Source organism: Papio anubis, chromosome 20 (genome assembly GCF_008728515.1).
Source record: "Papio anubis isolate 15944 chromosome 20, Panubis1.0, whole genome shotgun sequence".
NCBI lineage: Eukaryota > Metazoa > Chordata > Mammalia > Primates > Cercopithecidae > Papio > Papio anubis.
Window position 1 is genome coordinate 38097328 of NC_044995.1, and position 102766 is coordinate 38200093.

The window sequence follows — 102766 nt, forward strand, 5'->3', positions numbered from 1 at the left end:
CAAAACCCAAAACCCAAAAAACATTAGAGGAAATTGTGTGAAGGGAATAAAAGAACTCTCTGTACCTTCTTTTCTGATCTGAAAATGTCTAATTGTTTCAGGCTGGGCACAGTGGCTCACACCTGTAATCCCAGCATTTTGGGAGGCTGAGACAGGAGGATGGCTTGAAGAGAAGAATTTGACCAGTCTCGGCAACTATCAAGACCTCGTCTCTACAAAGAAAAAACTTTTTTTTTTTCATTAGTCACGTGTGGTAGCACGTCTGTCTTCCTATGTACTTGGGAGACTGAGTCGGGAGGATCCCTTGCACCCAGGAGTTTGAAGTTACAGTGAGCTGTGATTGCATCACTGCATTCCAGCCTGGGTGACACGAGCAAGACCCTGTCTGTAATAATAATAATAAAATTAAAAATAACAAAAATAAAATAATGTTGTTTCAAAATTCAAAGGGCTGGCACAGTGGCTCACGCCTATAATCTCAACACTTGGGGAGGCCAAGGCAGGTGGATCACTTGAGGCCAGGGGTTCAAGACCAGCCTAACCAACATGGTGAAACGCTGTCTCTGCTAAAAATACAAAAATTAGCCTGGTATGGTGGGCTCCTATAATCCCAGCTACTCAGGAGGCTGAGGCATGAGGCATGAGAATCGCTTGAACCTGGGAGGCAGAGGTTTCAGTGACACAGAGCGAGACTCTGTATCAATAAGTAAATACATAAATAACCTCAAAGTTTTTAAAAGAGCATGGGGGAGGAATTTTTTTATTTAATTTTTTTTTTTTTTTTTGAGATGGAGTCTCACTGTGTCGCCCAGGCTGGAGTGCAATGGCGCCATCTCGGCTCACTGCAACCTCCGCCTCCCAGGTTCAAGCGATTCTCCTGCCTCAACCTCCCAAGTAGCTGGGACTACAGGCATGTGCCACCATGCCCAGGTAATTTCTTTTCTTTTTTTTTTTGTATTTTTAGTAGAGGCGGGGTTTCACCATGTTAGCCAGGAGGGTCTCGATCTCCTGACCTGGTGATCCACCCACCTTGGCCTCCCAAAGTGCTGGGATTATAGGCGTGAGCCACTGCGCCTGGCCAGGAGGATGTTATTCTGATTCCTATGTGCAGAATGGTTGGGGGGATGAGAGTGGGAGCAGGAATAGTCTTGGGGGAGCTAGGAGGGTAGGTGATGCTGACTTAGATTCATCTATTAGCAATGAAAATGGAGAATACTGGCTACGGTGGCTCACGCCTGTAATCTCAGTGCTTTGGAAGACCAAGGCAGGAGATGGCTTAAGTGGGAGAATTGCTTGAAGTCTCCCTTGATCACCAGAGACCAACCTGGGTAACATAGAACCCATCTCTATAAAACAAAAAAAATTTTTTTTTTTTTTTTTCTTCCTTTGAGACAGAATCTCGCTCTGTCGCCCAGGCTGGAGGGCAGTGGTATGATCTCAGCTCACTGCAAGCTCCACCTCCTGGGTTCACGCCATTCTCCTGCCTCAGCTTCGCAAGTGGCTGGGATTACAGGCACCCGCCACAAGGCCCGGCTAATTTTTTGTATTTTTAGTAGAGATGGGATTTCACCATGTTAGCCAGGATGGTCTCGATCTCCTGACCTAGTGATCCACCAGGCTCGGCCTCCCAAAGTGCTGGGATTACAGGCGTGAGCCACCGCGCCCGGCCAAAAATTTTAAAAATTAGCGTGAGAGCGGGAGCCTGTACTCCCAGCTACTTGGGAGACTGAGGTGAGAGGATCGCTTGAGCCCAGGAGTTCAAGGCTGCCAGTGAGCCGTGATTGCACCACTGCACTTCAGCCTGGGCAACAGAATGAGATGCTGTCTCAGAAATAATAATAAAAATAAAGAAAATGGAGAAAAGTGACCATAGTCAGAGTCGATGGGGTCATTTTCAAGGACAAGATATTGGGATACGGGCAAGGAGACAAGAGTTCATGATGACTTTAGCATCTGAGTGGAATATTTAGCAAAATGTTAGTGCATTTTCTGATATGAGGAAGACTAGGGAGAAGTCAGTTTGGACCAAGTCAGTTGAACACGTAGATGGGACAAACAGACAGTTTTTCCTTCTACATCACATCACTCTCAATCCTTCGCTTCTGACACCAGATGATGGGGGGAGCTTCTTCCAAATCAAGTAATGCCCCAATTCTTTGTGGATGCCAACGCAGTGTCCTGCAATTTACTTCAATTCTCTCTCTTTTTTTTTTGAAATGGAGTTTTGCTCTTTGTCGCCTAGGCTGGAGTGAAATGGCGCGATCTTGGCTCACTGCAACCTCTGTCTCCCGGGTTCAAGTGATTCTCCTGCCTCAGCCTCCCAAATAGCTGAAATTACAGGCTCGCACCACCAGGCAAGGCTAATTTTTGTATTTTCAGTAGCGACAGGGTTTCGCCATGTTGGCCAGGCTGGTTTTGAGCTCCTGGTCTCAGGTGATCCGCCCACCTTGGCCTCCGAAAGTGCTGGGATTCCAGGCATGAGACACCATGGCCAGCCTTTTTTTTTTTTTTTTTTTTTTTTTCCTGAGATAGAGTCTTGCTCTTTCACCCAGGCTGGAGTGCAGTGGTGCAATCTTGGCTGACTGAAACCTCCGCCTACAATTATTATCAAGGTGTTTTTATGGTGATTTTTTTTTTTTTTTTTTTTTGAGACAGGCTGGAGTGCAGTGGTGTGATCATAGTTCACTGTAGCCTTGACCTCCCAGGCTCATGCAATTCTCCCACCTCAGCCTCCCGAGTAGCTACAGGTGTCAATAATACAGGGACTACAGGTGCTTATCACCACGCCCAGCTGATTTTTGTATTTTTGGTAGAGACGGGGTTTCACCATGTTGGCCAGGCTGGTCTCAAACTCCTGACCTCGGGTGATCTGCCCACCTTGGCTTCCCAAAGTGTTGAGATTACAGGTGTGAGCCACCACACCCAACCCAATTTTTGTATTTTTAGTGAAGACGGGGTTTTACCATGTTGGCCAGGCTGGTCTTGAACTCCTGACCTCAGGTGATCCACCTACTTTGGCCTCCCAAAGTGCTGGAATTACAGGCATGAGCCATTGCGCACGGCCAAGACTTCCCTATTTCTGGTCATTGGTCACTTGGACTCTCCCTTAATACGCATATGTATTTGTTTACAAATAACCCAACTGTACAGGTGCGTTTAGACCACTCTTTCTAGCCTATGAATTAAATCATACCTGGAAAATGGCCATAAAACAGGATGGGGCAAGTAAATAGAACTAAAAATTACGATTCATTTCCCACATCCAACTTTGGAGACCAGTGGCTTTGAACACAGAAAGCCTTGGGCTCAGTTTTCCTTGTGGTCCCAACTCCTCACTGCTTCCCTCTTACAGGTCATCCCACTTTTACGCAGTAGTGATAGAAACTAAATTTTTTTTTTTTTTTTTCCAAGACAGAGTCTTGCTGTGTCTCCCAGGCTGGAGTGCATGGCTCTCGGCTTACTGCAACCTCTGCCTCCTGGGTTCAAGCAATTCTCGTGCCTCAGCCTCCCGAGTAAGCTGGGATTACAGGTACCCACCACCATGTCCGGCTAATTTTTAGTAGAGATGGCTTTCACTGTGTTGGCCAGGCTGGTCTCAAACTCCTTACCTCGTGATCCACCCACCTCGGCCTCCCAAAGTGCTAGGATTACAGGTATGAGCCACCGCACCCAGCCAAGAAACTCTGTTTTTATCTGGACATGTGGCTTGCCAGTAGAAAGATGGTGTTTCTCAGTCTCCCTTGAAGTTAGCAGTGCATATCCACCATTTCCTTTCTTTTCTTTTTTGGAGACAGGGTCTTGTTCTGTTGCCCAAGTTGGAGTGCAGTGGCACTCCACCTAGGCTCAAGCAATCCTCCCACTTCAGCCTCCCAAGGAGCTGGAAGTACACTGTGCCCAGCGAATTCAAAAAAATTTTTTTTTGAAATGGAGTCACGCTCTGTTGCCCAGGCTGGAGTGCAGTGGCGTGATCTCGGCTCACTGCAACCTGTGCCTCCTGAGCTCAAGCGATTCTCCTGCCTCAGTCTCCTGAGTAGCTGGGATTACAGTCATACACCACTATACACAGCTAATTTTTTTTTTTTTTTTTTTTGTATTTTTTAGTTGACATGGGATTTCTTCCACCACGCTGGCCAGGCTGGTCTCAAACTCCCGACCTCACATGATCTGTCCGTCTCCCAAAGTGCGGGGATTACAGGTGTGAGCATTCTGGGTGCACGGCCGGATAAATACTGATTATAATAAATAATAAATACTGATTACGCCAGGCTCCATGCTGGATGCTGGGACTACACTGATGGACCATAGTCCATTGTTATCCCTGCAGAGGCCCCTGCTGGGTAGTGCAGAGCTGGGCAGGACTGGGCAGGACTGGACAGGACAGGATGGCAGAAGGGGAGTTTGTGGCAGGGAGATAAGGCCAGTGGGTTATTCACCGGAGCAATGGTTAGGTTCCTAGCCAATCAGCACATTCCATCCCTCTGGCCCCCCAGGGATTGGTTCTGGATGGACATATGACCAAATTTCGGCCAATGAGATTTAAGTTTGAGGCTTTCTGCTAAAGTCAGGGAAGAACGCATGTTGGTTCTGGGAATATCTTAGCACCACATGCAGAAGCCTGCAGGTAGAGTTCAGAGTTCACGAAAGAATTCATCTAAAAGATATCACTGAAGCCCCTGGATCCAGCTGTGCCTGAAGGATACAGGTTTTCTGTTCATGAACCAATAAATGCCCTTGTTTGTATTAGCTAGTTCAGTTTGGGTTCTCCTCCCTTTGCAATGGAAAGAGGCTTGCCAGGAACTCAAACATCTTGGTTCTTATTGCCGCTTCCCTGGGGGCTAGGACTGTACAGTAGTCCTGTCTCCCTAGAGTTACCCCATGACTCTGCTAACGAGACTGAGGAACCTCCACCCAACGTCCAAGCTAATGGCCATCCATCCCATGGGGAGTACTTGAGATAGGACCTGTTGTTCTCTTCTGGCCAACGCTAAGACCCGTCTCCTGTCTCACCCCACGAAGTGGGATTCTCAGGAGGTCACAGAGCCCTAGGAAACATGAACAAATAACCACCTCTCTGGGCCCGTGTTTCTTAACATTTTTTTTTGTTTGTTTTTGTTTTTGAGATTGAGTCTCACACTGTTGCCCAGGCTGGAGTGCAGTGATGCAATCTCGGCTCACTGCAACCTCCACCTCCCAGGTTCAAGAGATTCTCCTGCCTCAGCCTCCCAAGTAGCTGGGATTACAGGTGCCTGCTGCCACGCCTGGCTAGTTTTTTTGTATTTTTAGTAGAGACGGGGTTTCACCTTGTTGGCCAGGATGGTCTTGAACTCCTGACCTTAGGTAATCTGCCCACCTCAGCCTCCCAAAATGCTGGGATTACAGGCGTGAGCCACCGCGCCCAGCCACTGTTTCTTGATCACTTCCTCCCTCCCCTGTATCACTGCCTGCCTTCTCTGGGATAAATGCACTCAATCCTTGTCTCAAGCTCTACTTCTGGGAGACTCCAACTCAGGGCCTTGGCCACTCCCAAGCTGAGCAGACACTAAACTTTTTTTTTTGGTTTTTTTTTGAGACGGAGTCTCACTGTCGCCCAGGCTGGAGTGCAGTGGTGTGATCTTGGCTCACTGTAACCTCCAGCTGTCAGGTTCAAGTGATTCTCCGGCATTAGCCTCCTGAGCAGCTGGGATTACAGGCACGCACCACCATGCCCAGGAAATTTTTGTATTTTTAGTAGAGATGGGGTTTCACCATGTTGGCCAGGCTGGTTTCGAACTCCTGACCTCAGGTGATCCACCCGCCGTGACCTCCCAAAGTGCTGAGATTACAGTTGTGAGCCACTGTGCTCGGCCAACACTATACTTTTATTTTTTCTATTTTTATTTATTTTATTTTATTTTATTCTTGAGACAGAGTCTTGCTCTGTCGCCCAGGCTGGAATGCAGTGGAGCAATCTCAGCTCACTGCAAGCTCCGCCTCCTGGGTTCACACCATTCTCCTGCCTCAGCCTCCCGAGTAGCTGGGACTACAGGTGCCCGCCACCATGCCCGGCTAATTGTTTGTATTTTTTTTTTAGTAGAGATGGGGTTTCACCGTGGTCTTGATCTCCTGACCTCGTGGTCCACCTGCCTCAGCCGCCCGAAGTGCTGGGATTACAGGCACGAGCCACCGCGCCTGGCTACTATACTTTTATTTTTATTTATTTATTCATTTTTGAGACAGGGTCTCACTCTGTCATCCAGGCTGCTGTGCAGTAGCATGAACACGGCTCACTGCAGTTTTGACCTCCTGGGCTCATGTGATCCTCCCACCTCAGCCTCCCTGGTAGCTGGGACTACAGGCAAGCACCACCATGCCCTGCTATGTTTTGTTTTGTTTTGTTTTGTTTGAGACAGAGTCTCACACTGTAGCCCAGGCTGGAGTGCAGTAGCATGATCTCTGCTCACTGCAACCTCCGCCTCCCGGGTTCAAGCCATTTTCCTGCCTCAGCCTCCAGAGTAGCTGGGATTACAGGCACGTGCCACCACGCCAAGCTAATTTTTGTATTTTTAGTAGAGATGGGGTTTCACCACGTTGGCCAGGCTGGTCTTGAACTCCTGACCTCAGCTGATCCGCCCGCCTCGGCCTCCCAAAGTGCTAGGATTACAAGTGTGAGCCACTGTGCCTGGCCCCCGCCCCGCTAAGTTTTAAAAAAAAAAGTTTTTAGAGACGGGGTCTCACCATTACTGCCCAGGCTGGTCTCTAACTCCTGGGCTTGAGCCATCCTCCTGCCTCAGCTTCCAAAAGTGTTGAGATTATACAGGCGTGAGCCACCACACCCAGCCACCATTCTTAAAATATTCTACCCACTCCCTCGTTTTGCTTCAAGACAGCTCTCTGAGGGAGGAGGTTTGTCATTCACCCCCCCCTCCTTTTTTTTTCTTTATTTAAAAACAGGGTTTTACTCTGTTGCCCAAACTGGCGTGCAGTGGCACATAGCTTATTATAACCTCAAACTTGAGCCCAGGGGCTCAAGTGATCCTCCTGCCTTGGCTTCCTGAGTAGCTGGGACTATGGGTGTGCACCACTGTACCAGGCTAGTTGTTATTGTTATTGTTATTATTATTATTACTATTATTATTGAGACAGAGTCTCGCTCTGTTGCCCAGGCTGGAGTGCAGTGACGTGATCTCCACCTCCCAGGTTCAAGCGATTCTCGTGCCTCAGTCTCTGGAGTAGCTAGGATTACAGGCGCGTGCCATCATGCCCAGCTAATTTTTGTATTTTTAGTAGAGACGAGGTTTCACCATGTTGGCCTGGCTGCTCTGGAACTCCTGACCTCAGGTGATCCGCCTGCCTAAGCCTCCCAAAGTGCTGGGATTACAGGTGTGAGCCATGGAGCCCAGCCCAGACTAATTTTTTTTTTTTTAGTTTATTTTTAGAGACAGGGTCTCACTATATTGCCCAGTCTGGTCTCAAATTCCTGGCCTCAAGAGATCCTCCTAGCCAGATGCAGTGGCTCACGCCTGTAATCCCAGCACTTTGGGAGGCTGAGGTGGGCAAATCACCTGAGGTCAGGAGTTCGAGACCAGCCTGGCCAACTTGGCAAAACCCTATCTGTACTAAAACTACAAAAATTAGCTGGGCATGGTGGCAGGTGCCTATAATCCCAGCTACTCAGGAGGCTGAGGTAGGAGAATCAGTTGATCCCCGGAGGTGGAGGTTGCAGTGAGCCTAGATCACGCCACTGCATTCCAGCCTAGGCGACAGAGTGACAGAGTGAGACTCTGTCTCAAAAAAAAAAAAAAAAAAAAAAAAGAGAGAGATCCTCCTGTCTCAGCTTCCCAAAGCACTGGGATTACAGATATAAACCACAGCACCCAACCTGTCAATCCCATTTTATGTGTGGGAAAGCTGAGGTCTGGGCAGAAGGACCTGTCTGAAGCCGCCCTGTTGCTAAGTGGTGGGTCTGGGAGATTTGACCTTAGGTGGAGACCAGCTTGGCACCCCCATCCACAGGTGCGAAAGCCGTGGGATATGCCAGGCACTGTTCTGAATGCACACTTCATATAATCCTTACAACACTGTGGGGAGTACGGGGTGGTAAGCCAACCATTACCCCACTTGACAGAGAGGGAAACCAAGGCCCTGAGAGGTGGCACAGCCCAGGTTCAAACCCAGGCAGGCTGGCACCAAGCTCACACTCTTAACCACCAGGCTGATGCCTGGATATATGTAATTTCCTTCCAGGCGGCTGTGGCCATTTGTCGGGGGAGTGGGGGGGTGTCTGGAGCAAGATCAGCCAGCAGAGGGGATATGGGTGCCGGGCAGCAGACCTGGTCAGGAGCTCCCAGGCTGGCATCTGGGCTGCCAGGCTAACCTTAGGCCTCTCTAATCCCTTACTGCTGCCCGCCCCTGCTTCTCAGAACTCTCCTGTGCCCCGAAGCTCCCCCCATCCCTCCATCCCCACCCCTACTCCTGCGGTCGTCCCAAATACCAGACAGGACGAATCTCAGCTTTTCCCCAAACATTCCTTGTTCTTGTGGCCCGGCCCAGGCTGGCTGAGGTTACGAAAGCAGAGATGGGGTGGTTGTTGGCGGGAGGGGGGACCAAGGGGATGGGCTGGCCTGTCCTCACCACCCCATCCGGCCGCCTGCCCGTCCTCCCCAGGGCGGGGAAGGGGGTGGGCCAGCTCCCCCAAAGCCCCGGGAGAACAGGCTGTTGTGGGGGGTGGCCTGGGTCTGGAGATGGGGGGCAGTGGTGGCCACAGCAGAGACTCCAGGAGGTGACCGCCTGGTTTCCATTAGGGAGTCCTGGTCAGCAGCTTGGGCGAGACGGCAGAGTCAGGGCTGGCCATGGTAAGGTGGGGCACGGGAGGGTCTGAGGGTGGGGCCTGCCTGCCTCCCCACCCCCACTCTGCCAACTGGCCACTGCCTCCCCACTAAGACCCTCCCCGAGGAGGGGATGCTCCAGTCACCATGGCGACCCCGCGCCCAGCCCGGAGACAGGCTGACCCTCCCTTCCCCGCAGTGGTTAAGCCTGCTGCTGTTCCTGCTGTTGCCGGGCCCCCTGCCCGTGGCTGGCATGGAGGACGCTGCCTTCCCTCACCTGGGGGAGAGCTCGCAGCCCCCGCCCCGGGCCTGCCCCCCGCGCTGCTCCTGCCCCCGAGTCGACACTGTGGACTGTGATGGCTTGGACCTTCGGGTGTTCCCGGACAACATCACCAGAGCCGCTCAGCACCTCTCCTTGCAGGTGGGGCCCAGGGAGGGGAGTAGGGGCACCCAGGGCTGAGACCCAGAGGTGAGGGGAGCTGGAGGGGTGCCCCGGGGCTGAGGAGCGTGGTGGGGTGTAGGAACATACATGCGGGAGGGCGGCGTGGAGCTGGCTGTGATGGAGCTTTGCCTGGGCAGATTGGCTCTGCATGCCTCAGGTGAGGGGGTGAGTGTGGACATGCTGGAAGTTGTTGGGGACTGAGGGTTAGTGGGTGTTAGGGTCAACATCTTGGCGGTTATAGTGTTGTTTGGAGTCAGTGTGATGGGGAGTTTGGGGTTATGGGGATGTTGTGGCATTGGGGGTTGATGGTGGGGGGTGATAGCGTACGGTGCGATGGTGGGGGTGTTGGGGGCATGTAGGAGTCGGTGGGGTGACGCTGGGGCATTGGGTTGGTTGTAGGGTGATGATACGACTGAGAGAACGATTGTGGGGGTGATGGCATGTTAGAGGTCAGTTAATGAGGGTGATAGCACATTTAAGGTCGGTGTAGGGTGATGGAGTCGATTAATAGGTGTCGCATTAGAGTCGGTTAAAAGGGTGATGATAGCACATTGGGGTCAGTTGTGGGGGTGATGGCATATTTGGGGGCGATTGTGGGGATGATGGCACATTTGGGGTCGGTCTTGGGGTGATGGCACATTTGGGGGCGGTCGTGGGGGTGATGGCATATTTGGGATTGGTCGTGGGTGTGATGGCACATTTCAGGTCGATCGCAGTAAGGGTGATGGCACATTCAGATCGTCGTGGGGGGTGATGATAGCACATTTCAGCGGGTCGGTGTAGGTGTGATGCTTTATTTGGGTCGATTGTGGGTGTGATGGCACATTTGGGGTCGATTGTGGGGGCGATGGCACTTTCGGGGTTGGTTGTGGGGGTGTTGGGGGACCTGGGGTCGGTTGTGGGGTGATGGCGCATTTGGGGTCGGTTGTGTGGGTTTGGGGTTTGACATCTTGGCAGTTACAAAACCGGTCAGGATGATGGGGTGTTTAGGATCAACTGTGGGGGTGAAGATGGGATGAGGCTGGTTTGGGCTGATGGGAAGTTGAGAATCAGTGCTTGGGGTCACTTGGTCATGGGGTCACAGGTGTGAACACCCCATCTCTTGCCCTGCAGAACAACCAGCTCCAGGAACTCCCCTACAATGAGCTGTCCCGCCTCAGTGGCCTGCGAACCCTCAACCTCCACAACAACCTCATCTCCTCAGAAGGTGAGGGGCAGAGGGAGGCAGCCTCTCTGGGGCTGAAGGACTGACCGAGGTCTCAGCTGCCATCCCCTTCCCCCGCCCAGTCTGCGGGCAGCTCTGTCGCAGTTCCCAGAACTGCCCTTTGCTGAGCAGGATGGAAACTCAGGGGCTGGGGTGGGGGTTGGGGGCTGTGGCTTTTGAGTAGGGATGGGGAGGAGGGGATCTGAGGGCCTGGGGAGCCTCTGCCAGTTCCCAGCCCAGAACCCTGAGGCAGCTGGGAGCCCAGACTCCCCCTCCACCCAAGACCAGGCCTTCACTGCCCCCCACTCTCCCAGGACTTCCTGACGAGGCCTTCGAGTCCCTCACCCAGCTGCAGCACATCTACGTGGCTCACAACAAGGTGAGCCCCCAGCCCCACCCGCAGGCTGAGCCCAGAGAGGGTGCAGCTTCGGTCACACAGCCCAGGGTGTGGAGGGGACAGCTCTGCTGGGGAAGGGGTGGGGCCAGGGCGCACCAGGACCAGTGCGGCTGTGGGCTGTGTCCCCACAGCTCTCAGTGGCCCCTCAGTTTCTGCCCCGGTCCCTCCGCGTCGCGGATCTGGCTGCCAACCAAGTGATGGAGATCTTCCCCCTCACCTTTGGGGAGAAGCCGGCACTCAGGTAGGCCCTGGCCCAGCCCAGGCCCCCAGGCCTCAGATACGTCTGGGTCACGCCTGGTTCTAGGAGCAATGAGGGAGTTAAGACCTTGCCCTTGGCCGGGCGCAGTGGCTCACTCCTGTAATCCCAGCACTTTGGGAGGCCAAGATGGGAGGATCATCTGGGATCAGGGGTTCGAGACCAGCCTGGCCAAGTCTCTACATAAAATACAAAAATTAGCTGGGTGTGGTGGCACATGCCTGTAATCCCAGCCATTCAGGAGGTTGAGGTAGGACACTTGCTTGAACCTAGGAGGTGGAGGGTGCAGTGAGAGGAGATCGTGCCGCTGCACTCAAGCCTGGGTGAGAGAGTGAGACTCTGTCTCAAAATTTAAAAAAAAAAAAAAAAAAAAAAGCCTTGCCCTGGAGGGCTTAACTGGGGGCAGATCCTTTGCTTGGGGAGTGAGAGGAGGGCACAGTTATACCCTGGGAGGAGAGTGAGGGGGGAGACAGGGCCCTGTATGCTGTGTCAGAACTCCAGACTGAGGTGGAGACAGTATGTGCAGGGACACACACACACACTCTTACACAGACTCACATACACACCTGCACACACAACCACACGAACACATGCTTATGCACATACATGCAATCACGTGCACACACAAGCACACAGACTGACACACACACCTGCACACACTTCCAATCACATGCATACAGGCACACACTCATGCATGCACATGCAATAACATCCTCACACAAGCACACACACAGACTCACATACACACCTGCACACACTTCCAATCACATGCACACAGGCACACACTCATGCACATATGTACACACATGCACCCACGCACTCTTGCACATGCATACATACACACAGTTGCACACTCACATACACACACACATACACACTTATGCACAGGCACATAGCACACACTTGCGTATACATACACACATGCACACCCACACACTCTTACAATCACACGTGCACACACACTCCACATATGCACACACTCGTTACACTTACACATGCACACTGCTCACACACATGCACACACATCTATTCATACAACACATACACACACTCACCTGCACACCTACACACAGTCACATGCACACATGCACAATTACTCTCACACAGACGCTACACATGCACACACACACACACACTCTCTGAAGGCGACCCTGAGCAGAGTATGGTGTGGGAGTAGGGTGGTGGGAGGCGAGGGGCAGGCTGGTGGCCGGAGCCTGGCTCTCCTCAGGTCCGTGTACCTCCACAACAACCAGCTGAGCAACGCTGGCCTGCCCCCTGACGCCTTCCGCGGCTCCGAGGCCGTCACCACCCTCAGCCTCTCGAACAACCGGTTCAGTTACCTGCCGCCCAGCCTGCCACCCTCACTTGAGCGGCTCCACCTGCAGGTAGCCCTGCTGTAGGTCCCACCCTGGGGCCAGACTCCCTTCATCTCTTTCCAGGGGGACCCCTCCAGTTCCTAGCTTTCCATCCTTCCCAATTGCCCCTCAGAATTCCAGTGGTCGGAGTTCTCTTTCTTTGAATCACTTTGTTGGAAATCACTTTGAGCTCAAGGCAAGCTCCCCGTCACTCCCTTACTCAAGAGCCTTCTGTGGCTTCCCGCTGCCCTCATCCCACACTCAGGTCTCATTCTGTTCTCCCTTCTCCAGAACAATCTCATCTCCAAGGTGCCCCGAGGAGCCCTGAGCCGCCAGACTCAACTCCGCGAGCTCTACCTCCAGCACAACCAGCTGACCGACAGCGGCCTGGATGCCACCACCTTCAGGTATAGGATGATAGGGGCAGAAGGGGCTGAGAATTTGTAGTCGGGGGTCCCAACCTTCAGTCCCCCTTCCCTGGATGGCTCCTAAGCCATGGCCTCATTTACTGAGTGTCTGCTGCTCACTGGGCTCGGCAGAGCACTGGGTGGGTGTCCCTGTTCCCCACAGCCCTGCACTGACATCGTAAGTCTCACATGCATTTCCATCTCGCCTCTACCCTGGTCACCCCCGTAGCTAACTCTCAGGCTGGAATCTGCCCTGAGCACCCCAAGTTTACCTCCCACCCAGCTCTCTCAACGCATCACTCCCAAGTTGAAATCTCCAGCTTAAATCTGTCTCAGGACCACTCCCCAACCTCCCCGCCAAAATCTGTCAGGCACCCCACTCCAAGTGCCCCACCTGACACCGACCCTCTCTCCTACCAGCAAGCTGCATAGCCTTGAATACCTGGATCTCTCCCATAACCAGCTGACCACCGTGCCCGCCGGCCTGCCCCGGACCCTGGCTATCCTGCACCTGGGCCGCAACCGCATCCGACAGGTGGAGGCAGCTCGGCTGCACGGGGCGCGTGGTCTGCGCTATTTGTTGCTGCAGCACAACCAGCTGGGGACCTCAGGGCTGCCCGCCGGGGCTCTGCGGCCGCTGCGGGGCCTGCACACGCTGCACCTCTATGGCAATGGGCTGGACCGCGTGCCTCTGGCCCTGCCCCGCCGCCTGCGTGCCCTGGTGCTGCCCCACAACCACGTGGCCACGCTGGGTGCCCGCGACCTGGCCGCCACACCGGGCCTGATGGAGCTTAACCTGGCCTATAACCGCCTGACCAGCGCCCGCGTGCACCACCGGGCCTTCCGCCGGCTGCGCACCCTGCGCAGCCTGGACCTGGCGGGGAATCAGCTAACCCGGCTGCCCATGGGCCTGCCCACTGGCCTGCACACCCTGCGGCTGCAACGCAACCAGCTGCGGATGCTCGAGCCCGAACCTCTGACCGGCCTGGACCAACTGCAGGAGCTCAGCCTGGCGCACAACCGGCTCCGGGTCGGTGACATCGGGCCAGGCACCTGGCATGAGCTCCAAGCCCTCCAGGTCAGGCACAGGCTGGTTAGCCACACTCTCCCCAGGGCCTCTCCATCCCCCTGCCTGCACTGCCACATCCCAAACATTCTAGTTAGCTGGTCAAGCAATCAGAACAAGAAAATGGTAAGAGTGGGTTAGAAGGTGATGAGGAGGCTGGGTGAGGTGGCTCATGCCTGTAATCCCAGTGCTTTGGGAAGCCAAGGCAGGAGAATCGCTTTAGGCTATGGGTTTGAGACCAGCCTGGCAACATAGCAAGACCCTATCTCTACCAAAAAAACCTAGCCAAGCGTGGTGTTGCATGCCTGTAGTCCCAGCTATTCAGGAGACTGAGGCGGGAGGATCACTTGAGCCCAGAAGTTTGAGGCAGCAGTGAGCCATGATCGGGCCACTGCCTTTCAGACTGGGCAACACAGCAAGACCCTGTCTCTTGAAAAAAAAAAAAAAGTGATGAGAGAGGTATGGTGCGACTGACTGAATCATTTAATCAAGTGGGGACCCGTCTGTCTGTGCCTTCTTGGGAAGGGCCTTAGTTTACCACTGCAGAGGGGAGGAATTTGGCAGTCATGTGGGGTGGGGGCAGAAGGGACAGGCTGGTATGAAGGAGGCAGGAGACTTTCAAGGAGAGGGGTTGGGGGCTGGCTGAGCTGAGTGGCCCAGGCCTGCGGCTGCCACGACACCATCTATAACCCCCTGCCCAGATGCTGGACCTCAGCCACAACGAGCTGTCCTTTGTGCCCCCGGACCTGCCTGAGGCCCTGGAGGAGCTGCACCTTGAGGGCAATCGCATCGGCCACGTGGGCCCCGAGGCCTTCCTCAGCACGCCCCGCCTGCGTGCCCTCTTCCTCAGGTGCCCCGAGGGTGGCTGGAGGGGTGGAGGTGGGCAGGGGAGGGCCTGGGAGGGTCACGACCGCCTCTCTGTGCAGGGCCAACAGGCTTCACATGACGAGCATCGCGGCCGAGGCCTTCCTGGGGCTCCCAAACCTGCGCGTGGTGGACACAGCAGGGAATCCGGAGCAGGTCCTGATCCAGCTGCCTCCCACCACCCCACGTGGGCCACGGGCAGGGGGCCCCTGATCCTGGAGAGGTCCAGCAGAGCAGCCCAGACTCCTGGGGCTCCGCTGGGCCGTGGACTGAAGAGACAACACCCACCGTGGGCCCTCTGTCTGGCTCTCCTGGGCCTCCAGGGCTGGGCCTGCTCTGCCTGGCACTGGCCAAGGCACCGAGGCACGCAGCTAGCATACTCCAGGCTCACAGACCACGCTGGCCTGGCAGGACACGCCCTACCCCAAACTCCCAACACGGATGGAGGCAGCAACAATAAAGCCAAACCCTTCCAGCGCTCAGCACGGACCAGGCACCCTTTGGGGGCTCTGTCCACAGACTCCTCCCCACGACCAGTCCAGCTGGGGAAACTGAGGCTCTGCGATGCTAAGTGGGTCAGGACTGAATTTTGAGGTCCTAAGGCACACACTGGGGTCACCAGACAGCACCCTGTGCGACCCAGCCACGTGTGATTGCAGGGATGCCCAAGGCCACCCACTGAAAAAACACTGGGTGACAGATACAGGGCCCCTCACGTGTATCCCCCACACAGCAAGCATGGGAATGAAATGCACCCTTCAAGCTGGATGTGTGGTGGTGCCCTTCTGTAATCCATGACTCAGGAGGCCGAGGCAGGAGGATTATGTGAGCCCAGGAGTCGGAGGCTTCAATGAGCTGATTGTGCCACTGCACTCCAGCCTGGGAGACAGAGGGAAACCCGGTCTCTAAAAAAAAAAAAAAGCGCCTTTCACAAGCACACTGCCCCTCCCCAAACCTGCTCCCCTAACAGGCACCTCCCCATCTACCTCCAGGGGAACTGGGGGGTGGGTGGGGAGACCTAGCCTGGCCACCGAGGGTCCGAGCAACAGACAGACAGGACAGAGCTGGGCTGAGTGTGGCCCTGGCTATTTTATTCCATGTGCTGGCCCTAGGGACCCAGCTGGGCCAGGTCGACGCCCCTGGGGAGACAGTGGGGCTCGGCCAGCCTCAACGGCTTCTTTGGGGTGCAGGAGGGCTTTGGGGTTAAGGCCGGGGAGGGACAGGAAGTAAAGTGCTTGCAGGGGCTCTCGGGGCTTGGTCCCAGCCACCCTCCCTGCTCCGGGGCGGGCCAGAGGCCGGACTCCCCTGGGCTGTGCAAACAGGACTCTCTGGGGCCCACCCAGGCCTGGGTGAGGGGAATACACTGGCTGGCAGGGATCGTTCCCCACACCCACAGCCACAGAGGCTCTGGCTGGGCTGGAGGCCCGGACGAGGGGCGAGTCCAGAACCGATTGTCCGCTGATTGTCTGCTTGTCTGGTCCGTGGCTGTGTCGGCTCTTCCTGGTGTCGGGGCCTGCTGCCCACTTTCTGGGGGCTGCCTGCCCCACGGGCCCCTCACCTGCGGAGCCGCTGCAGCTGGGAGAGAGGCCCCTGGGGTCACCGGGGTGGGCTACGACCACAGTGATCCCCCAACCACCCCGTCTCCTGAGCTGCTCACCTCACTCTCTACCAGATTCCGCCTGTAGAGTGCCTCCTTTGCAGCCTCCTGTGGGGGATGGGCATTCAGCAGGTAGTCCCTGCAGGTCCCGCCCTGCCCGCTGCCCAGCGTCCACCCAGCCCGCGCCCAGCTCACCCTGCTGCCATCATTGCCCAGGCGCCGGGCAGCCTCTGTGTAGAACTGCAGCTGCCGCTCTAGCTGGGCTGCGTATTCTGAGAATGGATGGTGGGGGGATGGGGGCTTAGGGTGGGGCCTCGCTGCCCCCAACCCTCCTGTACTGTGCCCATCCCCAAGCCCGTCCCCCACCAGATGCCCATCTCCGAACCCCTACCCCGTCGGATGCCCACGCCCCCCTGCTCCAGCTGTGCTCTCTGCCACTGGCTGCGTTGCATGATGTCCTGGTACTGCTGGGCCACTTCTGGGGGCACCGGCCGCCGCGCCTGCCTGAGGGCCAGGATCTGGAGGATACAGAGGGGCCTGTGAAGATCCCGCCAGGACTCCCCAGTCCTGCCCCATGGAGCCCGGCAGGATGGATACCCACCTTCCGCTCCAGACGCTCTTGGTCAAAGGCCAGCACACTGAGGCTATGCAGGGGCCGGGCTGATCTAAGGGGTAGAGGAAGGATAAGCGACTGCAGAGATTCCCCCAACCCAACCCTGTTAATTCGAAAGACACATTGGGCCAGGTACGGTGGCTCACGCCTGTAATCCCAGCACTTTGGGAGGCAGAGGCGAGTGGATCACGAGGTCAGGAGTTCGAGACCAGCCTGGCCAATATGGTGAAACTCAGTCTCTACTAAAAATAGAAAAAAAACTAGCCGGGCATGGTGGCATGTGCCTGTAGTCCCAGCTACTTGGGAGGCTGAGGCAGAAGAATTGCTTGAACCTGGGAGGTGGAGGTTGCAGTGAGCTGAGGTCGCACCACTGCACTCCAGCCTGGGCAACAGAGCAAGGTCCTGTCTCAAAAAAAAAAAGAAAAAAAGGCCGGGCGCAGTGGCTCATGCCTGTAATCCCAGTACTTTGGGAGGCCAAGGCAGGCAGATCACCTGAGATCGGGAGTTCGAGACCAGCCTGACCAACATGGAGAAACTCCCGTCTCTACTAAAAATAGAAAAATTAGCTGGGTGTGGTGGCGCATGCCTGTAATCCCATCTACTCAGGAGGCTGAGGCAGGAGAATCGCTTGAACCCAGGAGGCGGAAATTGCTGTGAGTCAAGATCGCGCCATTGCACTCCAGCCTGGGCGCCAGAGCTAGACTCCGTCTCAAAAAAAAAAAAAGATACTTTGGGCACTGGGGGTATGGTGGGAGACAGGTGATACCCACCCGGTGTCGCTGATCCCAAAACCTAGTGGGGATGATGGCTGCACACCCAGGAAACTATGATGCCTAGTGGTCAGGGAGGGCTTCCTGGAGGAGGTAACAGCCAAGCTGGGATCCAAAGAAGGAATCAGAGGTGGGCAGAGGAACAAGGGTAGGGGTGTTCAGGGCATTGGAACCCACGGAAGTCCAGAGGCCAGTGAAAACTATTCATGGCCATGAACCACAGGAGGGAGTGGGGAGAGAGAAGCCTGGATATATTGACAACGGTCAGATCACAAAAGGTTTTAAAGACCAAACAAAGGAGTTTAATCTGGATCTTCTGGGAAAAGGGGTGCCAGGAAAGGTTTTGCAGCAGGAGAGGGACATAGTCCAATTTGTGCCTGGTGGGAAACTGTCCAGGTGGGGCTGAGAGGGGAATTGGGTGTTTTCTCTAGCATGCCCTGGCCCAGATACCTACCTGTTACCTGACTCCCTTGCAGGGGCAGGCACAGGAGGCGCCTTCCCTTTGGGCCCAGCAACCTGCTTCAGAGGAGAGAACCAGTCCTGTGAGTCCTGGGCCCCTGAACCAAGCTTCCCTCCCTGGGATTGCTGATGGGTAGGGGTGGGGGGTCTCACTGTGGGCACAGCTGCTGGCACAGGGTCAATGACCAGCCACCTCTCCGTCGTTGTCTCCAACTGCTGGGCTGTCAGTGGCTCCCGAATCCGAACCATCACCTCCAGTCGCCCCCCTGTGGGCCGGCGACCATCCAGGACCTAGATAGGGGTAAGGAGAAACTGTTGGTGGGAAGCAGGAAGTGACTAAAGGCCCAGGGCCAGGACCAGGGAGAACAAGAGTGGCTTCTAAAATATAAGCCCATGGTATGGCTGAAATACCAGTTGATCATAATGGAGTGGGGTGCTGCAAGTATTTAGGGCTGGGCAGTAGGGAGGTCTGGGGCTCTGAGGGGAGGGGTTGGGTCAACAGATAGGCTCATAGGGGGCTCAAGGCAGGAACTGTCTTAATAATGTTAATGAGTAGCATGGCCATACCGGAGCATGCAGATGAATGTCCACCTCTCACCTCAAGGATCTCCCGGACCTCACATGCTGTCTCCAGTGCATCCAGCTTCAGCTGGGCTGTCCCCAGCACCCGGTCAGTCTTGAACAGCCCCCTGTGTGTACGTGTGTATAGTGGGGACAGGATGGTTGGTTCAGAGGAGCTCCCCTCCCCTGGAGCCCACCCAGCGGCCATGGCTCCCTCTAGCTCACCCTTTGTGAACCACTTCGAACTTGATGCCCTTGGTCTGGATGGCCCTTCGGAAGCCACGGTGGCTGCGGTTGATGCAGAGTTTGAACTGCTCCTTGAACTCTGTAGGGGGAAGGAGGGAGAGGAAGTTGGGTGGGGTCAGGCCATGGTCTTACATCCCTTCTGCTGCAAGGGAGTAGGGGTGGGGTGCTTCCAGCTGAGGCTCACCAGGGGAATCTGTGTTCTTGATCACACTGGTCTTGTCTTTCTGAGCTTCTTCCTGTGACCAGAGAGGAGGCAGGAAATCTCGGGGGCCTGGGACCTGGCTTTGGCCCACTGAGTCTGCAACCCTCCCCTCCTCAGCTCCCCACATACCACGTTGGGATAGGGGAAGTCAAACCGAACAAAGACATCCAGATCGCCAGGGGACAGTCCTGTGGGCAAACAAGGATCAGAGCTGGGCAGAGAGGGGGTCCCCATGATCCTGACCCCTGCCTACAGCCCCCTCACCTGCGGGTGTGGGCAAGTTGATGCCCTTCACGATGAAGAGGAGCATGTCGTTGCTGCTGAGGTCAGGGAAGATCCTTCCGGGGGGGCAGGTGGGCAGGTGGGTGGGCAGGGAAACAGAGGTACCTCAGTCCCACTGCCCACCTGCCTTTTCTTCCTCCAGTGGGGGCTGGGAACAAACCCGACCCTGGCCTTTGGGGGCATCTCAGCTCCTGGGCTAATTTTAGAATCAGACAGACTAGAGTTCTCTGTTCAGGTCGGCAATGGATCACTTTTGAGTCTTTTCTTCAGTCCGCGTATATTTATTTGGTACCTACTGTGTGCTAGGTACCCTAGCTGCTGGGTGACATTCCCTTCACTTAATAGTTCTTGAGTCCTACTAAGCATCAACCAGTGCCGTAGCTGCTAGGAGACCTTCCCTTCATTTCCCAATATTTCTTGAGCACCTACTATGTGCCAGCCGGTAGCCTAGCTGCTGGGGATCTAGAATTAAACAAGAAATACCCATACCCTGTGCTCAATCTAGCTGAGTGGACAGATGAGCACAAGTACATAAATAGAGAAACAATAGAAAACTCAGCAGAGAGGGGAGAGTGGAGTGTGCTCAGAAAAGACTGCTTGGATAGACAGGGAGGGCCTCTCAGAGGGAAGGTGACATCATAGATGACTCTAGATGTCAACAGGGAGCTGCCACATGGAGATCTGGGGAAGAGGGTGAAGGCAGAAGAAATAGCTGATGCAGAGGCTTGGGGTAGGAACATATTTGGTTTGTAGGAGGGACAAAAAGTCCCGTGTGGCCAGAGCTGAGTGAAGCGGGGACAGGAGGCAGAGAGGAGGTGACAGGGAGCCTGGAGTAAGGGGTGTGGGTTATCCCAGGGGCAGCTGGGAACCACTGGAGGGCCAGTGGCTGCACCTAACCTTGTTTAGAAAGTGGAGAGAACGGGCTGGGTGCAGTGGCTAACACCTGTAATCCCAGCACTTTGGGAGGCCAAGATGGGTGGATCACGAGGTCAGGATATCGAGACCATCCTGGCTAGCATGGTGAAACCCTGTCTCTACTAAAAATAATAAAAAATTAGTCGGGCATGGTGGTGGGCGCCTGTAGTCCCAGCTACTTGGGAGGCTGAGGCAGGAGAACAGCATGAACCCAGGAGGCGGAGCTTGCAGTGAGCAGAGATCGCACCACTGCACTCCAGCCTGGGCAACAGAGCGAGACTCTGTCTCGAAATTTAAAAAAAAAAAAAAAAAGTGGAGAAAACGATCCCCACTCCTCCTGGCGTGGGAAGACTTAATAGTACCAAGACCAACACCCACCAAAGCCATAACTCATCTCTGGTCTCCCATGGACTCACCCAGGCCCTGGGACAAGATACACCTTTGTACTCTCTAGATCTTTCCCAAATGTGTCACTGTGACTGCACCCTCGCCATCCTTCACTTGTATCTCATGCCTGCCCCAGGGCCTTTGCACGCTCTGTGCTCTTCCACCCATTCAAACTTTCCTCCAGATGTAAATCTTATGCCAGCTTCTGGGGAGCACACCCCCACCCCCCTGCCACCAAAGGGCCATTGGGGCCACGTGGTGGGGCATAGATCAGGAGTCTTACTTGATGACGCTGAAGGTCCTTTGCTCAAAGCGGGCAGTGGGTGTGGGAAGACCCCGGGCGAAGGCTTGCTTCAGAATGTCCATGCTCCGCTTACAGTCTTCCGCCAACTTTTCAAACCTGCCGATGGGAGGGCCCTGCTCATGTCCCTAGCCCCGGGGATGGGTGGCTGGGGGTGCAAGTGTCTGGCACAGGTCGGGGCACTTACTTGGTGGTTTCAGTGATGTTGCCCAGCTGGGTGAATTGGTTTGAGTGGTTCAGGCACATCTGGGGAAACACAAGGCAGTGAGTCGAGGGAAGGGAAGAGAGGGGAAGCAGGGTCACGCCCCTCGGGGACGGGCTGGGGGCCTCCCCCTCACCTCATGCTGCTGCCGTATGAGCTTGGTGAGTTCACCATAGCGCCGGGCGGCCTCCTGAGACAGACCTGGGCCGGGCCGCTGGACCAGGGCAAAGTCATCCTTGTTGACAGGGGCGGGCGGCACCTGGGGAGGACGAGGCTGGTGGTGGGGGTAAGGGGGACAAGCAGGCCCACCTAGGGCTCTGCAGAAATGTTGTTCTTCCTTGACGGGGAGCATTCCCCGACCACGGCTCTGTCACCCTTCTCTGGTCTTTCTTTTTTTTTTTTGAGATGGAGTCTCGTTCTGTTGCCCAGGCTGGAGTACAGTGGCGCGATCTCGGCTCACTGCAACCTCTGCCTCCCAGGTTCAAGTGATTCTCCTGCCTCAGCCTCCCGAGTAGCTGGAATTACAGGCGCGTGCCACCACACCTGGCTAATTTTTGTATTTTTAGTAGAGACAGGGTTTTATCATGTTGGCCAGACTGGCCTTGAACTCCTGACCTCAAGTGATCCGCCGGCCTCAGCCTCCCTAATTGCTGGGATTACAGGTGTGAAAAGACCACACTCAGCCTCAGCCTCTGTTCTTTTTTTTTTTTTTTGGGACGGAGTCTCGCTCTGTCGCCCAGGCTGGAGTGCAGTGGCTGGATCTCAGCTCACTGCAAGCTCTGCCTCCTGGGTTTACGCCATTCTCCTGCCTCAACCTCCCAAGTAGCTGGGACTACAGGCGCTCGCCACCTCGCCCGGCTAGTTTTTTGTATTTTTTAGTAGAGACGGGGTTTCACCGTGTTAGCCAGGATGGTCTCGATCTCCTGACCTCGTGATCCGCCCGTCTCGGCCTCCCAAAATGCTGGAATTATAGGCTTGAGCCACCACGCCCGGCCTGTTCTTTCTTCTTGATCCTTCCATTGTCCCACTTAACAAAGGCATCCTTCAGTCACCCCAGAAATCATGTATGGTGCCAGGGGCAGTGGCTCATGTCTTGAGCTCAAGAGTTGGAGAAATCATGTATGGAGCCTCTGCTGTGCACTAGGCTCTGCTCTGGGGCTGGGAACACAGGGATGAAGAAGAGAGAACAAAATCCCTGCCCTCGTGGGGCTGACATTCTCTTGTAGGAGATGGGCAATAATCAGAAGAAATAAGTAAATCATATAAGAGAGTAGAAGGTGATACATGCCACAGGGAAAGGCAGAGTTGGGAGGAGGAGCAGAGGGATCTGGGTGACAGGGAGGGATTTTAGACAGGCCAGGGTAGGCCTCCTGGAGATGCTGATGTCTGAGCAGAGACCTAATGAGGGGAGAAAGTGAACCATACAGGTGTCTGTGGGAAAAGCATTCAGGCAGAGGGAACTGCATGTGCAAAGGCCCTGAGGTTGCAGAGTGCCTGGTGTTTGAGGCTACCAGACAGCAAAGGGGAGAGTGAGCAAGGGGGCAGGTGAAAGAGACCAGGCAGGCCGGGCACAGTGGCGCATGCCTGTAATCCCAGCACTTTGGGAAGTCGAGGCAGGTGGATTGCCTGAGGTCAGGAGTTCAGCCTGGCCAACATAATGAAACCCCATCTCTACTAAAAATACAAAAATTAGCCAGGCGTGGTGGTGCATGCCTGTAGTCCCAGCTACTCGGGAGGCTAAGGCAGGAGAATCACTTGAGCCTGGGAGGTAGAGTTTGCAGTGAGCTGAGATCGCGCTACTGCATTCCAGCCTGGGCAACAGAGCGAGACTCTGTCTCAAAACAAAACAAAAAAGAGACCAGGCAAGGGAGGTGATGGGGCAGATGGTGCAGGCTTCATGGGCTGTGATAAGGTGCTGTATATTTGTGTATTTCTTGTGGTCTCTCAATTAGAGCATCCACTCCATAACAGTGAGTCTCACTGTGTTTCCCAAGCTGGTTTTGAACTCCTGGCCTCAAGAGATCCTCCCACCTCAGCCTCCCAGGTAGCTGGAATTACAGGTGTGACCCACCATGTCCAGAGAGAGTGTGAATTTTTGCCTTTTTTGCTCAAGGCCATGTCTCCAGTGCCCAGCAAAGACTACATGTCCCAGGCTCCTCTGAGGCTAAATGTAGCCATGTGACTGTTTGGGCCAATGGGAGGCAAGCAAAAGTGATGTCACTTCCTTGAACTGGGTGGCCTTTGCTGGGCGCCCAGTTCAAGCTCCTCAAATGTTTCCTATTATGAGTACTATTCTATCACATGAAGAAACCTGGCTGTCTTTCTTTGAGGTGGGGGTCGCCATCCCCACTTCCCCAAGGAGAAAAATGATGCTCAGAGAGAAAGGAATGGTCCTGTCCAAAGTGGCAGAATCTAAGCCTCTCCCCAAATCTGATCCCCTTCCCTTCCCTAGTAATGGAGCTCAGGCTAGTCACACAGTGCACCAAGAGACTACATGTTCCAGGCTCCTCTGTGGCTAAATGTGGCCATGTGACTTAGTTCTGGCCAATGGGAGGCAAGCAATGGTGATGTCACTTCCTTTAAAAGGGACTACTAGCTCTGCTTCTTTCTCTAATCCTTCTGACAGGATCCACTTGGATCATGTGGACAAGGACAACCCCTCAGGTGCAGCAAAGCAGTAAGGTGGAAGGAACTCAGGACCTGAAGGACCTCCCATTTGCATAGCCCAGACTGCCCTGAGTGGTACATGCAAGAAACATAATAAATGTCTGTCTCATTTCAGCCACTGTCTTGGGAGGATCTATTTGTTACAGCAGCTGGACACTGACTAATACACTTCAGTTCATGTGGCTGCTAAGGGGCAGGAGCCTGACCAGTGGGTGCCTGGGCAGTTCCCACAAGCCCAGAGGGTTCACCTTGGTGATATCCACAGGCAGCCCATTGCGCGAGGCCTCCAGCATAGGCTCCAGTCCCTTGGCCTGGCGCAGATGCATCTTGGCGCCCTCCACGTCGTTTTTCTGCTTGGCTCGAAGTGCAGCCTGCAGGAGCTGCTTCTTGCGGCCCTCTAGGAAGGCCAGCTGCTGCTGGGCTGTGGGCATAGGAGCTGCTATGGGTGCTGCCCAGGCCACAGCCAGACTACAGGGAGCTGGGGCAGGGAGGGGGGGCACCTACCTCTGGTGGACGTGGCTTTGGGGGCTGCTTTGGCTGCTGGGGTTGATCCTGACTGGGAAGCCCTTGAGGGTGGGGCTTTGGGCTGGGCTGTGGGGGCCACAGGGCTGTTCTGCTGTGGAGGAAGAGAGAGGATGTTAAGAGATTTCGTGGCACCTGTTATGAGTCCAGTCCCCAAGGATCAGGGTCTGACACTGACAACAGTGGTCATTTACTGGGCTCCCAGGACTTTGCTACTCCCCTGCCTCACCCGAAGCCCCTGGCTCCAAACACCTTATTTTTTATTTATTTATTTATTTCTTTTTGAGACAGAGTCTTGCTGTATCGCCCAGGCTGGAGTGCAGTAGCACGATCTTGGCTCACTGCAACCTCTGCCTCCTGGTTCAAGCAATTCTCACCAAACAATTTTTTTTTTTTTTAGTTTGTCTTGGAGATGAAGTCTTGCTCTGTTGCCCAGGCTAGAGTACAGTGGCACGACCATGGCTTACTGCAGCCTTGAGCTCCTTAGTTCGGGCGATCCTCCCACCTCAGTCTCCCAAGTAGCAGGGACTACAGGTGAGTCCCACCATGCCTGGCTAATTTTTAAAACATTTTTTGCAGAGATGGGGGTCTCACTATGTGGCCCAGGCTGGTCGCAAACTCCTGGCCTCAAGCGATCCTCCCACCTTGGATTCCCAAAGTGCTGGGACTACAGGTGTGAGCCACTGTGCCCGGCCCCAACCCTCAAACCTTCTTAGGCACCTCATCCTCTTCATCCTCTGGGCCTTCATCCTGGTTGGCCAGCTTCATGGCAGTCTCCAGGACACCCACCAGACTCTGCTGGGTGGGTTTGGTGGCCTCCAGGCCCTGGATGGGGGGGAAGCCTGGGCGGCCAGTCGAGGCCTAGTTACTGTGTGTCAGGATGGAGACCAACTCACACCATTATGGTGGAGATGCAGATTCCTCCCCCACCTACAGAGTCTTGGGCCTTTACTTTTATATTTTTTTGTGTGTTTGTTTTTTATTATTTTTTTTGAGACAGGATCTCGCTCTGTTGCCGGGGCTGGAGTACAGTGGCATGATCTGGAGTGGGACTGTAGGCGTGCGCCACCATACCAGGCTAATTTTTAAATTTCTTGTAGCCACGGGGTCTTGCCATGTTGCCCGAGCTTGTCTTGAACTCCTGACCTCAAGTGATGCTCCCACCTCAGCCTCCCAAAGCGCTGGGATTACAGGCGTGAACAGCCACGTCCAGCCAGTTTGCCGATTTCTAGGGTGCAGACCCTTACATCATGTCCAATGTCAAGCTCCCACTGATTAACAAGTTTACAGAACCCCTGAATATGTTGTATTCAGATCCCTGAGCCTGTGCCATGGGGAGTAATAGCATCTGCCAACGCTCACAGGCTGGAGGAACAGGAGCTTGGGGCACAGTCTGCCAGCGGCAGGGCCTACTGGGGGTGGGGCCTACTGGGGGCGGGGCCTACTGGGGGTGGGGCCTACTGGGGCGGAGCCTACCGGAGCGAGGCCTACCTGGAGGCACGGGCAATTCAGCGACATCCACGGCTCGGCCAGCCTTGTGAGCTCGTATGGCATCTTGGTATTGCTGCAAGGGCCACAGGTGTTAGGGCTGCTTGTGGGAGGGCTCTGGGGCTGCCTGCTCGCCCCACCTCCCCCGGAACCCCCGCGGCACCTTGACGATGCGCTCGTGCATTCGAGCTTTCCGCTGGTCCCCCTTGCTCTTGGCCTGGGCTGCGGCCACCTGGTACCGCTCCATCCGCTGCTCCAGCGCCTCCAGCAGGGTCCTCGGGGGTGGGGGGACCTCTGGGCCAGACAGGGGGACAAGGTTAAGAGTCAAGGGACGGGTAGACAGTCTGGCTTCAAGCCTGCCCCCGACCCCAAAGGGTCCCACAACCTACCTGGTGTGGAGGGCGCCGTAGCGGGAGTCGGCGGCTGCGACGGTGGTGACGGTGGGTCTGGGGGCAGCTGGTCTGGGGACAGAGAGGTCCAGGCCAATGAGGGGCTTGCATGCTGCATCCCCAACAAGCTGGTCTGGCCTGAGGGTGGTCTCTGGGCCTGACCAACAGGGGTGGCAGCATCAAGGAGAACTTAGTGTATGCCTGAAACCATCCCAGAGAGTGGGCATGGCAGAGTCCTCACCGGGTGGCGGCGGCAGGCAGGAGAGGTCCACGGGCTCCCCCCGGCTCAGGGCCTCCAAGACAGCATCAAAGCTCTGGGAGAAGGAAGAGATTAGAAGAGGAGGTGCAGTTGGGGGCTGGGACCTCGTGGGGAGCCTCCGGGCCCTGGCATGGCACCGAGGACTTCTAGCTCCCTCCCTTCCGTTTGTGCCATCTTGCTTAATCCTCTTCCAACACACGTGCCCATTTCACAGAGGGGGTAAACTGAGGCTCCAAGACTTACAGCAAACTATTGCTAGGGAGTGACCAGGCTAGGATGCAAATTTGGGTCGGCCTGACCCAGCAGCCCGGGTGCTTTGCCACCGGGGCATGTGGGAAGCATCCTGCCCCATCCCTCCAGTCCTGTCCGTCGGGCTGGACGCACCTTCGCCACGCGGAAGTGTCTGGCGGCAGCAGCGGTATCTCCCTGCTGCTTGGCGTGGAGGGCAGCCAGCTTGTACTCACGCTGGCGGCTCTGCAACTGGGCCAGAGGGCCAGGGCTGCAGGGACCTGGAAGGGAGAACAGCATACAGGAAGCCTCCAGGGCCTGGGCCAAGTTCACCGTGTAAACCATTTGTTATTTATTTATTTAATGCTTTTTTTTTCTTTTTCAGACAGAGCCTTGCTCTGTTGCCCATGCTGGGGTACAGTGGTGCAATCTCAGCTCACTGCAACTTCCGCCTCCTGGGTTCAAGCCATTCTCTTGCCTCAGCCCCCTGAGTAGCTGGGATTACAAGCGCGTGCCTGGCTAATTTTTTTGTTTTTGGTAGAGACAGGGTTTCGCCATGTTGGCCAGGCTGGTCTCAGAGTCCTGACCTCAGGTGATCTGCCTGCCTCGGCCTCCCAAAGTGCTGGGATTACAGGTGTGAACCACCGCGCCCAGCCTTAACGTTTTTTTTGAGACTGAGTCTTGCTCTGTTGCCCAGACTGGAATGCAGTGGCACAATCTCGGCTCACTGCAACCTCCGCCTCCTGATTTCTGGCTAATTTTTGTATTCTTAGTAGAGATGGGGTTTCACCATGTTGGCCAGGCTGGTCTCAAACTCCTGACCTCAAGTGATCCACCTGCCTCGGCCTTCCAAAGTGGTAGAATTACAGGCATGAGTTACCACACCTGGTCATAGTTAATGTATTTTTTTTTAAAGAGAGAGAGTCTTGCTCTGCTGCTCAGGAGTATAGTGGCGTAATCATACCTCACTGTAGCTTTAAACACCTGGGCTTAGGCGATCCTCCCACCTCAGCTTCCTGAGTAGCTGGGGCTACAGAGCATGCACCAGCATGCCCGGCTAATTTTTTAATTTTTTTTTTTTAGAGATGGGGTCTCACTATATTGTCCACGCTAGTCTTGAACTCCTGGGCTCAAGCGATCCTCCCACCTCAGCTTCCCGAAGTGCTGAGATTACAAGCATGCGCCACCATGCCCGACTCACTTTTTAAATAGATCCTGGGACTCACTTTTAGCAGTTGGGAATTTTGAGTCTTCTCTTATTTCCATCCACATCCCCCACAGAAATTTATGCTAACATGATATAGCTGTGTGTTTGAAAGCCTTTTTTGCCTACCCTATTGTATATTTATACAACCAAAATACATTTATGAAATGTGTTTGCAAAGTTGGGAAACTCAGTATTCAGTGCTTTTTAAACTGTGTTAGTTACAGTTTCAAATAATATGCTCGATATGTTTTCTGGGGAAGTACCTCAATATTTAAAGCTCTAAGTGCAATTCTTAGTATAAAATAACACGGTAGAATAAAGACACCACCCAGTGCCTACAAAATCTTGAAACACCCAGAAAATAGCACACAGGGTCTTTTTTTGAGACTAACAAGTGGACCCATTGCTTTAAACTTAGGCTTACTTCCCTGAAAATAGGTTTGGAGGTAGAAGTGACACACCTTTGACATTGTATTGGTTTTATTTCCTGTGATCATAAATCTTTCAGTGTTAAAAACAATGTGTTTCTGGGTCAAATTATTGTTATAATTATTACTAGCAGGTAACTGAGCAAAACCTAAATACATCAAGCTTATTTTATTTTATTTTTTGGAGACAGGGTCTCATTCTGTCACCTAGGCTGGAGTGCAATGGTGCAATCACAGCTCACTGCAGCCTCAACCTTCCAGGCTCAAGTGATTCTCCCACCTCAGCCTCCCAAGTAGCTGGGACTACAGGCATGCACCACCATGCCTGGCTAATTCTTAATTTTTTGTAGAGACACAGTTTCCTATGTGGCCCAGATGGATCTTGAACTCCTGGGTTCAAGCGATCCTCCCACCTTGGCCTCCCAGAGTGCTGGAATTATAGGCGTGAGCCACCACACCCGGCTGAGCTTTTTGGATTTGTTTGTTTTGAGATAGAGTCTCGCTCTGTCGCCCAGGCTGGAGTGCAGTGGTGCAATCTCGGCTCGTTGCAAGCTCCGCCTTCCAGGTTCACGTGATTTTCCTGCCTCAGCCTCCCGAGTAACAGGCGCCCACCACCACGCCCGACTAATTTTTTTTTATTTTTAGTAGAGACAGGGTTTCACCGTGTTAGCCAGGATGGTCTCAATCTCCTGACCTCATGATCTGCCCGCCTCAGCCTCCCAAAGTGCTGGGATTACAGGTGTGAGCCACCGCGCCCAACCTGTTTGTTTGTTTGTTGAAATAGTCTTGCTCTGTCGCCCAGGCTGGAGTGCTGTGGTGCGAACGTGGCTCACTGCAACCCCTGCCTTCTGGGTTCAAGTGATTCTCTTGCTTCACCCACCCGAGTGGCTGGGACTACCAGCACGCGCTACCACGCCCAGCTAATTTTTGTATTTTTAGTAGAGATGAGGTCTCACCATGTTGGCCACGGCTGGTCTTGAACTCCTGGCCTCAAGTGATCCGCCTGCCTTGGTGTCCCAAAGTGCTGGGATTACAGGCTTGAGCCACCACACCCAGCCCCTACTGAGCTATTTGATAAGTTTTTGTACACCAAGAGTAAAATTCTACCAGAAATGTACCTCTTGTTGACATAATTGGAGCTGGGTCCAATCCCTAACAATCAGCTCGTTTCTCCCTTTCAATCCTTTTCTTTTTTTTCTTTTCCTTTTTTTAGAGATAAGATCTTGCTCTGTTGCCCAGACTTGGAGTGGCACGATCATGGCTCACTGCAGCCTTGAACTCCTGGACTCAAGCGAACCTCCCACCTCAGCCTCTCGAGTAGCTGGGACTGTAGGCATGTACTACCATGCCCAGCTAATTTCTTTTTTTTTTTTTTTTTTGAGACAGAGTCTTGCTCTGTTGCCCAGGCTAGAGTGCAGTGGCCGGATCTCAGCTCACTGCAAGCTCCACCTCCCGGGTTTACGCCATTCTCCTGCCTCAGCCTCCTGAGTAGCTGGGACTACAGGCACCCGCCACCTCGCCCAGCTAGTTTTTTTGTATTTTTTAGTAGAGACGGGGTTTCACCTGGTTAGCCAGGATGGTGCCGATCCTCCTGACCTGCGTGATCCCACCGCCTCGGCCTCCCCAAAGTGCTGGGATTACAGGCTTGAGCCACCGCGCCCGGCCCCAGCTAATTTCTTAATTTTTTTTTTTTTTTTTTTTTTTTTTGAGATGGAGACTTCGGCAGCTCTGTAAGCTTAGCATGGAGTATAAGTGCCTCGATCTAAATCTCTAGCTCCACCTCCGGGTTCATGCCATTCTCCTGCCTCAGCCTCCTGAGTAGCTGGGACCTGGGCACCTGCCACTACACCGGCTACTTTTTTGTATTTTCAGTGGGGGGCAGGGATTTCCTGCCCGTGTTAGCCAGGATAGTCTCGATCTCCTGACCTCGTGATCCGCCTACCTCGGCCTCCCAAAGTGCTGGGATTACAGGCGTGAGCCACCGCGCCCGGCCTAATTTCTTTATTTTTATGTAGCGATAGGTTCTTGCTATGTTGCCCAGACTGGTCTTGAACTCCTGGTCTCCCAAAGTGCTGGGATTACAGGCATAAACCACCACATCTGTACTTTTTTTTCTTTTTTAAAGTGTTGAGGCCAGGGGTGGTGGCTCACACCTGTAATCTCAGCACTTTGAGAGGTGGAGCAGGCAGATCACCTGAGGTCAGGATTACGAGACCAGCCTGAACAGCAACATGGTGAAACCCCATCTCTACTAAAAATACAAAAATTAGCTGGGCATGGTGGCAGGCGCTTGTAATCCCAGCTACTCAGGAGGCTGAGGCAGGTGAATTGAACCTGGGAGGCAGAGGTTGCAGTGAGCGAGATCGCACCATTGCCCTCCAGCCTGGAAATAAGAGTGAGACTCTGTCTCAAAAAAATTAAAGTATTGAGAAACCTACTTCACATCAACAAATAGATTGGAAGACACAGAATTTTGTTACTGTGATGTCTTTGTATTCTTTGAACTCCTGACAAGTTATGCCAGACTCCCATTGTGAAAAATTTTGGGTCGTTTCAGTTGACAGTTTCAGGTGACAATTCCAGTAATCCTTGAACTTTGCCAGAAACAATGGCTTGGAAACCAGCTCGGTTGCAGAAGGATTTAGTGATCCGGTGTTTGCTTTCTCAAACCCGTGCCAGTATTTTGAGTTGTCTCTTTGCGTCCTGCCAGGGAAGTGTTTGGACCTGGGGCAAAGCCCCGTGTTTGTATCACGAAGAGAGGGAGGGAGGCCTTCCTTTCCTAGGGGGAGGTTAGGAAGAAAAACCTCTTAGAAGATATGTTCTAGCTTGGGCAACATGGCACCTCTACAAAAAGTACAAAAATTAGCTGGGCATGGTGGCATATGCCTGTAATCCCAGCTACTCAGGAGGCTGAGGCGGGAGGATTGCTTGAGCCTGGGAGGCAGGTTGCAGTGAACTGTGATCACGCTACTGCACTCCAGACTGGGCAATACAGTGAGACTCTGTTTCCAAAAAAAAAAAAAAAAAAGAGGAGATGAGGCCTGGCCTGGTGGCTCATGCCTATAATCCTCACACTTTGGGAGGCCGAGGTGGGCGGATCACGAGGTCAGGAGATCGAGACCACCCTGGCTGGCTAACATGGTGAAACCCCGTATCTACTAAAAATACAAAAAATTAGCTGGGTGTGGTGGTATGTGCCTGTAATCCCAGCTACTCAGGAGGCTGAGGCAGGAGAATTGCTTGAATCCGGGAGGCAGCGGTTGTAGTGAGCCGAGATCACACCACTGCACTTCGGCCTGGGTGACAGAGCGAGACTCCGTCTTAAAAAAAAAAAAAAAAAAAGATTAGCCAAGTGTGTGTGTGGTGCATGCCTGTAGTCCCAGCTACTGGTGAAGCTGAGGGAAGATCCCTTGAGCCCAGGAGGTCGAGGCAATAGTGAGCTATGCTCACATCACTGCACTCCTGGGTGACAGAGTAAGACCTTGTCTCAAAGAATTAAAAAAGGCCAGGCACAGTGGCTCATGCCTATAATCCCAGCAAACTGGGAGGCCGAAGTGGGTGGATCACCTGAGGTCAGGAGTTTGAGACCAGCCTGGCCAACATGGTGAAACCCCATCTCTACTAAAAATACAAAATTAGCCAGGTGTGCTGGCGTATGCCTGTAATCCCAGCTACTTGGGAGGCTGAGACAGGAGAATCGCTTGAACTTGGGAGGTGGAGGTTGTAGTGAGCTGAGATCGTGCCATTGTGCTCCAGCCTGGGCAACAAGAGCAAAACTCCATCTCAAAAAAAAAGAACTAAAAGAATTTTTAATGGTAAATGTTATACATATATATATATATATATTTTTTTTGAGACGGAGTCTTGCTCTGTTGCCCAGGTTAGAGTGCAGTGGCGTGATCTCCGCTCACTGCCAGCTCCACCTCCCAGGTTCATGCCGTTCTCCTGCCTCAGCCTCCCGAGTGACTGGGACTACAGATGCCTGCCACCACGCCCGGCTAATTTTTTGTATTTTTAGTAGAGATGGGATTTTACCATGTTAGCCAGGATGGTCTCAATCTCCTGACCTCGTGATCCGCCCGCCTTGGCCTCCCAAAGTGCTGGGATTACAGGCGTGAGCCACCGCGCCGGGCCTATGTTTTATCATAATATTATAATAACAACAAAAAAACTCTCTGGGTATCCATGTCTTGCTTGGGAGGTATTCATGAACTCCAGGGGCTTGAAGACCCCAGGATTCAGGGTGTTGAACATATGTCACAATCTGTGCACAGCCTGCACCCCCCTAGAGCGGCATCCTGCCAGATGGCCCACTCGGCTCCCACATCAGCCCGGCCCTGCCCATCACCTACCTGGGGGCATCTGGGGCTTAGCCAAGCCTGGAGATGAGGCTGGGGCAGTGGGAGAAGGTCCCTCCAGGGTGACCCTGGGCTCCGGGGCTGACGCAATTCCAGGGGCTGGCTGGGTGGGTGCAGGGCTGCAGCTAGGTGTGGATGCTGGGCCTTTTCCTATGGCCACTGGCGGAGGGATGTCCGCTTCGTCAATGGCATTGCCCTTCCGGACAGAGGCCAGCAGGTTTTCCAGTGTCTGCGATAAGGCGTGAGTATTGGTTTGGGAGAAGCCAAGAGCTTGGTGCGGGACATCGGGGTGCGGGGGTCCCTGTACCCTGCCCTCTGCCCACTTACTTTAAGCCCCCGGTCATAGCGCCGCATCTTGGCGCTGTCTCCAGCTTGCCTGGCGCTTTCAATTGCTGTCCGATAGAGCGCCAGCCTCTCCTGCAAGGTGGCCTCCAGCCCCGGATGGGGGGCCTCAGGCTTTGGCTGTGGGAGGGCAGGGGCACAGTGTGGGTGCTGACCCCACCTGGGATGCCCCTGTCAGCCCCTTCTGCAGTAACAGTCAGCCACATGTCATTCCTGGACCAGCCTCCCCTGCTCCAGTGAGGCAAAAATCATGGTCCCCATCTCCCAGTTGAGGAAATGGGGTTTCAGAAACATCATGTGACCCGCCTGATGTCAGTCACGTGGCTGTGAAGGACAAGGGTGGGCCGGGCGCAGTGGCTCACACCTGTAATCCCAGCACTTTGGGAGGCCAAGGCAGGAGGATCACTTGAGGTCGGGACCAGCCTGGCCAACATGGAGAAACCCCATCTCTACCAAAAAATACAAAAATTAGCCAGGTGTGGTGGCGCACACCTGTAATCCCAGCTCCTGGGGAGGCAGAGGTGGGAGGATTGCTTGAACCCGGGAGGCAGAGGTTGTAGTGAGCTGAGATGGCACCACTGCACTCCAGCCTGGGTGGCACAGCAAGACTCCATCTCATAAAAAAAGGGTAGGCCTTGAACCCCGGACTGTCTGTTGGCTTGTGGTTCAAGGGAGTGGGGTCATCCGAACTGTACCTGGGCCACAGGAGGTGGCGTCTCTGAAGCCTTCTGCTCCTCTCCAAGGACCTCATTTAGCTCCGCCTGCAGGGACACATGGCCGGGAGCAGGACGTGAGGGCAGGCTGCATGGGGGCAATGGGATAAGAGCTCCCACCCTGCCCTTAGTGCTCACCAGCAGGTCATCATCGGCCTCCAAGTCATCCTCATCCGTGCCCTCCTCCTCATCCTCATCCGGGTCCTTCATGCACAGGCTGGCCATCTTCTCAATGGCCTCCATCGGCAGGGGACCTGGCAGTAGGGGGATGCCCCAGGTGGGCCAGGGTCGTACACCAAGAGCCCCCATTTCCCATCCCGGACACGTTAGGTGCCCACCTCTTGTTGACTTCCCCATTTCATCTCTTCCTTATTCAGCCTCAGGTCTGGGGCCTGGCTATCTGAATTCAAAACCCAGCTCTGCAGACTGGGCACAGTGGCTCATCACGCTTGTAATCCCAGTACTTTGGGAGGCCGAGGCAGAAGGAACACTTGAGGTCAGGAATTCGAGACCAGCCTGGCCAACATGGTGAAACCCTGTCTCTACTAAAAATACAAAAATTAGCTGAGCGTGGTGGCGCGTAATCCCAGCTGCTGGAGAGGCTGAGGCAGGAGAATCACTTAAATCCAGGAGGCAGAGGTTGCAGTGAGCTGAGATTGCGCCGCTGCGCTGCAGCCTGGGCAACAGAGCGAGGGTTTGTCTCAAAACACACACACACACAACAAAAAAACAACAAACCCAGCTCTGCAACTTTCTCTCTGTGAGACCTTGGGCAAGTGGAGTCACCTCTCTGGGCCTCAGTTTCTCCCTCTGTGACATGGGGATAACAACAGTTTCTCCTTCATAGGTAGGCTGGAGCACAGAAGGTCAATGAAGCTCTTAGAACAGTATATTGCCAGTATCTTGTTATTAGTTATGTTACATTCTGTAAAGCTGCCTTGAAGACTCAATTAATAACTATAGGACTATTGTTCCTAGGGGAAATTTAAGCTTAGGTTCCTGTGAGCCTCCAGTCATAACCTTTTTTGGACACAGGATCTTGCTTTGTCACCCAGGCTGGAGTGCAGTGGCCCAATCAGAGCTCACTGCAGCCTCAAACTCTTGGTCTCAAGTGATCTTCCTGCCTCAACCTCCCAAGTAGTTGGGACTACAGGCATGCGCCACCACACCAAGCTCTGGTCACAAAATTTTAATCAACTGCTTGCTCCATGCGCGTTTCTGTTTGAAGATACCTTACCGAATAGATATTGTTCATTCATTAACTTTGAATTCACAGCCAACAGCACAGCAATTAATGCCTGAATGAAGCTTCTCTGTTTTTTTTGGAGACAGGATCTTGCTCTGTTGCCGAGGCTGGAGTGCAGTGGCGCGATCTCCGCTCACTGCAACCGCTGCCTCCTGGATTCAAGCGATTCTCATGCCTTAGCCTCCCGAGTAGCTGGGATTACAGGCGTTCACCACCAGGCTCGGCGAATTTTTGTATTTTTAGTAAAGATGGGGTTTCACCAGGTTGGCCAGTCTGCTCTCAAACTCCTGGCTCCAAGTGATCTGCCCACTTTGGCCTCCCAGAGTGCTGGGATTATAGGCGTGAGCCACTGCGCCTGGCTGACATGAGCTTATTGTGTGTGAGGGGGCCCTGGGTGAAATACGGACTCTAGAAGATTAACTCCTATAACATGGTTATTATTCCAATTTTACAGATGGTAAAACTGAGGCCAAAGCACATGATGTGACTCATCAAGTCACAGAGCCAGTAAGTGGCAGAGCTCAGATTCCAACTCTCAGTCTGGGTCCAGAGTTGGTCTTGACCCTCTTACCCAGACCATCGGCTCCCAGGTCTTCTCTGTCGTCTTTCCCCTACCCAGTGCCCCCAGTTCTGCACCCAAACCACTTGCAGGATATCAGAAAATGTTCTGAGGGCGTGTTAACCATCTTACCTTTGCCTTTGAGCTTCTCCAGAGCTGGGGGCTGGCCCCCGACCAAAGCCAAGAACTCGGCCTCCAGTTCTTCATCGTTAACTCTGTCCTCAGGGATCATCAGGCCATCTGGGGAGAGGTCAACCAGCAGGCCCAGCTAGGGGGACAGCAAGGGTTCAGTCAGACCTTTGGTTCACCACATGGCTAGAGGCAGTCATGATGGCCGGAGAGTCCCCTTGGGAGGAAGGAAACAAGGTCTCCCAGAGAAAGCTGTTTACCTGGGGAGTGTCAGGAGACTGGAACAAGCCCAGAACAGGTGTTATAAGACAAGCCAGGCCCTCTGGCACAGTTCAACCTGGGGCAAAGGGCAAGAGACCCAGCTCTCTGATCTGAATCTACACTTACGATGTGCGCTGGGCCAAGTTCAGTGGAAAAAGCAGGCCTCTGGCTGGGTGCAGTGGCTCACGCCTGCCATCCCAGCACTGTGGGAGGCCAAGGCAAGGGGATGGCTTGTGTCTGGGAGTTCCAGACCAGCCTGGGCAATACAGTGAGACCCCCATCTCTACTTAAAAAAAAAAAAACTTTCTTTTTTTTTTTTTTTTGAGACAGAGTCTCGCCCTGTCACCCAGGCTGGAGTGCAGTCTCGGCTCACCGCAACCTCCGCCTCCCAGGTTCACGCCATTCTTCTGCCTCAGCCTCCTGAGTAGCTGGGACTACAGGCGCCCGCCACCACGCCTGGCAAATTTTTTTTTTTTGTATTTTTAGTAGAGACAGGGTTTCACCTTGTTAGCTAGGATAGTCTCCATCTCCTGACCTCGTGATCCGCCCGCCTCGGCCTCCCAAAGTGCTGGGATTACAGGAAAAAAAACTTTTTAAAATTATCTGGGAGTGTTGGCCGGGTACGGTGGCTCATGCTTGTAATCCCAGCACTTTGGGAGGCCGAGGCGGGCGGATCACGAGGTCAGGAGATCAAGACTATCCTGGCTAACATAGTGAATAACACGGTGAAACCCATCTCTACTAAAAATACAAAAAATTAGCCGGGCATGGTGGCGGGCACCTGTAGTCCCAGCTACTCAGGAGGCTGAGGCAAGAAAACGGCGTGAACCTGGGAGGCAGAGCTTGCAGTGAACTGAGATCGCACCACTGTACTCTAGCCTGGGCAACAGAGCGATATTCCATCTCAAAAAAAAAAAAAAAAAAAAAAAAAAAAAATTAGCTGGGGGTTGTGGTGTGCCTGTGGTCCCAGCTACTCAGGAGTCTGAGGCAGGAGGATCACTTGAGCCTGGGGAGGTCAAGGCTGCAGTGAGCCATGACTGTGCTACGGCACTCCACCTGGGCAACAGAGTAAAGCCCTGTCTAAAGGAAAGGAAGAAAGAGAGATGGAGCGGGGGAGGGAGAGAGGGAGGGAGGAAGGAAGGAAGGAAGTAAAAAAGAAAGGAGGGAAGGGAAGAAAGGAGGGAGGGAGGAAAGCAGGCCCCACACTTTGCCTAAAGCAAAGCTACTCTGTACACTTGGGCTTTTCTTTCCAGCATCCTCAGCAGAGGGGCTGTGTGGGAAGGTTGGGGCTTCAAGAGCAATTAGAAGCCCTGATGGCTGCATGCAGTGGCTCACACCTGTAATCCCAGCACTTTGGGGGGCCGAGGCAGGCAGGTCACCTGAGGTCAGGAGTTCGAGACCAGCCTGGCCAACATGGTGAAACCCCATCTCTACTAAAAATACAAAAATTAGCTGGGCGTGGTGGTGGCATCTGCAATCCCAGCTACTCAAGAGGCTGAGGCAGGAGAATTGCTTGAACCTGGGAGGTGGAGGTTGCAGTGAGCTGAGATCGCACTACTGAACTCCAGCCTGAGCGACAGAGCGAGACTCTGTGCCCACCCCGCCCGACCCCCTAGAAAAGAGCAGGCTGGGCGCGGTGGCTCACGCCTGTAATCCCAGCACTTCGGGAGGCTGAGGTGGGTGGATCACAAGGTCAGGAGATCAAGACCATCCTGGCTAATATGGTGAAACCCCGTCTCTACTAAAAATACAAAAAAATTAGCCGGGCGTGGTGGCAGGTGCCTGTGGTCCCAGCTACTCAGGAGGCTGAGACAGGAGAATGGTGTGAACCTGGGAGGCGGAGCTTGCAGTGAGCCGAGATCGCGCCACTGCACTCCAGCCTGGGCAACAAGAGCGAAACTCTGTCTCAAAAAAAAAAAAAAAGAAAGAAAGAAAGAAAGAAAGAAAAGAAACATACAAAAATTAGCCGAGTGTGGTGGTGGGAGCCTGTAATCCTAGCTACTCCGGAGGCTGAGACAGGAGAATCGCTTGAACCCGGGAAGCGGAGGTTGCAGTGAGCCGAGATTGCGTCACTGCACTCCAGCCTGGGGCAAGAGAGCAAGACTCCGTCTCCAAAACAAATAAACAAAAAAAGAAGTCCTAACCACAATGCAAGTTTGCCATGCAGACCCGTCTTCCTATCTTGGTTAATGACCAATCATGATGTGACAACATTGTGTTTAACCATATGAAATTGCCTTTCCTGTAGGTAAAAAATGGCCAAATGTTGGCAGTTATGTATGGCTCCACCAACTAGTAATAATGATAATAGTGACATTTATTGAGTGCTGTGTTCTAGCACTTTCCATAAACTATCTCAATGACTCTTTACAACTGTCCTGTAATGTAGGGTCTCTTGGAGGTCTCAATTTTTTATTATTTATTTATTTATTTTGAGAAGGAGTCTCGCTCTGTCACCCAGTCTGGAATGCAGTGGTGTGATCTTGGCTCACTGCAACCTCCGCCTCCCAGTTCAAGCGATTCTCCCACCTCAGCCTCCCGAGTAGCTGGGATTACAGGTGCCCACCACCATGCCCAGCTAATTTTTGTATTTTTAATAGAGATGGGGTTTCTCCATGGCCTCCCAAAGTGCTGGGATTACAGGTGTGAGACACTGCACCCTGCTTCCATTTTTAATTTTTAATTTTTATTTTAGAGAAAGAGTCTTGTTCTATCACCCAGGCTGGGGCAGAAGTAGTGCGATCATAGCTCACTGCAGTCTTGAACTCCTAGGCTCAAGCAATCCTCCCTTCTTAGCCTCCCAAATAGCTAGGACTACAGGCACATGCCACCATGCCCAGTTAGTCTTTTTATTTTTTGTTGAGACGGGGGTCTCGCTTTTGCCCAGGCTGGTCTCAAACTCTGGCCTCAAATGACTCTCCCGCCTCTGCCTCCATCTCCTGAAGTGCTGGGATTATAGAGGTCTCCATTTTACAGATGAGAAAGCTGAGGCTCAGAGCTGTAAAGTCAAATGTCCAATGTACAGAGGCCAGGAGGGAACTTCAGGTCAGCCAGACTCTAATATCTGAACACCAAGCTATGTCCTGGGCTCCTTCCATGAAAACAGAAAAATCAAACTATCTGGTGCCTGGGGCAGAGGAATTGGGAGAGGGAGAAGGGGCCCAGCCACAGTGCCATAAGTGCCATAAGCTTACGGCTGCGGCCCTGGATTTGTGCTTAGCTCTGGCCAAGCTGTTAATCCCTATGACCTTGGGCAGATGTCTTCACGTCTCTGAGTCTCAAAGTCCTCATCTGTACAATGGAATAGAGTCTGGCATGGCCCGACTGATGCAAGGGTTTGATGTGTCAAGTCCGAGGACTGCCCCTCCCCAACTGGAGCAGCTGTGGCAACAGGTGGCCCCGAACCTGGGGCACGGCCCCAGGAGCTGGGGAGCCAAGGCCAGTAGACCACACTTGAGTGGGGTTGGGGCCTCACCTGGAGGGGGGGCGGGGACCGGGGTTTACCTGGGGGGCGGAGATCGGGCCTCCCTGGGGGGTGGGGCCCTTCCCTGAGTGTGTGACCGGGGTGGGGAGGGATCCCCAGGTCGCGCCATGGGGCGCAGACTCACCTGGCGGGCGGCCGCGGCGCCTCTGCCCGGGGGTCCCGGGGGTCCTTTCCTCTTGTGCATCTTCCAGGCCGGATGCCCGAACCACCTGCCCCCAAGCCCGGCCTTGCCCTGCCTCCTTCCCCGGGCCCTGTCGCCGCGCACGCGCCCTTCCTGAGTCCTGCAACCCTCGTCGGCGCTCCGCGGCCGTCGATCCCGAGCCCTCGCCTCCCTGCTTGGCCGCCCCACTTCCGCCTCGGGCCTCGGGCGCCGCTGCACCGGAGCGCGGCCACTGGACTCGCCGGGTCCGCCGAGCCGAAACTACAACTCCCGGCAGGCAGTGCGCGGGCGCGCATGCGCTTCGCAGGGCGGTGCTCACTGTCGCGGGCTGCGTGGGCGGTGCTTGCGTCGCGCATGCGCGGGGCGGGGCCTCGCGAGGCGCGGGAAAGAGGCAGAGCGAGCGCAGGTGGGAGGGGCGGCGACCTGTGTGAGGTTCACAGCGTCCCTCAGTCACCGATAGGCTCCGGCTTCACGTGGGCGGAAGGACTCACTGTGAGGACTCACTGTGGAGTTCTCACTTTTCGGTGGTCGACGTAGTGTTAGTGTGGGGCTTGTCACCGGGAGCGGGGTCCACAGCGCCCACCCTCAGGCCTTTCCATCCTTCAGCTCCCTCCTCGAGGCCTCCAGGCTTCTGTGAGGGCCAATTTGGCCATTCATTTTTTCCAAAAAGAGTAAACGCTGATAATTCAACCGACTTATTCCCAACGGATCCAGGCAGAGTTCGTTTCTGATAAGGACAGAGGGTCCTCAGCGACTTCTGCGGCCCAGGTCCGTTTTGGCTTGCCTGGCCCCCAAGGCTGGGAGAAACCGGCCTGTGACAGCTCTTGCCCCTCCAAGGACGCAGCTGTCCCCTTTAAAATGGCACGATCTTGGCTCACTGCAACCTCTGCCTCCTGGGTTCAAGCGATCCTCGTGCCACAACCTCCTGAGTAGCTGGGATTACGGGTGTGTGCCACCATGCCTGGCTAATTTTTTTTTTTTTTTTTTTTTTGAGACGGAGTCTTGCTCTGTCGCCCAGGCTGGAGTGTAGTGGAGTGATCTCGGCTCACTGCAAGCTCTGCCTCCTGGGTTCAAGGAATTCTACTGTCTCAGCCATCCTAGTAGCTGGGATTACAGGTGTGTGCCACCACGCCCAGCTATTTTTTGTACTTTTAGTAGAGACGGACGGGGTTTCACCGTATTGGTCAGGAACTCCTGACCTCAAGTGATCCGCCCACCTCAGCCTCCTAAAGTGCTGAGATTACAGGCGCGAGCCACCGCGCCCAGCCTAATTTTTGTATTTTTAGTAGAGAGGGGGTTTCACCATGTTGGCCGGGCTGGTCTCCAAAGGCCCCAGAGGCCCCTGGAGAGTCCTCAAGTGTCCTTGGAAGGGCCCCCAGATACCCTAGTCGGGAGGGAGGGTTCACACAGGCTGTTTCATCCCAGGGACCAGAGTGTAGGTCCCCGGGGCTTCCCATAAGGACCCCCGAGGTCCCATTTGTCTTTCAGGTCCTGGGCATAAGATCTTTAGTTTGGAGGAGGTTTAAATTCCTACCTGGCCATGGTCCAAAGTAGCTGTGACTCTGTGTCCCACGCTGTGTCCCGATGGGAGCCATCTGACCCCTGGGGCAGCCACATGGGCCGAGGTGGAGGCGGGGGTAACCTCTGCTCTCAGCCAAAGCCACTGGATATAAACAGAGACAGGGACTGCTTATAATGATGAGAGATTTTGCTTGTTTTCAGATTTCTCAAGGGGAAGATAAAATGACAAAGAGGAAGAAGCTGCGGACCTCAGGTATGTTCATTCAAATGAACACTTCTTGATTTCTACTTCTGCTCGTGGGAAGAATGTGGGCTTGTTTATTGCAGATTTGGCTAACACGACTGCCCCAACCTCCTTAAAAGAAAATAAGGATTGGCCAGGTGCAGTGCTCGTGCCTGTAATCCCAGCACTTTGGGAGGCCAAGCGGGCAGATCACAAGGTCAGGAGTTGGAGACCAGCCTGACCAACATGGTGAAACCCCATCTCTACTGATAATACAAAAATTAGCCAGGTGTTGTGGCACGTGCCTGTAGTCCCACCTACTCGGGAGGCTAAGGCAGGAGAATCACTTGAACCTGGGAGTCCGATGTTGCAGTGAGCTGAGATGGTGCCAGTGCACTCCAGCCTGGGCAACAGAGCAAGACTCTGTCTCAAAAAAAAAAAAAAGAAGAAAAGAAGAAAAGGATTTAATTCAAATAGAAGGCCGGGTGTGGTGGCTCACACCTGTAATTCCAGCACTTTGGGAGGCCGAGGTGGGCAGATCGCTTGAGTCCAGGAGTTCGAGACCAGCCTGGGCAACATAGCGAGATCCTGTCTCTACAATGTAAAGTAAGGAAATTAGCTGGTTGTGGTGGTGGCAGGCATCTGTAGTCCCAGCTACTCAGGAGGCTGAGGCAGGAAGATTGCTCGAACTGGGAGGTGGAGGTTGCAGAGAGTCAAGATCGCACCACTGCACTCCAGCCTGACTGGTAAGAGTGAGGCCCTGTCTCAAAAAAGAAGGAAAGAAAGAAAAATAGAAATAATGGAGAGGGCATACAGGAAAAGTAAAAGTGAAAGTTTTCTAGAGCTTCTGCAAGCCTCTGGTGGGGTCCCACAGCTTAGAGAAGGCCTCCCCAGGCTTCAGGGCAGCAGGACAGCCTCCCTGTGGAACCAGTCCTAGAGATGACCCCTGGAATAACGCTTGATGTACTACAAGGCTACTTGGTATGTGGCTGAGTGTTTTACTCTGGGGCCCAAAACCTGGGTTCATCCCAGTTCTGCTCACTGTGTGGTGGTGGATGATTTCCTCTGTGCCTCAGTTTCCCCTTTTGTAAATTGGGGATAATAAAAGCCACCACCCTTTCCTTTAGAGCAGTGTTTATCAACTAGGTGACAGGAAGGGATTTTGACCCCCAGGGGATAGTTGGCAATGTTTGGAGACCAAGTCTGACTCTTGTCCAGGCTGGAGTGCAGTGGCGAGATCTTGGCTCACTGCAGCCTCCACCTCCCGGGTTCAAGTGATTCTGCAGCCTCAGCCTCCTGAGTAGCTGGGACTACAGATGTACACCACCACACCTGCCTAATTTTTGTATTTTTAGTAGAGATAGGGTTTCACAATGTTGGCCAGGCTGGTCTCAAACTCCTGACCTCGGGCGATCCGCCTGCCTCAGCCTTCTAAAGTGCTGGGATTGCAGGTGTGAGCCACTGTGCCTGTCCTAGAGCCTTCTTTTGGTTTTCATAACTGGGGAAATGATACTGACATCTAGTGGGTGGAGGCCAGGGATGCTGCTCAAATATCCTACCATGCATAGGATGCCCCCCAACCACAGAGAATGATCCAATCCCAAATGTCCTCCAAGGTGGAGAATCCTGCCCTTAGAGCTCACATGTGGGTTAGTATCTGTAAAGCACCCAGAACTGACCTAAGGCAGTACACAAATGTAGACTGCTATTAACAATTCTTCTTCCAGACTTTCGTTTTTTTCATTTTTATTTTATTTATTTATTTATTTATTTATTTATTTTTGATACGGAGTCTTGCTCTCACCCAGGCTGGAGTACAGTGGTGCGATCTTGGCTCATGGCAAGCTCCTCCTCCCGGGTTCACGCCATTCTCCTGCCTCAGTCTCCCGAGTAGCTGGGACTACAGGTGCCCACCACCACGCCAGGGTAACTTTTTTGTAATTTTAGTAGAGACAGGGTTTCACCGTGTTAGCCAGGATAGTCTCGATCTCCTGACCTCATGATCCGCCCGCCTTGGCCTCCCAAAGTGCTGGGGTTGCAGGCATGAGCCACCACGCCCGGTTCTTCCAGACTTTTTAAAAAAACTTTTATTTTGAAGTAATCTGGGACTTACAGAAAAGTTGCAAAAATAATTCAGAGAGTTCTGGCTACCCTTCCCCAAGCTTTCCCTAATGTTGACATCTAGCTCAGCCATAGGACAATGATCAACTATAGAACAGCATGAAAAACAGGGCAGGACTCAGTACACTACTTCTAGACTTTTTTTTTTCCTTTGAAACGGAGTTTCGCTCTTGTTGCCCAGACTGGAGTGCAGTGGCGCAATCTCGGCTCACTGCAACCTCCACCTCCCAAGTTCAGGTGATTCTCCTGCCTCAGCCTCCCGAGTAGCTGGGATTACAGGTGTCTGCCAGCACGCCCGGATAATTTTTGTATTTGTAGTAGAGATGGGGTTTCGCCACGTTGCCCAGGCTGGTCTCAAACTCCTGGCCTCACATGATCTGCCCGCCTCAGCCAAAGTGCTGGGCTTACTGGGGTAAGCCACCATACCCAGCTGTTTTTTTTTTCCCTTTTTTTCGAGACAGAGTCTTGCTCTGTCGCCCAGGCTGGAGAGCAGTGGCACAATCAGAGCTCGCTGCAGCCTCGACCTCCCTAGGCTCAGCTGATCCTCCCACCTCAGCCTCCCAAATAGCTGGGACTACAGGTGTGTGCCACCATGCCTGGCTAATTTTTGTATTTTTTGGAAGAGATGAGGCCTCACTATGTTGCGCAGGCTGGTCTTGAACTTCTGGGCTCCAGCAGTCCACCTGCCTTGGCCTCCCAAAGTGCTCAGAATTACAGGTGTGAGCCACCATGCCTGGTCAGACATTTTCTGTATATATACAGATACAGTGTTGAGTTTTGTTTTTTTTTGTTTTTTGTTTTTTTTTTTTTTTGGAGACAGAGTCTCATTCTGTCACCCAGGCTGGAGTGCAGCAGCATGATTTTGGTTCACTGCAACCTCTGCCTCCTGGGTTCAAGTGATCCTCATGCCTCAGCCTCCTGAGTATCTGGGATTACAGGCACCCGCCACCATGTCTGGCTAATTTTTGTGTTTTTAGTAGAGATGGGGTTTCACCATGTTGGCTAGGCTGCACTTGATCTCCTAACTTCATGTCATCCGCCTGCCTTGGCCTCCCAAAGATTACAGGCATGAGCCAGCATGCCTGGCCCAAATAAAGTGCTTTTATTGGAAAATAGATCATCACACTTACTGATCTGCAACCTCCATTTTTCACTTTGCAGTAGATCATGACCATGTTTACTTGTCAGTATACCTATACAATTTCATCATTTGAAAAGAAAAACACCCCAAAATAGCCAGGCATGGTGGCGTGCACCTGTACTCCAGGCTACTTGGGAGGCCGAGGTGAAAGGATTGCCTGAGACCAGGAGTTAATGACCAGCCTGAGCAACATAATGTTATCCAGTCTCAATAAATATATATTTTTAATTAACAAGGTGTGGTGGCACACACCTGTAGTCCTGGCTATTTAGGAGATTGAGGCAGGAGGATGGCTTGAGCTGAGGAGTTCCAGGCTGCAGTGAGCTGCGACTGCGCCTGCACTCTAGCCTGGGACACAGAACAAAACCCTGTCTCTTAAAAAAAAATAGAAAGAAAGATTGTTGGGCACGATGGCTCCTGCCTGTAATCTGAGCACTTTGCGAGGCCAAGGCAGGTGGATCATTTGAGGTTAGGGTTCAAGATCAACCTGGTCAACATAGTGAAACCCCATCTGTACTAAAAATACAAAAATTAGCCGGGCATGGTGGCATGTATCTGTAATCCCAGCTACTTGGGAGGCTGAGGCACGAGACTTGCTTGAGCCTGGGAGAGCTGAGATTGTGCCACTGCACTCCAGCCTGGGCGACAGAGTGAGACTCTTGTTTAAAAAAAAAAAAAAAAAAAAAGGAACAAACCAAGTCAGAAAGACAAACTCCAAATATGATGTAGTAGAGTTCCATTTGCCTATCATTTTCTAATGTAAGTTAAATTTCTTCAAAATTTTGAAATGACTTTCTAATTTAGTGGCTGATGAATTTAGGGAATGGTGTTCATGTTTTTCCCCCAAGATATGGGACAGAAGAGGAAATGATCAGCAGATTGAACATGTTTTGTGCAGAGATGAGCAACAGGCTGCTTGGAGGCATCAGAATTTCTCTGACCTTGGAGGGGGAAGCTGGGGACCGCCAGGCCCACCCACAGCAGGTCACTTGGGGCCTCTGTTGGCGGTAGACTCCCCAGCTCAGTGGACCTCAGGGCTGGCCCTGGACAGCCCTTTCTCTGTATACTGGAAGGGTGGAGAGAGGAAGAAGATTCTGGCAGGTGGTGAAAGAGGCCTTTTCCCTCCCAATGTCTTCAGTCTTTGGTGTTGAACACAAGGTTCTGCCTTATTTTTTCTTAAATTAGTCCCATGTGGACAGATCGCCGGAAGGAAAGAGAAGACTCTTCAATGCCATTGATATTTTTTTGCTTTTTATTCAGTACAAATGGCCATTCGATCAGCCAAGTGAACAAGTGTTTGAGAATCTCAAGAAACCAAATAAACAAAGCAGCTATATTTTGTCTTTTCTGGCAGACCACAAGTTCGTGTTTCTTTTGAGACAGAGCCTTGCTCTGTCACCCAGGCTGGAGTGCAGTTATACAGTCTTGGCTCACTGCATCCTCTGCCTCCCGAGTTCAAGTGATTCTCCTGCCTCAGCCTCCTGATTATCTGGGACTACAGGTGCCCACCACCACGCCTGGCTAATTTTTTGTATTTGTAGTAGAGACAGGATTTCGCCGTGTTGGCCAGGCTGGTCTCGAACTCCTGACCTCAAGCAATCCGTCCACCTCACTCTCTCAAAGTGGTGAGATCACAGGCGTGAGCCACCGTGCCTGGATGGTTAGGAATGTGTTTCTATAAGCAATGTCCATCGGAGCCTTACTTGTGGTGCTGCATCCTTTGAGGTGGGCACCAGAGGGGGCGGGGGAGGGCGAGGAGGAGATCAAAGGGTGCAGCGCACTCAGTTCCTGCCCTGGAGATCCTCCAGCTCTAGTCAGGGGATAAAGGAAAATGCTTCTCCCAGGGAGCGCTAAGCAAATACACAGCAGTGGGATAAAGTTCTAAATGGGCACTCCCAAACCGTAACTGACAGAATTACAAGCAATTGGCTGTGCGCCATGGCTTACACCTGCAATCCTAGCACTTTGGGAGGCCAAGGCAGGCAGATCAGTTGAGATCAGGAGTTCGAAACCAACGTGGCCAACATGGTGAAAACCTGTTTCTACTGAAAATACAAAAAAATTAACCAGGCATGGTGGCTTGTGCCTGTAATCCCAGCCAATCAGGAGGGTGAGGCAGAAGAATTGCTTGAACCCAGGAGATGGAAGTTGCAGTGAGCTGAGATTGTGCCACTGCACTCCAGCCTGGTCAACAGAGCGAGAGTCCATCTCAAAAAATAAAAAATAGAAGAAGAAGAATTAGAAGCAATTACAGGAAGATCACTGTGTTTTAGTGGAGGGCAAACAGCTGAGTGAGGACTGAGGCAGACCCTAGCAACTGGCGTCGAGGAAAGAGAGACTCATTCAGTAGGTTTACTTCAGGGTGTGTGAGTGTGTAGTGCAGAGCTGAGGCTGGAAAGAGTCCACCTGGGGTTTGGATAGTGTTTTTTTTTTTTTGAGGCGGAGTTTTACTCTTGTTGCCCAGGCTAGAGTGCAGTGACGTGATACCGGCTCACCACAACCTCCGCCTTGCGGGTTCAAGTGATTCTCCTGCCTCAGCCTCCCAAGTAGCTGAGATTACAGGCATGAGCCACCATGCCTGGCTTATTTTGTATTTTTAGTAGAGATGGGGTTTCTCCATGTTGGTCAATCTGGTCTTGAACTCCCGACCTCAGATGATCCACCCACCTCAGCCTCCCAAAGTGCTGGGATTACAGGTGTGAGCCCCCGCGCCCAGCCCTGGATAGTGTTATTCTTCAGTTTTTTTTTTAGAGACAGGATCTAGCTCTGTTGCTGAGGCCAGAATCCAGTGGCACAATCACGGCTCGCTGCAGCCTCAACCTCCAGGGCTCAAGCAATCCTCCTGCCTGCCTCAGCCTCCCGAGTAGCTGAGACTACAGGTGCATGCCACCACCCTCAGCTAATTTTTAAATGTTTTTAGAGGTGGGATCTCACTGTGTTACCCAAGTGAGATCCTGGACTCAAGCAATCCTACCCCCTCAGCCTCCTGAGTAGCTGGGACTGCAGGCATGCACCACCACACCTGGCTGTTGGTTTGTCTTTTTGTTGTCTGTGCCTTGGTAGAAATCTACTACATAGTAGGCATTCAGTAAATGTTCAAGTATTCTTAAGTGTGCTGGTTCTGGAATTGGATGGGGTGCCAGCCTTGGTTCCTTGGCCTCCGTGTGCCTCAATGTTTACACCTCTCTGGGAACTTGGGGCCCTTGGGTGTCAATTCTTACATCTTTCCTTTTAATTTAATTTAATTATTAATTTATTTTTTTGAGATGGAGTCTCACTCCCTTTCCCAGGCTGGAGTGCAGTGGCGCCATCTTGGCTCATTGCAACCGCAGCCCCCTAGCTACAAGCGATTCTCCTGCCTCAGCCTCCCAAGTAGGTGGGATTACAGGTGCCCACCACCATGCCCAGATAACTTTTATATTTTTAGTAGAGATAGGGTTTTGCCATATTGCCCTTTTTATTTATTTTAATTTAATTGTCTTTTTTTTTTTTTTTTTTTGAGACGGAGTCTCGCTCTGTCGCCCAGGCTGGAGTGCAGTGGCCGGATCTCAGCTCACTGCAAGCTCCGCCTCCCGGGTTTACGCCATTCTCCTGCCTCAGCCTCCGGAGTAGCTGGGACTACAGGCGCCCGCAACCTCGCCTGGCTAGTTTTTTGTATTTTTTAGTAGACGGGGTTTCACCGTGTTAGCCAAGATGGTCTTGATCTCCTGACCTCGTGATCCGCCCGTCTTGGCCTCCCAAAGTGCTGGGATTACAGGCTTGAGCCACCGCGCCTGGCCCCTAATTGTCTTTTTGAGACAGGCTCTAGTTCTGTTGCCCAGGCTGGAGTGCAGTGGCGCAGTCTAGACTCACTGCAATCTCTTCCTCCGGGCTCAAGTCATCCTCCCGCTTCAGCCTCTCAAGTACGTGGGACTACAGGTGTGCGCCACCATGTCTGGCTAGTTTTCATATTTTAGACAGTGTTTCGCCATGTTGCCCAGGCTGGTCTTGAACTGCTGAGCTCAAGCAATCCACCTGCCTCGGCTTCCCAAAGTCCTGGGATTACAGGCTGTGAGAAAGGCTGATATTTTAATCATGGACAAAGATAATATTGAATTGCTCAATGTTACTTCTGTAAGGCAGGCATAACAGCAGCACCCTGCCTTGAGCTTTTATCTTAACACACACAAGTTCTTAGGACGGCATCTGGTGTGGAACTCACTAGAGTCAACCCTTATCATTTGTGCACTGAATACATGATTAGGTGGGGCCAGGTTTGGGGAAGTCTTACAAGCCAGCCACTATTGAAAGCTTCGATGTAAGTGAGTTTTCTTAATTCAAAAAATAGATGCTGGCCAGGCAAAGTCGTTCATGGCTGTAATTCCAGCACTTTGGGAGGCCGAGACAGAGGTCGCGAACTCTGAGTGCCAGAGTTCGCGACCAGCCTGGGCAACATAGTGAGACCCTGTGTCTATAAAACAAAAACAAAAAAAGACTTAGCCAGGCATGGTGGCACACACCTGTTTTCCCAGCTACTCAAGGGGCCTGAGGCGGGAGGATGGCTTGAGCCCAGGAGGTCAAGACTGCAGTGATCCACAGTTGTACCACTTCACTCCAGCCTGGGAGACAAAGCCAGACCCTGTCTCAAAAAAAGAAAATATATATATATATGTAGCATATATAATACATAAATACATATATAAATATATATGTATAAATATATATATTTACATATTTGGCTGAGGCTGAATCCTGAGGTGGCATGGCTTGGCTTTAGATCACATGGAACAACCTGGCAATATAGTGGGATATATAATACATACTGTATGTATTTAATAAATATATAATATACATCATATGTAAATATGTAAGTACATAACTTTATAATATATTGATATAGTAGAAATATATAATTTAATATATATTTATAATTATAAATATGTAATATGTAAACATAATATATTTTATATGTATGTATATGTTAAATTTGAATCCATATGTATTCTTATATATAATATATAATACATACTAATTTTTTTTTGAGACAGTCTCACTCTGTCACCCAGGCTGGAGTGCAGTAGTGCAATCTCAGCTCACTGCAACTTCTGCCTCCCGGGTTCAAGTGATTCTCCTGCCTCAGCCTCCCAAGTAGCTGGGACTATAGGTGGGTGCCACCATGCCTGGCTAATTTTTGTATTTTCAGTAGAGATGGGGTTTTGCCTTGTTGGCCAGGCTGGTCTTGAACTCCTGACCTTAGGTGATCCACTCGCCTCAGCCTCCCAAAGTGCTGGGATTATAGGCATGAGCCACCGTGCTATGTATACAAAGATGTCAGTAAGCATCTTTAGCCTCTTAAATGCCGGAAGAAGACACATCGCAATTGCTTTCAGTGATGGGGAAGTTAGTGCAGAAATGCAAGGGCCCAGGACGTGGCCAAAGCATCACCTCTTCAGCACCCGCTGACTGTGAGTCCCAGTTTTCCCAGGATGGCTATTTCACAGATGTCTCAGCACACTAGAGTAGTACATAATTTAGTCTTGTCTGCACTTGGTGGTGTGCATTTATCCAATCATGTCCTAAGTATTTATTGAGCACCAACAGTGTACAGGATGCTCTTACAGGCACTTGGGACCCCGCAGAAAGTGAGATGGATTCGGCCCCTTCTCGCGTGCAGCCTAGTTGTAGTGGGGGAGACGGGAGATGACCCAGGACATTGATACTTGCAGAAAAGCTGAGAAGGGAAGAAGTCAGGCTCATGAAAGGGGATGTTTGGTAGAGAAGACAGGAATGACCCCTCTGCAGAGTTGCTTGAGCTGGGACCCACTACACACCCCTTACCACTTCCCCAGAAAGAGAGTCGGCCAGGCCAGGTTCTTCTGTGTGATCTGGAGCCAGGCCAGGCCACCTCCTGATTCAGCCTCAGCTCCAGCCAGTCCATAGGTAAAAAGCCTTTGAATCTCATGGCCACATAAGCTCATAAGTCCCACCTTTGATAGGGGTTCCAGTCCATCTCTCGCTCACCAGGTGAGCATCAGAGCGGGGGTTTCATGCCCTTGGAACGAGCCTGCTTTCTTTCAAGACAGCAGTGGCCTTGCTGTGTTCAGTTGTCAGCCATGGCAGTGGCTGTATCCCCCACCCCTTCATCTTCCTCTATCTCTAAAACAGGAGACGGACTCTGTCCTCCAAAACCCCTAAAGACCCCAAGGCTAGGAGACTCTGATGGGGACCCCCAGAGTTCCATGTTGGGCTGTTTACATCACCCTGAGGAGCCAGAGAGTAAACTGGGACCTGTTCCCTCTACACAGCAGCACGGGGAGGAACCAGGAAAGGCGGTCTGCAGGTAGGTGGCTGTGAGCATTCCAGCAGGTCTCCCCACTGACAGTCCACATAGCACAGCAGCTCAGCAGACAGCAATGCTTTGGGAAGTAGACCCACAACCTATCCAGTGCTGTGACACACTCCTTCCCAGAGCTCAGGGCCATCGGATCTTACTTCTCCTAGCATTCCTCACTGGTAAGAAGGGTTGATGTTTTGGCTAGGCATGGTGGCTAATGCCTGTAATCCCAGCACTTTGGGAGGCCTAGCAGGGAGGATCACTTGAGGTCATGAGTTTGAGACCAGCCTGGCCAACATTGCAAAACCCTGTCTCTACTAAAAATACAAAAATTAGCCAGGTGTGGTGACACACCTGTAATCCCAGATACTCGGGAGGCTGAGGCAAGAGAATCGACTGAACCCAGGAGGCAGAGGTTGCAGTGAGCAGAGATCATGCCACTACACTCTAGTCTGGGCAACAGAGCGAGACTCCATCTAAAAAATAAAAGAAAAAAAGAAATTTTAACTGTGGACGAAGATAACGCTGAATTTTTCAAGGTTACAGAACTTATATTCTATAACTCATATTCTGTCTGCTGGTCAAACCCATCCGTCTTCCACATTCCTCCTCCTTAATCAAGAAGGGAACAAAGGAATTGTTGTTTTGTGAGCTAATGACCAATAAAAAAGAAAAGCAATCAGGGCTGGGCGCAGTGGCTCATGCCTGTAATCCCAGCACTTTGGGAGGCCAAGGCAAGAGGATTGCTTGAACCCAGGAGTTTGAGAGGAGTCTGTGTAACATAATGAGGATGACTCCATATCTACAAGAAATAAAATAATTAGCCAAAACAAAATGATATATATATCCTTATGGATGTGTGTATGTATTTGAGACAGGGTCTTGCTCTGTCACCTAGGCTGGAGTGCAGTGGTACAATCTTGGCTCACTGCAACCTCCACCTCCTGGGTTCAAGCGATTCTCCTGCCTCAGCCTCCCAAGTAGCTGGGATAAAAGGCGCCCGCCACCACACTCAGCTAATTTTTGTATTTTTACTAGAGATGGGGTTTCACCATGTTGGCCAGGCTGGTCTTGAGCCCCTGACTTAAGGTGATCTGCCTGCCTCAGCCTCCCAAAGTGCTGGGATTACAGGTATGAACCACTGCGCCTGGCCCTTATTTATGTAAGTATAACCCTAAGTTTCACTAGTTTTTAAAGACACTATGTTTCTTTTTTTTTTTTTTTTTTTTTTTTTTTGAGACGGAGTCTCGCTCTGTCGCGCAGGCTGGAGTGCAGTGGCCGGATCTCAGCTCACTGCAAGCTCCGCCTCCCGGGTTCCCGCCATTCTCCTGCCTCAGCCTCCCGAGTAGCTGGGACTACAGGCGCCCACAACCGCGCCCGGCTAATTTTTTGTGTTTTTAGTAGAGACGAGGTTTCACCGTGGTCTCGATCTCCTGACCTTGTGATCCGCCCGCCTCGGCCTCCCAAAGTGCTGGGATTACAGGCGTGAGCCACCGCGCCCGGCCGACACTATGTTTCTTGCATCTACAATTTCCTATTCCCTAGAATGTGTCTTGTGAGAGCTGGAGTGTCCGTCCAAATGAGAATATCCCTATTCCCAGTTCAGAAGGCAGTTCCTGGCATTATAAGTGTGACAAAGTCACCTGTTGAGGCAGTGTATTCTCCAAGTGGGACTCTGCACCCTCCTTGCCCGTTAAATGTTCTCAGGTCACTGCTTCTCCATCCCCATCCCACTCTTTTAAAGCAGGTTTTCCAGGGCCTTCCATCTAGCAGCCTTTTTTTTTTTTTTTTTTTGAGACAGGGTCCTGCTCTGTCACCCAGGCTGGAGTACGGTGATGTGATCATAGCTCATTGCAGCCTGAACTCCCCTGGCTTAGATGATCCTCCCATCTCAGCCTCCCAAGTAGCTGGGACCACAGGCACACATCACCTTGTCCAGCTAATTTTTAAACTTTTTGTAGAAACAGGGTCTCACTATGTTGCTCAGGCTGGTCTCAAACTCCTGGGCATTCACCCACCTCAGCCTCCCACAGTGCTGGGATTAAAGGCATGAGCCACCGTGCCCAGCCTAGGAGACTCTTAGCACTGGTTTCCTCTTAGATTTTGTTTTGCATTTGTCTTAATATGTGAGTGACAACCTAGGAGGATTTCAGATCCCCCTCAGTTTGTTTGTTTGTTTGTTTTGACACAGAGCCTTGTTTTGTCGCCTAGGCTGGGGTGCAGTAGCACGATCTTGGCTCACTGCAACCACCACCTCCCAAATTCAAGCCATTCTGCCTCAGCCTCCCGAGTAGCTGGGATTACAGGCATGTGCCACCACATCCGGCTAATTTTTGTATTTTTAGTAGAGATAGGGTTTCACCATGTTCCCCAGGTTGGTCTCGAACTCCTGGCCTCAGTGATCTGCCCACCTCAGTCGCCCAAAGTGCTGGGATTACAGGCGTGAGCCACAGTACCCGGGCAGATCTTCCTCAGTTTTATCTTTTCCTACACAGCTCCCCAGATGAGGAAACAGGAGCTCCCTGCTGGCTCCTCCGTCAAGCAGAGAAGGAGCCAGCTCCCCTTCCTCCTTCCCAGGTGAGCCTGTCCTGTGGCCTCGTGGATGTAGAAGCACCGCTGCCTCCCTTAAAGTTCCGGCTCTGTGTCTCCCTTCATTGTCCCCAGTTGCTCACTCATGGTCTACAGGGGCTGGAGGGAAGATACCCAAAGGGCAAGGGTGGAGTTCTCTCAAGGCTACAAGAAAGGAGCAGGTTTGGGTTTGCTTTTTTCCTGAGACCTCATTCCTCCCTTATCTTTATTGCTGCTTTGTTCTTGTATCCGGTTTACAGAACTCAGTTGGGAGGTTTGTTCCCCAGTTTGCAAAATCCAGGAAGACAGTGGCAAGAAAAGGAGAGACAAAGGATGAGGACCTCAGGAGTGGGGCCTTTAGCCTGGTAAGGCTCTAAAATCAGCCAGGCTGAGCCCAGCGCACGTGCGGCCTCCTGGCCCAGCCTCGGCAGCCCCATTTCACCCTGGAGTTCTTTGGCAATGGTGAGGCCTGCACCTCTCTTCCACCCGCCGTTTTCAGTACATTGTGCTATGGATATATGTTGAGTATGCAACAATTTTTTTTTTTTTTTTCCTTTTTTTTCTTGAGACAGAGTTTTACTCTTGTCACCCAGGCTAGAGTGCAATGGCACCATCTTGGCTCACTGCAACCTTCGCCCCACCAGGTTCAAGCAGTTCTCCCGCCTCAGCCTCCTGAGTAGCTGGGATAACAGGCGCCTGCCACCACGCCCAGTTAATTTTTGTATTTTTAGTAGAGACGGGGTTTCACCATGTTGGCCAGCCTGGTCTTGAACTCCTCACCTCAGGTGATCTGCCCGCCTCAGCCGCCCAAAGTGCTGGGATTACAGGTGTGAGCCACCACGCCTGTCCTTACCACAATTTTTTAAAAAACAAAAAACAGTACAGAGTGAAGTTCTGGTGTTCTCTGTTCTAGCTTCCCCGAGTGGTAACACCGTGCATAACTGTAGTCCATCATCAAAACTAGGCAATTGGCCAGGTGCAGTGGCTCGTGCCTGTGATCCCAACACTTTGGGAGACTTCCCTTGACCAGCCTGAGCAACATAGGAAGACTCTATCTCTACAATAATTTTTTTTTTCTTTTCTTTTTGAGATGGAGTCTTGCTTATCACCCAGGCTGGAGTGCAGTGGTGCGATCTTGGCTCACTGCAGCCTCCACCTCCTGGATTCAAGCGATTCTCCTGCCTCACCCTCCCCAGTAGCTGGGACTACAGGTGCACACCACCACACCTGGCTTATTTTATTTTATTTTTTTTTGAGACAGAGTCTCGCTCAGTCACCCAGGCTGGTGTGCAGTGGCCAGATCTCCGCTCACTGCAAGCTCCGCCTCCCTGGTTCACGCCATTCTCCTGCCTCAGCCTCCCGAGTAGCTGGGACTACAGGCGCCCGCCACCTCGCCCGGCTAGTTTTTTGTATTTTTTAGTAGAGACGGGGTTTCACCGGGTTAGCCAGGATGGTCTCGATCTCCTGACCTTGTGATCCGCCCGTCTCGGCCTCCCAAAGTGCTGGGATTACAGGCTTGAGCCACCGCGCCCGGCCAATTTTTGTAGTTTTATTAGACATGGGGTTTCACCCTGTTGGCCAGGCTGGTCTCGAACTCCTGACTTCAAACAATCCGCCTGCCTCGGCCTCTCAAAGTGCTGGGATTACAGGCATGAGCCACTGCATCCAGCCTACAATAGTTGTTTTAAAACTTGGCCAGGTGCAGTGGCTCCCACCTGTAATCCCAGCACTTTGGGAGGCCGAGGCAGGAGGATCACTTGAACCCAGGCATTCCAGACCAGCCTGGGCAACATGGCACAACCCCATCTGTATAAAAAAACACAAAATTTATCCAGGTGTGGTGTGTACCTATAGTCCCAGCTACTTGGGAGGCTGAGGTGGGGGGCTCACCCTAACCTAGGAAGGTCAAAGCTACAGTGAGCCGTGATCACACCACTGCACTCCAGCCTGGATGAAAGAGTGAGACCCTGTCTCAAAATTATGAAAAATAAATAATAAAAATAATAATAGCGGCTGGGCAGGGTGGCTCACGCCTGTAATCCCAGCACTTTGGGAGGCTGAGGCAGGCAGATCACCTGAGGTCAGTAGTTCGAGACCAGCCTGACCAACAGGGAGAAACTCTGTCTCTACTAAGTATACAAAATTAGCCGGGCATGGTGGCGCATGCCTGTAATCCCAGCTACTCAAGAGGCTGAGGCAGGAGAATCGCTTGAACCCAGGAGGTGGAGGTTGCGGTGAACCGAGATTGTGCCATTGCACTCCAGTCTGGGCAACAAGAGTGAAACTCTGTCTAAAAATAATAATAAACAGGAAATTAACATTGGTGTGGTCTGAATGCCACCTTGATTTTCATATCCCTGATCTTGTTGAGTGTCTGGTGCTGGCAGAGAGAAGAGCTTGATGGAAGGAGAGGTTTCTGTGCTTCCAGATCCCCCTCCAGTCGCTGGCCCTGGTACTGATGCCTATTTCCATGCATGATGGCCAGTGCCAACATCTGAGTCTTTGAACAGGGCAGTCACAACTATTAGATTGGTGCAAAAGTAAGTGCGGTTTTTGCCATTAATTTTTTTGTGTATGTGAGACAGAGTCTCACTCTGTCACCCAGGCTGGAGTGCAGCCCTATCTCGGCTCATTGCAACCTCTGCCTCCCGGGTTCAAATGATTCTCCTGCCTCAGCCTCCTGAGTAGCTGGGACTACAGTCACTTGCCACCATGCCTGGCTAATTTTTGTATTTGTTTAGTAGAGATGGGGTTTCACCATTTTGGCCAGGCTGATCTTGAACTCCTGACCTCAAGTGATCCGCCCACCTCGGCCTCCCGAAGTGTTGGGATTACAGGCGTGAGCCACTGCGCCTGGCCAGTGTTTGCCATTAAAAGTAATGACAAAACCCGCAATTACTTTTACACCAAACTAATAGAAAACTCTTTGGAGAACTTGGTTATCAAAGGCCCCGGGGCTGAGTCTTTTTCTGTCCACAGGAAACCCTCGCAGAGTCCAGCGCCCAGAGTCCAGGATGCCAGCCGCTAGTGGAGACCCTGGGGCTCCCCTTCCAGGAGGCCACGGAGCCGGGGGACCCAACGCAGGCAGACAGTGCCCACCCTGAGCAGAGCAGCCAGAGCCCTGTGCAGGCTGTGCCCAGCAGTGGAGATTCTCAGTCTGATGACCCTCCAGCCAGGGGGACAGGGTTGTCCTCCTCACAGAGGGCCAGCCAAGACCACCTGTCAGAACAAGGGGCTGAAGACAGCAGGCCTGAGACAGATGGGGTTCCAGGTGATCGTGGCCAAAAGGAACACCTACCAAGCAGTGATTCTGAAGGGGAGAAGCCAGACAGAGGAGCCCCCAAGGAGGGAGGGGCCCAAAGGACAGCAGGGGCTGGCCTGCCTGGAGGGCCCCAGGAGGAGGGAGACAGTATCCCCTGTACCCCAGCATCAGCTCCTACCTTGGGCCCTGCTCTGGGACTGGGCCCTGCCTCTTGGTGCCTGGAACCCGGGTCTGTGGCCCAGGGCTCTCCTGACCCCCAGCAGACCCCCAGCAGGATGGGCAGGGAAGGGGAAGGGACTCATAGCAGCCTGGGATGCTCCTCCCTCGGGATGATTGTCATTGCAGACCTGAGCACAGACCCTGCTGAGCTGGAAGAGAGGGCTCTGGAGGTGGCTGGGCCCGATGGGCAGGCCAGCGCCATGTCACCTGCCTCTCCCAAGAGGAAGGCCGCTGATGGAGGCTACAGGAGGGCCCTGCCAGGCTGCACCCCACTCACTGGGGAAACCGCAGGAGAAACGGGGGAGGCAGGGCAGGATGACCAGCCCCCTGGCGATGTCCCAGTGGGCCCGACAGCCTCCCTGGCTCTGGCACCCGGGAGTGGAGAGTCCATGATGGGCGCTGGAGATTCCAACCATGCAGCCATGGACACAGGTCCATGTGTCGATCAAAAGCAGGAGCCAGGCCCTACTCCAGAGGCAGCCGAGTCAGGTGGCCAGGACCTCGAACAAGACCTTGAGGGGCTCCGTGTGTCCCCGCAAGCTTCTGTTCTGCCAGAACATAGAGAAGCAGCAGACAGCCCTCTCCAGGAGCCTGGGTCCCAGCAGGGCATAGACACCACCTCAGACCTGGCAGGGCAGCAAGACCACCTGCCTCATTCTGCGGACCAGGCCGCCTGGGCAGACTCTTCAGCTGTGGAACTCGACTTCCTGCTGGACAGCCAGATACAGGATGCCCTGGACGCTTCTGACTTCGAAGCCCCGCCTGAGCAGGTAAGAGCTGCCCCGAGTGACAGACATACCTGCCCAGGGCAGGCACCTAACCTCCACAAGCCCTCTCCTCATGTGGCACAGCGGTGGAGGGGGAGCTGGGGCTCAGGGCGTAACATTTACACAGCCAACGACTCTAGGAGTCCGAGTTGCAGCTCTATTGGATGTGGAGTCGGTGGTTTTCCAGAAAGTATAGACCTGCCTTTCGGTGGTTGTCTACATATCCAGGGATGGTGACACACAGCTGCTTTCTCAGCCAGGCCTCCCACATTGAACTGGAGTCCCCAGGAGTGACAGCCCCTGTCAGCTTCTGCTTCGGTGCCTGACCCTGGCTGTGGGGTCCCGGGGCATGTATTTAGGGCGGTGGACACAGTGGGGTGATGGAGAGAAGCTGGGCCTGGGGAGGGGGCTTCACTCCCAAGCTGCAAAAGAGCCCTTGCCCATCTCCTTAGGGTCCTCTGGGGGTCCTGATATGATTCTTTCCCAAACATACATAAGTCATTTTGTTTTTCTGCCGGAACTTGTAAGGGCTTTGCCTCCTTCAGGGATCTGCCTGCCCCACCAGCTGCCCAGATGTGGCCTCCTCTGGCTCCAGAGCTGGTGCCAGCTGTTGGCATTCGTTCTCCTGTCTGGGCAGGTGGCAGCCTTGCTTCAGCCCTGCCCCCCAGGGGAAGAGTGACCTCCCCAGCTGTTGGCACACCTGAGCCTGGGCTGAGGGTGTCACAGTCACACCCTGGGAGGCAGGCGGTTCTCTGTCCACACACTGGGTGTAGCAGCGAAGACTCTGGAAGAGTTCATGCACCTGTTGGAGGTGAGGCAGGCAGGAGGGGAGGAGGCCAGGCTGGCACCCAGGTCATGCCCCAGCTGCCGCATCCTGGAACACAGAGCCAAATTTGCCTTTCAAATGTCAGCCTCTGTTTCTTTGCTGTCCCTGTGTTGAGATGTAAAAAAAAAAAAAAAAAAAAAATTCATGGCCAGGCACAGTGGCTCCCACCTGTAATCCCAGCACTGGGAGACCGAGGCAGGAGGATCACGCGATGTCAGGAGTTCAGGACCAGCGTGGCCAACGTGGTGAAGCCCCATCTCTACCAAAGTACAAAAATTAGCTGGGCGTTGTGGCATGTGCCTCTAATCCCAGCTACTCTGGAGGAAAGAAAAAATTGGCCGGGCGCGGTGGCTCAAGCCTGTAATCCCAGCACTTTGGGAGGCCGAGACGGGCAGATCACAAGGTCAGGAGATCAAGACCATCCTGGCTAACACGGTGAAACCCCGTCTCTACTAAAAAATACAAAAAAACTAGCCGGGCAAGGTGGCGGGCTAAAATAAAATACAAAAAAAACTGTAGTCCCAGCTACTCGGGAGGCTGAGGCAGGAGAATGGCGTAAACCCGGGAGGCGGAGCTTGCAGTGAGCTGAGATCTGGCCACCGCACTCCAGCCTGGGCGACAGAGAGAGACTCCGTCTCAAAAAAAAAAAAAAAAAAAAAGAAAAGAAAATTAGCCAGGCAGGGGGATGCATGGCTGCAATCACCAGCTACTTGGGAGGCTGAGGCAGGAGAATCATTTGAGCCCGGGAGGTTGAGGTTGCAGTGAGCCGAGATTACGCTACTGCACTTCAGTGTGGGTGCTGGAGACCCTGTCTCAAAAAAAAAAAAAAAATTGGTGAGTCACAGTGCAGTTCAGTGGTAGAGGCTGAACACGAGCGTGTGGGAAAGGCAGGAGTTCTGTTGCTGGGCGCAGCTGAAATTTTATGAGAGCCTCATGCCTTGCAAAATGCAAATCCCTCACTTAAGAGCCGCCTCCATTGCCTCCAGTCTGTGTTCTCGTGGGTGGTGGCTTGGAGAGAAGGCTGGGAAATGGTTAAGGTGTTTGGGGTCAGGTGCACCTAAGTGGCATCCAGCAGGTGAAGCCCCTAACCCTCCTAAATGGGCTGCCAAACTGCGAGCTTGGAAAAAGACCCTGAAATCCAGACTCGGGGGGACCCAGACGGACAGCTGGCTGGTCAGACCTGACCAGCACCGGCAGCCTTTCCCCCGCCAGGGGAGGAGGCACCGCCCTGACAGCACTGCCAAGGCCTGGGCGTGTTTGGTTTTGACACGAGGCGTTCCCTAGCAAGTCAAGGCGACCCAGGCAAGGAACACATTCCCGTGGGAAGGTTCCGGGTGGCTCCTGGCAGGAAGGCCAAGGCCCATGTCTCCCGGCATGGGCAGGGGCACGGGAAATAGCAAAGATGGATCGAGAGGGCCGTCTCAGCACCTCGTCCTGACCTCACCATGGTCACGCACTGTGCTAGAGGAGGAGACTCAGAGGTGACACAGCAGAGACAGAGCTTTCAAACCTCAAACCAAGGTCTCGTCATGGGAGGGTTTGGTGTTACTTTCTCATAGCTCCTCTGTGCTCACTCTTGGACCGATAGAGCTTCTGCAATCCACATATGGAGTCGTTTAATTTAAATTTTAGAGACAGGGCCTTGCTCTGTTGCCCAGACTGGAGTGCAGTGGCACAATCACAGCTCACTGCAGCCTCAACCTCCCAGGCTCAAGCAGTTGATCCTCCTGCCTCATCCTCCCGAGTAGCTGAACCACAGGTGTGTGCCACCATGCCTGGCTAATTTTGGGGTTTTTTTTGTTTGTTTGTTTGTTTGTTTGTAGAGACAGGGTCTTGCCGTGTTGCCCAGGCTGGTCTGGAACACTTGGCCTCAAACGATCCTCCCACCTCATCTTCCCAAAGTGCTGGGATTACAGGCGTGCCCAGCCTGGCTCATTGCCTCTTTTCTGAGGGACATTGTAAGTCACCACTTTATAATGGAGCTTGACATTTTCCATGGAAATTAAACCACCATTGATGCTTAGAAGCTTAAGCGCCTTGGAGTTACCAGGCTTTCCCCTATATTCACTGGGAGTTTTCCCCTCGTGTTAAATTTGCAAACTCCTTTCCTAACAGGATGTGTGTGGCTCATTCAGCCAAGGTAGATGACTCCACTTCACTGCAGTTGCTACCCCTTGGTGTTTTCTCTGTACCCGTAAAGATAGTGAGGGGCATGCAGGAGACTGCAGCGGTGTCAGGGCCAAAGATCATGGCACAGGGGCACCCCCACTGCCCAGATCAGCCTGTGGGAGGCCCAGGCCTAGGAGCGGACACCAGGGTTGGCTGTGGCCTTTCTCTTTCCAAGGGGAAAGGATGGGTGCAGCCCAGGCTGGTAACCCTGGGTCTACCCATCGTGGAGTTCCTCACCGTTACTGCTCTGCCTCTGCAGGAGTCCTAGCCAGCCCCAGTGTGACCTACTGTGGCCACAGTAAAGCCAAAGGCATCAGCGTGACTTCTGGGTCCCCTGTGCAGAGCTTGCTCGACTTGGGCCCCGGGCACTCACACCTTGTGTTCTCTTTCCAGTTCTTTCCTTCCGGGAACAAGCCGGGCCCTTGCTGGCCGGGCCCCAGCCCACGTGCCAATGGAGACCCTGTTGCAGTGGCCAAGGCCCAGCCGAGGTAGGTGTGGGGTGGGTGAGAAGTGGCTCCAGGACCCTCACCAATTTTACCAAGGAGGGTGACAGACGGAGGGGACCCCAGTTCTCCCTCCCTGGGCCTCGACTTCCGCAGTCCACCAGGGGAGCTGAGCCCTGTCTTTCAAACTGTACACATTCCCTTGCTCCCCGAAAGCAGAGAGTGGGCGACAGTGACCAGTGATCGGCACCCAACCCAGTGTCTCCCTAGGAGCCCTGAGACAGTGCCCCCGGCTCTGTGGGCTGTTTCTCTCTGGGAAGAGGGGCCAAAGCTTCCTCCTGAGTCCCTGGGAAGGGGAAGGGACCCAGACAGGGCTCAGAACTGTTGGCTGAGACCATCTTGGAGCCGTTCCTAGCTCTGGCACCAGGCGGGCACTCAAGTGAGTCTAACCTGCCCTCACCCTCTCCCCTCCCTACTTGGCTCTTGCCCTAGGCGAACCACCTCCTCCCTCACGCAGGCCACCAGTTAGCCGTCCTCCAGGCTGCTGTGTGTAGGGAGGGCACCCTCTCCCCCGCACCATGCCCGTGGTCCCCGTAGTCTGTCCCCTCCTCCTGTGCCCTCCCGCAGCCCTCCTCGAAGCCAGGGCTGGGCGGCTGCCCTCTCTGTTACCTGGCACTTGAACCTGCCTCTCTGCAGAGGCGACAGCTTATCAATTATTTATGGCCAAGTTTCTGTTTCTGTCTGGTGGGGGTGGAGGAGGGTTTGGGACTTAGCTCCTGGCTGTGTATGGCCCCCACACCCTCCTCCTCCTTCTCCTCCCCTAGCAGAGGGCAGCTCTGTCCCCGCCTCCTGCCCTCACTCCCTGTGACTTGTACCTGCCGTGCCACTGGCCACCTCCCCTATCCACACACACAACCTGCACGCGGAGCAGAGGTAGTTCATCAGAGTGGCCTGCTGTGGTTTGAGTGAAGAGCCAGGAGGGTTCACATCTGAATCTCTGACGTCCCAGGGCCAATGCAGCTCCCCTCCCCGCTGCCTTGGATGTCTAGAAGCTCCCAGAGGGCCTGGGGTCTGGCTTGAGGCTAAATGACACACACAAGAAGCTAAGGCCCAGGGGCTGCCAGTCACCTCAGGGTGACCAAGGCAGGAGCAGCAGGACAGCAGTTTCCATAGTGACAGCCCTGGAGGTGCTGCCAAGCCTGGGGCATGGACGGGTTTAGGGCAAGTGGCCCCCACTTACCTGCCTGGCCCCCTGTACTGCCCATGTCCAAGAGTGGCACCTGTTCTGTGGCGGGGGGGGGTTCTGTGGCTCCTTGGATCTTCCGTGATTTTTTTTTTTTTTTTTTTTTTGAGACATGGTCTCACTCCCATCACCCAGGCTGGAGTGCAGTGGTGCAACCGCAGCTCACTGCAGCCTCGATCTCCTGGGCTTACGTGATTCTCCCACTTCAGCCCCCTAAGTAGCTGGGACTATGGTTACCCACCACCACACCCAGCTAATTTTGTATATTTTTTTTAGAGACGGGATTTTGCCATGTTGCCCAGACTGGTCTCGAACTCCTGGACTCAAGTGATCCACCTGCCTCAGCCTCGCAAAGTGGTGGGATTACAGGCATGAGCCACCGTGCCTGGCAGGATATTTTTTAGATAAGAGTCTTGCTCTGTTGCCTAGGCTGGTGTCCAGGATCATAGCTTACTGTAGCCTCCATCTCCCGGGCTCAAGTGATCCTCCCACTTCATCCTCCTGAGTAGCTGGGACTACAGGCATGCATCACCATGCCTGGCTAATTTTGTATTATTTGTAGAGACGGGGACTCACTACGTTGCCAAGGCTGGTCTTGAACTCCTGGGTTCAAGCCATCCTCCCGCCTTGACCTCCCAAATCTTACATAGATATGAATGCCATCTGGGCCGGCTTTTCTTCTTTTTTTTTTTTTTTTCTTTTTTTTGAGACAGAGTCTCACTCTGTCACCCAGGCTGGAGTGCAGTGGCCGGATCTCGGCTCTCGGCTCACTGCAAGTTCCGCCTCCTGGGTTCACACCATTCTCCTGCCTCAGCCTCCCGAGTAGCTGGGACTACAGGCACCCGCCACCACGCTCAGCTAATTTTTTGTATTTTTAGTACAGACAGGGTTTCACCGTGTTAGCCAGGATGGTCTCCATCTCCTGACCTTGTGATCCGCCCACCTCGGCCTCCCAAAGTGCTGGGATTACAGGCGTGAGTCACCGTGCCCGGCAGGGCTGGCTTTTCTAGCACTGCCCTGGGTGCTGGGGAGACAGTGTGGGACAAAACACAGAGTTGACTGCTAGTGGGGGATTCGCGGTGTGGGGACACGAGAGACAGCAGATTAGATCATCAGATGGCAGAGTGTTGGGGAAAAAAAGGCAGCGGAGAAGGAGTTAAAATGTAAGGGGTGATCAGGGAAGCCACCACCCATCATCAGGAGGAGACATTTGGGAAAGAATGTTCCAGAATCCTGAGAGGTGCTCCAGGAATGGCCAGGAGTCTAGTGTGGCTAGAGCAAGCGGGAGGGGAGAAGTGGGAGATGAGGGGAAGGCACAGGGAAAGCAGGTGGTGCACAGCTGCAGGAGGAGAGGGCTTGCCTCTGAGCCAGGTTTCCAAGTTCACAGCCCCCGGTACCTGTGGGGGGCAAACCGCAGGGGCAGGAGCTGGGAAGGCGGTGGCAGCAGCGTCCTGAGAGGGCAGGGGGAGGGTAGGGGAGAAGTGGTTGGGTTCTGGGCCTGCTGGGCAGTGGAGCCAGCTGGGTTGGCCATCAGGGTTCTGTCGTGAACAGAGGAGGACAGGCTGGACACCCGGAAAAGATGGCGCGAAGCCCGGCGGAAGCCCCTCCCACTGGAGAGCTTCTGGTAGTCCGGTGAGGTCGGGCCACTCTCAATTTCCTTCCCTGCCGGCCAGGACCTTCGTGGGGATCCAGGCCTCTGAGGCCTCCAGGATGGAGGACGCCACCAACATCGTGCGTGGCCTCATCGTTGAGCTCTCTAACCTGAAGTACGGGCTGGGCTCGGACTCACAAGGCATGGGGCCTGCGGGAGGCCGGTGGGGACTCAGAGGAGCAGGGAGGGACTGAAGTGTGAAGCCCCTGGGTGGACAGCGAGGGTCAGGCACCCCACTGCTGCTGGGCCCTCACCGTGCCCCCCTCCCTAGTCCTTTGCAGAACACAGGCTCTGAAGAAAGGCTGGAACAGGCCCAGCCTGTGCTGCAACAGGCCCTTTCTGGTTATGTGCACATGTGTGTGAGCCGTGTGTGTGCATCTGAGTCATTGGTGACCGTGTGGCTGTGAGGCGCAGCCCCCTCTGTCACCTGGTGACCACTGAGCCCCACACGCGTGCCTGTGTTTCCCCTGCAGCCGGCTGATCATGGGCACTCACCGGGACCTGGAAGCCTTCAAGCGCCTCAACTACCGGAAGACAAAGCCAGGAGGCAAAGCCCCCCTGCCTTACCCTTCCAAGGGGCCTGGGAATGTCCCTCGAGGGGACCCACCCTGGAGGGAACTGTAGGCCACTTTGAGGTCTGTGTTTCCTTTGCCACCCAGCCCCCATGCCTGCGGACCTCCTCCAAGATGCTCCAGGGGGTCCTAGTGGACCCTACAAACCTCCCTTCAGTTGCCCGGAAGTTGGTCTTCCATGGACAACACAAAGGAGGCCCCGAGGTCCTGGCCTCACCTGGCCAGGATCAAGGTCAGTAGCCTCCCTTGGCTTCAGAGAGGGAAACTGTGTCTCCTGCAGTCCCAGTGGCTTCAGGCGGGCCTGGGCTCCAGGAAGCCGGCCACCTCCAAGCAGGGCCCATCCTGTCCGGATTTGCAAATTTTAGGCTCCTGAGCCAAGTATGGAAGGTTCAGAATTTGTTTCTTTCCTGGAGGAGAAGAGAGCTCCCTTTGTTTTCTTTCTCCCTATTTCCATTTTATTTATTCTGGGAAGACCCGTAATAAATGATTCTGTAGAGGCCCCGTGACCTGCTGTTTGGGGCTGAGGCTTCAGTTCCTTCACCTTCCGCCCACAAACCTCTCTACCCACTTCCTCCTCCTCACCCTCTACGAGTTTACACCTCAGCTTCCCTGGGAAAGCAAGAGGGGTGCAAATCTCCAGGGGTGGGTGACTGTGTGCCTGCTTGTGTGTGCAGGCTCTTGAGCACACACACGGTTCGTAGAAGCCTAAGAGACGCCCTGGGAGATCACCCAGCTGCAGGGTGAGTCCAGTGCTCAGGTGGCCTGGCCCATCCTCCAGGAAAGCTGCCTGCGGGCCCCAGCCAGGAAGGAGGCTATCCCAGGAGGTTGTTATGGATGCAAACATGGCTGAAGTCGTGGCACTTCTCATCCCACGCAAGCCTCTCAACAGCCAGATGACAGTCCTGTTAGCAGCCACAGGGGATGCTGTCATCCCATTTACAGAAAACAATGCCTCTATGAAATCTGTCACTGAAAGGCTGACTGGACCTTCGATGTCATGAAGCACTCTTGACTCCTGCACCCCAGCTCCCACGGCTCAGGCGGGGTCCTCCTCCCACCCTGCAATCTTATACCCCGGAGACCTGATGCAGGAGGGCAGGAAAGAGCAGGGCAGGTTCACACCCAGGTGAGCCCCCTGTCCACCAGGACGTGCCCTGGTGTGAGCCCAGTTCCCCGGGTCTCCAGCCCCAGCGGCTCTGCCCTAGGAAACCCTAACTCCATTCCCAGACCCTGGGAGCTGCTAGTATCCTTGTTTTCTTTCTCCTCCTCCCCACTTCCCCCTTCACGACCCAGCTGTCTGCAAGGACCCACCCCCATCCCCAGGGCCTCTGGTTCCAGTTTAAATTGGAAAGCCAAGGGCAGAGGGGACAACAACGCTCCATTCCTCACCACCAGACCACAGGCCTCAGGGCTGGTTTGTGGACCGGGGGTAGGAATGTGGACTGCACAGTGGGTGCGCTGGCTTCCTGAGCACTGCCCCCTGTCGCCTCAACAGGACAAGATCTGGAGGTGGAGGAGGCAGGCAGCGGTGTGGGGATTCCCCCACATGCATTCCCCCCGCCCTGCCAGAACGGCCCCATTTTTCTGCTCCTGCCCAAGCCCACCTAGGCCACCACCCCTGCCCAATCCCCCAGGACATGGTCCCATTCCCTGCCCCCTAATTGTTCCTCCCTTGCTCTAAACTGCCTGGCTTGTCACTGGGGCATCCATGGTGACATAACCATTCACCTTCCTTAGTGAGGAGGATGCGGGGGGGGCTCCATCTAGTTGTCCGTCAATTTCTTCCTCAAATGAAGCCCCCATCTCCAGTACGGAGCTGGGGGCGGGATGGGAGGAGTCCACCCATCTTGCATGTTAGTGCAGGGGGTGACTGAAAGACCAAATGTCCACAGAAAGGGTCTCATGATGTCGATCTGGCTTCAAGGTGCCGGAACCCCCTCAGCTACCCCAAGGACCCACTCCTGTTTCTCTGCACAAAGCAGCTCACCCCAGCGCCCTACGGTGCTGAAACTCAAAGAAGAGGAAAGGGAGATCTAGGTACAGGACTCCCAGCAATGTTCACACTACACCTTGCCCCAAGACCAGGCCTTGTCTGTTGTTGATCCATTCATAAGCATTTATTGAGTGCTGACTGGATGCCCAGCTATGGGGAGATGGCAGATGGCACAAAGGGCAGGGTCTCCAAGGACGGGCGATTTCAGCTGTTGCCTCGCCAACCCCAGGCCATCCCCAGGGCTCACTCTCGGCCTGGGGGGAGGGTCTGGGAGTGGGAGTGGTCCTCATAGGGTGGGTCTTCCTGGAAATCCAGCGGAGCCCGGGTGCTCTTGCCCAGGTGTAGGCGGCCTCTTAGGTGGGCATGGAGGGAGAGCAGGAGGGCGAAGGCTCAGACTTCCCGGCACCTCTGAAACCTAGCGGAGGGGGGAGGGAGAGAAATGCTTAATCACAGGCCACGATGACTCAATGCTCCCCAAGTTGCCCACGGACTCGGCCTCCGGGGCTGCTGGGCCTCTGGCGCCACCCAGTGGCTGCTCCGGAGACAGCGACCCCGTGACGTCTCTGGCTCCGCCGGGCGGCCCCGCTGGGACCCAGAGCCCGAGACAAAGCGCCGGAGTTCCGATTCTGCGACCGTGGTGCCCTCTCGTGGCCGCCGAGCTCTGGCGGGGGGGGGTCCCCGGATCTGTTACTCCCAGAAGTTGTTAATCATAAAGGCTGGCGGCAGGACACCATCTTCCCTAAGTCCTTTTAGCCTCCAGCGTCTCCCAGTGGGACAGCATCAAACCTCACAGGGAACACTATCGTCTCCTGGAGGCAGTCTTTCACGCTTTTTTTCTTTTTTGAGAGGGAGTCTCACTCTGTCGCCCAGACTGGAGTGCAGTAATGTGATCTCAGCTCACTGCGACTTCCACCTCCCGGGTTCTAGCGATTCTCCTGTCTCAGCCTCCCCGAGTAGCAGGGATTACAGGCGCATGCCACCACGCCATTAATTTTTTGTATTTTTAGTAGAGACGGGGTTTCACCATGTTGGCCAGGCTGGTCTTGAATTGCTGACCTCAGGTGATCCACCTGCTTCAGCTTCCCCAAGTACTGGGTTTACAGGCGTGAGCCACCGCCCTCAGCGCTTTCTTTTTTTTTTCTTTTTTTTAAAGACAGGGTGTTGCTGTGTTGCCCAGGCTGCAGTGCAGTGGCACCATCTCAGCTCACTGCAGCCTCTGCCCCCTGGACCCAAGCGATCCTCCCTGGTCAGCCTCCCAAGTAGCTGGGACTACAGAAACATACTACCATGTCCGGCTAATTTTTTATAGACTTGGGGTTTCACCATGTTGCCTCAGGCTGGTCTCAAACTCTTGGGCTCGAGCGATCCTCCTGCCTTGGCTTCCCAAAGTATTGGGATTACAGGTGTGAGCCACCACATCTGACCCTTTCATGACTTTAACAAATGTTCACTGCAAAGCTGTCTGAGAGTAGATGGGAGGGTGGTCCTCTCCCAGTCACTATCCTCCAGGAGCTCACAGTCTGATGGGGGAGGCAGTGCCCAAACACACCTAGTCAGACTGGCCCCTCCTCTGTTAGCTGACTTCCTCAAAGACAATTTAAGTTGCTAGAACGAATTTCTCTTTTAAAACCTCACTGGGGGCCAGGCACGGTGGCTCATGCCTGTAATCGCAGCACTTTGGGAGGCCGAGGCAGGTGAATCTCCAGGTCAGGAGTTTGAGACTCAGTCTGGCCAAGATGGTGAAAGCCCGTTCTGTACTAAAAATACAAAAATTAGCCGGGCGCAGTGGTGGGCGCCTCTAATTCCAGCTACTCAGGAGGCTGAGGCAAAAGAATTGCTTGAACCCGGGAGGCAGAGGTTGTGGTGAGCCAAGATCGCGCCACTGCACTCTCTAGCCTGGGTGACAGAGCAAGACTCCATCTCGGAAAAACAATATTAAATAAATAAATAAACAAATAAAACCTCACTGGGGCCAGGCATGGTGGCTCAGGCCTGTAATCCTAGCATTTTGGGAGGCCTAGGCAGGAGGATCACCTAAGCCGTGTTCGACACCGGCCTGGGAAACATAGTAAGACCCTGTTTCTACCGGTGGGGGGGCAGGGGGGGAAGCCAAGTGTAGTGGTGCAGGCCTGTAATTCCAGCTACTTGGGAGACTGAGGCAGGAGAATCGCTTGAACCCAGGAGGCAAGGTTGCAGTGAGCCAAGATCGTGCTACTGCAGTCCAGCCTGGGTGACAGAAAGAGACACTGTCTCAACATAAAGACATAAATCAAATAAACTGGCTCGACGTGGTGCTCACGCCTGTAATCTCAGCAGTTTGGGAGGCCGAGGCGGGCGGATCTTCAGGTCAGGAGTTCGAGACCAGCCTGGCCAACATGGTGAAACCCCATCTCTACTAAAAATACAAAATTTAGCTGGGCATGGTGGCAATTAGTCAGGCATAGTGGCATCCGCCTATAATCCCAGCTACTCAGGAGGTTGAGGCAGGAGAATCACTTGAATCCAGGAGACGGAGATTGCAGTGAGCTAAGATGGCGCCACTGCACTCCAGCCTGTTCAACAGAAAGAGACTGTCTCAAGATAAACAAATAAGTAAATAAAATAAACTGCCGTTCTAAGCTCTCTCTAAGGTCTTCCCCTAACCCTTGGAGGTGGGTACTGGGGCTAATCTTACTTCACAGAGGGGCTCAGCCATTACCCTGGGACAGGTCCCCCCAGCCACCTGTGCAGGCACCTGCTCCTCCTCCTCCTCCTCCTCCTCCTCCTCCTCGGCGGTGGCCTGTGTCCTGCGTCTTCGCCTTGTCAGGACGGACCAGCTTCTTGCCTGCCGAGTTTCGAGTGGTGTGGCTGTAGACGGAGGTGTAGCCCTGGCCAGTAAGCGGGCAGAAGCGTCGGGTGTGGGCACGCTCACGCGTGGCACCGCACTGGGGGCACACGTAGTCCCGCAGGATGGGACACAGCACCCTGCCGGCCTCATCCTTCAGCACGTGGGACTGGTAGATGGCCCGGGACTCGCCGTTGTGTTTGCAGAAAGAGCACAGGCGTTCGGGAGCTGGCGAGGACTCCAGGCTGCGCTTCTGATCCTTGGATCCTGGCACTGGGACCGACTCCGGCACTGATACTGACTCCGGCACTGACACTGACTCCGGCGCTGACACTGGTTCCAGCACTGGCTCTGGCTCTGGCTGGGGGCTCAGCCTGGTCTCAGGCCCCTCTTTCCCACTGAAAGCCCTAACCAGGCGTGCCAAACCCAAGTAATCTGTCCACAGGTCAAAGGTCCCCATAGCTGGGCAGCATGTGCCAGGTAGAGGAAGTCACAGAGACAAGTAAGTAACCCTGCCTGGTGCAAGCTCCCTCTTTCTGAACCTTCTCTGCTACCCCTTCCTTCCTCTCTCTGGAGCCTGGGAGTCTGGGCTGGCCGACCCTCCTTTTACCTCCAAGGGGGTGTGAAGGGGGAGGAGCAGGCTGTGGGAGGTTCCTTGTTGTCACAGGGGGGCTGGGTGCCCCACTAAGGCACCTCCCAAGAGGCTGCATGGCCTCTGGCGGTGCTGGGGGACTGCAGGACACAGGGTGTGTGGGGGGGACACCCAGTGATGTGCACCACACCCCCATGTACACACCTCCAGGGAATTGGGGGGCTACCCTGACTCCCCTCCTTTTGGAGTCCTTAGCCCTCCAGCCCCACTGGAGGATGGGCAGAATGGGTTGGAAACCCCACCCTCAAAGACTAACAGTTACCAGTAACTTAAAGAAGTTAACTTAGTAACTTCTTTATCACTTTTTCTTCCTTCCCCTGGGCGGAGGAGTGGCCAGGTGCCCCTGGGCTCTTTGTGTGTGTGTCCGGGGGTAGGTTGCTGATGCTCCAGCTGTCTCTGAAAGGAGTGTGGTGGTCCCAGGCTCATGGGCTGGTTGCGGGGGTAGGGGGAAGGATCATGCCCCACCCCCAAGCTCTGGTCTCCCTCCAAGAGTTTTCACATCGGTTGTCTTAGTGGAACCCCCATTTAGTGGATGAGCAAACTGAGGTGTGAAGCCACCTGCCCATCCAGTTATTTATAAAGACAAGCACCAGGCTGGGTGTGGTGGCTCATGCCTGTAATCTCAAAACTTTGGGAGGCCAAGACGGGGCGGATCACATGAGGTCAGGAGTTCGAGGCCAGCCTGGCTCACATGGTGAAACCCTGTCTCTACTAAAAATACAAAAAAAAAAAAAAAAAAAATCAGCCAGGCATGGTGGCGGGCGCCTGTGATCCCAGCTACTCGGGAGGCTGAGGCAGGAGAACTGCTTGAACCCAGGAGGCAGAGGTTGCAGTGAGCCAAGATGAGCCACTGCACTCCAGCCTGGGTGACAGAGTAAGGCTCTTGTCTCAAAACAAAACAACAACCAAAAGCACCAGATCTGCCTCCTTTTTCTAGTTACCGGGGTCCCCTGAGGCTAGGTGCTGGGCTGGGGAGGGAGCCCCTTCCTGGCTGGGGCTGCAGAGGGCTGAGAAAGAATCCTCTGGTGTCTGGAGGTGGGGGATAGCAGGTTAGGATCTTAGGAGGGGACCCCTAGTACCTACAGCTCTTCAATGTCCTCCCCTAGATGAGATCTCAGCTGTCCTCCCCCAGATGAGATCTCAGGAGGGTAGGGGGTACTCAGGACTTGGACACAGAGGAGAGAGGCTCTGCCGCTTACACACCTCATCCACCCATCCATTCATTGAAGAAACTTTTATTGGCCAGGCACTGCGGCTCATTTTTGAGAGGCCGAGGGAGGATCGCTTGAACCCAGGAGCTGGAGACCAGCCTGGACAACGTTTTGAGACCCCGCTCCTACAAAAACACTTTTTCGAAATAAGCTGAGTGTGGGGGTGCGTGCCAGTGGTCCCGGCTACTGGGGAGGCTGAGGCGGGAGGATCAACACTTGACCCCAGTTATTAGAGGATGCAGTGAGCTAAGATCACACCATTGCACTCCAGCCTGGGTGACAAGAGCGAGATCCTGTCTCTAATTTAAAAAAACAAAACTATGGGGCACCCCATGGAGCAGAACTTACCACCCACGTTTCAGAAAGGGATTTTAGGCCAGGCAAAGTGGCTCATGCCTGTAATCCCAGCACCTTGGGAGGCCGAGGTGGGAGGATTACTTGAGGTCAGGAGTTTGAGACCAGCCTGGCCGACACGGTGAAATCTCGTCTCTACTAAAAATACAAAAATTAGCCTGCCGTGGTGGCAGATGGCTGTAGTCCCAGCTACTTGGGAGGCAGAGGCCGGAGAATCACTCAAACCCTAGAGGCAGAGGTCGCAGTGAGCCAAGATTGGGCCACTGCACTCCAGCCTGGGCAACAGAGTGAGACTGTCTTAAAAAATAATAATAAATAATAGTAAGAAGAGGGGAGTTTAGCTGCCCTGCCCCAGCCTGTTTACCCCCAACCCTCTAATATTTAGTCCCAAATCCAGCCAGAGTCCATCCAGATCCCAGACACCAGCTCTCCTCTCCAAAGAGGAGTGGCTGGGGTCAGGGCAAAAAACAGGCTGAGTGACTTTGGGGGTGGGGGGGTCCTGTCCCTAGTCCCCATTCCCCTTAAGCCGTGTCTGGCCCAGCCACAGTGACATTCATCCCCCGGTGGGTCTGGCCTCGGTCCTCACAACCCACCGACAACAATGAATGTTGATTGTGACCTTGGCTGTGGCCTAGGGGAGGGGACGTGCCCAGGCTGGATTGGGGGCTCCCCTGGCCCCCCTAGATCTGGAAGGTTAGAGTCACCGGAAGGAGGATGGCAAGTCCAGGTCTCAGGGTCCACTCAACGGTCGATGGTTTGCCTGAGCTGCCCAAACTCACCGACAGGTTGAATGTTCCCCCAAACCCTTGGCAAATTCTCCGGGAGCTGGAGTCGGGGTGGGGTAGGTGGCAGAAAACCAGAGAGGATGAAGGGGGAGAGGAGGAGAGAGTAAGGGACCCCTTGACTCTCATGAAATCAACAACCGCTTTTCAGGTGCCAACTGTTTGCACCTAGATCTGGGAAAAACACAAGGCAAATATAAATGATAGTAAATAAAATGTAGCCTTTGCTATGGGGATGGAGATGTAGCAGTGCCCGGGAGTGCTGGCCTCAAGCCGGCTCCCTAAGTAATTCACAAAGTGGTCCTGGAGGTGCAGATTACCTCCCCCTTTGTCAACTGGGGAGACTGAGGCAAAAGGCCACTGCTAGTCCGAGGTGGAGGAGGCATTCCAAATGGCCCCGGGAAGTCTGGCAACCAAGGATCCTGGCCCCGAGGGCATTGATGCAACGTGAAGATAAACAAACCATTTTAATACAATGTAATACGTTCTTGGAGCTTCACTGAGTTCCGGGCACGATGGTTTAGGAATCACAACAGCGGGAGTAGGGCACTTGGGGGTGGGGGTCCGTCAGGTCTCTCCACTTTGCAAGTGCTATGGGGTCCCCACTAGACAGGGGAGAGGCAGGAGGATCAGAGAGGGCGCCGGTCGCCCCGCGTGCGCGTGCGCACAGCATCTGAACTCGGGCACTTCGGGAGTCAGCGCAGCCCCGTGGGGGCTGCCCCTGGGGTCTCAAAAGGGGCTGCGGCGCCCCCTGTCCATTTCCTCATCCTTCAAATGACCCCCAGTCCCTTCCTCCAGTGATCGCACAGAGTTCGGCGACCACCCCCCGCCCCCGGGTGCCTCCAGGCCTGCAGCTACGCACCCCTATCCCATAGCCCCGCAAGCCAAACAGTGACCAGGATGGGCGAGAGAGCCTTCGCCCCCGACCTGGGTCTGCAGACGGCCTAGGAAGCTGCATTCAGATTTCCTAGGCATAGCCGAGTGCTGCGGCTCATGCCTGTAATTCCAGTATTTTGAGAGGCTGAGGTGGGAGGATCTTTTGAGCCCAGGAGATGGAGACCAGACTGGGCAACATAGCGAGATTCCTGTCCCTACAAAAAAATTAGCTGGGTGTGGTGTAGTGAGCCTGTAGTCTTAGCTACTTAGGAGGCTGAGATGGGAAGATCGCTTGGACCCCATGAGTTCGAGGCTTCAGTGAGCCGTGATCGCGCCGCTATATTCCCGCCTGGGTGACAGGGCGAGACCCCGTTGTCGCAAAAAATAAGTAATTTCCTGGCCCCTGACATTTCACCGAGGGGAATACTGAGGCCCAAAATAACCGCCGGGCACAACCCCAAGGCGGATTAGGGACCCCCAAGTGTGTCGAGCTGTGTGAACCACCCCCCCCCCACCACACCCCTCACGGTCCCGGCCACAGGACCCGGCCCAGCCCCTCAGGCCGCGCCCCCGAGAGCCCCACCCACAGTCTGGAGGCACCAGCCAAGGCCCCACCCCAGGCACTGCCCCTTGGAGCCCCGTCGCTTTTGACCTGTTCCCCAGAACACGCTCCCTCTAAAAGCCGCCCATATAGACTCCCACGGAGCCCATTCCCCAAGGCCCTAAGCCGGTCCTCAAAGAGCCCAGCTCCCCTAGGACCCGCCCCCTTAGAGCCCTCCACAAAAGCCTGCTCTACAGACGCCCCGGGACTGCGTCCTGCCCCCGCGAAGCCCAGCCCCCTACTAAGGTCCGCCCCGACCGGGCACGCCCCCAAACCGAACTTCGTAGGGCCCCTCAGAGCCCCAACCCGGCTAACTCGCCCTCCGGAACCGCCCCCCGCCCTCCGACACCTTCTAGAGCCCTTCCCCCAGAGCCCGCCCTCTCACCCGCCCCGGGTCGGGGTCACGTTCCCACCCCTCTGTCTGGACCCGGAGTGGGGCGCCCTCCCTCGCAGCTCATCCGCCGCGTCCAGCAGGCCCTCCCATTCGGGCTATGGAGTGCGGGGGCCCCTGATCGGCTCCTCTGTATCCGCCACCGCCACCCCCACCCCCAGGTGTCCAGGCCCTTCCGAGGGAGGTGGCCGGTCCCGTGCCTTGTGGATCATTATTCTAAGTAGGAGACAGCCTAGGACTTGGGAAGGAGAGTGAGTTGGGAGCACAGGTATTAATAATTACGTTACTGATGATAACACTACATTCATCACGCCATGAGTAGGATATACCCATTTTGCGGAAGGGGAAGGTGAGTGGCTGTTAGTCCAGAATTCTCAAGGTTCCTCAAAAGCTTGGTTCTTGCCTGTAGCCCCAGCTAGTTGGGAGGCAGGAGGATGGCTGGAGCCCAGAAGTTGAGGCTAGCCTGGAAAACACAGTGAGACCCCCATCTCTCCTCTCTTTTTTTGGGGGGAGGGCCTGGAAGGGGGACAAGGGGGAGGAGGTGGTCAGGACCTGGCAGACAAAGAGCCCATTATGGGGATTCCAGCGACACTAAGAGCCCTCTGGGGATCTCCGTGGGGTCACCCGGTGATGGCCCAGGCTTTTTTCTTTCTGTCGCCCAGGCTGAAGTGCACTGGCGCCATATCCGCCTACCGTAATCTCCACCTCCCGGGTTCAAGCAGTTCTCCTGCCTCAGCCCCCCCAGGTAGCTGGGACTACAGGCACCTACCACTATGCCCAGCTAATTTTTGTATTTTTAGTTGAGACGGGGTTTCACCATGTTGGCCAGGTTGGTCTCCAACTCCTGGGCCTCCCAAAGTGCTGGGATTATAAGCATTACTGCCCCTTGGAGCCCCGTCGCTTTTGACCTGTTCCCCAGGACAGAGCGAGACTCCGTCTCAAAAAAAAAAAAAAAAAAGAAAGACATGAGGTCTCATTATGTTGCCCAGGCTGGTCGCGAACTCCTGGGCCTCCCAAAGTTCTGGGATTACAGGCGTGAGCCACCTCTTCCCACCCGAATTTCTTCTTGATGACTGTGAACAGCTGTAATGTTGGCCACTGCACCCAGCTGGCCCCCGTTTCTTTAAAAAAGAAAAATCTTTATTCTCTCTCTTTTGTTTTGTTTTGAGACGGAGTCTCGCTCTGTCGCCCAGGCTGGAGTGCAATGGCACAATCACAGCTCACTGCAGCCTCGACCTCCTAGGCTCAACCATTCTTTGCACCTTAGCCTCCCGAGTAGCTGGGATCACAGGTGCCTGGCCTGGCTAGTTTAAAACAAAAACAAACAAACAAAATTCTGTAGAAATGAGGTCTCATTGGCCAGGCGCAGTGGCTCACACCTGTAATCCCAGCACTTTGGGAGGCCAAGGCGGGCGGATCACGAGGTCAGGAGATCGAGATCATCCTGGCTAACACGATGAAACCCCGTCTCTACTGAAATACAAAAAAAATTAGCTGGGCATGGTGGCGGGCGCCTGTAGTCCCAGCTACTCGGGAGGCTGAGGCAGGAGAATGGTGTGAACCCGGGAGGCGGAGCTTGCAGTGAGCCAAGATCGCGCCACTGCACTCCAGCCTGGGTGACAGAGCGAGACTCCGTCTCAAAAAAGAAAGAAATGAGGTCTCATTATGTTGCCCAGGCTGGTCGTGAACTCCTGGTCCTCCCAAAGTTCTGGGATTACAGGCGTGAGCCACCTCTTCCCACCCGAATTTCTTCTTGATGACTGTGAACAGCTGTAATGTTGGGGGTGGGGGGTCATCAGGCAGGAGACATTCCGGCTATGTTGGAGGGGGTTCCCCAGACACTTGCTGTGTGTCCTCTCTGCCTCCCACTCCTCCCTCTGAGGGCTCTGGCCTTGAACTGCCAATGAGGCTGTTCCCTATAAGGTTTCTCCCTCAGACAAGACACAAGACCATGGTGGAGGAGGGGTCTGGTCTTGAAGGCCAGGAAGCTGGGGCTGGGGCGACAGGAGGCTGGCAGCCCCAACCCTGGGTCTGACTATCTCCCTTCTTTGCCTGTGGTCGGTGCAGGTTTCTGGCCCTCCTTGTCCGTCTGGATCCACCTGTCTCTTGGTCGTCCCAGGATCATCTGTCTGGGTCGGACTACGCCCCTCACACATCCGTTATCGGTCTGGGTCTTTGGCCCGGCCTGTGCACCTGCTTTGAACTGTCTGAATCTGCCTGTATGTGTGTCTGGCTGTTTACTCCCCATCTCCCCTGTCTGTGACTGGCGACTGTGGTGCCTGTCCCCTCCTGTCCCCTGAGGGAGTCCGCTTGTCTCGCTGCAACTGTCTGCTGGTCTGACTTTGAAGTCCCTCAGAGTGGGAGGTGACAAACTGTCTCCTCCCGCTTGTGATCCTGAGCCTTGGTGCAGGGTTCCTGGGACCCCTCACCTGGCCCCAGTGCAGCTGGAAGGGTCTTTCTGGCCAGGGCAGCTGGGGATAAGTGGGGTGTGGGGGATGGCCCTCTAAAAGCCACGTTATTGGCTGGGCATGGTGGCTCATGCCTGTAATCCCAGCACTTCGGGAGGCCAAGGTGGACAGATCACTTGAGGTCAGGAGTTCAAGACCAGCCTAGCCAACATTGTGAAACCGCATCTCTATTAAAAATACAAAAAAAGAAAAAGAAAAAAAAAGTAGCCGGGCATGGCGGTGCACACCTGTAGTCCCAGCTACTTGGGAGGCTGAGGCACGAGAATTGCTTGAACCCGGGAGGCAGAGTTTGCAGTGTACCGAGATCAAGCCACTGCACTACAGCCTGAGTGACAAGAGTGAGACTCTGTCTCAAAAACTAAAAAAAAAAAAGCCACACTATCCCAGGGCCCTGCCCCCCACCCCCACACTTAGCACCAGCAAGGTACAGGGCAGCTGGCGCAGGTCAGGGGGATCAGAGTCAGAGGTGAGAGGTCCTAGCAGAGGCAGATGAGCAAGTGATGGACGGATGGATGGATGGAGGCAGCTCTACCGTGAAGAACAAGGCTGGGCACGGTGGCTCATGCCCGTCATCCCACTGCTTTGGGAGGCCAAAGCAGGAAGATTGTCTGAGCCCAGGAGTTCAAGACCAGCCTGAGCAACATGATGAAACCCTGGCTCAACTAAAAATACAAAAACTTAGCCGGGCATGGTGGTGCGCGTCTGTAGTCCCAGCTATTTGGGAGGCTGAGGTGGGAGGATCACGGAAGCCAGGCAAGTCAAGGCTGCAGTGAGTGAGACACAGTTGCTCCACTGCACTCTAGCCCAGGCCTTGTCTCAAAAAAAAAAAAGAAAAAAAGAAAAAAGTTGAAGAATAAGGTGGGCGTGGCTAGAAGGTCAGCGTCTCCAAGTTCCCAGGGGTGTCTGGTGGCCCGTGTGTCCTGCCCGTGATTCTTGAAGTCTTAACTTTGAAGTCCCTCAGGGTGGGAGGTGACAGGCTGTCTCCTCTCGATCCCAAACCCTGAACTTTGGTGCGTGGGGGTTGGGGGTGTATCTATGTACGTTCCCCGCATGAGTTCCTATATATATCCTCCTGTGTGTCTGTTTGTTGTATGTAACTGTGTGTGCATGTGTGTGTACTTGGGCCTGGAAGGCGGACACGGGGGAGGAGGTGGTCAGGACCTGGCAGACAAAGAGCCCATTATGGGGGTTCCAGCGACACGAAGAGCCCTCTGGGGGTCTCCGCGGGGTCACGGTGATGGCCCAGGCTGTCTAGACTGGCAAGCAAGGGTGCCTCATTTCAGTGATACCTGCGTGGGCTCCCTCAGGTCCCGCCCTCCGCAGGCCGTCTCCCCCACTTCCTTTGCAGCTGCGGGAGTCTTTCATGCCAGGGGTCCTCAGACAAGGGGCTCCTCTGTCCCACCCAGCCCATGGGCGGTGGGTGGGCTAGGAGCCCAGCTTCCTTCCCAGGCCTGCCAGATGTGAGGCCAGGATTGGGGAAGGCGAGGAGGTTCTGGCTTCTCCAGGATTGGGACTGGGGACTATGGAGGGGCCAAGTTGAAGGAAAATTCAGGCCGGGCGCAGTGGCTCAAACGCCCGTAGTCCCAGCGCTTTGGGAGGCCGAGGCAGGAGGATCACTTGAGCCCTGGAGTTCAAGATCAGCCTGGGCAACGCAGGGAGACCTCGTCTCTACAAAAAATAAATTTAGGCCGGGCGCGGTGGCTCACGCCTGTAATCCCAGCACTTTGGGAGGCCGAGGCGGGCGGATCACAAGGTCAGGAGATCGAGACCACAGTGAAACCCCGTCTCTACTAATACAAAAAATTAGCGGTGGTGGGCGCCTGTAGTCCCAACTACTCAGGAGGAGGCTGAAGCGGGAGAATGGCAGGAACCGGAGATGAGGCTTGCAGTGAGCTGAGATGGCCACTGCACTCCAGCCTGAGGCGACAGCGAGACTCCGTCTCAAAAAAAAAAAAAAATAAATAAATGAAATAAATTTAAAAAGAATATATATATTTTTGTTTTGTTTTGTTTTTGTTTGAGGCAGTCTGCTCTGTCACCAGGCTGGAGTGCGTGGCGAATCTCGGCTCACTGCAACTTCCGCCCTGAGATTCGCCATTCTCCGCTCAACATAACTGGGACCTGGCGCCGCCACCTCGCCGGCTTCTTCCCTGTGACTGGCAATGAAGACGGGGTTTCACCCGTAACCAGCATGGTCTCGATCGCCGACGCAAATGATCGCCCATCTCGGCTTACTCCCAAAAATGCTGGATGACGAGCTCACAGCGCCAGCAAATATTTTAAATAAGGGAAATTCAGACACTTCTACTGAGGCTTATGGTGCTGGGTGACCCGGGTCTGGGTCAGGGTGGGCTCCGCCTCAAGAAATCTTGCAGGATATTTCTATGGGTCTATAAATAGGGGCTTCAGGTCCAAGCTACTTTGCTGAGCTATTTTGGGGGGTTCTGTGGGTGTCTGTAAGTCCAGGTGGGAGTGTGCTATAGCAGGTGGCTGTCTCTCCACCAGTTGTGTGTGTGTGTGCGTGTGTGTGTGAGTTCCTGTCGGCTTCTGTTTGTGTGTGGATGTCAGCGTTCCTGTGGGTGTATATCACGCTAATTGTGCATAATTCCAGGTCGACGTGTGAGCCAGTGTGCGTGGGTGTCTGATGTCTGCTGGTGTCACTATGAGTGACTGGAGTCTGTATCATCCAGTCATGGTGTCCCCCCCATCCCATTCCCCACTAAAATGTCAGGTGTGGGAGGACAGGGATTTCACTCTTTTTTTTTTTTTTTTTTTTGAGACTAGGTCTCGCTGTCATCCAGGCTAGAGTGCAGTGGTGCCATCATAGCTCACTGCAGCCTCAAACTCCTGGGCTCCAGCGATCCTCCCGCCTCAGTCTCCCTAGTACCTGGGACTATAGGCACACACCACCACGCGCAGCTAATTTTTTTTAACTCCTGGTCTCAAGTGATTCTGCCACCTAGGCCTCCCAAAATGCTGAGATTACAGGCGTGAACCACTGTCCTCTTTCAGATTTCCCTCTTGTTCACAGCTGCATCCCCAGTGCTAGAACAGTGCCGGGTACATAACAGATGCTCGATAAATGAGTACTGGGGCCAGGTGCAGTGGCTCACGCCTGTAATCCCAACATTTTGGGAGGCCAAGGTGGGCGGAATCACCTGAGGTCAGGAGATCAAGACCAGCCTGGACAACATGGTGAAACCCCATCTCTACTAAAAATACAAAAATTAGCTTGGCGTGGTAGCGGGCACCTGTAATCCCAGCTACTGGAGGCTGAGGCAGGAGAATCGCTTGAACCTGGGAGGTGGAGATTGCAGTGAGCCAAGATCGTGCCACTGCACTCCAGCCTGGGTGACAAAGCAAGACTCTGTCTCCCAAAAAAAAAAAAAAAAAAAAAAAACAGTGAGTATTGGGTTTCTGGGGATTTCTGCCTGCCCGTGTGTCATTTCCCCATGAGTCTGTGCATGCCAGTGTGTGTGCATGTGTTAATTGTGTCTGTGTGTATGTCAGTATTACTGTAGATGTGCAGGTGTCCGAGTGCCTAAACAAGCCTCAGGGTAGGTGACGATGGGCATATGACCACTGGGTTCATGCTCATATATCTTTGTGGGTGACAGTGTCATTGTGGGTGGCTAGGAGGATCCATTTTACTGTGGACAACTGTGTGTCCACGTGTGCAGTTGTGTTCTTGGGCAGGGATGGTCTGTATGTGTATATGTCAAGACTACTAAGACCCACTACACGGGAGACTAAGGTGGGAGGATCGCTTGAGCCTGAGAGTTTGAGGCTGCAGTGAGAGCTATGATCGTGCCACTGAACTCCAGCCTGGGTGACAGAGCCAAACCCTGTCTCAAAAAACAAAACAAACAAACAAAAATTTGGGCCAGGCATGGTGGCTCAGCGCTCTGGGAGGCCAAGGTCGGGGGACAGCTAGAGCTCACGAGTTCGAGACGAGCCTGGGCAACCGGCAAAACTCCATCTCTACAAAAAATACAAAAATTATCCAGGTGTAGTGGTGCACACCTGTACTCCCAGCTACTCAGGAAGCTGAGGTGGGAGGGGTGCTTAAGCCCAGGAGGTGGGCCTAGATTGCAGTGAGCCTAGATCGCACCACTGCACTCCAGCCTAGGCAGCAGAGTGAGACCCTGTCTCAAAAAAAGTAAAATAAGGCCGGGCGCGGTGGCTCAAGCCTGTAATCCCAGCACTTTGGGAGGCCGAGACGGGCGGATCATGAGGTCAGAAGATCGAGACCATCCTGGCGAATACGGTGAAACCCTGTCTCTACTAAAAAATACAAAAAACTAGCCGGGCGCGGTGGCGGGCGCCTGTAGTCCCAACTACTCGGGAGGCTGAGGCAGGAGAATGGCGTGAACCCGGGAGGCGGAGCTTGCAGTGAGCTGAGATCCGGCCACTGCACTCCAGCCTGGGCGGCAGAGCAAGACTCCGTCTCAAAAAAAAAAAAAAAAAAAAAAGTAAAATAAAAAACGGTGGCCAGGCGCGACGGCTCACACCTGTAATCCCAGCACTTTGGGAGGCTGAGGTGGGCGGATCCCCTGAGGTCAGGAGTTCAAGACCAGCCTGGCCAACATGGTAAAACCCTGTCTCTACTAAAAATACAAAAATTAGCCGGGTGTGGTGGTACACGCCTGTAATCCCAGCTACTCAGGAGGCTGAGGCAAGATAATTGCTTGCCAGGAGATCGTGCCACGGCATTCCAACCTGGGCAGCTGAGAGAGACTCCATCTCTACATAAATAAATAAGTAAATAAAAATTAAAAAGATGACCTTGTGTGACCTGCTGTCAGATGTGTTTCTGCAGGCTTTGTACCATGTGTGTGGGGCGGGGGCAGGGTTGGGGGGTGACTGTGGGTAACTGTGAGTGTGCAGGTGTGAACTTGCTCGGGCGGACACATGGATGTCTGTGTGTCCCAGGTACTGTGAACAATGGAGTCGGAGTCTGTGTGTGCCTGACTGGTGGGCTTTAGGGATCTGTGTTTGTCGTTGCTACCCTGAGTGACATTCTGTGGGTGAACACCCACTTCTGTGTGTCAGTGTTATGCGAAAGGCGGTGTCTATGTTGTAGCCGCCTTCGTTGGTGGCTCCATTTCTCCGTGTGGCAGCCTTTCAATGGGCAGTATCCCTGGATGTCCGAGCCCTTGTGGGTGACGTGTCTACACACGTGGCAGTGTTATTGTGGGGGACTGTATGTGTGTGTCAGCATCACTTTGGGCTGTGTATTAATCGGGGTGCTGTACATCTGTGTATAGCGTGTGATTTTGGGGGTCTCCACCAGGGCCTTGGGAATATCTAATCGTGGCTGGGTTCATGCATCTGCCAGCAGTCCAGGGTGTGGAATGGGTAAAGAAGGAGATGAGGGGAGGGGAACCGAAGCGTGGGGCGGTGGGGGGGACCTCTCAGTCCTTATCAGCCAATGAGGTGTCTTCTCCACCCTCCCACCCCCAACCTGCCCTCCAGGGCAGGTCGCTGTGAAAGGCGCCCTGTCGCTTTAAAAGGGCTCCCCGGCAGTGGGATTCGGGGCCATTTTTCCTTTTTATGGCCAGTTTGGGAGGGCGGGTTCCTTCTCGCAAACCTTGGCCCCAGTAAATACCCTGCAGCTGCTGCCGGTAATGACAGGCCGGAGGGGCGGCCCGCGCTGGGCGCCAGGGCTTCCGGAGGCGGCGCAGCTGCAGCACCCCCAGCCCGCGGCCAGGCCTGAGCGGGGCCCCCGCCGGGATCGGTCTCCGCAGGCCCGAGCGCCCATGAACTTGGCCGGAGCAGCCTTCACGAACGCGCGCGCGCCGGGCCGGACTCTCTCCTGGCATTCAATTTCCGAGCGCCCCACCCGCCCCGCGCCCCCAAGAACAAAGCTCGCCGCCGCCCCGCCCGTGGCCTCCCCGCGCGCGGTCAGGTGTCGGGCGGTCGGGGCGCCACTGTCCCCACGCCCCCCATCGCACGTCTCCGCCCCGCGGGGGCATCTCCGCTCGCCCTCCCGCTGGCGGCCCCGGCTCGGGGACTTGGGGGCCTGTCCCCTTTGCAGAATCTGACCCTCCTGACGCCCCCTCTCCGGAAAGGCCAGACACAGAGATGCCGCCGGGGCCTCCCCGCCCCCCTTCCCATCCCCAACAACAATGGAGGGCCGGGCCGCAGAGGCCGGGGCGCCCGCCCCGGGGCCGCGAGCAGGTGCGCGAGGGGGCTGCGGCCGCGTCCCGCCCCGCCCCGCCGCGCCCCCTCCCCGCGGGCGGCCCCCGCCCCGCCCGTGTTCCCGGTCTGCCCGGCGCCCGCGCTCACCTCCACTGGGGCCGCCGCCGCATTTCCCCCTCTTCTTTCCAAAACCCGCCCGGAAAAGCCCCCCGGGCCCGAGGCGCCTGCACGGGAAATTGCATTTCGGCGGCTCCGGGCCGGGCGGGGGCTCCCTAGGCCGTGGGCGGGGGGGGGAGGGGGCCGCGGGGCTCCGGCGCCGGCTCGAACCCGTGGCCGCCGCCTCCCGCCCGCCCGCCTGTCTGTCTCGGTGACGTGCCCGCGCTCCCCGCCGCCGCCCCCTCCCTCCTCCCAGCGCCGCGCCGGGCGGTGGGTCCAGCCGCGGCCGTGCGCGCCCCGAGGCCTCCCGCCAGGCGCACCGGGACGCACTCGGGGGATGCCCGTGGGTCTACAAGACGCAGCCTCCGGGGCCCGCGCGGGGGAATCGGGGACACGGAGGCGCGGGCGGGCACACGCAGGGACCCAGACGCACGCAGACCTCAAAGGCGCCGGGGGGGAGCACACGCGCACAAAGGCATGCGGGCCACAGACACAGGGAACGGTGTGCAGGGGGCTGTGAGACACACACCCAAGGGAGGGGGTGGCGGGACGTACAGGCGTGCCGGGCCGCACGGGGGTGGTCATAAAACCCAGCTACACACAGAGGGACACCCGGGGGCACCAGACACATGCAAGATACACAGACACTCCAGGACAGGAGGGAAGGTCCTTAGAACCGAAATATACAAAAACACGGCTGAACCCCGGGCGCACACAGCTCACACAAGACACACGGACACGCAGGAGATCACAGACACACTGGGGTATCCACAGACCTGAGATATACCTCTCAACATACACACGCAGTACCCCAGGTACACAGCCACAGGAACACCATGACACACACAAAATAACACATGGATATACACATAGAACCAGAACACACCCATAGAGACACACACAGATCTACAAAGTTCACAGACACACACATATATGCACAGCCACTCAGGTCAAATGGACCAGTCGCAGAGGCAGAGAAACAGAACCAACAGCCTCATGCACAAGACCCCCAGCAGGTCCCAGAGACACAGGGGTCCACATAGACACACACACAATTCAGGGGCACGTGGGGACGTGTTCCTGGGACTGTGAGACAAATATGTATACAGGCCAGGTGCACAGACCGCATGCCATCTGTACAAAGGATGGGGTTCCTCGGATCTCCCAAAGATCCTTGCACAGACTACCCCCTCATACACTCCCCGAGACACCGCCCCCCCACCCCGCCCCGCCCAGGTATAAGAGCATGCACAAGGCAGGAATGATCGTACCCTGGCTGAGGCTCCACACACTGCCCCTGCCCGCAGTGGCCACCGCGGCTGGTAGAGGAAGGTCACATCAGGGCAAACCATGGCGCCAGGCAGCCTCCCATTGGCCCGGGCTGAGCTGACAGATTTCTCATTCTGTTTATTTATCCCCTACCCCAGTCTGAGAGGGGGATGGAGAAACCTTGGCTGCCCCCCTTCCAAGCCCAGGCCTTAACCCTTATGGGGCCATGGCCCTTCCCCACCTGACCGCACCCCTCCCTTCCTTTCAGCCCCCTCCACCACAGTCCTGCCTCAGTTTCTCCTTGACAGGTTCACCTCCCACATCGTCCAACTGCCTTCAGGTCTCAGCCCAGAAAGTCTGGTTCCAGGTCCAGGAGAGTGGAGGTCTCCAGGATCACTCCCCGCATCCCCAACCCCACCAAAGGTTAGAGGGGCCAGCCCTAGTCTATACCTAACCTCTCCCAAAGGAAGTCTTTCCCCAGAGTGGGGATGGAGAGATACTTGCAGGGGAGAGAATGAGAGTTCACTGCAATCTAGTAATCATACCTCAATAAGGTGGGGGAGTAATCAGCTCTGTTGATGCCCCTCCTGTGCCACCCGCCCCCTCCCCCCCTCCACCGGCCAGCCCTTCTTACAGAAAAGGAGCAAGGGGGCCGGGTACAGTGGCCCAAGCCTGTAACCCCAGCACTTTGGGAGGCCAAGGCAGGAGGATCGCTTGAGGCCAGGAGTTCAAGACCAGCCTGGGCAACACAGAGAGACACTGTCTCTACAAAAATAAAATAAAATTTTTAAAAAATTAGCCAGGTGTGGTGGTGAGTGCCTATAGTCCCAGCTACTTGTAGGAGGCTGAAGCAAAAGGATCGCTTAAGCCCAGGAGTTCAAGGCTGCAATGAGCTGTGATCGCGCCACTGCACTCCAGCATGTGCAACAGAGACTTCATCTCTAAAAAAAAAGGGTAATGGGGAAGGAGTTCCTCTCTTAGAAAAAGAGGTGGAGGGGGTTGGGGAGGGACTTGCTCTGGAATACTCAACATTCACATTTATTCATTCAATCATCCATCCATCCATAGAAATGTATAAACTTCATCTCCCATCCAGACCAGGGCAACCTCTGAGGCAGGGACTATTCTATTTATCTAGAGGGGTGGGGGCCCAGGGTAGAGTTCTCCCCAACTGTATTTTGGAACCTTCTTCCTGGTCCCAGAAGGGCCTATCATCATCTCAGACTCTTCCCAGCAAGCCAATGAAGTGAATACTGCCATTTCCACAGATGGGCAACCGAGGCCCAAACGGGGGCTGCCCTTGCCCAAGGTGGCACCGCCTGTAAGAGGCAGAGCTGGGGCCAGGCGCGGTGGCTCACGCCTGTAATGCCAGCATTTTGGGAGGCCGAGTCGGGCGGATCACGAGGTCAGGAGTTCGAGACCAGCCTGACCAACACGGTGAAACCTCGTCTCTACTAAAAATACAAAAATTAGCCGGGCGTGGTGGCACGCGCCTATAATCCCAGCTACTCAGGAGGCTAAAGCAGAAGAATCGCTTGAACCTAGGAGGCGGAGGTTGCAGTGAGCCGAGATCGCGCCACTGCACTCCAGCCTGGGCCACAGAGCGAGACGCCGTCTCAAAAAAAAAAAAAAAAAAAAAAAAAAAGGCAGAGCTGGAATTCTTTTTGTGCGAGGCCTTTTCCCCCTGTCTGGTCTCCAGGACCGGCCAGCTGTCCGGCCCGCTGAATTTCCTGCAGCCACCAGCAGGGGGCAGCAAAGTCCAGCGCCCTCCCAGCTGTAGGGGCCGGCGGGACTGATCTCAGCTCTCAGCGCAGTCTCCTCCCCGCCACCTCCTACTCCACGGTAGCTGAGGACTCTGCCTGGACACCCCAGGCTGGAGCCTCCGCTGCCCAAATGCAGAGGCCCCAGAAGGAAGGGCCCCTTCTTAAATAAAGCCCCCTAGAACTGCCGTCCCCACAAATGTCCAACTCACTCGGTGTTTCTCTACGTCTAACTCTCCTTCTTGCTGCAACGCATTTGCCAGGGCGGGCGGCCTCTGCATTCCAGAACTGGGTCAGACCAGGAGAGAGGATTCCTGGATCCTGGCCCAGTGGCCAATCCGCCCTGGGCTTCTCACCCCCCAGACTCCTCTGAAGATCCCCAGAGCCCAGCACAGGATGGGAGGAGCGGTGGGGGAAGCCCCAGCGCCCCAGACGCCTTAGGGCGTGGGAACTGCCCTCCTCCCTACACAACCCCGGTCCCCAGTTCCTGGGGCCCCTGCCAGTGCTGACTCATAGGGGGAGCCCAGGGCTGCGACACACCAGCAGCTCTTCCTGAACCTCTCCCTGGGAGTTTTCACCTCTTGTCCCCTTGGGGGTCTCCGTGGGGACCCAAGGTGGGTGTGAGAGTCAGGCAGCCCTTCTCAACTCCATCAGCCCGGAACTCCAGCCCCCGAAGTCCCCCAAGGCTGTGGCCATTGGATACTGGGTGGATGTGTCAGGGGGTCTTGGGTACTGCCCCTGTGTACTCAGATGTGGGTGTAGCTTGCACACTCAGTCATCGACTGAGAGAAAGCCCCGAGGAGGCAAAGCCTAGGCCGTGTGAGTGCTTACCTCCGCACCCCACCGGAGTCTGGGCAGGGACACTCCAGGACCAGAACGAAGCCCTGGGCTTGGAGCTTATTTCCTCAACCGCAAACCATCTTCTCCCGCCATCTTCCCGGTCTCCGGAAATGGCGGCTCCATCCTCCCAGCTGCTCAGACAAAAACCTTTATTAACAGATGCAACCCATTAACAATTTTGGTTACTGTGCGCTTTTTTTTGTTTTTTTGAAACAGGGTCTGGCTCTGTCGCCCAGGCTGGAGTACAGTGGCACGATCTCTGCTCACTGTATCCTCCGCCTCCCGGATTTCTTTCAGCCTCCCAAATAGCTGGGGCTGCAGGCACCTGCCACCACGCCTGGCTAATTTTTTTGTGTTTTTAGTAGAGATGGGTCTTGCGATGTTGCCCAGGCTGGTCTCGAATTCCTAGACTCAAGCAATCCACCCGTCTCGGCCTTTTAAAGTGCTGGGATTATAGGCATGAGCCACCGCGCCCAGGCTGGTTACTGTCCGGTCTAATACATCCAGAATCCTGCCTTCTCCATGACGCCACCCTAGTCACCGGCTCCCATCATCTCTCCCCAGAATTACTGCAGTTGCCACCTCTCTGCATGCCTTGCAGCCCTCGACAGTCTGTCCCCATACCCCCAAACCCCTGTTTGCCCCTCCCCACCACAGCAGCGGGGCCGGGGGGAGCGGTGCGGGGGGCGCCTGTTAACACCCAAGTCAGGTCCAGTCCCTCCTCCCCTCAGAACCCTCAATGGCTCCCACCTTAATCAGAACAAAAGCCAAAGTCCTCCCCAGGACCCAGAAGGCTTTGCACAATCTCTCCTGTCTCCTCTCTGCCTCGCCCTCTCTACTCCCTCCCTCATTCACTCCATTCCAGACCTCCTTAGACCATGTCTCAAATACACCAGGCACGGTCCAGCCTCCCAGCCTTTGCACAAGCTGCTTCTTCTGCCAGGGACTTACTGTCCCCCGATTCTCACATCTTTCCCCTTCACTCCTTCAGATCTCTGCTCAGGTATCACCTCCCCAGTGAGTTTCCCTGACTACCCTCTTTTTTTTTTTTTTAATTTTTTTTTAGACGGAGTCTTGCTCTCTTACCCGGGCTGGAGTGCAGTGGCACGCTCTCAGCTCACTGCAACCTCCACTTCTCGGGTTCAAGTGATTCTTCTGTCTCAGCCTCCCGAGTAGCTGGGATTACAGGCACCCACCACCATGCCCGGCTAATTTTTTTTGTATTTTTAGGAGAGACAAGGTTTCACCATGTTACCCAGGCTGGTCTCAAACTCCTGAGCTCAGGCAATCCACCCACCTCAGCCTCCCAAAGTGCTGGAATTACAGATGGAGCCACCGAACCCGGCCGACTCCCCTATTTCAAAATTGCACCCATCTTGGTTTCTCCTCTTTATTTCTCACAGCCCTGTCACCTTTCAACAGGCTACATGCTTCACTACGCATCTTGTTTCTTATCTGTCTCCTGTACTCGATTGTCAGCTCTGCCAGCACAATAGGTGTTGTCTTTTTTTTTTTTTTTTTTTTTTTTTTGGAGAGATTGAGGGGTCTCACTTTGTTGCCCAGGGTGGTCTCAAACTCCTGGGTTCAAGCGATCCTTATGCCTCAGTCTCCCAAAGTGCTGGGATGACAGACGTGAGCCACCGTGCCCAGCCTACAATGTTTGTCTTCATCACTGCTGGAGAACTTAAGAAAGGCCCTTAATCAATATCTAGTGAATTAATGCATTAATAATCACTATGTCCCTGGCACGTGTGTTGGGGGAGGTGATGGGAAGTGGGGGAGGGACAAAACAGACTTGGAGCTTGCCTGCCACCATCTGGCAGGGGGCTAGTCATGTAGCTAGCCAATTACAATGAAGACTTTTCAGTGCGGAGAGCAAAGGCCCAGCCTGGAGGATAAAGTGCAATCCGGGAAGGCTGTTGAGGAGGTGACGTCTTGTAGGGACTTGATCAGTAAGGAGTTTGGATTTAAGTATGATGACAAGGCTTAGGGGTTTTTGTTTGTTTGATTTGTTTTTTAGAAATGGGATCTTGCTCTGTTGCTCAGGCTGGAGTTCAGTAGCACAGTCCTAGGCCACTGAGGCTTCAACCTGGGTTTAGGCAATTTTCCCACCCCAGCTTCCCAACTAGCTGGGACTCCTGGCACACACCACCACACCTGGCTAATTTTTAATTTTTTTTGTAGAGACAGTGTCTCACTATGTTGCTCAGGCTGATCTCAAACTACTGGGCTCAAATGATCCACCCTCCTCAGCCTCCCAAAATGTTGGGATTACAAGCATGAGCCACCTTGCCCAACCAAGGGTTTTATTATTTTATTTTATTTTGTTTTTCGAGATGGAGTCTCACTCTGTCGCCCAGGCTGGAGTGTAGTGGCATGATCTCGGCTCATTGCAATCTTCAGCTCCCAGGTTTAAGCCATTCTCCTGCCTCAGCCTCCAGCTGAGCTGAATGGCTTCAGCTCCCAGGTTTAAGCCATTCCCTGCCTCAGCTGGGATTACAGGCCACCACGCTCAGCTGATTTTTGTATTTTTAGTAGAAACGGGGTTTCGCCATGTTGGTCAGGCTAGTCTTGAACTCTTGACCTCAAGTGATTCCCTCGCCTTGGCCTCCCAAAGTGCTGGGATTATAGGTATGAGCCACTGCATCCCGCCTCTACAAAAAATTTAAAAAATTAGCTGGGCGTGGTGGTGTACGCGTGTGGTCCCAGCTACTCGGAGGCAGAAGTGAGAGGATTGGTTGAGCTCCAGAGGTGGAGGCTGCAGTGAGCCCATGATCACATCACTGCATTCTACCCTGTCTAGAAAAAAAAAAAAAAAAAAAAAAAATTGTTTTTTTCAATAAAGATAGGATCCAACAGAGCTGGGATTAGGGATAGGTGAGTGACATGAGTCACACAAGGGCAGGACTCGGGCCTGTCTGGACTGCATTTTCCAATGACGTTATTACTGGTCACATGTGGCTACTGAGAGCCTGAAATGCAGCTATTCTTGAAAGTAATGGCAGCTGGGCGCAGTGACTCACGCCTGTAATCCCAGCACTTTGGGAGGCCGAGGAGGGTGGATACCTGAGGTCAGGAGTTCGAGACCAGCCTGGCCACCATGGTGAAACCCTGTCTCTACTAAAAATACAAAAATTAGCCAGGTGTGGTGGTACATGCCTGTAATCCCAGCTACTCGGGAGGCTGAGGCAGGAGAATCGCTTGAACCCGGGAGGCAGAGGTTGCAGTGAGCCAAGATTGTGCCACTGCACTCCAGCCTGGCGACAGAGCAAGACTCCACCTCAAAAGAAAGAAAGAAAGAAAGAAATGGCAAAAACCACAATTACTTTGCACCAACCTAATGGTTTGAGATGTGTTATAAGTAAAAAATCCACACCAGATTTTGAAGACAGTACCAAAAAAAGTGAAATATCTCATTCATAATGTTTACTTTGATTATATGTTAAAATGATACTATTTTGGATACACTGAGTTAAATAAAATATCTTATTAAAATTAATTTTGTAGCCGAGTGTAGTAACTCACACCTGTAATCCTAGCACTTTGGGAGGCCGAGGCAGATGGATCACCTGAGGTCAGGAGTTCGAGACCAGCCTGGCCACCAGCGTGAAACCCCGTCTCTACTAAAAATACAAAAATTAGCTAGGCATGGTGGCGGGTGTCTGTAATCCCAGCTACTTGGAGGCTGAGGCAGGAAAATCACTTGAACCCAGGAAGTGGAGGTTGCAATGAGCTGAGACCATGCCACTGCACTCCAGCCTGGGCAACAGGGCAAGACTCCGTCAAAAAAAAATAATAATAATAATTTTGGTAGGCTCACTGGCTCACGCCTGTAATCTCAGCACTTTGGGAGACTGAGGCAGGCGGATCACTTGAGGTCAGGAGTTCAATACCAGCCTGGGCAACATGGCGAAACCCTGTCTCCATTAAAAATATAAAATTGGGGGGCCGGGCGCGGTGGCTCACGCCTGTAATCCCAGCACTTTGGGAGGCCGAGGCGGGCGGATCACAAGGTCAGGAGATCGAGACCACGGTGAAACCCCATCTCTAAAAAAAAAATACAAAAAATTAGCTGGGCGCGGTGGCGGGCACCTGTAGTCCCAGCTACTCAGGAGGCTGAGGCAGGAGAATGGCGTGAAACCGGGAAGCGGAGCTTGCAGTGAGCCGAGATCGCGCCACTGCACTCCAGCCTGGGCGACAGAGCAAGACTCCCTCTCAAAAAAAAAATAAATAAATAAAAATAAAAATAAAATTGGCTGGGTGTGGTGGCACACACCTGTAATCCTGACTACTTGGGAGGCTGAGGCAGGAGAATCACTTGAACCTGGGAGGCAGAGGTTACAGTGAGCCGAGATCCTGCCACTGCACTCCAGCCTGGGTGACAGAGTGACATGTCTCAAAAATAAATAAATAAATATACATAAAATAAAATTCACTTCACCTGTTGCTTTTTTTAAAAAAATGTGGCTACTAAAAAAGTTTTCATTACAGATGTGGCTTGCATTTGTGGCTCACAATATATTTCTTTAGACACTGCCTTTATTGCCTTCCTTCCCATTTACTTATCAGCTGTCTGATCATACTACTGATACCAGACTTCAGAGTCAGGCCAAGTTCTCAGCTGCAGCTCTCCTTGAGCTCCATGTATCTGTCACCTTTGCCTGGTTCCTCCTTGGCCTTGGGACACTAGATCCTTCTGACATCCCTTCTCTTTCTCTCTTCTTTGTGAGACAGCATCTGCTTCTCAAATGCTTTGCTCCCTGGACATAGCTTTGGTCTTTCTATTTTGTTTATTTTCATTTTTATTATTTATTTATTTATTTATTTATTTATTTATTTTTGAGACAGAGTCTCACTCTGTCTCCCAGGCTGGAGTGCAGTGGCGTGATCTCGGCTCACTGCAACCTCCGTCTCCTGGGTTCAAGAGATTCTCCTGCCTCAGCCTCCCGAGTAACTGGGATTACAGGCACATGCCACCACGCCCAGCTAATTTTTTTTTTTTTTTTTTTGAGACGGAGTCTTGTTCTGTTGCCCAAGTTGGAGTCCGTGGTGCAATCTTGGCTCACTGCAACCTGGGCCTCCCAAGTTCAAGTGATTCTCCTGCCTCAGCCTCCCAAGTAGCTGGGACTAAAGCTGCCTGCCACCATGCCTGGCTAATTTTTGTATTTTTAGTAGAGACGGGGTTTTACCATGTTGGCCACGCTGGTCTCGAACTACTAAGCTCAAGTGATCCACCTGCCTCAGCCTCCCAAAGTGCTGGGATTACAGGCAGGAGCCACCTCGCCCGGCCTCATTTTTATTTCAGAAGCGAGGTCTCACTCTGTTGCTCGGGCTGTAGTATAGTAACAGAATCCTAGCCCATTGCATCCTCCACCTCCTGGGCTCAAGTGATCCTCTTGCCCCAGTCTCCTGAGTAGCTGGAACTACAGGCGAGCACCACCATGCCCAGCTAATTTTTGTATAGATAGGGTTTCACTACGTTGCCCAGGCTGGTCTCGAACTCCTGAGGTGAAGTGATCCTCCCACCTCAGCCTCCCAAAGTACTGGGATTACAGGCATGGGCCACCACACCCAGCCATACCACATATTATTTGGCAATAAAAATGAACAAGGTACTCACGCTTGTTACACTTGTTATAACACGGATGAACTCTGACAATTGAAAGAAGCTAGTCACAAGTCACATTGTACCACAGCAATTATACACAAAGACAAAACGTAGATCAGTGTTGCAGAACCCCAGGGAATACAGAGTGGAAATGGAAAGTGATTTCTTCTTTTCCTGTCTTTTATTTTCCTTTCCTTTTTTTTTGAGGGCCCGGGTCTAGAAGCTCCTTAGCCAGGCTGGAGTGCAGTGGCCAGATCTCCAGCTCACTGCAAGCTCCGCCTCGGGGTTCACGCCATTCTCGGCCCTCAGCCTCCTGATGGCACAAGGTTGCAGGCTTCCAGCCACCTACCGCCGACTATTTTTTTGTATTTCTTAGTAGAGGCGGGGTTTCACCGTGTTAGCAGGATGGTCACCGATCTCTCCTGACCTAAGTGATCCGCCCATCACCGGCCTCCCAAAGTGCTGGGATTACAGGCTTGAGCCACCCGGCGGCCTTTTGAGGCGGAAGCCTTGCTCTGTCCCCCAGGCTGGAGTGCAGTGGCGCGATCTAGGCTCACTGCAAGCTCCGCCTCCCAGGTTCACGCCATTCTCCTGCCTCAGCCTCCCGAGTAGCTGGGACTACAGGCGCCCGCCACCCCGCCCAGCCAATTTTTTGTATTTTTAGTAGAGACGGGGTTTCACCGTGGGCTCGACCTCCTGACCTTGTGATACGACCGCCTCGGCCTCCCAAAGTGATGGGATTACAGGCGTGAGCTACCGCGCCCGGTCTCTTTTTTTTTTGACAGAGTCTCGCTCTGTCACCCAAGCTGGACTGCAGTGGCACGACCTCAGCTCACCATAACCTCTGCCTCCCAGGTTCAAGTGATTCTCTCACCTCAGCCTGCCGAGTAGCTGGGACTACAGGTGCGTGCCACCACGCCCGGCTAATTTTTGTATTTTTACTAGAGACGGGGTTTCACTATGTTGGCCAGGCTGGTCTGGAACTCCTGACCTCAGGTGATCCACCCACCTTGGCCTCCCAAAGTGCTGGGGTTACAGGCGTGAGCCACCGCACCCAGCCAGAAAATGATTTCTAATGGGTTTGAGATTTCTTTTTGGGGTGATGGAAATGCTCTAAAATTGGGCAGGGCGTGGTCACTCATGCTTGTAATCTCAGCACTTTGGAAGGCGGATGTGGGAGGACTGCTTGAGCCCAGGAGTTTGAGAACAGCCTGGGCAACAGAGTAACACCCTGTCTTTACAAAAAAAAAAAAAAAAAAAAAGGCCAGGCGCCGTGGCTCACGCCTGTAATCCCAGCACTTTGGGAGGCCGAGGCCAGCGGATCACGAGGTCAAGAGATCGAGAGCATCCTGGTTAAGGCAGTGAAACCCCGTCTCTACTAAAAATACAAAAAATTAGCCGGGCGTGGCGGCGGGCGCCTGTAGTCCCAGCTACTCGGGAGGCTGAGGCAGGAGAATGGCGTGAACCCAGGAGGCGGAGCTTGCAGTGAGCCGAGATCGCACCACTGCACTCCAGCCTGGGCGACAGAGCGAGACTCCGTCTCAAAAAAAAAAAAAAAAAAAAAGGAAAAAAAAATAAAAGAAAAATTAGCTGGGCGTGGTGGCCGGCGCCTGTAGTCTCAGCTACTCCAGAGGCTGAGGTCTCAGGGAGGATTGCTTGAGCCCCGGAGGCAGTGGTTGCAATAAGCCAAGATGGCACCACTGCACTCCATCCTGGGCTACACAGTGAGATCCTGTCTCAGGAAAAAAAAAGAAAAAAAGGCTGGGCGTGGTGCCCCATGCCTGTAATCCCAGCACTTTGGAAGACCGATGCAGGAGGAATGCCTTAGCTCAGGAGTTGGAGACTGGGTTGGGCAACACGGTGAAACCTGGTCTCTACTAAAATACAATAAATTAGCTGGTGCGTACTAGGTGCGGTGGCTCACGCCTGTAATCCCAGCACTTCGGAAGGCCAAGGCGGGCAGATTACTAGGTCAGGAGTTCGAGACCAGCCTGGCCAAAATGGTGAAACCCCGTCTCTACTAAAAATACAGAAATTAGCTGGGCGTGGTGGCAGGAGCCTGTAATCCCAGCTACTTGGACGGCTGAGGCAGGAAAATCGCTTGAACCCGGGAGGCGGAGGCTGCAGTGACCTGAGATCAAGCCACTGCACCCCAACCTAGGTAACAGTGCAAGACTCTGTCTCAAAAAAAAAAAAAAAAAAAATAGCTGGCTTGGCCATGTATGCCTGTAGTCCCAGCTACTCGGGAGGCTGAGGCAGGAGAATTGCTTGAACCCAGGAGGCGGAGGTTGCAGTGAGCCGAGATCACACCACTGCACTCCTGCCTGGGTGACAGAGTGAGGCTCCGTCTCCAAAAAAAAAAAAGAATGTTCTAAAATGTATTGTGGTGATGGTTGCATAAGTCTATGGATATTCTAAACACATTTGACTGTATACAGTCGTCCCCCTAATCTGCAGTTTCGATTTCCTCAGTTTCAGTTATCCTTGGTCAACTTTGGTCCAAAAATATTAAATGGAAAATTCCAGAGGCCAGGCCCAGTGGCTCATGGCTTTAATCCCAGCAGTTTGGGAGGCCGAGGTAGGTGGATCACCTGACATCAGGAGTTCAAGACCAGCCTGGCCAACCTGGTGAAACCCTGTCTCTACTAAAAATACAAAAATTAGGCCGGGCGCGGTGGCTCAAGCCTGTAATCCCAGCACTTTGGGAGGCCGAGACGGGCGGATCACGAGGTCAGGAGATCGAGACCATCCTGGCTAACCCGGTGAAACCCCGTCTCTACTAAAAAAATACAAAAAAACTAGCCGGGCGAGGTGGCGGGAGCCTGTAGTCCCAGCTACTCAGGAGGCTGAGGCAGGAGAATGGCGTAAACCCGGGAGGCGGAGCTTGCAGTGAGCTGAGATCTGGCCACTGCACTCCAGCCTGGGCGACAGAGCGAGACTCCGTCTCAAAAAAACAAAAAACAAACAAACAAACAAAAAAAACAAAAAATTTAGCTGGGCACGGTGGAGCGCGCCTGTAATCCCAGCTACTCCGGAGGCTGAGACAGGTGAATGGCCTGAACACGGTAGGCAGAGGTCGCAATGAGCTGAGATCACACCATTGCGCTCCAGCCTGGGTGACAGAGCGAAACTCGGTCTCAGAAAAAAAAAAAAAAAAAAAAAAAAAGAAAGAAGAAAGAAAGAAAATTCCAGAAATAAAACAAGTCATACCTTTACATTCCAGGCTGTTCTGAGTAGTGTTATGAAATCTCCCACAGTCCTGGGATGTGAATCATCCCTTTACCCAGCTTATCCATGTGTCTGTATAGGCTACCTGTCTGTTAGTCCCTTTATAGCCATCTTGGTCAACAAATCGAAAAAGCAAAGTGATCAGCCGAGGTAGCTCATGCCTGTAATACCAGCACTTTGGGAGACCAATGCAGGAGGACTGCTTGAGGCCAGGAGTTCAAGACCAGCCTGGGAAACAGCAAGACCCTGTCTCTTAAAAAAAAAAAAAAAAAAAATGGTATAAATAAGCCGGGTGCGCTTGCACATGCCCGTAGTCCTAGCTACTTAGGAGGCTGAGGCAGGAGGCTCACTTAAGGCCAGGAGTTGGAGACCAGTCTAGGCAACACAGCAAGACACTCACGTCCCCATCCCTACAAGATAAATAAATTAGCCAGGCGTGGTGGTGCTCACCTCTAGTTCTAGCTACTCTGGAGGTTGGGGTACAAGGATCCTTTGAGCCTAGGAGTTTGAGGTTGCAGCGGTGAGACCTTGTCTTAAAAAATTTTAATCCTGGGCTGGGTGCAGTGGCTCATGCCTGTAATCCCAGCACTTTGGGAGGCCGAAGTGGGCGGATCATGAGGTCAGGAGATCGAGACCATCCTGGCTAACATGGTGAAACCCCATCTCTACTTAAATACAAAAAATTTGCCAGGCGTGGTGGCACTCGCCTGTAGTCTCAGCTACTTGGAAGGCTGAGGCAGGAGAATCCAAGAGGTGGAGGTTGCAGTGAGCCGAGATTATGCCACTGCACTCCAGCCTGGGCGACAAAGACTCCATTTCAAAAAAAAAAAAAAAAACTTTTGATCTTAAAGCTGGGTGTAGGCCGGGCGCGGTGGCTCAAGCCTGTAATCCCAGCACTTTGGGAGGCCGAGACGGGTGGATCACGAGGTCAGGCGATCGAGACCATCCTGGCTAACACGATGAAACCCCGTCTCTACTAAAAGATACAAAAAACTAGCCGGGCGTGGTGGCGGGCGCCTGTAGTCCCAGCTACTCCGGAGGCTGAGGCAGGAGAATGGCGTGAACCCAGGAGGCGGAGCTTGCAGTGAGCCGAGATCGGGCCACTGCAATCCAGCCTGGGCGACAGAGCGAGACTCCGTCTCAAAAAAAAAAAAAAAAAAGCTGGGTGTAGAGACATTTGCCTGTATTCCCAGCTACTCGGGAGGATTCCTTAAGCCCAGGAGTTTGAGGCCAGCCAAGGCAACATGGAGACACCCCTATCTCTAACAAACAAACAAATAGGTCAGGGCCTAGGGGCTCATGCCTGTAATCCCAGCGCTTTAGGAGGCTAAGGTGGGCGGAACACTTGAGGGCAGGAATTCAAGTCAGGAATTCCAGACCGGCCTGGGCAACACAGCGTAACCCTGTCTCTACAAAAAAAAGTACAAAAATTAGCTAGGTGTGGTCGCTCTCACCTGTGGTCCCAGCTACTTGGGAGGCTAAGGTGGGAGACTCAGGTGAGTTCGGGAGGTCGAGCCTGCAGTAAGATGTGATCGTGCCACTGCACTCCATCCTGGGTGACATAGTGAGACCCTGTCTCAATAAATAAATAAATAAAAATTGGCCAGGCACAGTGGCTCACACCTTTAATCCCAGCACTCTGGGAGGCCGAGGCAGGCGGATCACCTGAGATCAGGAGTTCGAGACTACCCTGGCCAACATGGTGAAACCCCGTCTCTACTAAAACTATAAAAATTAGTTGGGCATGGTGGCGTGTGCTTGTAGTCCCAGCTACTTGGGAGGGTGAAGCAGGAGAATCGCTTGAACCTGGGAGGCAGAGGTTGCAGTGAGCCAAGATCGCGCCACTGCACTCCAGCCTGGGTAACAGAGTGAGACTCAGTCTCAAATAAATAAATACATAAATAAATAAATAAAAATAAATAATAAAATTAAAAAATAATAATATTGATTCTTCTGCTAGTGGAGTGCCTCCCTGGAGTCCCACCCAGCTTGCTGTTCTTCTCACCCCAAGTTTAAGAAGGATAGAAAGGTCGGGGAGAATGTTTCCGGGCAGGCAAGGAGGGGAGGCCTGGGCAGGAGGCATGGTGAAACCCACCAGATGTGTCCTCAAGCACTCTCTTTCTCTGCCAGAGGCTGTGGGCTTGGAAGAACCACGTCTCTTCCCAGGGTTTCTTCGCAGCCTGACTTGAAGCGTCCTGGCCTGCCCGCCCCACCAGACAGCCTGACTCAATTTGCCCGCTGTGTGCGTGGGCCCTGCGCGTGTGACCCTCCACCATCCGAGTGACTCAGGCAGCCTGGAAGCCCCCTCCCCTGGGGACGCCCAGCTTCCTATGGTGACTTTTCACAGACATGGCTGAAACTGGTTGGCGCCTCCCAGACCCAGACTGGGCTCCTGGGGGCAGCCCAGCAGGGCCTCGGCCCCACAGCCCACCCCCAGAGAGGGCCTAGGGGGTGGGAGTAGGGGGTGGGGAACTCTTCTCAAAGGGCCTTTGTGGGAGCAGCTGGGGGGGCTGCCGGGGGACCCCGCCCTGTGTGACTCAAGCCTCATTGCTGGGTGGTGACTCACCCCCAGGCCCCCCTTCTGCCTGCCCGCAGCAGGTGCTGTGAGCCAGCTTCGGGATAGAGGCCTCTGCAGCCATGGTCGTGCCACCCTCCCCTGGGCCTGTGACTTGCCACCCACTTCTAGGGGTGCCAGTCTTGCCCTGACCTCCTTGCCCTCCTGAGCTCGGACCACAGAGAAAACCTCCTACACCTCATCCCTCCGTGGGGCAGCAGATGTACTGAAATGTGCCACGCATTGTCTCACTATGAATTCACGGGATTCTCAAACCACCCGAGAGGCAGGATGTTCTTGCTACTGGCCTGTAACAGATGGGGAAATTGATTCTCCCTGAGGTTGCAGAGTTTCTTTAATACAGAAGATTCACATGCAGAATCTGGGTGTCCCAAACTTGCTGCCCCGCAATGTCACTGCGTGATCATCTCAGCTGCCTTAAACGCCAGTGGTGGGTTACTGCACCCTCCAGTGTCGCTTCTTTTACTGAAGGGTAAACTGAGGCAAGGAGTCAGAAGTCACAGATCAAGAGTCAAGAGTAAGAGGCAGTGCCGGGATTCGAACCGAGTGCGGAACACGGAACCTGCTCCGCCGCTTCCCCACGGGCCTCCGGCGCCCACTTGGGGGCTAAGGCGCCCCCGCCGCCGGCCCCCTCCGGACGCGGAGGCCAGCAGAGATCGGGCCGCCGGCCAGGCTGCTGGGCGCCGCGCCCGCCCGCATCACGCCGCGGTGAGTCACCGCGCGTCGGCCTCGGCCCCGCCCCCCGCGCCAACAAACAGCGCGTTGCTCGGCAACCGCCACCGCCCTCCAGCGCGGCCCTTGGTTCGAGCCTCAGGCCAGGGTGCGGGCTAAGAGGGGTTTTGGGACCCCGTAGGCTTCCCCAGATTAGGGGTTCAGATCAGGCCTGTGGTCCTGGTGGGCACGGAAGTGAGGGTGAAGGAGACAGCTGTAGCCCAGTGAAGGTGGGAAGAGCTGAGGGTGGCTCTCTCCAATCCAGACCCACTAGGGCTCCCCAGAAGTGGGTGCTCAGGTCAGGAGATGGCGGCTGGGCCAGAGATGCAGCTGAGAAGTCGAAGCCATTTTTCTAGAGGGATTTGGGGAGCTGGCCTGGCGGGGGCTGTCAGGAGGGCTGTGATGAGGGCTTTTTTGCATCCTCCCCCCCGCCCTGCCAGTCCCCCAAAGTAGCTAACACTTAATGAGCACCTTCTATGTTCTAAGCCCATTCTATGCATGTGTGGGCCTATGTGTATTAACTCATGTAATGTTCACCATGAGGCTGGGCGCAGTGGCTCACACCTGTAATCCCAGCACTTTAGGAAGCCAAAGCCAGTGGATCACTTGATGTCAGGAGTTCAGGACCAGCCTGGGCAAAATGGTGAAACCCCGACTCTACTAAAAATACAAAAATTAGCTGAGCGTAATGGCCAGCACCTGTAATCCCAGCTACTCAGGAGGCTGAGGCAGGAGAATCGCTTGAACTCGGGAGGCAGAGGTTGCAGTGAGCCAAGATTGCGCCACTGCACTCCAACCTAGGCCACAAGAGTGAAACTCTGTCTCAAAAAAATAAAATCAAAATTTAAAATAATGTTCACCATGGCCCTCTGATGTTTCACTGACATTCTCGTTTTACAGATAGGGAACTGAGTCAACAGAGGGGCAATGTCCTTTGCCAGAAGAGGCACAGCCAAGCTGGCATACAGCCTCCCAAACCTGTCTCAGGAGGGTGCATGCCTGGCCTTGGCGGGGTCATATCTGTAGGAGTCTTCGGGCGTTGTGGGGATAGGTGCCAAGGCTACACTGAAGTGTGGGTAGTTTATAAAAGTGGGGATGGCGCCTGGTGGGCTCCCTGGGAGCTGTTGACACATAAAGCTGAAGGGTGTGCGCTCCAGAGGCTGCACCAGTGCCCCCCCTAGACTTCCCATGCCATCTGAGTGCAGGGAGAGAGTTTCCCAGAACCAGCATCATTGGACGGCCTGAACTCTGGGCTCCCTGGCACCCCAATAGTCACCACTGAGCTGCCCACAGAACCTTTAAGGGAAGTGCTTGAGGGGCCTCCTGGAACCCCAGATCCTATGGGGCAGGGAGAAGAGTAGACACTAGCATCGGAGATGACCAGCTGCCTGGGAAGTGACCAGCTTTGAGTCCTGTAAGAAATGTCCATTTGGTTCAAATGACCAAGTCAATCACTCAAATGGTTGAGTCGGGGAGATGGATGAGTTACAGGGATCTTGGACAGTCTAAAGCCAAGAAGGTGAGGAGGGCTTCTTGGAGGAGGTGATAACCTAGGACCTGAAGGATGCTCAGGAGTTGGCGAGTAACAGGCAGGACGTTCCTGCGGGAGAGGTTGGGACATGGAGGAACTTTTCAAAGTGGAAGGTAGTGGGGACGCGTCATTGAATTTAACAGGCTGTCTCTGGAGAATGGATAGAAAGCATAAGGAAAGTCAGAGAGGACCAGGGAAGTGGCTGTTGGAATATATTTAGGCCAGAGATGATGGTGACTTAAGGATACAGTTGGCAGATTTAACAAATAAAAAATACAGGACATCAGTTAAATTTGAATTTCAGATACAGAACAAGTAATTCTTTTTTAGTACAAAACTTTTTTTTTTAGTATAGCGATGTCCCCAAAATTGCATGGGACATACTTATACTAAAAAAAGAGATCCGCTGTGTATCTGAAAAATCAAGTTTCACTGGGTGTCCTGTGTCTCATCTGGGAACTGTACTTGGTGGAGGGGGGCGGGTCTCAGGGGCCCCTGGGGAGGGGCAAACGATCATAGCTAACACTCAGGGAAAAAATGCACTTTGTTATTCTTTTTTATGTGTTTTCATTTTACTTATTCACTTTTTCATAGAGATGGGGGTCTCACTATGTTGCCCAGGCTGGTCTGAAACTCCTGAGTTCAAGCGATCCTCCTGCCTCGGCCTCCCAAAGTTTTGGGATTATAGGAGTGAGTTAACACTCCTAACCCAACAAATGCACTTTGAAGTGAGTACCGCTATCATGCCCATTTTACAGCTAGGTAAACTGAGGCCTGGAGCAGTTATTGCTTTTCGTGTGTGTGTGTGTTTATAAACAAGTTAGGTCAGGATGTGGGCGACCCTCGATTGGATCCTGGGCATGTTGGCTGCAGTCCCTCAGCACCCAGAGCTTGAACCCTCTCCTCCACGGGATTGGTGGGGGCGGGGGGATTGGACACTATGGTTCCCTGGGTTCCTGGTGACCCCGCTAAGGGCCTTTCTCCTGAGATGAGCTTCCCCAGTCCCCCAGCGCAGCCTAGGCTCTGTGACACCCCTACTTAACCCCCTCCTTCCAGGACACCGAGGCACTGGGAGGGACGGGAGGCGGCCTCAGGGGGCCTCCTCTCCTGGCTGAGGCTCGGCCTCGCCCTCCTCCAGGCTGCGAGGATCCGCCGTCTGCGCCGCCGGCAGGGGGAGGGGGCGGGTTATTTTTACCTCCCTCCAGGCAGCCGGGGCGACAGGAAGTGAGCGCGCGGCCCGCCAGATGTGGGGAGCCAGGCAGCTGGGAACAGCCACAGCTGGACTGGCGGCCGGCCGGGAGCGGGGTTGGGGGGGAGGGTGTGCGGAGGGTGGATCCCCAGGCCTCCGGTCCCCTCTTTGTTCCCCGCCGCCCCAGCCTCCCCTCCAAAGACCCCTCGTCCCCATCCCCCGCTCAGCTGGGTCGCGGCCTCGCTGTCCCCCATCTGGATGCCAATCCCCTCGCTGGCTTGAGGGCTCTCAGGTCCTGGGCGGGAAGGGGGACCCTGCTCCTCGCCCCAGAGACCCTCAGGTCGCAGCAGAGTGGGGGGTAGGAGGGAGAGACGGCCCCTCGCCGGCCCCGCCTGCCACCGCCATTGTTTACCCGTCGGCTGCCTCCTAGGAAACTTAACCCGCCCGCGGTAATTTTATTTGGGAACTTCGGCCAGTTGCCATAGCAACCCCCAGTGACGTCAGAGGGGCTGAGGCCCGAAATCCCCGGGAAAGGGGGGTGATAGGATGGGGGGGAGACCCCCAGAAGGGCTCTTCCTTAACCCTCTGTGTACCACGTCCCAGTCAAGCAGGGACAGCCAGATGTGACACTGCTTGGGTGCCCCCACCAATTCTGGCTTGGGGCCAGGTCAGGGTGGCAGGCCAGGCCTTGATGTCATCGGGAGCTGGGTGGGTGGTGAGTCATTCCTGAGGTGGGGGCTGGGCCAGGCCTGGGGGCTATTCCTGTCTGACCTGCCCCACCAGTGCCCTTGAGCAAC

At 54.0% G+C, this 102766-nt stretch overlaps 4 protein-coding genes across 10 annotated transcripts; 2 read left to right on the forward strand and 2 right to left on the reverse strand.

The window, feature by feature from the left end:
* The first annotated feature begins 8699 nt into the window (after nucleotides 1-8699).
* Nucleotides 8700-15561, forward strand: PODNL1 (podocan like 1). The gene is made up of 9 exons (XM_031659821.1): nucleotides 8700-9225; nucleotides 10360-10453; nucleotides 10765-10829; nucleotides 10979-11088; nucleotides 12332-12488; nucleotides 12750-12865; nucleotides 13286-13943; nucleotides 14633-14781; nucleotides 14858-15561. Exons 1-9 carry the CDS (start codon nucleotides 8938-8940, stop codon nucleotides 15006-15008), a joined length of 1788 nt encoding a protein of 595 aa, XP_031515681.1. The 5' UTR covers nucleotides 8700-8937; the 3' UTR covers nucleotides 15009-15561.
* Nucleotides 15562-15865: 304 nt separating this feature from the next.
* Nucleotides 15866-40029, reverse strand: CC2D1A (coiled-coil and C2 domain containing 1A). 5 transcript variants are annotated; one of them, XM_003915024.4, is made up of 29 exons: nucleotides 39735-40029; nucleotides 35869-36004; nucleotides 34070-34185; nucleotides 33914-33979; nucleotides 33204-33338; nucleotides 32871-33105; nucleotides 27040-27164; nucleotides 26638-26710; nucleotides 26397-26468; nucleotides 26171-26301; nucleotides 26011-26083; nucleotides 25228-25361; nucleotides 24502-24613; nucleotides 24246-24418; nucleotides 21467-21589; nucleotides 21316-21374; nucleotides 21111-21227; nucleotides 19508-19581; nucleotides 19373-19431; nucleotides 19226-19277; nucleotides 19021-19120; nucleotides 18833-18923; nucleotides 18388-18525; nucleotides 18230-18294; nucleotides 16994-17057; nucleotides 16784-16910; nucleotides 16588-16664; nucleotides 16453-16500; nucleotides 15866-16370 (listed from the first exon to the last, which is right to left on the reverse strand). In XM_003915024.4, the coding sequence occupies exons 1-29, from the start codon at nucleotides 39792-39794 to the stop codon at nucleotides 16350-16352; spliced, it is 2856 nt and encodes a 951-aa protein (XP_003915073.2). In that variant the 5' UTR covers nucleotides 39795-40029; the 3' UTR covers nucleotides 15866-16349. The 5 variants fall into 5 exon arrangements, with proteins under 5 accessions (XP_003915073.2, XP_009191945.2, XP_009191944.2 ...); XM_009193681.3 differs by having other exon boundaries at nucleotides 24502-24610; nucleotides 25240-25361; nucleotides 39735-39990; XM_009193680.3 differs by having other exon boundaries at nucleotides 25240-25361; nucleotides 39735-39990.
* Nucleotides 39757-65315, forward strand: C20H19orf57 (chromosome 20 C19orf57 homolog). 2 transcript variants are annotated; one of them, XM_031659819.1, is made up of 9 exons: nucleotides 39757-40262; nucleotides 41493-41544; nucleotides 50921-51095; nucleotides 53585-53666; nucleotides 53918-54022; nucleotides 56637-57908; nucleotides 61294-61388; nucleotides 64260-64352; nucleotides 64711-65315. In XM_031659819.1, the coding sequence occupies exons 1-9, from the start codon at nucleotides 39807-39809 to the stop codon at nucleotides 64859-64861; spliced, it is 2481 nt and encodes an 826-aa protein (XP_031515679.1). In that variant the 5' UTR covers nucleotides 39757-39806; the 3' UTR covers nucleotides 64862-65315. The 2 variants fall into 2 exon arrangements, with proteins under 2 accessions (XP_031515679.1, XP_031515680.1); XM_031659820.1 differs by having other exon boundaries at nucleotides 40223-40308.
* A 1587-nt stretch (nucleotides 65316-66902) lies between these two features.
* NANOS3 (nanos C2HC-type zinc finger 3) lies at nucleotides 66903-83486 on the reverse strand. 2 transcript variants are annotated; one of them, XR_004180364.1, is made up of 2 exons: nucleotides 83250-83486; nucleotides 66903-67217 (listed from the first exon to the last, which is right to left on the reverse strand). XR_004180364.1 is itself a non-coding variant. In XM_003915023.5 (2 exons), the coding sequence occupies exons 1-2, from the start codon at nucleotides 70084-70086 to the stop codon at nucleotides 67156-67158; spliced, it is 612 nt and encodes a 203-aa protein (XP_003915072.3). In that variant the 5' UTR covers nucleotides 70087-70960; the 3' UTR covers nucleotides 66903-67155. The 2 variants fall into 2 exon arrangements, 1 of the variants encoding a protein (XP_003915072.3); XM_003915023.5 differs by lacking the exon at nucleotides 83250-83486 and adding an exon at nucleotides 69537-70960.
* Nucleotides 83487-102766: the final 19280 nt, after the last annotated feature.

Coding starts and splice junctions, on each gene's coding strand:
- C20H19orf57 (XM_031659819.1), top strand. CDS start 39,807: ATGCCCGAACCACCTGCCCCCAAGCCCGGCCTTGCCCTGCCTCCTTCC. Junction 54,023..56,636: donor GGAGTGGGGCCTTTAGCCTG/GTAAGGCTCTAA, acceptor TTCTGTCCACAG/GAAACCCTCGCAGAGTCCAG. Junction 57,909..61,293: donor TCGAAGCCCCGCCTGAGCAG/GTAAGAGCTGCC, acceptor TTCTCTTTCCAG/TTCTTTCCTTCCGGGAACAA.
- NANOS3 (XM_003915023.5), bottom strand. CDS start 70,086: ATGGGGACCTTTGACCTGTGGACAGATTACTTGGGTTTGGCACGCCTG. Junction 67,218..69,536: donor AGGAGGAGGAGGAGGAGCAG/GTGCCTGCACAG, acceptor CCCCTCCGCTAG/GTTTCAGAGGTGCCGGGAAG.
- PODNL1 (XM_031659821.1), top strand. CDS start 8,938: ATGCTCCAGTCACCATGGCGACCCCGCGCCCAGCCCGGAGACAGGCTG. Junction 11,089..12,331: donor GGGGAGAAGCCGGCACTCAG/GTAGGCCCTGGC, acceptor GGCTCTCCTCAG/GTCCGTGTACCTCCACAACA. Junction 13,944..14,632: donor ATGAGCTCCAAGCCCTCCAG/GTCAGGCACAGG, acceptor CCCCCTGCCCAG/ATGCTGGACCTCAGCCACAA.
- CC2D1A (XM_003915024.4), bottom strand. CDS start 39,794: ATGCACAAGAGGAAAGGACCCCCGGGACCCCCGGGCAGAGGCGCCGCG. Junction 26,084..26,170: donor TGCACGAGCGCATCGTCAAG/GTGCCGCGGGGG, acceptor TGGCCCTTGCAG/CAATACCAAGATGCCATACG. Junction 18,924..19,020: donor TTCGAAGTGGTTCACAAAGG/GTGAGCTAGAGG, acceptor ACGTACACACAG/GGGGCTGTTCAAGACTGACC.